The following is a 144,179-nucleotide window of genomic DNA, read 5'->3' as shown; positions in this document are numbered from 1 at the left end:
GGGGTGGGGGAAGGAAACGCGTTTTGGGGGTTGGGGGAGGGGGGAGGGGGAGCCGAAAGGAAACGTGAAGGGGGAGGGGAGGGAGAGGGAAAAGGGGAAAGGAAGAGGGGGAAGGGGGGAGAGGGGGAAGGGGACGGTGCCGGCTAAGCTTGGAGGGGGACCCCGCCGGCGCTGCTTCTTCCTCTGTGACTGTCTCTGCTTCTTCTTCTGCTTGAGCCTCTGCTTCTTCTTCTGTTACTGCCTCTGCTTCTATTTTGTGACTACTCCAGTTTCTGATTTTGATTTATTTTTTGATTTTATTGTTGTTGTGTGTTGATTTGGTTGTTGAGTTGAATTTCTGATTGTTTGATTTGTTGAAATGTTATCTTTCTGGGATTGTTGTTGTTGAAGCCCTATTGTTGTTGTTAAAAAAGAATAACAGAAAAATTCTGAAGAGAGGAGAAAGAAAAAAAAAAGGAGAAAAAGAGGAAGAAGAGGACATTATGGTAAATGTGCATTTTTTTTGACGGTAAACGTTATTGAGGATCTAATTACAAATTTTAATTTACTTTAGGGACCCAATTACAAACTTTTAAATTATAGGGACCAATTTGCAATTTCACTGAAAGTGTAGGGACTAACTGTGTAATTTAACCTTTTATTATTTAGATACCAAAAAATACCTTGTCTATTTTAAAATTGAAAAGCGATAATAAAAGCGACAACCATTCCGTCGATTTTAATAGATATGTTTTAATTATTTTTTTATTTGAAAAATAGTAAACAATTAATGCAAATAAATATAGAAATAAAATTTATTTAGAATATAAATAACAAGACAAATAAACTTTTAAATGTAAAAATAAAATTTATACTAAATATTAGATAATGAGTTTACAAACTTATCAAAATAATAAATAATCCTCTAACATAAAGACTCAAGACAAGGTAAATATAACTAAACTTAGACTTATATTCTATATAACATTACATATTGCAGATAACTCAGCTATAACTTTCGATATGTTAAATTAGAAACAATCAAAATGACTATGTCTGTCTAAATTACATATCGCAGATAACTTACCAAATGTAAAATCTCAAGGACCCTTGATTCCTTCATGACATCAGTTGAATTTTTCATAAGAGCCTGCAATTTTATATGAATTCCGGTTAATAGATTAATAAAGAATAGAAAATAAATTCACCCATAATACATGAACAACAGAAGACAAACTAAGGCAAATTAGTTTGCTGGAGCTAGCAGATGATAGTCATGACATAAGGATGTTATATAAGTTTAATAGCTAATAATATTGTAATTTTAGTTTCAAGAATGTATCTTAACATAATAGAGGGATTGCAAAGACCATGAACTTACCCCTCTAAAAGAATGACTCAGTTATTAAATGAGTCACATTGATGCCTAGTAAAGCCCTCCCCCCAACCAGGAACAAGAAACACATAAATAATGAACTCAGAACATGCATTAATTAAAAATTTAATATGCCAACAACTTCACTAGAAACAAGCAGAAAAAACAAGTTTAAAGAGTGCAAAATTTTGACTAATTTTCAACTATATAAAGAAGATGGAGTATTATTTTATCAAAAACAACTTAATATCAATTTTATGCATAATATCATCAACGATAGAAGATGGAGTATTATTGTCATCAATTTTATAAAAACTCATCAACGGAACGCCAGCTAAAAAACACTATAACCAACGTGGAACAATATCGGGTAAATTAGGATTATATAGTGCTTCCATTAGCATTAAACGTTGGACTTTTAGAGTAGTATGATTATTATTTCAAGTCTTAGTTGTTGAACTTTTATTAAGGATAATAAATGTGCAGAGCATACTTGTTCACTTTATCTTTCAAATGTCCAAACCATGGCCTGGTTCTTTCAAAATGCTAAGCTAAACATGCTTTAAGTAGTACGATACAATCTTGAGCAATACTTTTTAGATATCATAAGGGAAGAATGAAAGGGGAAAAAGCCATTGCCATATTTCAATCACGAATGAAGAGAAATAGGGTGGCATTTACCAGGGTTAATTCAGTACTACCTGATTTACAGGCCAGTTATAGATCATCGACATCATCTCTTCTTTATCTTTGGCACTAAAATACATTCCACGTGGGCGCCTATATAACCCTGAATAAATTTGACACACTAATCCAACTGTAGGAGTATAGATTATTGGAGCAAACTCTTTAATATTATCAATAAGAACCTGAAGAGGGCAGGTAATGAATAAGATCAAATGTCCTAATACTCTAGGATTAAAAACTTAGTGAGAAACTCATTCTGTAGACAGAGTCTCGTTCCTGTCATGTAGCTTATTTAAGATTCTCCATTTTGCTAAGGAAACAAATTTATCTGATAGGCCTCGGGTGTTCTTCTCCAAGGACCTGTATAAATTCACTGAATGGAAAATAATAAATTAAATAATTAGCTGATTTAAGATTACTGAAGAAGGAATTAGAGACAAGTAAGAAACAGGAATTCAAAGCTTAGATATTAGCATAGATAAAATAGCTATAAGAACAGCAACAACTAAGCCTTGTGTCACTAAACATAGTCAGTTACTACAAGGAACAAATCAAGCAACACCAAAGTGCTAACATAGTTCTAAGAAGATAATATCCAAATATCAGTCTCAAACTTACTGAAACGTTCATATTGGTGCTCGAATGATATGACACGAGGAGGCAGGAGACCCGAAGCCCCAACCGATCCCTTTCAGTCAAGGGAAACCCAGTATCCTATATTTTTAGAGAATTTAACAATAAATATATAAATAAATAAGAGAGTTTTAGGATGCAAAACATAAACCAAAGCAACGTATATCAGTCTATCAGATAGAAAAAAGGTTCTCATCAAGCATAATTTCATAATAAATCAACTATCTTGCGTGAAATTTCTTTTGGTAAAAAAGGCTCAAAGAAATAGGACACTTCAACAAAATATAAAAGAATTTAGAGCCAATCATCTAAAATTCTAAGTTTTTTCAACTACCACTAACGTCATTCTCTTATTGAGGAATCCATCAACAATAAAACGAAAGAAAAGAAAACAAATATTAAATCAAAGTAATATACGATACTTTGCTGCATAGTTGATAGTATGCAACATATGAAGCACGGTAAGATACAACATTCTTTCTGAGTATTATTATTATTATTATTATTATTATTATTATTATCCCTTAAGAAGGATTAAGAAAATAAAGATAAAGAAAGCAAACGTGGCTTGAATGTAAACTTATATATATATAATCATGACACATATCCATATCATTGTATTCATTAATCATCTTTACTTCATTTGCTTCTTTCTATCACCGAATTAATATGAGGGAATAAGAGAAAGAAAATTGCACGAGAGAGAAAGAAAGAGAACCGAAGCTTTCGGCCTTAATTTCTTGTGATTCGTTACTCCAATAAAAAAATTTAATCCAGTAAAAGTGTTCGTATCTTTCTTCTCTATATGTTGACGTTATTTTTGTTTGGTGAAAACTGACGGTAACGTAGCTCTCTTTTCTCTTGAGTTCGGCCAATTGAAGTTCTAGGAGGCATAGGCAATTTCTGACATTTTTCTCTTCAGCAGTTCAGTCAAAAAATTTTTTCGGAATCTTCGTTAACTTTGATTTTGTACGGAGATAGAAAATTTATTTTTTAAAGTTAAATGTTTTTAATTTAGAATGCCTACAAAGTTAATTAGATAATTACAAATATCTCTCTCTCTATATATATATATATATATTAATAATAGTAATGTTATTGAGTATGGATTATTGCTGTGAATGTGACTGGTTTGATTATTATGAGAGATTAATTGGTAGAATTAAGCTTGGATTGGGGTTGTGAAAATGTGATTGTTGTGGAATTAAGATTTACTTAATGATGGTGGATATTGTTGCAAGCTTGTTTGAGAAATTATTGGTTACTGGATATGTTAATTTGATCGGATGATATTGTGTTGAGCGTTGAATTGACTTAGGCTTGTGCTCGGTCTGGATTTATTATGATGACGGTTCATTTGTGACTATTTTCTGATTATTAAGATTTTCGCTGATTTGAGAATTGATGAGAAAAAGGCTGGTGAATTGTTGAGGAATAGGGAACCCGTAAGGGCGGTTTAGTCCGAATTTTAGAGGAAATGCTGTCGAAATATTATAAAATCTGAGGCTTTATTTGAAAAGTTATTTTAAAAGATTTGGTTTTGGAAAATTAAATTATTTAAGATTTATTTAGTTGAGAAAAGGTGTACTCTATTTTATTTAAAATCGATTTATAAAGAAAAACTTAATGTTTTAAATTCAATTTTGTAAGGAGAGATTTTGTTTTAAGTATTGTTTTGAGCTCGGTTTTTTAAGAAAAAGAATCTCTGCCACAGGAGAGCTGAGAACAAGGATTTAAAAAATATATTAACTTAAAGAGATTATCTGCCACAGAAGAGCAGATGTGTCATTGTTTGGGCCTTAGTGCCAAATGTATAGTGGGGACACCCACACACAGAACTATTTTCAAAATATAAGCACATTGAAAGTTACACTGTATGCAGCCTAGCCGTAAGACTTATAAGCACACTTGATGCATCTGGAAAATCATATATGGGACTCGTGCTCGGGTAATGTCGGGAGCGGGTAGGCAACCGACACATGAGCTCATGGCCTGCATTAGGGATAGACATGCATTATGTTGTTTGCACATTTGCATTTGATTGTGCTTGCTTGTCTTATTACTTTATGATTGTGCTGTTTGCCTTACTGCGACTTGCTTGTACATTGAATTGAATCTCTTGCTTGTACTATTTGTTTGTGAATGTATTAAAGTGATTACGAATTGGCATTTGACTGAAGATTAACTATGTGGCTGAGAGACAGATAACGTGACTAGTTTTATATTTAAAATTTGTTTTGAATTTAGAGATTTTAAAAAGAGGTAATTAGTTACCTAAAGTATAACCAAGAGTATTTTCAAAAGGTTCGATAAAAATAAAATTTTGTTGAGTAAAGTTAATTATTTGCATTTTATTTCATTACTTTTACAACATTCCTATTCCCTACTGAGAACGTGCGATTTGTTCTCATCCCAAAATTTTCCATCCTTTCAGTGACACAGGTTCGAAGACTCAGCTTGAAGCTGTAGACAGTGATTAGTTTTATTTGAGTTAAGTTATGAGTTGAGTTGCTTTCATAGAATTCCCTCGCCTTTGTTATTTTAGATTTTATTTTATACAGAGGGTTAGAAATTGTATTCGAGTTTTATATTGAATTTATTTGAATAGAGTTTATTATTGCTAATAATTATGTGAATATTAGTATTTGAAGATCTCTTGATATGTGATTTTAGTTAGTAAGAACAAGAGTTTTTCTGGAATTTTTTTTGTTAAACTGAAACGCGATATCGATATAACGGCTCAATAGTAAGTTTATAATAAAAGAAATCAGGTCCGTAACGCCTTACTTTTGGTACGATCATGACGTGCTAAAAGTTAGGGTGTTACACGCACAAGTCAAAATATGGCCCCTACTCAGAATACGTGCACAACAGTGTGCGTGCACACACAAAGCAGAACTCACAATTTCTGCAACATTACAGAAATCATATTTTTGACATCAATTTTCAACGATCATATCTCTTTCTACAAAATTCTAATTTCTACAAAATATATACCGTTTTAAAGCTCTTTTGATTATCTTTAACTTAATACAAAGTTCAATCAATTTCAAAAATTGTAGTTCAAGATATGATCCGTCAAATTTCATCAAGATCCATTTTCACCAAAAACCTTTAAACCTCAATTTTACCAAACTCTCAATCCAAAATCACTTATTCCACATTCAAAATAGTCCTAATGTACCTAAATCATATTCATATACCTTTTCATTATTCCATAACTTAGCAACACATAAAATCATCCATTCCATACCCCAAATCCTACTTGTAAACTCAATTTTTCAACAATTTACATCACAAAATATCATTCCACCATCCTCTATTAACATCAACATCAACATCAACAAACCTCATCATTCATTAACAATCTTCAAAATCTTCATTATCCAATCCCACATCATACATCAACATCATCATTCACCGAAGTAATCACAATCATCAAAATTATCATACATCAATAAATTATAACAACCAATTCAATCATATCCTAAGGTCTACTAGCCTAAGTGCGTGTTTGGATTATGGTTTGTAAACGGAGATTTGTATAAAATTAAGTTTGAAAAATTAATTTTGATTAAAAGTGAGTTGGTATTAACATGATTTATGTTTGGTATTAACCTGTTAGTGTTTTTCGTCCGTTTGTCCCAACTTTGGGCTAAACTTTTAAAATTAGCGCCCAATCTTTAACTTTAATTTATGTCCTAACTTTTTTTACTGTTTTTATCATTCTCACACAGTACCGGACAGACTTAAACTGATACTGCCGATTAATTTACTGGTACGCATTTTTACGCAATTTTTCGAAGAAAATTACATTTTCCAACTCAGAAAAATCTACTAAGTCCAAATATCATATTTATATTTTCTAATTAATATTCTAAACTTTTGGAACCTATTTTGGGCTATTAATTTATTATTATTTTACGTTAATTAATCGGTTAATTATTTCCGGTTCTTACACTTTCGATTTTTTAAATAAAACAGCGATACGGTTTCGAGTCAAAGACTCCTATTCTATTATTAAATATATAAAAGTCGTCGCAATATTCTCATTATCAGAGTAGCCCAGTCAAAAGCGTGACATTCTAATAGTAAGAGTGTTACAAATTACATATTTATTATTATATTTTTTTGTGACTACATTTATTATTTTATTTAATATACTTAATTATTCCAATGATAACTAAAAAATGTATAATAAGCTATACAATAATTAGAAAATATAAAATAAAATAATTTTAGATTATTTTAAATTAATTTTCTATTATCTTACCTAAAATATTTTTGTCTTTAAAATTGATCTATACAAAAATGTAAGATACCATAACCATAGTTTCTAAATTTGTTTGACCCGGTCGGTCAAACTAAAAATCTGATCACCTAATCCCTAAACTAATTAGATAATCTTTTGAATCGGCTAAGTGATCAGTTTGGTCAAATTTTGTCAAATTAAACAAAACTTAAAATAGTCAAATTTGATAAAATTGGTAAAATCCGGTTTCAACTAGATAGGTCAAACCGCATTACGACAAGCTTAAGTTGTTAAGTGTTGTACATGTTTTTTATTAAATATATTATATAAATTGTAAAACTCGATCAAACCGTAATTAATTAAATAATAAATTAAATAGGAGCGAATATGGTTAAAAAGTTTATCAATCAAAATTTGATAATTTAAATATGATATTTAAACTCAGTAAATTTTTCTGAGTCAGAAAACATAATTTTCTGAATAAAAATGTATACTGGAAATTTGACCGGTAGTACCGACTGCGATTTGTCCGGTACTATGGCCGAGAAAATTAATTAGAAGTGAATAATTTTGAGAAATAAGAATTTATAATTTGGGAAGATAGAAATATTTAAAATACGATTTGAAACTCTAATCTTAAAGGTTTTGGCCTAAAGTTGGGCCAACGCACTAAAACAAGCGAACCAGGCCCAAGTGGGTCCAAAACCCAACATATATAAACATTAGTTATAAGCATTTCAATTCATTAACCCTAAAGAAAGGGGTTTGGGGCGCTGAAATGGAGAAGGGAGGAAGAAGAGAGAAAATCCTAACTCTATCAAACTTCAAATCACCATAACTTTTTATCCAGAACTCCGATTGACGAGCTGTTTGCGGCCACGCTCGCTCTTCTTATCCTCTTCGATTCTATTTAGTTATTGTGGTGAGTATTCCATTGATCTCTGCCCATCTCTTTATATTCTCTACTTTATATTTTGCTTTATTTTGAAAAGCTTACGTTATATTCTCCTTTGAAATGGTCTATAGAGGCAGTTATAATTCTTTTGAGAGAGATTAGGAGATACTGTTGTCAATTACTTTCATATTGTACCCTAGCCGGCCTAAACTTCACGGGTCGCGACTAGTGGCTTTTTACTTATGGTATATATCTATATATTGTCCTTCTCTTATTCTCTTTAATGCCTTTATCTGTATATCGCTTTCGACTTCATGCTTTATCCTCTAGCTATCGATGCGTGAGTGATATGACCTCTCGATTTTTATTTTCACTTTTTCAGGCTTCTCGATTAATACTCCTTTCAATTTTACTTATGACTATGTATTAAAAATCTCCCTTGAGAGTCGTACCACCTTAATATCATTGACTTATGACTTGAGCATAAGAATTTGAATATTAGAGTGTTACATTACGGTATTAGAGCAGTTCATCTTCGTGAGCCTGAGGGATGGAACTGCTTATGCTTCAGTGCATACTCTGAGTCTATGCCTGTGCTAGTTAGGGTATCTAGTTGATACATCTAGCATGAAATTCATGAGTGTACTTTGGTAATTTGAAGCACTTAACTTGAGATATTGAGTCTGATCATCTCGATATCGCTTGTCTAGTATGGACAAGACCCGAAGGGTGTCTCATGAACATGAATGAAATAATCGAAAAGAGGAATTCCCAAGAACGAATCGGTGAGGGAACGCCATGATAGGAATCTTGGCTGTGGTATATATGAGAATGGTGTGTTGATTTTGAATTGATGAGTGGAACACTTGGAGGTGGATAGTTTCTTGAACGATTTGTTTAATTAGGTTTGAGTTGATTGGAATCTAATGATTTAGGGTAGAAGGGGTTTGTAATTGACATTGGAATAGTTAGATTTGAATGGGAATGAAAGTTTGTGAAAATCAAGCACTTGTGTAAAAATTGGAGGATGACAAATTGTTAGGCAGTGGATATTATAGGTTTTAAACGATTAGGTAATGTGAGTATAGAGATCAAGGATTTTTAGGAGGATGTGATTGAGTCTCACGATGAGCGTAAGCATTATTTTTGTCAGGTTGAGAAAGCTTAAAAGTGGGCCTAGGTTTTGTGGTTCGATAGGGGAATATGACATGGATTCATGATAGGATTGTTGGTGGTTAATAATCAGAGTGACGCAGCAGAAGCTTGCTGGAGCGTTAACATAGTATAGTAATAATAAGGAATAGTAGGGTATGAGTAGAAATGCTTTATGCTTTGAGTACTAAAAAGGTTAGTGAACTAATGCAGATAATTATTCTAGATAATTGGGATAAATTATGGCTATGAACTTTGATGGTTCTGAAATGGATGAGAAAATGATCGTTGATGCGTAATTTGATTTAGATGATGAGTGAATGCAAGTCGTCGTATTTAAGAGATGAGTACTATGATATTTAGTCATGGTGACCTTGGATTTAGATTGAGATTTATAATGATTGGTTTGAAAGACAAATTTAAAAACCATTAAATTGAAATGCTGATGTTGTACTGAGATTGGTTTGAGGGAACCCGTGACGGGTGGCAAACTCCAGTTTTTAGGGGAGGTGCTGTCGAAAGTTTCTCAAGAAACTGAAAGAGTGTTGGTTATGGTTTTGAAAATGATTTTTGATTTGAGTAACTTTAACAAAAGAGATGTGCTTCGAATGCTTTTATAAATTATTAAAGAAAAATCGGATTCTTATGATTTTGTTAACTTGTTATTTCAAACTCATTTGATTTCTAAAAACGAGGAGAATTTTGATTAATTAGTCAAAGACTTTAAAACAGCAATTTATATGGAAATTCGAGGGTTTGGGAATAAGAAAGTAAGTCTGGAGATTATGCCTGGAGTTGAGTTGTGATTAGTAGTAATTGGATTGACAGAGAGAGGATAGAGATGGAGTATGATTAAGGTATGGTGATGATTTTTGGTTGATTATAGTGATGTGGAATAATGACTATGATTAATGATGATGGTGATATTATTGATGACATGATTTGAGATTTAATAAGATGTGAGTTGATGAGATGATGACAGTAATGAATGAGGTTGTTGGTCGGCATTGGACGAATGATCGAGACCCTCGGAGATAAAGGAATAAAAGCGCGGCAACAGAAGCACGCAGAGTAAAAAGACCTTGGGACTAATATGCGTTGGATATAAAGGCAGACTACGCTCACCTACTCGTGGTGGCGGATGGAATTTTTGAGGGCGAAAATTTCTGTTAGGGGGGTAAAATATAAAACTCGGTCAAACCGTAATTAATTAAATAATAAATTAAATAGGAGCGAATATGGTTAGAAAATTTAGCAATCATAAAACATAGTTTTCTGAATAAAAATGCGCACTAAAAATTCGACCGGTAGTACCGACTGCGATCTGTCTGATACTGTGGCTGAGAAAATTAATTAGAAGTGAATAATTTTGAGAAATAAGAATTTATAATTTGGGAAGATAGAAATATTTAAAATACGATTTGAAACTTTAATCTTAAAGGTTTTGGCCCAAAGTTAGGGCAACGAACTAAAACAAGTGAACCGGGCCCAAGTGGGCCCAAGACCCAACATATATAAACATTAGTTATGAGTATTTCAGCTCATTAACCCTAAAGAAAGGGGTTTGAGGCGCTGAAATGGAGAAGGGAGGAAGAAGAGACAAAATCCTAACTCCATCAAACTTCAAATCACCATAACTTTTGATCCGAAACTCCGATTGACGAGCCGTTTGCGGCCACGCGTCGCTCTTCTCATCCTCTTCGATTGTATCTAGTTATTCTGGTGAGTATTTGATAAACCATTATTTCATAGTTTATCTTGTACTCAATTGAGTGCTTTTTATCAATTCTTTACCCATTTATTCATACTATTTGCATGGTTTTACTTTTTCCTTCCGGATTTTGTGCTATGATTGAAAACATGCTTCTTTGGGCTTTAAATTTGCTATGTTTAATCATCTCTTATTATCATTCGATGTCTTGATATGTGTGTTAAGTGATTTCAGAGATTACATGGCAGAAATGGCTTGGAGGATGGAAAGGAAGCATACAAAAGTGGAAGGAATACAAGAAATTGAAGGAACTACAAAGTTGTCAGCCTGACCCTCTCGCACTAAATCGATCATAACTTGAGCTACAGAGGTCCAAATGATGCGGTTTCAGTTGCGTTGGAAAGCTAACGTCTGGGGCTTCAAAATAATATATAATTTGCTATAGTGCCCATACAGCTAGGCAATGCGAACGCGTGCTCCACACGGACGCATCGCAGTGACGAAAATCAGCGTGACAGAATTCGCAATCAGCGATTTCTGGGCTGTTTTTAACCCAGTTTTCGGCCCAATAAACACATATTAGAGGCTATAAAGTGGGGGAATCCATTTATTCATCATCATTCATTCATAATTCACAATTTTAGTTTTTAGATGTAGTTTTAGAGAGAGAGGCTCTCTCCTCTCTCTTAGGATTTAAGATTAGAATTCCTCTTAAAGGATTTAGGATTTCTACTTCTCAATTTCCAGGTTCAATGTTCCTTTTATTTATTTTTCCAATTTAATTTATAAACTTTTCCATGTTACATTTGATATCTTTATTAATTCAAATTGAGGTAATTCATATTTATGACTTTAATTTAGCTTTTTACACCCTTTGGCCTTGGTTGAGTAATTAGTAATACTTGAGTTATCAAACTCAGCTATTAATTGAAATTAGAATTCTTTGCTGATTAATTTGTACTCCAATAACTCTACTCTTTCCATAGGAGTTGACTAGGACTTGAGGATCAAATTAATTAGTCCGCTTGGCTTTCCTTTATTTAGTAAGAGCTAACTAAAGTGGGAGCAGAGTCCAATTCTCATCACACCTGATAAGGATAACTAGGATAGGACTTCAATTTCTTATACCTTACCAAGAGATTTTATAATTATTAATTTATTTTCCTTGCCATTTAAATAACCTGTTCCTTATTTTAAAAACCCAAAATTATATTGTTTTCTTTAACCAATAATAAATCATACATCCCTGTAATTCCTTGAGAGACGATCCGAGGTTTAAATACTTCGGTTATAAAGTTTATTGGGTTTTGTTACTTGTGACAACCAAAACTTTTGCACAAAAGGATTCTCTGTTGGTTTAGAAACTATACTTACAACGCGATTATATTTGTAAATTTCTTTACCGATAGAAAGTACGATCGTCAAAATGGCGCCGTTGCCGGGGAATTGCAAACGTGTGCCTTATTATTGGTTATTGTAAATATTTTTCTTGTTTGTTTTCTTTGCTTTGATCTAAAAATTCTAAGTTTGGTATCATTTTATTATTTTTCTCTTTCCTCATTAATTTCAAAAATATCTTTTCTCTTTATTTTAATTAATTTTTTTCGAAAATTACAAAAAAAAATTTCAGATTTTTATTTTAAATTTTTTTAACTTATCTTAGTTTTAAATTTCAAAATTCAAATCTTTTTCAAAAATCATATCTTTTTCAAAATCTTATCTTATCTTATTTCAAAATCAAATTTCAAATTTCAATATTTAAATTTCAAAATTCAAAATTCAAATTTCAAAATTTAAATTTCAAAATTTTAAAAAAGTCAAACCTTTTCAAAATTTAAACTTTTTTTTTAAATCTTTATCTTATATTGTTATCAGTGTTTCTAAGTTTTAGGAGTTTATTTTCGTTAATTTCTTTTTATTAATTTTTGTTTTATTTTCTCCTACCACTATGAACTCTCACCCCTTTGCTATGAGTCTGGTTACAACTATGTTGCAGAAAGAGGAGATTACAATGAGAACATGCATCAAGGATGGAACAATCAAAGATGGGAGGAGCCACAAGGATTTAATCAACCCTCATGGCAACAACCACCTCCAATGGACTATCAACAACCGTTCTGTGATGCATATCAAGGCAATGGCTATGGTGAGCGCTCTTTTGATTATCAACAACCACCACCATATGCCTATAAACCCCCTCCTCAACATGACTTTGGACTACCATACTCACAAGCCCCTTTCCACCATTCACCTCCATATGACCCTAACCCGTATCCACCATACCAACCACCTTATGAGCCAAATGAACCATACATAGAACCACCCCCATTCCAACACAATTACTCTCATGAACTACCACCTCAATATACACCATCTCCTTATCATTATCAAGATGAACCCCCTTCCTACCATGAACCCTTTCTCCCAACAAATGAACCCTCCTATTCACCCCAAACCTCTATGGAGAAAGCACTTACCGATCTAAACTCTACTATACAAGCTCTCGTCGCCCAAATTGGACCACCGAATACCTTCAACAATCAACCCTCAAGCTCTAGTGCACTTTCTTTTCAACCAAAGAATGATCTCTCCATCCCATCACCACCATCCATGGAAGAGCACCCACATCCATCAATCTAAGAGCAACATGATCCCAATGATGCTATTGACATGGAACAAGAGAGAATGGATCATCTTCGCGAATCCATACTTCATAAGGAGCTAGAAGAGGCACTAAAGGTGAAGGTCGAAGAGACCCTTGCAGATGAAGGAGTAGTTGAAGGGAGTTGTCATAGAAAAGAAATCATCAAGGAGGAGTACGATTTTATACTTAAACAATTGGACAAAGCAGCAATTATTGAAATGGAAAAAGTGGTTGCAGACTTAGGAGATGCTGAACCTCCATGGGAAGGTCAAGTCATAGAGCCTCCTTCCAAGACGTTTGAAATTGATGTTGAGGAAGGTGTACAACCTCCAAGGCATATCATAGTTGAAGACTTGGAAGAGGTTGATCAAGAGATAGAGATTCAAGAAGAAGAGGCATAACCTCCCATGCCCTTGGTGAGCAATGAAGAAGATATTGAATTAGAAGAAAGCTACCAAGAGGAAGAGGTTGATATTGAAGAAGCTTGCAAAGAGGTGGAAGTTGTCAAAGAAGAGCTCAAGGGAATGGAGCTGGAAATCACCTTGCTAAAGTTGTTGGAGACCTCTCCCCCAAAGCCATCACCGCCCGTTCCTTCATTCAAGTGGGTAAACCTCTCATCTCTAAGCTTAATTAGCTCATTTGAATATGCTTTACTTGAGACAGATGGTCAGCTTAGAGCTCTTTGTGGCATTAAGAGTAAGAGGAAGATGGTTAGTGATTGGAGTTGTCAAGTAAGGTTCAACATGGCTGTGTGCTCAAAGTTTAAACGCAAAGGTTGGTGTAGAGCTCAATTGAATGGGTCTAGGATGTTGTTTGGCCGCTTCAGTGAGAATTCAGACTGTTTGCCACCCGGATGGAACAATATTGCTCAACCAGAAGACGGGTGCAAAAGCAAGATTTGGGACCCCGGAATTCAGTCTAGCAATCAATACTCTTGGGGCCTTGTCACTTGCTTTAACTTGCTTGAAGGCTTTCTGCGCCTCGTTTGGGATCCCGGAGGCTACTGAAATTCCAAACATTGGTGGAGATTTTTGGATGAATTCAAGCACAAGCCACCATAACAGGGAGCTCACTAAATGTCTAACTTAAGGACTTTAACTAAAAGTGCTAGGTGAAAGACAACCCATCATGGTATGATCGTCCCTTTTTCAATTTTAATTCTAGTCTGTTTTATTTGTTTTTGAGTTTTGATTGGACCTGGAATCGTGCATAACATTTATATTAGCATCTGCATACTGCATTCTGCATTTTACATAATAATAAAAAAAATTTCGCACGTGACGCGTAAGCGTCGCTCACGCGTCCGCGTCATAAGTGCACTGGGAAGAAAAGAAAATTGAACAGAAAGTCACGCGAGAGCGTGGCTGGAGGTATGCCTTAGGCACAACCATGCCCATGCGACCGCATCAATAACGCATCCGCGTCATTCTAAAAAAGAGCCTCCCACATGTCCGCGTCACCACACGAACGCGTGGCCCTGTAAAATCGACGTAAACAGGTGTGTGGCAGCAAGTTGTGATGGAGTGAGGCTGGAATTATGCTAGAAGCACAAGCTCCACCACGCGAACGCGTGCTCCACGCATTCGCGTCATTTTAAAAGAAAGGCCATGCACGCGTGCGCGTCACCCTAAAATTTGGCAAAATGAGTTTCAAATAGAGAGTTGCACGAATGCGAGGCTGCTCTCGCGCCAATTCAACTCACGCGACCGCGTGACTCACGCGTTCGCGTCACTTGAAAACACCACACACCACGTGTCCGCGTCACATGCGGCGCACAGCTTATCCAGATCAGCCAAATATCTTATCTTTTCTTCCCCAAATCCTAATTTTTCTTATCCCTTCTTATTTCTTTCTTCTCCCTTCTTCCTCCTTCATTCTTTCTCACTTTCTACTTCCTCTTTTTCACCACCATTATCAAGGTTTTTCTTTTCTTCTTCCCTCTTTACTTTTCTATTCTTATTCTTACTTACTTTTATGTTTTCTTCTTCTTTTTCTTTTTGCTTTCATTATCTATGTTTTCTTTTTCTTTCTTTTTCTTTTAATTGGTGTTGGAAATTTATTTGGGTCATTATTTTCTATATTTTGCTTGTGAATTATTAAGGAATTATTTGACAATTATATATTACTTTTTATAGGGTTGCTTGCATGTTCAGTTTAATACTTTCAATAACTTATTTACCATGCACGCTAAGTGTTTGTGAAAAAGCCCGTATGGCATCATGCACTACTTTTATGTTATCCTACTACTTTAATGCCTGTTTTTCACAAAATCCCTTTTATATTTTATTAATTAAAATATAATTGTCAATACAAACAGATTGTTAGTTTGAAAGAGATGATAATCTAACTTGGACATTTAGTGCTTGATCTATGCTACTCATGCCTTTGCTAGCATGCCAATAAACATCTTGCATTTAATTGTCATTACATGCTCTTGTTATATTTCCATTGATGAACTTTTCACATGCAGTCATGACTATGTGTTAACGACATCCCTCTTTACTGTGCATTGATTATCACCTATACTACCCTCTCACTTGCTCGAACCCTTAGCTTTACATGTACTTATTTTTTTCCTTTTTAGGATGGCCACCAAGAAAGGAAAAGAGAAAGCTACTCCCAAACCATCAGCAAGGAAATGAACAAAAAGAGCACTAGCTGTGGAACCACCCGTCCACTTGTACATCTCTGCATGCACCGAGGACGGTGCAATCTTTAAGTGTGGGGAGGTCCATACCGACTTCCAGGGGTTAGTTACCTTCTTTTCAACACCAATATTCTATTTTCTTTGTTTGTTCATTATTGCATTTGCATATTTGATTGCATGTTTGTTTGATTTTATGCATTTAGTTACTACTTGGTTGAAGGAATATTTTCTTTTTCAAGAAATTTTTATAGTATTTCACTAATTTAAATTCAAAAATTTTTGTTAAATTTGTTTGAAGTTGTATTTGGAACATAGTTTAAAAAGCTAAGAACACACAACCCGTAAGATTTTGAGCCTAATTACATGGTAACACTATTTAAACCATGAATTTTATTCTTGTGTCTTTTCTTCCCTATGATTGCAATCTTTGCTTTATTCCATTCTATATGTCCACTATTTAGTGTATTTACATGCTTGTATATGATTGAAGCCATTACTTGTTTTAGCTCACTTCTCCCAAATAAGCCTACCCTTTTATGTCACCCTTGTTAGCCACTTTGAGCCTTTTTATTCCATTTATTCTATATTTTACCACATCACTAGCCTTAAGCAGAAAAACAATTAATTACCCCAATTAAATCTTTGGTTATCTTAAGATAGAGATTGTGTATCAACTAAGTGTGGGAAAACTATGGGAACATGGGTTAATAAGGGAATGTGTTATGTTTTTACTTTGATAAAATATTGGGAATTTGGGTACCTACTCATGTGAGACTAGAAAAAAAAATCTCTGTGCATTGATATGTTATGTTTATTTTCAAGTAAAAAAAAAAGAGAAAAATCCAAAAATATTCAATAAATAAGTAAATAAATAAGGGGACAAAATTACCCCAATGCAAGGTTAAGTTAATAAAAATATCAATGCATATGTGATAAAATTAAAATAAAGGTTGATGCATGAGTATGTAATGCAAAAGTGGAAATTTTGGGTAGCTAGGCATGAATTTAAAAGTATATAAAGTGTGTGTATAGGTGAGAGCTTAGGTTAGTCAAAGATTCATATTATAGCTCACTTGGCCATACATATACCCTCACCCTTACCTTAGCCCCATTACAACCCTGAAAAGACCTCATGATGTTTGCATTGGTATACTAAATATTTGTTGATTGGTTAGATGAAGAACAAAGTTTAGAAAGCATGATTAGAGAAGAGTAGAGTGAATTACCCTATACACTTAAGAGACTAGAGTGATATACACTACCAGTGAGGGTTCAATGCTTGATTCTATATTCCCTGCTTTCATGAGCTATCTTCGTACAAGTTTACTTGTTTTTACTGTATGGTTTGAATTAGTGGAATTTGATTTATGTTTGTCTTGGAGAACTTATTTATTTTTAACCAAGTAGATAGAAATATTTTTTGCATTTAGTTGCATTCAGATAGATAGGTTGTATTTCATAAGTTTTACCATTCCTCTTCACTCCTTTATAGCTTCTCTTGAGCTTAGCATGAGGACATGCTAATGTTTAAGTGTGGGGAGGTTGATAACCACTATTTCATGGTTTATCTTGTGCTCAATTGAGTGGTTTTTATCAACTCTTTACCCACTTATTCATACTATTTGCATGGTTTTACTTTTTCTTTCCGGATTTTGTGCTATGATTGAAAACATGCTTCTTTGGGTTTTAAATTTGCTATGTTTAATCATATCTTATTACCATTCGATGCCTTGATATGTGTGTTAAGTGATTTTAGAGATTACAGGGCAGGAATGGCTTGGAGGATGGAAAGGAAGCATGCAAAAGTGGAAGGAATACAAGAAATTAAAGGAACAGCAAAGCTGTCAACCTGACCCTCTCACACTAAACCGATCATAACTTGAGATATAGAGGTCCAAATGATGCGGTTTCAGTTGTGTTGGAAAGCTAACGTCCGGGACCTCGAAATGATGTATAATTTGCTATAATGCCCATACATCTAGGCGATGCGAATGCGTGCTCCACACGGATGCATCGCAGTGACAAAAATCAACGTGACAGAATTCGCAATCAGCGATTTCTGGGCTGTTTTTGACCCAGTTTTCGGCCCAGAAAACATAGATTAGGGGGCTATAAAGTGAGGGAATCCATTCATTCATTCATAATTCACAATTTTAATTTTTATATGTAGTTTTAGAGAGAGAGAGGCTCTCTCCTCTCTCTTAGGATTTAGGATTAGGATTCCTCTTAAAGGATTTAGGATTTCTACTTCTCAATTTCCAGGTTCAATGTTCCTTTTATTTATTTTCCCAATTTAATTTATGAACTTTTCCATGTTACATTTGATATCTTTATTAATTCAAATTGAGGTAATTCATATTTATGACTTTAATTTAGCTTTTTACACCCTTTGGCCTTGGTTGAGTAATTAGTAACACTTGAGTTATCAAACTCAACTGTTGATTGAAATTAGAATTCTTTACTGATTAATTTGTACTCCAATAACTCTATTCTTTCCACAGGAGTTGACTAGGACTTGAGGATCAAATTAATTAGTCCGCTTGACTTTCCTTTATTTAGTTAGGGCTAACTAAAGTGGGAGCAGAGTCCAATTCTCATCACACCTGATAAGGATAACTAGGATAGGACTTCAATTTCTGATACCTTACCAAGAGATTTTATAATTATTAATTTATTATCCTTGCCATTTAAATAACCTGTTCCTTATTTTAAAAACCCAAAATTATACTGTTTTCTTTAACCAATAATAAATCATACATCCCTGCAATTCCTTGAGAGACGACCCGAGGTTTAAATACTTCGGTTATAAATTTTATTGGGTTTTGTTACTTGTGACAACCAAAACTTTTGCACGAAAGGATTCTCTGTTGGTTTAGAAACTATACTTACAACACGATTATTTTTGTGAATTTCTTTACCGATAGAAAGTACGATCGTCAGTATTTATTCATCTCTTCCCATTTTTTGAAATTTCCCACTGTTACGCGTTTTTGAGTAGTTAGTGTTAAAATCTTGTGATTTTGGTTATTGAGGGATACTCTAACATGGATTCTAAGTGAGTACTATCTCTATTTCATATGGGCTATGGTAAGAAGTGCTCAAACCCTTGTGATTTATCATGAACCCTAAGTTGATTGTAAGTGTGAAATTGGTTATGTTAGAGTATTGGTTGATTTTGATGCACAATTGGGAGGTTGGTGTTGCCTGTGGAGCTTTGGTGAAGTTTGGAGCTAAGGGTTGGTGGAGATTTCCAAGAAGAAGCTCAATTATTTTGGCTATAAGAGGTATGGTTTAAGTTTCATTTAAGTACTGTAACACCCTCGCTATTCGAATGTCACGCTTCCGGCTGCGCCACTCTGATAGCTTGGGCATTACGAAAACTCTAAACATATTTAATACTAAAATAGGAGCCTGTTTAAAACTCAAAACTGCGTGACCTCTCAAAAGCACTTTTTCATCGAAACATAAACATACAAACTAAATACAATACCTTAGGATATATATATATATATATATATACACATAACACTAGCTTACAACATATATATCACAATTCCCTATCCCTCTTACAAACTTAATCATGACAAAGGCGAGGGAAAATAATAGTTAAGATAATACAAAAATACCGAATAAACAGAAAATAAACATAACTCTTCTGAAGCTTCGTCGTCCATATCCTAAAAAGGAATAACCTGTAGGGGAGTGAAAACGTCATCCTCGCTTGTTCTAACTATAGGGTTACAGAAATTGCTATAACAAGATACGTAAAATAAAACTATTTTAGAATACAATGATCATTGCTCGTCTTATGAGCCTTTCCAAAAACCTTGAGAACACACTTGAAATCCAGAAAATCCCTTTTCAAAACGTATTCAATTCGCATCTTGCCAAGAATCACTTTTCAAAATGGAGCCATTTTCCACATCTTTCCAACACTTCTAAACAATCACAAAACTATGCCAAATTCAAAATCTCTTTGAAAGATTCTAAATCATTCATTTCTCAATCAAGATTTGGTCGTAAAATTCCTCAGCAGAGTCAAGACTTCAGGGAAGAATAACCTAACTCATTTCTTAAATTCATTGAAAGCCTCTGAAACCTTAACTTCTTGATTTGAATAATTAAAAGTAGAATTTAAACCAAAACCAAGTCATGTGTCCAAATATTCCGAACCCATTTCAAAACCACTAACTTAGCCAAAACCAAATCATTTAAACAAAACACCAATTTTTAGTTTCATTCTTAAATCGGTTTCCAAAGGCTCAGAGAGTGTTTCAGTCCCACTAAATCAAAGTTTCAAAAATACTTCAACCTTTTCTTAAAATGTTGTAAAGTGAAATTAGTTAATCAAACTCCATTAAAACTCCTTCAAATTTACTTATTTGATCAAATTCCAAAATTGATTGTTTTCATCTTTAAATCGACTTTAGAACATGATTATCTTCTAAAATAGTTTATATTCAAAATATAATAATTTTCTTAATAAAGGGGTTCAAAAATAATTCATTTACCGATAATACAGTTCAAGGCATAATTCATTCTTTTTAAAATACCGTTTCAAATAAAGTCTCAGATTTTATTGAAATTTCGGCAGCATCTCCCCTAAAACTTGGACTTTGTCACCCTATCCGGGTCCCAATAAAACCAATCATCAACTCTTTCCAATAGGTTCAAGACCAAATCAGTTTTCAATAAAACAAAAACTCAACTTTCAGATTATAAAAAATCATTCAAATCAACCAACCCAAAAATCTCCAGTTTATCAAAATCAGACATGGTTTCAATCAAACAGGTAACCATATTCATTCAAGATAAAATCAGACTATTCATAAGACTCACATAACCACTAGGAATATATTTCGCACATCATATCTATTTATAACAATTTCCAATTTAAATAAAATTAGTTCGTATAAAAGCCCTACCTCGATTCGTCAAAACCATAACCCAAAATGCATTAACAAAACCTTTTAGCTCAATCCAAAATCAACAGCAACCATAACCTCGGCTCCACTCGCTCTCTCAAGAGCAGAAACAGCTTCAACGCCACAAGTAAACTCGGATTCTAACTCCTAGAACCATCAATATCGTAAACACTTTATTCAATGGAATAGAACACTAACGCAGGGCTTTCGAAACCAAAATACTTACTAAAACTAAGAAAGAGCGGCTGAATCAAGCAGTGGTAGCTCCGGCGGTGATTCCGACAACAACCGTGCTACACCTGGTGACCAGAACGGCATCAATCAGAACTCGAACCTATGTTATCAAACCTCAGAGTTTATAACCAAACATAATAGAATGCTAACGCAGGAGTTTCTGTAATGCAAATACTTATCGAACTAAGAAAACAAAATAGCAGCGATAGCTGAACTGGTTTGCTGGCAGCCCCAGCAACCACCTCGAGCAGCAGCGGCGACCAAAACTCCGGTGGCGGCGACTATAACAAATAGACAGTGATGATAAAGCTCTCAGAAACTCAAAAGGAACGAGGACCAAATTAAACCCTTACCGGTAGTGGCGTTCCCGGCAGCAGTAGCTCGGCCAGAAGCTTCGACGGTGGTCCCGGAAGTCACAGAACCACTCACGGCGGTCAGAATCACAAAAACTCAACTCCCTTCTCTGGCAGCAACACCTGCGGTAGCCTGAACCCTTTTCTAACGGTGGCAGTTCCGACGGAGGCGGCGCTGTTGACGCGAGCACGGCTGGGCACGGTGGTTGAACCCTAGCTCAGCCTCAGATCTCTCTGTCTCTCCCGTTCGATGTGACTGGACGGCCTTCTCCTCAATGGCACGGTGGTAGAGCAAACTAGACTGGCGACGGCGCGGCTGGAGTTTACGGCGCATTCGGCGGCGACGCGGCTGGTGGTGCCGGCGACAACGGTGGCTTCACATTCTCTGCGCGTGCTCCTCCTTCTCTGTCTGTGGCTATGGCTCGTGCTCTCTTCAGGTCGCGATTCTATTTCTGACGCGGCACAAGGATGATCGGCGACAATGGCCAGATCTCCAACGACGACCACGAGGGTGCACGGCGGTGGTTTCTCCTAGCGACGACGAAGACGTCATGGATGTAGCGGCTGCGCGATGCGACAGGGACTAGGCGGCTCCTTCCTCCCCTGCGCGTGCGCCCCCCTTCTTCTCTCTCTCAGACTCTCCCTTCTCCTCTGATAACAACGGTGGCGACGGTGGCAGTGACACCCATCGCGCCATCTCCCTCTTCTCCCCCCTCCCCTTCCTTCTTTCCATTTCTGTTTCATTTCTTTCATTCAAGAAGAAGGGAAAAGTTGCGCGTGCTTCTGCTGCTGGGTGAGGGAAACATTGTGGGTGCTACGACTAGGTCTTGGGGGGAAACGGGTCAGGTTAGGATTTTCAGGGTTAGGGTTTCATTTTCAAAAATTAGGGTTAGGGGCATTTTAGTAATTTCACATAAAATTGGGAATGATATAATAATTGAAACCTAAATTAAATTCGACACTAATTGTATATAGAAAATACTATTTGCTCATCAATTTCACAAATTATTTTCAATAAAATGTCCAAATTGATAATTAGAAATAATATAATTAAATCCTTTACTTTTTCCAAAACAGTTGTATCAATATTTCAAAATATTAATTATTTAGTCCAAATCATATAAAAATCCTTATTATTTCACAACTACCAACTTTATAATTTAAATATATAAAATAACTCAATAATTGTAAAATTAGATAAAATCTTAATTTAAATAGCCCAAACTCATTATTTTTGGATTTTTAGAACTTTAAGTTGTAAATAGAAAAATAATCCATAATTATAGAGTTTAGATGAAAACCTTAATTTATTTCAAATCCAATTAATCAAAACTACCTTCAATTACCTTCAATGAGATAATTTATGAAATTAAAACTATAAATAAATATATGTTTTGAGATTAGTTTAAAATAGGACTTTTCAAAAGTCTTGGATCTTACAAGTACCGTGTGGTGTGATGAGAATTCCTAGGCTAGATGCCTCTAGGATTAAGTTTGGATTGTATAAATAGTTGGTACTAAAATGTATAGTTGATATGCAATGTAAATTAATGATTGGGTTTATAACCGACAGATGAGACTCATCAACCATAGGGTAGGCATACATCATTTTGCATATGTTTGAATTGTTTGGGTTTGCCTATTTGTTTTGGATTGCTATATCATATATGCTATGTTACCTGATTATGTGCTACTTATTTTACTTGTATCTTATTGTGTATTACTTGCCTGTATTGCTTGTGTTTGTACAACTGAGAGATCCCTCATGCTGGTGTCGGTTGACGCTGAGGGCTATTCTTGATGAGATGCGTTGATGATGTAATTGAATAATGATTATGATTATTGAATGAGGTAATTGAGCTCCCTGGGTAGATGCAGTAAAGTGATTTCACTTGCTCTAGGTAGAGAATGAGATAATTTGAGTTCCCTGGGTAGACGCATTAGGAAGCATGAGGAATATGAATCAGATTTAGTATTCCTTTATGACAGTTACCTATTTATGGATTAGCGAGAATATAGGATGAATATTTAGTGAAAGAAAGTTTAGGATGCTTAGTGAATTTTTATTACAATGCATTGTATTTATTTGGCACTTTTACCGTACTGGGAACCCATGGGTCGTTCCGTATATATCTCTTGTTTTTCAGATCTGGTCCAGGTGCTCAGAAGTGAGCTGTGGTTCATCTGAGAGATGGCGAAACTCTTTATATTCTCTACTTTATATTTTGCTTAGGATCTCTCCACCTTTATTTTGAAAAGCTTACATTATGTATTGAACTCCTTTGAACTTGCCTATAGAGGCTCTTATGTTTCTTTTGAGAGAGATTAGGAGATACTGTTGTCAATTACTTTCATACTGTATCCTAACCAGCCTAAACTTCGTGGGTCGCGACTAGTGACTATTTTCTTATGTTATATATTTATATATTGTCCTTCTCTTATTCTCCTTAATGCCTTTATCTGTATATCGCTTTCGACTTCACACTTTATCCTTTAGCTGTCGATGCGTGAGTGATACAATCTCGCGATTTTTATTTTCACTTTTTCAGGCTTCTCGATTAATACTCCTTTCAATTTTACTTATGACTATGTATTAAAAATCCCCCTTGAGAGTCGTACCACCTTATTATCATTGACTTATGACTCGAGCATAAGAATTTGAATATTAGGGTGTTATATAAATTATTAAACTAAATTATATCTACAAAAAATAATATTTTAGTAATTACAATATGTTTTCTGTTTCTATAATTATAATCGTTATTCTCTTTTCAATAAATACTTGAATGTATAATGAGTATAAAGTAGTTAATGAATTATTAAAATTTGAAAACAATAGTTAATTTCATATTCCTATAAAAATTAAACTAAAGAAAGATATTTATTATAATAATGATAAAATAAAATTTTATATAATTGTTTAATTATGATTTATAATTAACCTAATAACTGAATAATCTGATTGGTTTGACTAAAATAATTATATTAATTATTTGGTTTGACTAAAATAAATGAACTAATTTTGTTTTAATTTGCATTAATTTTTTGTATTATGTATTTTGATAAATAATTTTTACAAGTGTTATAATTAATTGTTTGTTTGATTTGATTGAAATAAATATTAAATTATTTAATTATTTGTTTGACCACGTTAACTATAATTAATCAATTATATTAATTATTTTATTTGACTAAAATAAATAAATTGATTTTGTTTTAATTTTCATTAACCTTTACGACTTATTTCTTTTGATTAATAATTTTTCAAAGTATTATAATTAATTATTTATGTGATTTGATTAAGATAAATATCAAATTATTTAATATTTTATTTGGACACATTAACTACAATAATTAATTATATTAATTATTTGATTTGACTAAAATAAATAAATAAATTTTGTTTCAATTTGTGTTAATTTTTAGTCCTATGTCTTTTTGATTAATGGCTTTTGAAATGTTATAATTAATCCTTTATTTGATTTGATTAAGATAAATGTAAAATTATTTAATATTTTATTTGATCATATTAACTATAACTAATCAATTATATTAATTATTTAATTTGACTGAAATATATAAATTTATTTTGTTTTAATTTGCATTAACTTTTTCGTCTTGTGTATTTTGATTAATAGTTTTTAAAAGTTTTTTCCTCTTATGTTAATAAGATATTTTTTGTTTATTTAACTTGCTTTGTTAAACTAAATAATTGTAATTAATTTATTATATTAATTATTTAATTTAATTAATTCAAATATATTTTATTTATTTCAATTTATTATCATGGTAATATTTGAGTCATTATTTACCAAAATTGTTTTTCATTTTCTTGGTTGATCTTAAATATTTTTTTTCTAAATTTCATATTTTTATTAATTGTGTATTTTTGTAATATCAAATCTAATATTTTTATTAATATTTTCTTATAATTTATTGTTTAATAGTTATATGTTCACTATTAATTATATGAATGTGAATATTTTTATTTCTTTTATATTTCATCTATTTCTGTATTTCATAATTTGTTCACTGTAAAAGTTATATATGCTATAAAAAATTTATTTTTTACTAATTGTTCTTTTATTCAGTAAAATTTTTTTTTCCTTTAATACATTATTTATATTTTTGGAATTTTTTTTATAAACTATAAAACATTATTATCCGTTATTATATTCTATATCTTCCATTTTTTTATTTTATTCTATACAAGTTAATTTATTATAACTTTTTACGTGTTGAGTCTTTTTAATATTTAAATTATATTTTTTACGTACTTAATTAATTTTATTTTTTATTTGAAAGATTGAATGATGAAATAATATCGATGAAAATTGTTGTGTGACTTTTTTGTGTTTGTCCTTTTAGCTTACCTTTTTTTTGTCAGAATCATAAATAATTAGAAATAAGTATAAGAAATAAGTATAAATGATATCATGTCTTTGCTTGGTAAAATTTTTATTTTCTATCTTGAAATAGAAAAAAATATTGTAAATTACTTTAGATTAATTGTGGACATCGGTAGAATTTTGAAAAAACTTATAATTTGTGATGATTATTTCATTTATTCTAATATATTAATTATTTTACTCGAATGTTATTTTGAATTTGTGTTAAATTCAAATATTTTAACAAACGATATTTAAAAGAATGCAACCCTTCTTCGTTACAATATTTTACTCGAATGGATAAATTTATATATTTATTAAAATAGCTAACATCTTAGACTAATAAGATAAATAAATAAATTGAAGAATTAATAAATAAAAATTAACATTTTAGAATAGTTTGAAGATAATATACTTAAATATTGGATAAATTTTTATTATATTTGTTTCTATTATTTTATATTTTACTATTTTTTGTTTGAAGCTTTACAATATTATTCCTTTGTATCTTAATATTTTAAAAAGGTTTTTGGGCTAATATATTTATTTTTTGAGTCTAGCAATCATTTTTTTATAGAAACTGATATAAAATTAAGCATAAGTTAATTCTAAATTAAAAAGTTACGCTGATTAATATGAGTCTCACGGTATTTGATTTAATTTAATTTATTTACACATTAATAAATTTGATTGAAAATAAATAACACATAAAACTAAAAAATAATTAAAAAAATAAATGTTCGTAATTATTTTAAAATAGATAATGAAGTAAGTTTTAGATATTACTTTATTTGAGTTGTTAATAATCATAAATAAATATATTAAAATACACACTGAAATAAATTTTATGGTATTAAATTTATTTAAATTGTTAATATAATTTTATAAATAATGATTTTATACAAGAAGATTATTAACAAAATTTTATAATCTCCATGTTTGTAGCATTTTGATTCATTTTTTTCTAATTTTATTCTACTTTATAAAAAAAATGAGACTTGTTTTTTTTATTTAATTATTTTAAAAGGATAATAAAATGGGTTATATGATCTTTTAATAGTGAAGTATTTTTTATGTTTTACTCGATTGATAAAATATGATTGTTGTTATACTCATATAAAATGCTGTGATATAGTATTAAAAGAAATTAGATGATATTAGTACAAATTATACTCTTACATTAATATATTAATTGAATAACAATTTATTAGTGAATGTATAACAAAATTATTTTAGAGTATGCGGCATAAATTAATTAGAGAGAGTAGATCATTTTACTTTACTCTTAAAATATTTAATAATGATTCTAAAATTATATTTGGTAAAATTCTAAAATTATCTTTAACATTTAAATTGTCCTATTTAAGTCTTTCGTATTTTAAAATTATCTTAATATTATCATGTTGTTAGTAATCTGTTTAGCAGAGTTGACGATATGATAATTGTAACATCCTAACTTTTAGTACGTCATGATCGTACTAAAGATAAGGTATTACTAATCTACTTTTCGTGTTTACTATTTAATATTAAACCTTTAGTTCGATATCGCGTTTCAATTTTTAAGAAAATGCCTGAAAAGTTTGCTTTTTCTAATTAAAATCATATATCAAAGATCCTCAAGCAATACTAATCACATAGTTATTAATAATAATAAATATCATACAACAGAATTCAAATAAAACTCAGTTACAACTCCTATCCCTCTATATAAAATAAAATCTTAAATAACAAGGGCGAGGAAATTTTATGAAAGCAACTCAACACATAAATTTAACCGATGAAAATTTACCAAAACCCTACCTCCATACGAAATCAAACTAACGGGACTTTCGGAAAAGTTTTCTGACCGAACTGCTGAAGAAGAAAACGTTAAGAATCGTCTGTGCCTCCTAAAACTCCAGTTAGCCGAACTCAAGGAAAAAAGGAGCTACGTCACCGTCAATTTCTACCGGACAAAAATAACGCCAATATATAAAGGAGGAAAATATGAACACTTTTATCGAATTAGATTTTTTTATTAGAGTTACAGAACTTAAGAAATCGAAGCCGAAACTTATGAGAGAGTTACAGTTCTCTCTTTTCTTTCTCGGTCTCTTTCTTTTTATTTTCTTCAAACTCAACTTAGTAATGAACGAAGAGAAAAGGAAAATTGATTAAGGGATGATAGTAAGGAACAAAAATGGGTGGTGATTAAGCCTTAATATGTGTCATTACCTAACATATATATACTTGCATGCCATCCACGTTTTATATATATAATGCATATGAGTCAAGCTTTAAATTTTCTTTCTTCACTCTTTAAAAGGCTTCGGCCATTTTTTTAATAATAATAATAATAATAATAATAATAATAATAGTAATATTAATAGTAATATTTATAAAAATCAATTTAGACTGTAACTATCAATATAGTTTTTGATAAATAATTTAAAATAATAGACTAAGTTATAATTAAATAAAATTTTATTTTTTAAATTCCAAGCATAAAATTTAATTTTTAAAAAACTCGGGTTGTTATAATAATATTGAGACGATTTTAAAATGTTAAGGACTTAAATAAGACAAAAATATTAGGAACAAAAATGATACATTATTCTTAAAAGAATTACCCAATCAAGTAAAATGAAAGCAGATTTTAACGGAAAGAATTGTATTACGAATTTAAGATTTTTATTTATTATCATGGAATGCTAGTAGAATAACTAGTAGATAAATTTCTAAAAAAGAAAAGAACACGATGCATATACAATAAAGTATAAATTACACATTTTTGTCTCTAATGTATCGAACTCTTTTAATGTTTATTTTAAATAAATTTACTTTTTAATTTTAAAATAAATTTTAATTTTATCATTTAATAATATCATATTTGTTATGATTATTATTTAATTATTTTTTAATTATATCTAAGTAAATTACTCATAATCATATTACTTTAATTCTAAGTATTTTTTTAACTTTACTCTTAAATATTTGTACTCATCATAAAACGCTTGTGGAATAATTAATAGATAAACTTTCAGGAAAAGAAGAAAAAAATATGATACATATATAATAAAGTATAAATTATACCATTTTGTCCCTAATATACCAAACTTCTTTAATTTTATTTTTAATTAAATTTTATTTTTAACTTTTAAATCATTTTAATTTTATCCTTCAATACTATCAATTTTGAAGGTAGATAATTATTCAATTATTTTTTAATCATATTTAAATAAATTACTCTTAATAATATTGCTTTCATTCTAGATAAATTTTTTTTTAATTTCACTCTTAATCGCATTACTTTCATTATGAGTAAATTTACTTATTATTAAGAGTAGAATTAAAAAATAAATTGAATAATTATTTAACGTAAAAAAATTAATATTATTAAAAGATAAAATTAAAGTTTATTATAAAGTTAAAAATAAAATTTAATTACATTAAATATTAAAGAAGTTTAGTATATTAGAGATAAGAAGACATAATTCATACTTTATTTATTGTACCGTATTGCTTTTTTTTTTGGAAGTTTAACTATTAGTCATTCTACAAGTATGAGTAAATATCTTAAATTTATATGCAATTTATTTCATTAAAATATTCTTTCATGTTACTTAATTTGATAATTATTCTAAAGGTAATATATCTTTTTTTGTATATAATGTTTTGTTCTATTTAAATCCGTAATGTTTTAAAATCATCTCAATGTTATCATACCGTCAATTCTGTTAACAAATCACTAATGGTAGAATAATATTAAGACGATTTTAAAATGTTAAGGATAACGTTGAGACATATCCCAAATGTTGGGGACAAAACGATAATTTACTCATTAAACTAAAAATAAATGATAATAAACATAAATATAAGAATAAATTTGAATTTTATTAATATATGAAATTATGTATGTTAGATTTTTTAATTTGAGTAAACTACCATTTCTATCCACGAAAGTTGAAAATGCTGACATATCTACCCATAGAAAAAAAAGTACCATTTGTACCCATGAAATATGGGTTCCGCACAACAAAATTATCCAAACACTAAAAAATTACCTAAAATCCCTAAATTACCCTTATCTTCACCACCACTTTTCTAATTTTCAATCCCACCACCACCCCCTTCACATAGCCACCTTTCTAACTCTAACCCTCTTCACCGAGCCACCACCCCCTTTCCCTTTCTAATCTCAAATCCCACCACCACCCCCTTCACCCAGCCACCTTTCTAACCCTAACCCTCTTCACCCAGTCACCACCCCCTTTTCCTCCAAAACTCACACACGAAGACATTACACAAACCCCCACCCGAGAAAGAAGAAGAGAAGAGGAGGGGGAGGGAGACCGCACTGGCAATGTGGAGACTCGCCACTGCTATCGCATCATCATCGCCGTTGTTGAGGAAGCCCGAAGAGGAGGAAGAACAGTCATTGATTGAGTCCGTCCCTGGTCTGGAAGGAAGAGAGCGCGCAAGAGATTGGAGAAGGAGGAGAGGGCGACAGCGCCGGTGGGAGTCACTGCCACCATCGTCGTCAACGCTGTTCAGTAAGGGAGGAAGAACAATTTTTTCTCTTTACTTTTTCTATTGTTGTTGTTGTTGTTGTTGTTGTTGGGGAATCTGTCCCTTTCAGCCCTTGAACATAATGAATCTGTTTGGTACGCTGAGGCTTCTCCTTCCCCTGAATTTGTAGGAAGTGGAAAGGAAGTATCTTGTGCTTGGTGTGATCTAAGCTCCGAAGCTGATGTTTGATTGAATTAACTTCAACAACTCGTGAAAGCAGTTTCACTAATGGCCGAAGTCCTTCTTCGTAAACAACCATACATTTTGCTCAATTGTTTGTTGCGGAAGAAGGCTGGAATCTCTCTCTCCCTAGTCCTAAGATAGAATGTGATCTCTTTCTCTCCACTCCTGGTAGTCAAGTGGCTTATAGATTATGGGACAAAAGAAAGACGTTTATTTCTCTTCTATCCTTTCTTGACTCTGCTGATATTCCGCCTTCATCTTTCTTAGGGTTGAAAGAAGAAAGGAGATGTCCTGGTTCTCTTTTTTATTGTTGTTGCTGTTGTTGCTTTGTAACAACCTCCCTTCACCCCTTTTAGAAACAAAATTAAATTCAAATTTTGAAAGTCAGTTAGGAGATGGGTTTAGAATTTTGAATTATGGATAGGAATCTAATAACCGCCCTTCTTTTGAATTTAAAATTATCCTAACCACCTTACCACTGAAAGTATATAAATAGGGGTACGCCCATAGGTAGAAGATCACTGCTCTCAAACACTAATCCTTCCCCTTCTCCCTCTACACAAATATTTTGTGTGCAAACACAAGAGGCAAGCTCATAGGCAATAAAAGAAGAGTTAGAAAAAGAGTAGGGAATTATGCTTTTCTTACTTATGTTGGCATGTAGTATACTCTAGTTTATTTCCTTCCATCCATGCATGATTACTATCTTTTCATGTGTTACATGGCATTAATACCTTGTTCTCATCCCTTATCCATATTGACTATGTTCATCTATTCTATCATTCATGACCTCTTGATTCATTAGTATATACCCTTTTTACCATGTTTAATTATTTGATATATCCTAATTTTTACCATGTGCATTTACATGACTTTTCATTCTATCATTAATGTTCCTTTAATGTTAAGAGTACATATCTTTCTACCATGTTTTATTTAATTATTTAATATGCCATAATTTTACCATGTGTATTTACATGACTTTCCATATCATTATATCATTAACGTTCCTTTAATGTTAAGAGTACATACCTTTCTATCATGTTTTATTTAATTATTTAATATGCCATAATTCTACCATATGCATTTACATGACTTTTCATATCATCATATCATTAATGTTCCATTAATATTGAGAGTACATACCTTTTTACCAGGTTATATTTAATTACTTAGTATATCCTAATTTTATCCATCTTCATGCATGAATGCTTCTTGTATGACCCTCTTTTTATGTATGCTTAAAATAACCCTAATTGTAAATTAAACTGAGGGCATGATCCTTCGGTAAGGGAAGGTGACCCCCCAAAGACAAGATAATCGAGATGATCCTTCGGTAAGGGAAGGTGATCGAATCGAGATGATCCTTCGGTAAGGGAAGGTGATCGGCAAACTTTTGGGAACCTTCGGTAAGGGAAGGGAACTCCCATCAATTTTATATAATAAGATATCTCTGTGGATATAACTCTTTTCTTGTGTATGTCTAAATAACCTTGATTGTAAATTGAACTGAGGGAATGATCCTTCGGTAAGGGAAGGTGACCCCCAAAGACAAGATATCGAGATGATCCCTCGGTAAGGGAGGGTGGGAGGGATCATCGATCAAGATGATCCTTCGGTAAGGGAAGGTGATCGCCAAGACATTCGAGATAAGAACCTTCGGTAAGGGAAGGGGACTCTCATTTATACCGGTTTGAGCTCAATACCTTCCATAAAAGTTAAAAGTTAAGAAAGAAGAAAGCATGAATGAAAGTTTGATTTTTAGTTTTTTCTCAGATTTATGTATGATTATGTTGATGTTACTTAGGATGTTATCCTTCTATTTTCCCTATATGCTTTCTCTTTTTGCACACACAAGAAAAATACATATTACATGCCATATCATACGCCTCAATTTTAAAAATCTCGCACGTGGGCTGGAGATGGATATGGAGGTGTTGCATAGCACTCCTACTGAGACGTTAGGTTCTCACTCCCTTTCTTTTTTCATACTGTCTCCAAAGGAACATGGCACAGCGGATAGAGACGACGCAGTGCCCCCCGAAGGTAACTTCTGAGTATGACCCCTCGAAGCACGCGTGGGTAGTTGTGACCACTACTACTGTAACACCCTAATTAGCCTAAGCCTTACCCCGCGTCGTAAAGCCAAGGTTAATCAGAGATTACGACAGTTCTAAACTCATACATAATATACATATATATAGAAAGAATAATATAATCTAGAAGCCCGATGAAAGATATAGCTCAAAAACAGAATTTCAAAGCACAAACGTACTAACGGAGCTACTAGCTTAAGGCATAAGAAACAGACAAGATATAACAAAAGATAAGTATATAATATCATAGGAAACTAGTCACGACTCGCGGAGTTTAAGCCGGCTAGCCATATGTACAAAACCATACAGTGAAAACAGCTTATACAAGTTTTGTTCTCTCAAATACATGCCTCTAGGCAAAACAAAATACAAAAGGAGAGATGTATAAACAAAATAAACCAAAAAGAACTCCAAAATGATCCAAGATTCTCCGCTCCTGTCATCAATCAAAGCAACTCACCGAGGTGGGTTGCGACCTGCATCTGAAAAACACAACAACAATATGGTATGAGAACCGGAGGTTCTCAGTATGGTAACCGTTCCCAGTGATATAGGATATAAGACCCCGGAATGCCAAAGGCAATCCTAAGCTTCATATCCATCACAAGATTCAACTTAAAGCATTATAAAACCTTTAAGCATAATATACCAACTTGACTTAAATAAACCAGGTTATCTATCTTAAGGAATTTCTATTCTAACCAAACACCGCTGTCCCACAGCCTTCACCAACCGATCCTCCATGCAATCCCATCGCCACCGCCTTCCGAACCTCCTCAATCCCAGCAGAAAACACAGATAATGTTCAAAGCAAGTAAAGCACAAGTAGTAACATATATGGCAAATAATTCAGATAGCAAGTAAGCATGTTATTCAATTAGGCAAACCATTACAAGTAGAAAAAGCATACAAGCAGATAGGAAATGCATATGATGAATGCCTGCCCTACTGGCTGTGATATCACATTGTCGGTTCAACTGCCAACCCGACACATCTCCATGGAGACGTCGCCCTTCGGATTTCTCATATGGGAACCCCCGAGAATTAGTGCCCGGATCACTGTCCAGGTACCGGCGCCTGCTCGCCCTATAGATCCGAAGGGATGTGAGCAGGATATTCTTGCCTCAGACCTCACATCTCAACGTAAGCGGGATTAACCACCGTCCTTACGCTGCCGCCGCTACCTCGACAGGCGGGATTAACCACCGTCCCTGCCAGGCGCATAGCGTCTCAAAATATCATGTAAAAATATTATTTCAGTGGTTTTCAAAAGCATTTTCAGTATACATAGATCCATCATTCCTCATCTCATATACCAATTATCCTTCATCTAACGTCAAACCATTCTCAGCACGCCAAAAACCTAGGCCTCCGTTTTCTAATATTATCTTAAAATCATGTACTAGAGTCTTTAATTTATATCCCATGTTCTAATACTCAAAACTAGGCCCAAACGTCTTAAAATGGTGTTATAGAAGCTTACAACCTTGTTGGGAAGGCAAAATAGTTGAAAACAAATAAATTTTTGAGAAACAAGACGTGTGCACCCGCACAATTCAGAAATCATGAAACTCTGCAACTTTACAAAATTTCAGATTTTTAACACCAACTTTGAACGATCGTAACTTCCTCTACAAAATTCTAATTTTCACAAACTTTATACTGATTCAAAGAGTTTTCAAATATCTCTAATTCTAAATAATTTTCAATCAATTTCGAAAACCAAGGCAAAAGTTATGATCGAACAAAGTTTACCAAAAACTCAATTTTTCCAAACTTCACAATTACCACCCTATCTCACCATACCCATACCAAATCATACCAAACCATCCAAAGCTCCATTTTTTTTTATCAAAATGTACCTGTTATAGCATAATACATCAACCTCACCACATTTTTCTTCTCATTTCATTATTCTCAATTCCAACATCAACTATATAACACTTATGATCAAAATCACCATCAAACCCACCATTTCATAAATTATAACACTACAATCATCATAAGAACCAACTCCCAATCCATACAATCATTCAACATCATCATATCATTATAATTCATCACAATCAACTCAACATTCATCAATTCATCAACATTTACCACACCAACCATCATTTTAGTTCAACCTATCCTATTGGTCACTAGCCTATGTGTCCATGAATATTATATACTACATAGAGGAAACCGAAACCATACCTTGGCCAATTCCCTTTATGCACCCAAACTCAAAATGAGCACCAACAAGCTTCCAACCACAATCCAAGCTTTCAAATCCACTCCAACAAGCACAAATAAGTTCCAAAAGCTCCCAAAGCCACAATAATCAAACTATATATACATATAAATCACCACAAATCAACCTAGGGTTCAACATAAGCATAATCTCACAAGGGTTTAAGAGCTTCTACCTTTTCCAATAGATTTGACAACACAAATCCAAAGCTAAGCAAGGATTAGAGCAAACCTAAACATCCAAAATCACAAAAACCCATTTAACCCAAAACTCTACTAAAACCCAAAATTTTGAAGAGCAGAACTGGAAGGATTTCGTGATTACCTTGAGGGTTTCTTGGGTGGATTTTGTAGAGCTCTTCACAAGGAACGCGTAGCCGCAAACGGTGCGGCGATCGGAGCTCCGTAGCTCAAGATATGAGCTTGGGAAGTTTGAAGTGAATAGTAACAATGGTGGAAAGCTCTCACCTCTCTCCTCACTTCAGCTGCTGTTGTGTTTAGGTTATGAGGGTGAAAGTGGCTGAAATGGGTTCATTTAAGTGTATTTATATGTTGGGCTTGGGCCCAACTTGGGCTCGGTCCAACCCGTTAGCGTTTTTAGCCCGTTTGGCCTAACTTCGGGCCAAACCTTTAAAATAAATGCCCGGTTTTCTATTCCTAATAATTTTCTAAGGTTTTTGACGGTTTTCACTTTTTATTGTGCGGTACTGGGCAGACTTGAACCGGTTCAACCGGTTCAACTGCCGGTTTGTAATTTTTTACGGTTTTTCGTAGAAAGCACATTTTCTGACTCAAAAAGACCCACTGAGTCCAAAAATCACCTTTAAATCCTCAAATTCTCTCTCTAACCTTTCGGAATCTAATTTGGGCAATTAGTTCACTTAATTAACCGGTTGATTAGTTGCGGTTCTTACATTCTCCCCACCAAATAAGAAATTTTGCCCTCAAATTTTGAATTACCTGAGAAAAGCTCGGGATAATCCTTTCGCATCTCAGACTCTAATTCCCAAGTGTGCTCTTCTACTCCTGCTCGCTCCCTAGCAACTTTAACCAATGGGACATCCTTTCCTCGCAGCTTCTTCACACTAGTGTCATCGATCCTCACTGGTGTCACTTGGAGAGTCAAGTTCTCTTTCAACTTGACCGATTCAGGCTCCAACACATGAGCCGCATCCGACGTGTATTTACGGAGCTGTGACACGTGGAATACGTCATGCAAGTTAGACAGATGAGGTGGCAAAGCTACTTGATACGCCACTGGCCCGAATCTCTTCAAAACCTCAAACGGTCCTATATATCTTGGGTTCAACTTCTTGGTCTTGATTGCTCTTCCAATCCCAGTTGTCGGTGTAACCCTAAGGAATACGTGTTCTCCCACTTCAAACTCTAAGGGTTTCCTTCTCTGATCCGCATAACTCTTCTGTCGACTTTGGGCAGTTAAAATCCTTGCACGAATATTCTTAATGTTCTCAGTAGTCTCTGCTATCAAATCTGGACCCAAAACACTTACTTCTCCAAATTCATACCAACAATGTGGAGACTGACACTTCCGTCCATACAAAGCCTCATACGGAGCCATCCCAATGCTTGCATGAAAGCTGTTGTTATATGCGAACTCCACCAATGGCATGTAACGATCCCAACTCCCGGGTTGATCCAACACACATGCTCTCAGCATATCTTCCAACGTTTGAATAGTCCTTTCCGATTGTCCATCTGTTTGTGGATGATACGCCGTACTAAGACATAGCTTCGTACCGAAAGCTCTTTGAAAAGCTCCCCAAAATCTTGATGTGAATCGGGGATCACAGTCCGATACTATGCTTGACGGCACACCATGCAACCTCACTATCTCCTTGATGTATAATCTTGCCAACTCCTCCATAGAACAGTTTAGTCGGATAGGCAGAAAATGAGCGGATTTGGTTAAGCGATCTACGATCACCCAAATCGCATCAAACCCCGACCTAGTCCTCGGTAAACCGGTAACAAAATCCATAGCAATTCCTTCCCACTTCCACTGAGGAATCTCAAGTGGTTGTAGCATTCCTGACGGTTTTTGATGCTTTATCTTCACTTTCTGGTAAGTCAAACATTTGGATACCACTGTAGCTACATCACCCTTCATCCCCGGCCACCAGAACATCTTCTTCAAGTCATAATACATCTTCGTGCTCCCGGGATGAATAGAAAACCCACTGTTGTGAGCCTCCAACAGCAAGTCTTGCCTCAAACTCCCAACATCTGGTATGCAAATCCTTCCCTTGTATCTCCATAACCCTTCATCATCCTTAGTGAATTCTTCGCGTCTCTTATCACCAACTGGTTGAAACAATTGCTGAAAATTCTGCTCATCTTGCTGAGCCCTTTGTATTTCCGATTTAAACGTGCTTGAAATCTGTAACTGGTTCAAACAAGCTCTTCTGGCAACTTCACTAATATCCAGCTTAAGATCTACAAACTTATCCACTAGTTCTTCTTCCTTGATTCTCATCCAAGCAATTGTTAAAGATTTCCAACTCAAAGCGTCTGCTACCACGTTCGCCTTTCCAGGGTGATAACTCAACTCGAAATCATAATCTTTAAGCAACTCCATCCACCTTCTCTGGCGCATATTTAGCTCTTTCTGATCAAAGATGTACTTGAGACTCTTATGATCAGAAAAGACGCTAAACCTTACTCCGTATAAGTGGTGTCTCCAAATCTTCAATGCAAACACAATTGCCGCTAATTCCAAGTCATGAGTGGGGTAATTCACCTCATGCGGTCTCAGCTGACGCGATGCGTAAGCCACCACATTCCGGTGTTGCATCAACACGCAACCCAAACCCTTCAAAGAAGCATCACAATATACCTCAAATGGTTCACACGGTTCCGGTAGGATTAGAACAGGTGCTGAAGTTAATCTCTGCTTTAACGTCTGAAAACTTTCTTCGCACTCCGACGTCCACACGAACGGCACTTCTTTCCTTGTCAACTTTGTCATTGGTAGCGCAATCCGGGAAAATCCTTCGATAAATCTCCAATAATATCCGGCTAAACCCAAAAAGCTTCTAACTTCCGTCACAGTCGTCGGTCTTTCCCATTCCATCACCGCTTCTACCTTAGAAGGATCTACAGCTATTCCTCCCTTACTCACCACATGGCCTAAGAACTTTACTTCCTCCTTCCAGAACTCGCACTTTGACAACTTAGCGTATAACTTCCGCTCCTTTAAGATTTGTAGTACAATCCTCAAGTGTTCCTCATGCTCCTTTACCGTCTTAGAGTAAACTAAGATGTCATCTATGAAAACCACCACGAATTTGTCCAAAAAGGGACGGAACACTCTGTTCATGTAATCCATGAAAACAGCAGGTGCATTCGTTAACCCAAAAGACATTACCGCAAACTCGTAGTGTCCACAGCGTGTTCTAAAGGCAGTCTTAGGGATATTATCTTCCTTCACTCTTATCTGGTGGTAACCGGATCTCAAATCAATCTTGGAAAACACTCCAGCTCCTTGCAATTGATCCATCAAGTCATCTATTCTTGGCAGAGGGTACTTATTTTTCACTGTCACTTTATTTAGCTGTCGGTAATCCACACACAAACGCATCCCTCCATCTTTCTTCTTCACCAATAAAACTGGCGCTCCCCACGGTGATACACTCGGTCGAATTAATCTCTTATTCAGAAGCTCTTCCAACTGAGTCTTTAGCTCTGCCAGCTCTATAGGAGCCATTCTATACGGTGCAATCGATACTGGTCCGGCTCCCGGCACCAATTCAATCGCAAACTCAATTTCCATTTGAGGTGGGAACTCAGGGATATCTTCCGGGAACACTTCTGGAAAATCTCTAACCACCGGAATTTGATCTAAGTTCTGGGCATCGCCCAACGCATTGGCAGCCAACAGAATATAACCCTGACACTCCTCCCCACTATAATGCACCATTACAGAGTTTAGGTAATACCCTGTAGCTACTACTGCTCCATTTTCTCCTTCCGGCATAAACCGAATTGTCCGTTCAAAGCAATCCAACAAAATCCGGTTCTTCGACAACCAATCAAACCCCAAAATCATCTCCAGCCCCACCATTGGTAAACAGATCAAATCGTGTACAAAGTCTCTACCCTCAAGCTTGAAACCTACTTGTCTACAACCTGACCTAGTCATAACTATTTGATGCGGAGTATGTACATGTAGATCAAAAGGTAACTCTGATATTTTCAAGCCTAATTTCTCAACTTTAGCAAATGAAATAAACGAATGCGAAGCTCCAGTATCATATAATGCAACTGAGAATTTATCACCAATTAGACATATACCTTTCATCAAAGGATCCGCCTTGGAAGCATCCTTGGCATTCACAGCAAAGACTCGACCTTGATGCTGACTCTGGCCCGCATTCTGATTCCTCCCACGAGGGCAATCCCTCGCAATGTGGCCAGGTAACCCACACTTGAAGCAACCACCTAAACCAATCTTACATGAGTCATAAGGGTGAAAACATCCACAACGATCACAAGCTAAATCCGGAGAACTCTTACTCTGATTTCCTCTTCCTTTAGCATACTGAAACTGATTCTGATTATTCTTTCTGAAGCCCCCTTGGCCTTGAGGAGTATATCCTCCTCTTTTGAAGCTTTGTCCTCTAGGATGAAAATACTTGCCACGCCCACGACTAGAGCTCCCTCCATGAGTGTCCTTAGATGCCGCCACTGTCTTGGCATACTCCTCCACTACCCTTGCTTTGTTCACCAAGTCGGAGAAGACACGGATCTCCATAGGAGCCACAGCAGTCATAATGTTGTCCTTCAAGCCCCTTTGGTACTTAATACACCTCCAACTCTCGAAAGTCTCCGGGTCACCCTGACATACCCGAGAAAACCTACAAAGCTCTTCGAACTTGTTGGTGTACTCTACCACAGACATGGAACCTTGCTTCAGCTGCATTAGCTCCATCTCCTTTGCTTCCCTTGCAGACTCAGGAAAGTATTTCTTGTAGAAAGCCGTTTGGAACACCTCCCATGGAATGTCGGTGTTCTGAAGCTGTAGCAAACGACACTCAGCTTGCCACCACGGCTGGGCCTCTCCCGCTAGCTGATAAGCGGCAAACTCTACATATTGATTGAGAGGAACATGCTGCGCCTGTAAAGCACGCTCTATAGCCTGGAACCAGTGGTCCGCTTCAATAGGATCTGTGGATCCTCGGAAAGTTGGCGGATGAACCTTGAGGAACGTCGCCAAGGTCATCGGAACTCCTCCTGTGTTATCGCCATTACCCTCAGTATTATCATTGGTATTCCCTTCGCCATTCCCATTTCCGTTGCCATTCCCAGTCGGTTGGCCCAATCTCTGCAGTGCTTGCAGAGTCGCAGCAGCATTAGCTTCCATGGTGTTAGCGAGATTCGCCATCGCCGCCATGAATTCGGCGTGATTGTCAGCTGGTTGCTCATTCCTACTTCCCCGTGTACGTGTTCGACCTCGCCCGCGAGTAGCCATGTAGGATTCCTGTCCACACCAAACAATAGATATCAAGGTGATCAGTCTCAATATCAAAAGTCTAGTGCTTCAATTAACCAAACAGTCACTCACAAACAAGCATGCTATGCATATATCAAATAGATAACCTAATAGCATCAAAGAAAAGACACACAGAGTATGCAATGAAGCACAATAGGTCCATCCCTCAGGCTCACGAGGACGAACCGCTCTGATACCACTAAATGTAACACCCTAATTAGCCTAAGCCTTACCCCGCGTCGTAAAGCCAAGGTTAATCAGAGATTACGACAGTTCTAAACTCATACATAATATACATATATATAGAAAGAATAATATAATCTAGAAGCCCGATGAAAGATATAGCTCAAAAACAGAATTTTGAAGCACAAACGTACTAACGGAGCTACTAGCTTAAGGCATAAGAAACAGACAAGATATAACAAAAGATAAGTATATAATATCATAGGGAACTAGTCACGACTCGCGGAGTTTAAGCCGGCTAGCCATATACTGATATACAAAACCATACAGTGAAAACAGCTTATACAAGTTTTGTTCTCTCAAATACATGCCTCTAGGCAAAACAAAATACAAAAGGAGAGATGTATAAACAAAATAAACCAAAAAAAACTCCAAAATGATCCAAGATTCTCCGCTCCTGTCATCAATCAAAGCAACTCACCGAGGTGGGTTGCGACCTGCATCTGAAAAACACAACAACAATATGGTATGAGAACCGGAGGTTCTCAGTATGGTAACAGTTCCCATTGATATAGGATATAAGACCCCGGGACGCCAAAGGCAATCCTAAGCTTCATATCCATCACAAGATTCAACTTAAAGCATTATAAAACCTTTAAGCATAATATACCAACTTGACTTAAATAAACCAGGTTATCTATCTTAAGGAATTTCTATTCTAACCAAACACCGCTGTCCCACAGCCTTCACCAACCGATCCTCCATGCAATCCCGTCGCCACCGCCTTCCGAACCTCCTCAATCCCAGCAGAAAACACAGATAATGTTCAAAGCAAGTAAAGCACAAGTAGTAACATATATGGCAAATAATTCAGATAGCAAGTAAGCATGTTATTCAATTAGGCAAACCATTACAAGTAGAAAAAGCATACAAGCAGATAGGAAATGCATATGATGAATGCCTGCCCTACTGGCTGTGATATCACATTGTCGGTTCAACTGCCAACCCGACACATCTCCATGGAGACGTCGCCCTTCGGATTTCTCATATGGGAACCCCCGAGAATTAGTGTCCGGATCACTGTCCAGGTACCGGCGCCTGCTCGCCCTATAGATCCGAAGGGATGTGAGCGGGATATTCTTGCCTCAGACCTCACATCTCAACGTAAGCGGGATTAACCACCGTCCTTACGCCGCCGCCGCTACCTCGACAGGCGGGATTAACCACCGTCCCTGCCAGGCGCATAACGTCTCAAAATATCATGTAAAAATATTATTCCAGTGGTTTTCAAAAGCATTTTCAGTATACATAGATCCATCATTCCTCATCTCATATACCAATTATCCTTCACCTAACGTCAAACCATTCTCAGCACGCCAAAAACCTAGGCCTCCGTTTTCTAATATTATCTTAAAATCATGTACTAGAGTCTTTAATTTATATCCCATGTTCTAATACTCAAAACTAGGCCCAAACGTCTTAAAATGGTGTTATAGAAGCTTACAACCTTGTTGGGAAGGCAAAATAGTTGAAAACAAATAAATTTTTGAGAAACAAGACGTGTGCACTCGCACAATTCAGAAATCATGAAAATCTGCAACTTTACAAAATTTCAGATTTTTCACACCAACTTTGAACGATCGTAACTTCCTCTACAAAATTCTAATTTTCACAAACTTTATACTGATTCAAAGAGTTTTCAAAGATCTTTAATTCTAAATAATTTTCAATCAATTTCGAAAACCAAGGCAAAAGTTATGATCGAACAAAGTTTACCAAAAACTCAATTTTTCCAAACTTCACAATTACCACCCTATCTCACCATACCCATACCAAATCATACCAAACCATCCAAAGCTCCATTTTTTTATCAAAATGTACCTGTTATAGCATAATACATCAACCTCACCACATTTTTCTTCTCATTTCATTATTCTCAATTCCAACATCAACTATATAACACTTATGATCAAAATCACCATCAAACCCACCATTTCATAAATCATAACACTACAATCATCATAAGAACCAACTCCCAATCCATACAATCATTCAACATCATCATATCATTATAATTCATCACAATCAACTCAACATTCATCAATTCATCAACATTTACCACACCAACCATCATTTTAGTTCAACCTATCCTATTGGTCACTAGCCTATGTGTCCATGAATATTATATACTACATAGAGGAAACCGAAACCATACCTTGGCCGATTCCCTTTATGCACCCAAACTCAAAATGAGCACCAACAAGCTTCCAACCACAATCCAAGCTTTCAAATCCACTCCAACAAGCACAAATAAGTCCCAAAAGCTCCCAAAGCCACAATAATCAAACTATATATACATATAAATCACCACAAATCAACCTAGGGTTCAACATAAGCATAATCTCACAAGGGTTTAAGAGCTTCTACCTTTCCCAACAGATTTGACAACACAAATCCAAAGCTAAGCAAGGATTAGAGCAAACCTAAACATCCAAAATCACAAAAACCCATTTAACCCAAAACTCTACTAAAACCCGAAATTTTGAAGAGCAGAACTGGAAGGATTTCGTGATTACCTTGAGGGTTTCTTGGGTGGGTTTTGTAGAGCTCTTCACAAGGAACGCGTAGCCGCAAACGGTGCGGCGATCGGAGCTCCGTAGCTCAAGATATGAGCTTGGAAGTTTGAAGTGAATAGTAACAATGGTGGAAAGCTCTCACCTCTCTCCTCACTTCAGCTGCTGTTGTGTTTAGGTTATGAGGGTGAAAGTGGCTGAAATGGGTTCATTTAAGTGTATTTATATGTTGGGCTTGGGCCCAACTTGGGCCCGGTCCAACCCGTTAGCGTTTTTAGCCCGTTTGCCCTAACTTCGGGCCAAACATTTAAAATAAATGCCCGGTTTTCTATTCCTAATAATTTTCTAAGGTTTTTGACGGTTTTCACTTTTTATTGTGCGGTACTTGGCAGACTTGAACTGGTTCAACCGGTTCAACTGCCGGTTCGTAATTTTTTACGATTTTTCGTAGAAAGCACATTTTCTGACTCAGAAAGACCCACTGAGTCCAAAAATCACCTTTAAATCCTCAAATTCTCTCTCTAACCTTTCGGAATCTAATTTGGGCAATTAGTTCACTTAATTAACCAGTTGATTAGTTGCGGTTCTTACAACTACCGTATTCCAAACTATCTACTTAGGTCGAGAGTTCGTGGAAGAAGGACCCCAGCTGCCCGTCGTAACCTTCCTAAATAGGAACGCTTCAGCATCTAAAAAGCGGTCATCTAAGGTGGTACACCTCGAGTCCGACTCCGAAACCGAGGAAGAGGAATCCGAAAACTATGGCCAGAAGGAAGACACCATGAAGGAGGACCCAGAGGAGGAGTTGAACCCTTGCAGAAGTCCAAAGGTGGAATACGTGCCTTCTTCCCCCACTTCGGCACCCCATCGAGTTTTGGTTCACCCCACCCATCGGAGCCAGATCTTTACTGCGTGGAAAGGTGTTGGAGGGAGGCCCCTGGTACCTCGATTCATGGATAATTGAAGGGTCCTGATCAAGAATAGGATAGTATACAAGTATGGGAGCTTCTTCGACGAGATTAGTTTAGGACGTAATTAGTTTCTTTTTGGGTTATAATTTTCTCTAAGTGTTTCATTTTGAACCGTACTCATGGTTAAGATGTTTTTTTCACATTTATTCAAATTCGAACGTTTTAGTGCTACTCATTTTCCCCTTCACGCGCACCTCCTCCTCCCTTGTATAACGATTAAGTCATTCTTTTTCTTATTTGTCGAGTGTGGCATCTTACTTTAAAGACCTTCACGATAGGATAAAACTTAGGGTGTTACATGCTTTATGTGAAGAAGATAATGATGGAGGTATAATGGTGGTGGTGGTGATGGTAGTGATGAAGGAAATGAGGTGGTGGTATCTTTGAACTCAGAGTTTGGCTCAGGCGAGGGCGAGATAGGGAAGGAGAGAAGGAGGGGTGGATGATGCAGATGATGATAAGGATAATTTGGGGATTTTATGTGATTTTTTAGTGTTTGAATAATTTTGTTGTGCGGAACCCATATTTCATGGGTACAAATGGTAATTTTCTTTTTCTATAGGTAGATATGTCAGCGTTTTCAACTTTCGTAGGTAGAAATGGTAGTTTGCTCTTTTAATTTTGATAAATATAAATTAATTTTAAAAATTACGATAATTTTTAAAAGTGTGCAAACACATCCAGATAATTTCATTAAACCAAATTAATTATAATTTGTTTAATATATTAATTATTTGATTTGATTATAATAAATATCAAACAATTTAAATTAATTTTTTAGTGTTAATATAATAACTTGTAACATAATTTATGTTATTCAATTGAGTCATTTATTTATTATTATATTAAGAATAATATCGAAAATAAAATGCCAATTAGCTAAAACAATAATTATCAGATTTGTTTTCTTTCATAAAATCTTGCATTGAGAAATTTTAGTTTTCTGCCTATATAGGAACGTATTTTATTTTAATAAAAATTAAATTAATATATTTATAATATGTAGATAACTTCATTATTCTTTTTAATGGTTTTTTTTTAATCTCTTGATTTTCTTTTTTTTTTCTACCACCAAATAACATTATTTGATGAATAATACTAAATTTAGTAAAAAACTTTACTTTTTACTTAATTCTACTCTTCACTGGAAAAATTTTTTTATTTAACTTTAACCTAACAATGTGAAAGATTGAAACTACGACAAAAAACGAAACATAAGCTCCAATATTATTGTATTGTTTTGCTTTTATATTCAAGCAAAACATAATAAAAAATATTAATTTTTTTCTTCCTACTACTTATGACACTTTATATTTATTAATTTATTCTTTTATTTGAAGTATGTGTTTATGTTATTATATTTTTGACTATTTCTAAGCTAAGTTAGTTAATCTTAATATCATTGTTGTATAATTGATAGTTATCATTTCTATTATTTGTACCATATTTTTTTTTATAGAATTCTCTTGCTTCTCAATCACTAATCACATTAGTTTGTATGCAAATTTTTTTTCTCTTCACTTCCATTTTTTATTTTGATTAGAATAAATTATATATGTATAATTTTATACTTTTATTTATATATTTATTTAGACATATATGCAAGAGATTGAATGTAAAGAGATATTTGGGTTAATAAAATTGTGAGATATAATTATTTTTGTAATTTATATTATGGAATGATAATTGCATTTCTAGTTATATATTTTTATAATTGTACAGTAGTCGGGCTCCGAGCAGGTCGGGTGGTTTGATGTAGGGGGAAGGGCGCCTTGGCTTGGGTCGCACCGCTCGCGAGTTGTCGAGTAGTCGAGCACTGGAGCACTTGGTCGTGGAGGGATGTTGAGGGGGGGTGCCACCTGCAAAGACACTCCGACGCTCAAGTCAGCAATGTGCAGGCGAGCAGAATGATAGGGGAGAGAGTATGACGTACCTCGTGGGAAGAGCCAATCTTCCCCTTATATACATGTCAGTAGTGGGCCCCTCATGGGACAGGCCCATACCCCCAAGGACGTTATCCTGCAGCCGTGTGTGAGCCGTACAGGACGCGTGTCCGGGTCGGCTGAAGGGCGCGCGTCCGGGTCGGGTACTGCTTGGGTCGGGTCGGCCCGTGCTGATTTTGGGCCGGGCCGTAACAGTGCCCCCACGCGCCAATGGTAGCCGTGGGGGCTACCAATGGCGTGTCGTCTCGCGTCTCGTCTGGTCGGTCGCTCGTGGGAGAGATGTGCCCCCAACGCGCGTGTCCCTTGGTTGCTCAAGCAACCGTTTCATTGCTTCGTTTCCTGCGCCGAGCATTGAATGCTCATAATGGGGTGAAAAACCCCGTTTGAAAAGTCCCTTCTGCCCCCAGGTGTTTCGCGCTTTGGAAGCGATTTTTAAACGATCGGTTTCGACGCTTCTATGCCTCTTCATACTCCCTATTTTTCCTTTCTTCCTCCTTGCTACAAGATTTCAAGGTGTTGCTGTGGTGCCTCTGTTCGTCCTTCTTGCCTTTTCCCAGACTCGCAATCCCATCTCCTTTCCATCAATTTAGGTAACTCTCTAATTAACCTCCCTTTTATGCATTATTTCTGTATGCTTGTTATTTGGTTCTGTTACTGTCGTGTGGCCCTGCTATGGCGGTTACACGCGTTAGAGGGGGGGGGGAGCCATTCCAGGGTAGGCTTTTCCCTGTCCACCTCTAGTGTTTTGTCCTTAGTTGGGGAGTAGTGGTGTGGTTGAACTGAGCAACCGATCTACCGATCTCTTAGACTAACTGGATGATCCCCCCGTGTAGGTATGGCTCGCACGGTTTCCCGGGCTTCCATTAACCCCGCGGCGTATGATCCGTATGCCTGGGTTGTTTCCGACGTGAAGGAATCACCCAACCAAATGGGCGAGGAGGAGCTCACCGAGTTCCGACAAGCCGGGTACTTGTGTGGCGGGACTGACGAGGAGGCCAATTATGACGTTTTCGTCCCGGCTCCTCACGAGCGATTGTACGAAATCAACTTCCATCCCCGCCAGGTCGCCGACTGGATGTGGTTCTACAAATCCATGTTCACTCAAGTCGGAGTTCGTATTCCATTTTTGGCCTTTCAAATGGCGCTTTTAAACCGGATTTCCGTGTCACCGTCCCAGTTGCATCCGAACAGTTGGGCCTCGATCCGCTGTTTCGAGATGGTCTGTGAATACCTCGAACTGCCGGTGTCCGTGGATGTCTTCCTCTTCTTCTTCACCCTCACAAACCCTTCTAAGGAGGGAAAACACAAAAAAGGGTTCATGTCCTTCCGAGCTGCCCAGGGTCGGAAGATTTTTGGTTTGTTCGAAGATTCCTACCACGGGTTTAAGGACAAATATTTTAAGGTCCGCCCTGCCAAAGGTCGTCATCCCTTTTGGTTGTCTTTGGAGGGGGTACGGCTCATCCCGACTTATTGGAGTTTCGGGGCAGGGTCCAATTCTTTCATTAAGGTGAATTATAGGAGTATGTCGAAGGTGGATAAGCAGATTGCCGAGGTGTTGATGGCAGTCTTTGGGAAGAACCCAGTAAATCCCCATCTTCTCATGGGTGACCGGGAGTCCGGTCGTAATTATATTTGTGAGGAGCTTTTTACTTTGCCCTTTGTCTTTTTTTTCCTTTTATTGATATTGTTTGGCGACTAACCGACCTTCTTTGTTTCCCTGTAGTGGATATGTCTGCGTCGGTAACGGGTCTTCCCGACTTGTTCCAAACCTTTCTAGCTGCCGATGATGAGGAAGGTGACGAGCAAGCCGCCCCTGAAGGGTCTAATGCTCCCCCAGAGGGCCAGGATGCTCCCGAGCAGAGGGCCGCTACCGAAGGGATCGGCACATCGGCTCAAGGCGCCGCAACCGATGGTGACAAGGCGGTCGATGCTTCTCCTATCCGTGAGGTGATCGGGACTGGGGGTTCGGTAGCCAATCCGGACGATGAGGAGGAGGTGGTAGAGGTCCCCAGCCTGAAGAGAAAAAGGAAGAAGGCCTCCACGGCGTCGTCTAGCCCTGAGGGCGTCCTTACCGTGATGGAAAGGAATTTCGACGCCGGAAATTTCATTGACACCCAGCTGATCCCCGGTACCGAGGAGCATTTCCATGAGTCATCCCTTGCCGGGCAGGCGAGGTGGATGTACCGCACCCTCCTGCGTGGTGCGGTCATAGCTCGGAAGGCCGAGTTCGAGCTGTCCGGGATGGAGTCTCTCCGACGGAGGTTGGATTCCGCTGGGAAGGCCAATAATGAGCTAAAAAGCGAAGTTGAGACCCTTCGGGAGCAGCTGACTCAATCTTCAGAGAAATTGGATGCCGCCGAGAAGAAAGCCACCACTGCCGAACAGAAAGCTACCGCCGCCGAACAAAAGGCAACAGCTGCCGAGAAGAAACAGAAAGAGTCGGATGCGACGGTTGAACGGTTGGTCGAGCGCGAGATGGCTTTGGAGAAACAGGTCGGCGCGGCGCAGAAACGCGCGGCCGAAGTCGAAAAGGAGAAGCAGGCCGTGGAGGCTGAACTGGCGACATGGAAGGCTAAGTACAAAGACGTCGTCAAACAGGGCAAAGGCGCGATTTTGGGCACCGAGGAAGCCCTGAAAGCTCAAATTAAAATCGTTGCCCCTGAGTTCGACACGTCGGCAATCGGTGTTTTTAAGATTATTAAGGATGGCCAAGTTGTTGATGTCCCTAAGAAATGAACTCTTTATTTCCTTGTTTTTCGTTTAGCCGTCTTGTTTTGGCTTGTAAATAGTTGATTTCGGCCGTTTTGGCTTACGAACAATTTTATTTTAGCCGCTTTTATTTTGGCTTGTGAACAATGACTTTTTGGTCGCTTGCTCGTTTTGTCGCGATAAAGTTTTTCTTATTCGTCTGATTGCGTTATCGTTTCTATTAACCGTTTTTGGTTTATAGTCGTTTATACTGACAGCCCGTGGCCTCTTGTGTGATTACTCATTACAACGGTAGTTGATGACCTCCGGGGTGATCAGTCCCGGGTCAGGTGTCGTCGTTAGTCGCGACGAGATGGTTTATCTGAAAAACGGAGACAAAATAGGGTGGAGAATTTGCACAAGTATATCTTATTCGGTAACCACATAAAGGACTTGAAAGTTACTATAACTGACAAATTGACTACTTAGCTAGGTTAGCCGGCGTGTCGCTCCGTCCTCTAGGAGTAGAATCTTCTAAGGTTGTCCGCGTTCCATGTCCTCGGGACCTCCTTGCCATCGAGCCTTTCTAACTTAAAGGCTCATTTTCCCATCACCTTTTTGACTCTGTAGGGACCTTCCCAGTTTGCCGCTAGCTTGCCCTCTCCGGGGGTCGGTGGGCCGATATCATTCCGCCTTAGGACGAGGTCGTCAGGCTCAAATTCCCTCTTGAGCACTTTGGTGTTGTATCGCAGAGCTATTCTTTGTTTAAGCGCCGTTTCCGCCAAATGGGCCATTTCCCGGGCTTCATCTATCAGGTCCTTTTCTACAGTTTCCTCCACTCCTTTCAAAAGCAATCGCGGACTTGGTTCACCGATCTCTACGGGTATTACGGCATCCACCCCGTACGTTAATCGGAAAGGAGTTTCCTTGGTGGAGGACTGCTCGGTTGTTCGGTAAGACCAGAGGACCGACGCTAACTCGTCGGCCCAAGCACCCTTCTTATTGTCCAGCCTCTTTTTCAACCCTGAAAGGATAACCTTGTTGGCGGACTCCACTTGTCCGTTCGTCTGAGGGTGTTCTACCGAAGAGAACCTTTGCCTTATACCCAAGCCGTTGAGAAATTCTGTGAACTTCTTGTCAGTAAACTGCGTGCCATTGTCCGAGATGACGACTTCTGGTATCCCGAATCGTGTTATTACCTGCCTCCACATGAATTTTCTGAAACTGGCCGAGGATATGCTAGCCAGTGGTTCGGCTTCTATCCATTTGGTGTAGTAATCAATTGCCACTATGAGATATTTGACTTGCCCAGGTCCGACCGGGAAGGGTCCCAAGAGGTCGATTCCCCATTGGGCGAATGGCCAGGAGGTCGTTAGGAAGCTTAACTCGGAGGCCGGCGCTCTGGCAAAGTTGGCGTTCTGTTGGCACTTTACGTACTTTTTGACAAACTCTTTGGAATCTGCCATCATCGACGGCCAGTAGTATCCCGCTCGGATTAGTTTCCTTGCTAGGGCTTTGCCTCCGATGTGATGCCCACAGCAGCCCTCGTGGACTTCCCTGAGGACGTAGTCCGTCTGGTCGGGGTGCAGGCACTTTAGTAGGGGTTGGCTGAGCCCTTTCCTGAACAGCTGTCCTTGGATGACGGCGTATTTGGCCGCTTCTCTCCTTAACTTCGCCGCATCATTTCCATCATTAGGGGCTTGGCCGTGTTCTAGGAAGTTGGCGATGGGGTCTAGCCATGAAGGACTTAGGGTTGTCATGTGTAGTGCGATTGCTGGTTCTCTCGTCATGCCTTGGATGAGAGACCGGTTTCCCTCTCCTGGCTTTGTGCTGGCCAATTTTGATAGAAGGTCTGCCCGTGTGTTCCTTTCTCTGGGTACGTGTTGGACCGTGACTTCTTCAAACATCTGGCTTAAGCTTTTAACCTTTTCCAAGTACTTCTGTAACAAGGGGTCCTTGGCTTGGTAGCTGCCGTTTACTTGGGAAGTGACGACTTGGGAATCGCTGCATACTTCCAGCCTTCTTGCTCCGACCTCTGCCGCTAGGGTCAAGCCCCCTATGAGGGCTTCGTATTCTGCTTAGTTGTTCGAGATGGGAAACTCGAATCTAACCGACTGTTCGTATACAACCCCGATGGGGCTCTCCAGGATGATCCCGGCTCCTCCGTAGGTCTGGTTGGAGGCTCCGTCCACGTGGAGCTTCCACCGTGTACCCATGTCTTCTCCTGGGTCTCCTGTTACTTCAACCAAAAAATCCACCATGGCCTGCGCCTTGATGGCTTGCCGGGGCTCATACCGTATGTCATATTGAGAGAGTTCGATGGACCAAGTCATCATTCTTCCCGCCAGGTCGGGTTTCTGGAGAACTTGCCGGATCCCTTGGTCCGTTCTAACGACAACTTGGTGACTTTGGAAGTACTGTTTTAACCTTCTCGAGGAAGTTAGGAGTGCTAAGGCTAGCTTTTCCAACTTGCTATACCTTAACTCTGCCCCTTGCAAGGCCCTGCTTATGAAATAGACTGGCTGTTGAGCCTTCCCGTCTTCTCGTACTAGGACTGTGGCCAGGGCTTCACTTGTTATGGCGAGGTATAGGTACAGCGGTTCTCCGTCCCTTGGTTTCCCGAGAACGGGAGGTGCCGCTAGGATTTCCTTGAAGTGTTGAAAGGCTTCTTCGCATGCGGGTGTCCATTCAAACGCCATCCCTTTCTTCATGAGGTTAAAAAAGGGCAGGGCCTTTGTCGCCGAAGCTCCGAGAAACCGGGAAAGTGAGGTCAATCGACCTGCCAACCTCTGGACGTCCTTGATACAGCCCGGGCTCTTCATCTGGAGTATTGCCTGGCATTTCTCCGGGTTAGCTTCTACCCCTCTCTGAGTTATCATAAATCCCAGGAATTTACCGGCTTCCATGGCGAAGGCGCACTTGAGGGGGTTCAGCCTCATACCGTGTTGACGAAGGGACGCAAATACTCTTGCCAGGTCGTTTAGGAGGTCGTCAGGTCGTGTTGTTTTTGCCAGGATGTCGTCCACGTAGACCTCAACCGTTTTTCCTATGAGGTCGTGGAATATCCTGTTCATCAGCCTTTGATATGTCGCCCCCGCATTTTTCAAGCCAAATGGCATTACCTTATAACAGAAAGTTCCCCCTGGCGTTATGAACGCCGTTTTGTCTTCGTCTGGTCGGTGCATCGGTATCTGATTGTAACCGGAGTAGGCGTCCATAAAACTCAGATACCGGTATCCTGCCGCGGCGTCGACGAGTGCGTCTATGTTGGGGAGGGGGAAGCAATCTTTGGGGCATGCTTTGTTAAGGTCAGAGTAGTCCATGCACATTCTCCACCTGCCATTGTGTTTTTTCACCAGGACCACATTTGAGAGCCACGTCGAGTAGTCTACTTCCCTTATGAAGCATGCTTCCAGGAGGCCGGCCGTCTGCTTGGCTACCTCCTCTGCTCTTTCCGCCGACATTTTTCTCCTCCGCTGAGCCACTGGGCGTGCTTCCGGCTTGACGGCTAGGTGATGCGAGATGATTTGTGGATCTATGCCCGGCATGTCGGCTGGTGTCCATGCGAACAAGTCCCTGTTGGCCCTTATCATTTCCATCAAAGGCTCCTTCAGCTCATGTGGGAGGTTCTTGTTGACGAACGTGAACTTTTCCCCCTCGTCACCGATGCTAAATTTCTCCAGGTCCCCTTCTGGTTCCGGCCTCGGCTTGTCCTCTATTCTGGCGTCAAGGTCGGCTAGGAATACGCCAGATGCTTCCTTGGACTTCTTTCTGAGGGAAAGGCTGGCGTTGTCACAAGCCACCGCCGTCTCAAGGTCTCTTCTTATGGTCCCTATGGATCCATCATCGGTGACAAACTTCATAACTAGCAGCTTGGTATTGATTATGGCTTCAACATCATTGATTGTTTTTCTTCCCAAGATGATGTTGTAAGCTGTGGAGTCTCGTAGGATTACGAACTCGGCCATCGCCGATCTTCGGCCTTGCACCTGTCCCACCGAGATTGGTAGGGAAATGACTCCGTCTGGTTTGATGAAGTGGTCGCCTAACCCGATAACCCCGTGCTGGTGAGTCGTCAGGTCGGCATCCTTTAGCCCCAGTGCGTCGAACACGTTGCGGAACATGATGTTTGAGTCAGCTCCTGTGTCGACAAGGATCCGTTTGACGAGGCCGGTTCCCACTCTGGCCGTTATGACCATGGGAGGGTTTTCCGGGGCGTCGCTGAACCATTGGTCTTCTGGGCCAAAAGAAATGGTCGGAGGTTTTTTGGTACTCCGCATCGGTGGAGATGAGATTGCCAGAACCTTGGCGTCTTTCCTGTGTGCCGACCGGGACTTTGGTGCAGTATTTTTCGCCGTTACCACGTTTATTACAGTGAGGCCGTGGTTTCTGTCTTCGGGCTCCTGTCGCCGCTTGGTCGAGCGTGTCTTGCCTTCCTCGTCTTGATCACGATAACGCCTTCTCGGCTCCCTGATGAGATGGGAGAACGCTGCTAGCTTTCCTTCCCTTATCGCTTGTTCTAATGCATCCTTCAGGTCGAAACAGTCTTGTGTTTGATGGCCATATCCCTTATGGTAATCGCAATAAAGGTTCTTGTTTCCACCCGTGCGGTCCTTGAGTGGTCGGGGCTTCGGAAGAATTCCCTTTTCAGCTATTTGTTGATAGACTTCCACGATGGGGAGGGTGAGTGGAGTGTAGTTAGTAAACTTTCCGACTCGAGGGAACGGCCTAGGTGCTTTGTTTGATGCCTCCTCCCTAGCCTTTTCTTTTGCTCTCTCCCCGTCGCCACCGGACTGACGAGCCTGGCCGTAACCGGACTGCCGCTTGTTGGCAGCCACGACTCGGCTGACTTCCTCGTCGTTTATGTACTCTTTGGCCACCGTTTGGATTTCGTGCATCGTCCAAACCGGCTTCGTAGTAAGGTGCTTTCGAAAGTTCTCGTTGAGGAGGCCGTTCGTCAGGCAGAGACTGGCCACCGAGTCTGTTAAGCCGTCGATTTCCAAGCATTCGTCGTTGAACCGATCTAAGTACCTCCTGGTCGGCTCTCCCTGTCTCTGGGTTACCCCGAGGAGGTTGATAGGATGCTTGGCCTTTGCTATTCGCGTTGTAAATTGAGCCAGGAAGGCACGGCTGATGTCTGAGAAATTGTAGATAGAACCTTGAGGGAGGCCGTTAAACCATCTGATCGCAGGTCCTGCCAGAGTTACTGGGAAGGCGCGGCATCTCACTTCGTCCCCCACTCCTTCTAGATTCATCCTGGCCTCAAAGGCCGTGAGGTGTTCTAGAGGATCTTGAGTTCCGTCGTATCTCATGTCCGTTGGCTTGTCGAAGTGTTTCGGCAGCCGGACCTCGAGGATAGATCGGTGGAACGGAGTGACGCCCATTATGACAGGTTGTCGTGTTCTTCCGTCTTCACGACCTCTTGTCGCTCGATGGGTCGGTCTGCCACGGGAGTAGATGATCGTGTCATTTCGTCTCCTTCTTACGGGTGACTCCTCCCGCGAGCTCTCCGCTTCCGTCCTTGGGCGGCTTCGGTGGGAGTCTTCCTCCTCGCTCCCGGGAGACGGGGTGTAGCTCGGGTCGGAAGACCGTCCCTCCCGCTCCCGATCGGCAAGCTGCCGTTCTAGGTTCTGAACCCTATGGCGTAGCTCTTGCATTATTATGGCGCTATCGCCGCCTGTTCCTCCGAATGGTCGTGTCCTCGTGTGTCGATGGGGGGACCTCCGCCGCCCCCCTTGCGAGGCGACGGAGGCTGCCCCCTCCGCTCCGGCTGCCCGAGCGTGGTCGCCGGGACCCAGTACGACTTCCATGTAGACGTCCCCACAGATGGCGCCAATGTACAGTAGTCGGGCTCCGAGCAGGTCGGGTGGTTTGATGTAGGGGGAAGGGCGCCTTGGCTTGGGTCGCACCGCTCGCGAGTTGTCGAGTAGTCGAGCACTGGAGCACTTGGTCGTGGAGGGATGTTGAGGGGGGGTGCCACCTGCAAAGACACTCCGACGCTCAAGTCAGCAATGTGCAGGCGAGCAGAATGATAGGGGAGAGAGTATGACGTACCTCGTGGGAAGAGCCAATCTTCCCCTTATATACATGTCAGTAGTGGGCCCCTCATGGGACAGGCCCATACCCCCAAGGACGTTATCCTGCAGCCGTGTGTGAGCCGTACAGGACGCGTGTCCGGGTCGACTGAAGGGCGCGCGTCCGGGTCGGGTACTGCTTGGGTCGGGTCGACCCGTGCTGATTTTGGGCCGGGCCGTAACAATAATTAACTTAGTACGTAAGATGTCTATTCAATAATTATATAGTTTCATATCATAATTCATAGAATTAAGGTTTTAGATTAATTTAAATATTTAAATTCTAGTTTTTAGAAAATTAGTTCTAATATGTATTAAAAATACTTTTATATGCAAATAAAACTTAGAAAACAAGAAAGAAGGAGTTTTAAAATTCAACTATGATTGATTAATTAAATTAAAATAGAAAGGAGCTTTAAAAATAAATTTTTTTATTTATTTGTTTTCAATTTTAGAAATTCAATTTAAAATTAGTTGTGTCTATAAGTGTATTGATTGTGTATTATGGTTATTTACTATTCTAAAATAGTAATAATTAAAAATCAAAGTCAGAAAAATATTTAACAAGATAGGATAAAATAAACTCAAGATAAAAAAATATAAAATAAAATACATTATCAATATATCAAAACTAAATTTTATAGTAATAGTAATTAAAATAGTATATAGTTATTTCAGCATAAGTAATTTTATATTAAACATGCAACGTACTCCAATAAATTTTGTTTTTGACCCCTTTATGATAATTAATTATTTTATGATAATTTATGAAACTAATTATTTTATACTAACTACCTAATTATTATACCAGTAAATTATCTAATCAAATTAATTTTATTCATTCACTCATTTTTCTTAATAAACATGCATTAATCTTACTAAATTCAAAGACATAAATAAATAATTTATTACAATTTATTCAAAATTCCAAACAAATTATTATTTTTATTGAAATGATTTTAAATAATAAATATATAAATACTTAATTATATTTCTTTTTAAGTTTTTCATAAAATAAAAAATTATATACGGACATTTTAACTTATATAATAACGTGAAGAATTTTTTACTTTTTAAATTATAAAATAATAAATATTGTCAATAAATAAATGATAATTATGTCCAATCAACTTAAATAAAATTGATTAAATAAATTAAAGACAAAAAAGTTTTATTTTTTTCATATATCACTTTTATCTTTGTAAAAGTTAATACATGGATGATTTATAATAATGTCATTTATTGTTAATAATTTTCGTCTAAATTTTTATTTTCAAAAAGTTCCCCTTTCGGCTGCACCTCCCCTAAAACTTGGACTATGCCACCTGGTTCGGGTCCTAACTAAACCATTCCACAATCCTTTTCAACGGTCCAAAATCCAAAATCAGTTCAAAAGTAAGCTAAATCCAACAATTACCTCATTTTCATATCTCAAGGAAAATATTTTAAGATCAAATCATTATCAACCGATTAAACTCATTTTCAAAAATTTAAAGAAACAGTTCAGCAACAATTCATTTATCAAAACCAAACAATAATCTAATCAAAACATATAATCATATTCATCCAAAGTAGCCAAACAATACATAAGACTGGTACAATCACTAAAGGTATATAATTCTCACACTAGTATCCATTTATAACAATTCCAGATATAAAATAGCTTTTTAGAAAAACCCCTACCTCAAAGTCGACCCCTTTAAAGTTAACGCGTCAAGAGTCCTCTTTCTATTCCTAACCCGCGACAGCAACCTCAGTGATTCCAGGCAATATCAATAACGACAATCAAGGTTCACAGCAACGACGACTTATCTGATGTAAATTGGAATTAACACGGAATGGATATTAAAGAAATTTCAACATAATTGTCAATAAAGTACTGCGGTAAAAAGGAACGGAACCGAATAGTTTCACCGCGAGAAACGAAGCAAGATGACACTACATCGACTCTTATTTTAATCATATAATTTCCAAAACTCAACCTTGAGATATTAATATCGCAAAATTATCAATAATTGAAAACAAAATACCAACAACGAGAGTTCAAAATAAAATACACTTACGATAACAGCAGAACGGACAAGCTGCAATCCCAAACTGACCCGGCGGCAGCTCTGGTAGCAGCCAGAAGCTCCGATGGATCAACTATAATAACCACGCAGCATCAAAACCTTCTCAAAATTCAAAAAGACAGAAACCACAATTAAAACCCTTACCGGCAGAGCGTTCTCCGGCGGCAGAGGCAGCTTCCTCCACCTTCATCCACAATTAACCACAATGGAGATGGAAGCTGGCAGTGACGGCGGTGGTTCCAACAAAGGCAATGCCGGCAATTGGGCACGGTGGTTGGACCCAAGCGGTCACAGATCTGTTCCCAGCAGCCAGAGGTGCGACAGCCATGGCATCAACGGCAGCAGGACTCCAATGGTGTAAAACCCGGTTAATTAACGACTAATTAACCTATAAATGAGAATTTATTCTAGAAAGTCCTAAATGTGATTTTTATGGCTAAATGTGATAGAGGAGATTGAGACGAGAATTTCGGTACCAATTTTATAGAATTCGGACCAAGATTGGACCGAACGGGCCAAACCGGGCCAATCGGACCCAAAGTGGGCCCTTGGCCCAACTAAACTAAACCAAAACCCTAGTTTTCAGCACTCTCTCTCCTCATTTGTTACACACACGCTGAAAATTAGTAGGAAAGGGGGGAAGAACACTCTCTCAAGTTCTATCTCTCCCTTGATCTTCAAACCACCATAACTTTTGATCTAGAGCTCCGATTGCCGCACCGTTTGCGGTCACGCGTTCACCGCGGAGAGCTCTACAAAAGTCATATAATTAATCTTGAGGTAAGCCACGTTTCACTCTTCGAATTTCCAGCCTTATTTTCGAGTTTTATGAGTAAAAATGTTGAGATTTTGGGCTCTTTGATATTATAGGACCCAACTCTCTTGAAGGAGAAGGTTAATCTTCTCTCCTTGGACCTTGGGTGTGGTAAGATTTTCAACCCTAGTGTTATTTATGGTTCTATGATGTTTGGATTTTGAGATGTTGTGTATGAGTGTGGTGATTGTGGCTTAGGTTGTGTATATGTGAATATTGGGGCTTGATTGGTGATATTGAAAAGGTTGAAAAGGGTTTGGTGGTGAAAAATCTGTTCTTGGAGGTGTTGAGGCCTTGAGAGCTTGAGGAAAAGTGGTTTGGAAGTGCTCCGGTTGGGCTTGGGAAATCGGCTAAGGTATGGTCTCGGTTTCTCGTATCTAATATGTAATGTGGTAGGAAATACTTAGGCTAGAGGCCCTAAGATAGGCATTGAATCGTTGGTGTTGTTGAATGGTTGATATATATGATGTGGTCATATATGTGATGATGATTATTGATGCCTTGATGGTATGATGTATGAGAAATATGCATGTTGTGATATATGCTTGATGATTAGTTATGGTTGAATTGTGGGTTGAACCATGTTGATGGTGAGTATGATATTGATTGTGTACAATGATGATTTATTGGAATTGGCGTTGTTGAAAATTGGCATGAGGAAGAGTATATGATATGTCAATGTGTTTGAGTTTGAGCCACTTGGGTGAAGTGGATTAAAATGATGGGATAGTGATTTTGATTATTTGTGATAAAGTGTCAATGTGTGAGTTGAGGAGGCTTGATGTTGAATTTGATATATTTTGATTGATTTCAAAGAAAGGGGATGAAATTGGCATGTTTTGATTGGTTTTGAAAAGAGTTGAAAATGGCTTGTTTTGAAAATGGCACTTTGTGGTTTTTATGAAAAACATAGTTTCTAGGCTTACTTTGATGGGATATAACTTGGACTACGGATCTTTGTTTTGTGCCAAATCTGTTTAGAAATGAAATTGGATCCGGGATGTCCATGCCGTTCGAGGAACGGGTGAAAAACGATTTAAAATGAGAAAGTTATGTCCGTTGGAAGATTGGGGTTTAAATATGTGAATTCTGCAGCTTTTAACTTAGAAAATTTTTAGCAAAATGACCCCTCGCGCGTAGGCGCACTTGGCGCGTACGTGCCGTTCTTCCAGAAAATGCCATCCACGCGTGCGCATGGTGTGCGTGGGCGCGCCAATGTGCTGCATCCAGTGCCCAGCCATTTTCCAGAAGGTTGTGCCTGAATTGTGCCAGTTTTGTGCCTGGGGCACGAGAGTACGCACGCGTACGCGTGGCTGACGCGTGCGCGTCGACTGACTAATTTTCAATCCACGTGTTAGCGTGCATGACGCATACGCGTCGATGAGTTTGAGGCCATCCACGCGTGCGCGTGGAGTGCGCGTACGCGTGGCCCTGTTTTCATCCTAAAGTTGATTTTTGAGTTTTAAAAGCCAAATCTCATACTTCTAAGCCTCCGATCTCACCATTTATGTCTTAAATCATTATGATATGGCTAGCAATGGGAAAAGGAGCTAGGGGATATGGTAACTTGCGAGTGAAGCAAGGGAAAAATGAATGATCAATGAGGATCAAGTATGATTATGTGAGATGCGGAGGATGGTGGTGGAAGTGCTTGTTATGCCATGGGTTGAAGGGCCGTAATTGTTAATGAAATGGCTGGTTATGGATTTAACCGTGAGCCAGATGGCTGGTTATGGATTTAACCGTGTGCCGGATGGCTGGATTATTGCCGTGTTACGGCGGAGCCATGATTATGGCTAAGAATAAATGCATATATATGCTGTTTAATGAATTGTGAATGTTGCACTTCTATTATCGGAGATGAGAGTTTCCCTGGGAGAAAGCAATGGCTAGCCACCTCGTGCTCCAGGTTGAGACTTGAAGCTCTTTTGACCCTATGTTGTCAGGGTGGCCGGGCACTGTGAAAGCCCCGGATGAGCTCACCGCCATAAATATTCACCAGTGAGGGTGATGGATATGGATCATGATTATGATCAAGTTTATATTGAGTATAACTCAAGTTGGGGAGACACGATAGAGGGACAGTCCAATGGTTAGCTGCCAGGACTTGTCGGGTTGGCTCTATAACCGACAGATGATATCATCAGCCACTAGGGACAGGCATGCATCATATGTATACTATATGAATTGTTTGAGATTGCCTATTTGACTGCATATTACTTGCTAATTGTCTAAATGCCTTATTTGTTCCTATTTGTATATTTCTTGTTTGATATAACTATGTTTGCTACATTATACTCCTGTTGGTGGTTGGGAGGTGTGAAGGAATTGGAAAGGGAAGTATTAGTTAGACTGAAGAAACTTTAGTCAGTCACCACATATGGTTTAGCTTGTTTATAAGATTTGATATTATCTGGAGGAAGTTCTAGGATTGCCTTTGGCTTTCCTCTATTATTATGTATTATATATGTGGAAGCTGTTACCATGTTGGGGACCTCTGGTTCTCACCCATTCAAATTTTGTGATTTTCAGATGCAGGACGTGAGGTTTTCCGCTGAGGCATGCTGGAGACTTCTAGATTTGCAAAGATCCTTTGTTCTCGGGACTATGTTTTGGGTTATATGTTTTGCTTAGATACTTTTATCTCCATTAAATAATACAAACTGTGATGACTCCTCTTATGGGAGATTTTGGAGAATAGGTTTCTGTATTTGTGTCCCTTTGGGTTTCCTTTGGGGTTTTCTTTATTTTTATCAGATGTATATATTGCTATATGCTCGGACCGGTTATCTTCGCAGCCGGATTTTGAGTCTTGATATTCCTGTTTTTAACACTCCTTTGTATATATATAATCTCGCGTTGGTTTATCCTTGTTCGTTACGTTATCGATCGGAGTGTTGCGCTTTTGAGTTGCGATTTTTGTTTACCCCTTTTTCTACAAAGGCTCCTAGTTATAATCAATCATTCATACTACTATATGTACTAAATTTTTATTTTAGAGGTCGTAATACCTTGCCATCTCTGAATTATGACTTAAGCATACGACTCTGTATAGTAAGGTGTTACATTATGGTATCAGAGCAGTTTGTTCCTGTAGAGCCTGAGGGATGGACTGATTATACTTCTGTGCATTCTCTGTATGTGTGTTATATGCTATTAGTATATCTACTTGATATAATTGGCATAAACGTTCATGAGCATGCATTTGGGACTTGAAGCACTAAACTTCCGATATTGAGACTGATCAACTTAATATCGATTGTTTGGTGTGTATAGGAACCAGATGGCGCCTCGTGGACGCGGTAGAGGCTGTGGTAGAGGCCGTGGTAGAGGTCGTACTAATGCTCGTGCACCGAAGGTTAACCCTAATGACCCGGTGAACCTTATAACTACGTTGGAAAACTTGGCTGCTGCGATGCAAGCCACTACTGAAGCTCTTGGGCAACGGATAAACAATCATGGCAACAATAGAAATAGAGCTCAGGGACCAATAGAGGTCAGAACTTTCTCTGTGATGGTAAACAAGTGTAGGGTTGCTGAAGAGTGTGTGAAGAAGGCAGCCGCTGAGAGAGGAAATCACAAGGGACCATCCCCACAGAACCGAGGGAAGAACTTTGCACCTAGAGGTCCGCATTTCAAGTGGGGAAGTCCTTTCAGGAGGCCCAACAACAACAACTCCCAAAGAAAAAGGTTTGGGAAGCAACCACAGAATGAGCAAGCTTGTGCTAGGTGTGGAAGTCACCATCCGGGAGCCCCGTGTATGGCCGGATGGGGTTTGTACTATTACTGTAGTAAGGCGGGACATAAGGTCCCAAACTGTCCAAAGAAGCAGAAACAAGGTGCTGGGAAAGCACAACAGACTGGTCGGATGTTCACCACCTCAGTTATAGGTGTCGTGGGATCCGAGACACTCATCCGAGGTAACTGTGAAATGGCTGGTCAAACTTTAAATGCTTTATTTGATTCGGGAGCATCACATTCATTCATTGCATTTGAGAAAGCCCATGAGTTAGGATTGAAGATTGTAACCTTAGGTTATGACCTAAAAGTATATAATGCTACCCATGAAGCCATGATAACCAGGCTAGGATGCCCGAAAGTTTCCTTTAGATTCAAGCAGCGTGATTTTGTTCATAATTTGGTCTGCTTACCGATGATTGGTCTTGATCTTATCTTGGGATTGGACTGGTTATCTAAGAACCATATCCCGCTGGATTGTTCTACAAAGTCGGTGTACTTTATGCCGGAAGATACAGAAGGGCCGGTCGTGGTGAATAACTATTACTTGAATTCGATGATGGTGAGCTGTTCGGGAATCGAATGTCAGGGTATCCTGTTGTTAACCGTGGGCGTTTCGGGTGATGATCAAAGGTTGGAACAGATTCCAGTTGTGTGTGAGTTTTCGGAAGTGTTTCCCGATGATATTGATGAGTTTCCACCTAACCGAGAGGTTGAGTTTGCTATTGAGTTGGTGCCCGGGGCGGGATCAATCTCATGTGCTCCTTATAGGATGTCACCGTTAGAGATGAACGAGCTAAAGTCTCAGTTAGAGGATTTGTTGGGAAATAATTTTATACGACCAAGTATCTCTCCGTGGGGTGCTCCAGTGTTACTGGTAAAGAAAAAGGATGGGAGTATGCGGCTCTGTGTGGATTACAGGCAGCTAAACAAGGTAACAATAAAGAATAAGTACCCATTGCCAAGAATTGATGATCTCATGGATCAGTTACAAGGAGCTGAAGTTTTCTCCAAGATCGATTTGCGATCCGGTTATCACCAGATAAGGGTGAGGGATGAGGATATCCCTAAGACTGCTTTCAGGACTCGTTATGGTCATTACGAGTACACTGTAATGTCCTTTGGGTTGACGAACGCTCCAGCAGTATTCATGGATTACATGAACAGAGTTTTCCGTCCATTTCTGGATAAATTTGTTGTTGTCTTCATTGACGACATACTAATTTATTCCAAAACTGAAAAAGAGCATGCGAAACACTTGAGGACCGTGTTGCAGATTCTAAAGGAGAAGAAACTCTATGCAAAACTGTCTAAGTGTGAGTTTTGGAAGAGTGAGGTGAAGTTTTTGGGCCACGTGGTGAGTAAGAAGGGAATAGCCGTAGATCCAACTAAGGTGGAGGCTGTGATGGATTGGAAGAAACCAACCACAGTAACAGAGATAAGGAGTTTTCTGGGCTTAGCTAGCTATTACCGAAGGTTTATCAAGGGCTTTTCACAGATAGCTTTGCCAATGACAAAGTTAACCCGCAAAGACACTCCGTTTGTTTGGACTCCTAAGTGCGAGGAGAGCTTTCAGACATTGAAGAGAACGTTGACCACTGCACCTGTGTTAGTGTTAACTGAGCCGAATGAGCCATTTGAGGTGTACTGTGATGCCTCATTGAAGGGTCTAGGGTGCGTGCTGATGCAGCATCATAATGTGGTGGCGTATGCCTCACGGCAGTTGAGACCGCATGAAGTTAATTACCCTAGGCACGATTTGGAGCTTGCTGCGGTCGTGTTTGCGCTAAAGGTGTGGAGGCATTATCTCTGTGGGGTTAAGTTCCAAGTTTTCTCTAATCATAAGAGCTTGAAGTACCTCTTTGATTAGAAAGAGCTTAATATGAGGCAGAGGAGGTGGATGGAATTATTGAAGGACTACGACTTTGAGTTAAATTACCATCCAGGAAAGGTGAATATAGTGGCGGATGCGTTAAGTCGGAAGTCGTTATATGCGGCTTGGATGATGCTTCAAGAGGAGAAGTTGCTCAAGGGATTCGAGAGTCTAAAAATCGGTGCTCGAGAAGTATCCGGAACCTTGTGTTTGAGCCGATTAGAAATCTCAAGTGACTTTAAGTCCGCACTCCTAAAGGCTCATGAAAATGATGAAGCGTTATGGAAGGTGTTACCGGCCATTGAGTAAGGAAAACAGTGGAGAGTGTCAGAAGAAAAAGATGGCTTATGGAGATTCAAGGGTAGGATCATTGTGCCAGATGTTGGCACTTTGAGGCAGGATATTTTAAAGGAGGCACACAAAAGCGGATTCTCCATTCACCCGGGAAGTACTAAGATGTACCATGATTTAAAGGTGATGTTTTGGTGGCCGGGTATGAAGAATGATATGGCAGAATATGTATCAAAGTGCTTAACTTGTCAAAAGGTAAAGATTGAACATCAAAGGCCTGCTGGTATGTTACAACCTTTAGAGATTCCACAATAGATGTGGGAAAGTATTGCAATGGACTTCATGACAGGATTGCCCAGGACTAGGGCTGGTTTTGATGCTATCTGGGTGATTGTGGACCGACTGATGAAGTCAGCTCACTTTTTACCCATTCGTATGACTTACACCCTTGAGGAGCTAGCACGGTTATACATAAAGGAGATTGTGAGACTTCATGGTGTACCTGCTACTATAATCTCTGATAGAGATCCTCGTTTCACTTCAAGGTTTTGGGGTGCATTTCTGAAAGCTTTTGGAACCTGATTAAGCTTGAGCACGGCTTACCATCCTCAAACAGATGGTCAATCCGAGAGGACGATCCAAACACTAGAGGATATATTGAGAGCTTGTGTTTTGGACCAACCGGCGAGTTGGGATCGGTGTATGCCATTAGTGGAGTTTGCATACAACAATAGTTACCATGCGAGCATCGGAATAGCTCCGTATGAGGCCTTGTATGGGAGGAGATGTCAATCTCCGCTATGTTGGTATGAAGCTGGAGAAAAAGGCTTGTTGGGACCGGAAATGATAGCTGAGACTACTGAACAAGTCAAGAAAATCCGAGATAGGATGCTTGCGGCGCAGAGTCGTCAATAGAGTTACGCCGATCAGAGGCGAAAGCCCTTAGTATTTAAGGAAGGAGACCATGTTTCCCTTAAGGTTACTCCAACTACAGGAGTAGGTAGGGCGATTAAGGCAAAGAAGTTGAATCCTAGATACATTGGTCCATTTCAGATCTTGGAGAGGGTCGGACCGGTGGCATATCGGATGGCTCTACCACCTCATCTTTCGAACCTGCACGACGTATTTCACGTGTCACAGCTTCGGAAGTACACTCCTGATGCTAGCCATGTGTTAGAACCTGAGTCGGTTCAGTTAAGAGAAGATTTGACGCTTCCAGCGGCTCCAGTCAGAATCGATGATACTAGTATCAAACGGTTGCGTGGAAAAGAGGTTTCATTAGTCAAAGTAGCATGGAGTCGAGGCGGTGTTGAGGAACACACTTGGGAACTTGAGTCGGAGATGCGAACGGATTATCCGCACTTATTCTCAGGTAATTGCATTTGAATTTTGTGGGCAAAATTCCCAATTAGGTGGGTAGAATGTAAAACCCGGTTAATTAACGGCTAATTAACCCATAAATGAGAATTTATTCTAGAAAGCCCTAAATGTGATTTTTATGGCTAAATGTGATAGAGGAGATTGAGACGAGAATTTCGGTACCAATTTTATAAAATTCGAACCAAGATTGGACCGAACGGGCCAAACCGGGCCAATCGGACCCAAAGTGGGCCATTGGCCCAACTAAACTAAACCAAAACCCTAGTTTTCAACACTCTCTCTCCTCATTTGTTACACACACACGCTGAAAATTAGTAGGAAAGGCGGGAAGAACACTCTCTCAAGTTCTATCTCTCCCTTGATCTTCAAACCACCATAACTTTTGATCTAGAGCTCCGATTGCCACACCGTTTGCGGCCACGCGTTCACCGTAGAGAGCTCTACAAAACCCATATAATCAATCTTGAGGTAAACCACATTTTTCGCTTCGAATTTCCAGCCTTATTTTCGAGTTTCATGAGCAAAAATGTTGAGATTTTGGGCTCTTTGATGTTATAGGACCCAACTTTCTTGAAGGAGAAGGTTAATCTTGTCTCCTTGGACCTTGGGTGTGGTAAGATTCTCAACCCTAGTGTTATTTGTGGTTCTATGATGTTTGGGTTTTGAGATGTTGTGTATGGGTGTGGTGATTGTGGCTTAGGTTGTGTATATGTGAATATTGGGGATTGATTGGTGATATTGAAAAGCTTGAAAAGGGTTTGGTGGTGAAAAATTCTGTTCTTGGAGGTGTTGAGGCCTTGAGAGCTTGAGGAAAAGTGGTTTGGAAGTGCTCCGGTTGGGCTTGGGAAATCGGCTAAGGTATAGTCTCGGTTTCTCGTATCTAATATGTAATGTGGTAGGAAATACTTAGCTAGAGGCCCTAAGATAGGCATTGAATTGTTGGTGTTGTTGAATAGTTGATATATATGATGTGGTCATATATGTGATGATGATTATTGATGCCTTGATGGTATGATGTATGAGAAATATGCATGTTATGATATATGCTTGATGATTGGTTATGGTTGAATTGTGGGTTGAACCATGTTGATGGTGAATATGATATTGATTGTGTACAATGATGATTTATTGGAATTGGTGTTGTTGAAAATTGGCATGAGAAAGAGTATATGATATGTCAATGTGTTTGAGTTTGAGCCACTTGGGTGAAGTGGGTTAAAATGATGGGATAATGATTTTGATGATTTGTGATAAAGTGTCAATGTGTTAGTTGAGGAGGCTTGATGTTGAATTTGATATATTTTGATTGATTTCAAAGAAAGGGGATGAAATTGGCATGTTTTGATTGGTTTTGAAAAGAGTTGAAAATGGCTTGTTTTGAAAATGGCACTTTGTGGTTTTTATGAAAAACATGGTTTCTGGGCCTACTTTGACGGGATATAACTTGGACTACGGATCTCTGTTTTGTGCCAAATTTGTTTAGAAATGAAATTGGATCCGGGATGTCCATGCCGTTCGAAGAACGGGTGAAAAACAATTTAAAATGAGAAAGTTATGTCCGTTGGAAGATTGGGGTTTAAATCTGTGAATTCTGCAGCTTTTAACTTAGAAAATTTTTAGCAGAATGACCCCTCGCGCGTAGGCGCACTTGGCGTGTACGTGCCGTTCTTCTAGAAAATGCCATCCACGCGTGCGCATGGTGTGCGTAGGCACGCCGATGTGCTGCATCCAATGCCCAGCCATTTTCCAGAGGGTTGTGCCTGAACTGTGCCAGTTTTGTGCCTGGGGCACGAGAGTACCCACGCGTACGTGTGGCTGACGCGTGCGCGTCGATTGGCTAATTTTCAATCCACGCGTTAGCGTGCATGATGCATACGCGTCGATGAGTTTGAGGCCATCCATGCGTGCGCGTGGAGTGCGCGTACGCGTGGTCCTGTTTTCATCCTAAAGTTGATTTTTGAGTTTTAAAATCCAAACCTCATACTTCTAAGCTTCCAATCTCACCATTTATGTCTTAAATCATTATGATATGCCTAGCAATGGGAAAAGGAGCTAGGGGATGTGGTAACTTGCGAGTGAAGCAAGGGAAAAATGAATGATCAATGAGGATCAAGTATGATTATGTGAGATGCGGAGGATGATGGTGGAAGTGTTTGTTATGCCATGGGCCGAAGGGCCGTAATTGTTAATGAAATGGCTGGTTATGGATTTAACCGTGAGCCAGATGGCTGGTTATGGATTTAACCGTGAACCAGATGGCTGGATTATTGCCGTGTTACGGCGGAGCCATGATTATGGCTAAGAATAAATGCATATATATGCTGTTGAATGAATTGTGAATGTTTCACTTCCATTATCGGAGATGAGAGTTTCCCTGGGAGAAAGCAGTGGCTAGCCACCACGTGCTCCAGGTTGAGACTTGAAGCTCTTTTGACCCTATGTCGTCAAGGTGGCCGGGCACTGTGAAAGCCCCGGATGAGCTCACCCCCATAAATATTCACCAGTGAGGGTGATGGATATGGATCATGATTATGATCAAGTTTATATTGAGTATAACTCAAGTTGGGGAGACACGACAGAGGGACAGTCCAATGGTTAGCTGCCAGGACTTGTCGGGTTGGCTCTATAACCGACAGATGATATCATCAGCCACTAGGGACAAGCATGCATCATATGCATACTATATGAATTGTTTGAGATTGCCTATTTGACTGCATATTACTTGCTAATTGTCTAAATGCCTTATTTGTTCCTATTTGTATATTTCTTGTTTGATATAACTGTGTTTGCTACATTATACTCCTGTTGGTGGTTGGGAGGTGTGAAGGAATTGGAAAGGGAAGTATTAGTTAGACTGAAGAAACTTTAGTCAGTCGCCACATATGGTTTAGCTTGTTTATAAGCTTTGATATTATCTGGAGGAAGTTCTAGGATTGCCTTTGGCTTTCCTCTATTATTATGTATTATATATGTGGAAGCTGTTACCATGCTGGGACCTCTGGTTCTCACCCATGCGGATTTTGTGATTTTCAGATGCAGGACGTGAGGTTTTCCGCTGAGGCATGCTGGAGACTTCTAGATTTGTGAAGATCCTTTGTTCTCGGGACTATGTTTCGGGTTATATGTTTTGCTTAGATACTTTTATCTCCATTAAATAATAAAAACTGTGATTACTCCTCTTATGGGAGATTTTGGAGAATAGGTTTCTGTATTTGTGTCCCTTTGGGTTTCCTTTGGGGTTTTCCTTATTTTTATCATATGTATATATTGCTATATGCTCGGACCGGTTATCTTCGCGGCCGGATTTTGAGTCTTGATATTCCTGTTTTTGACACTCCTTTGTATATATATAATCTCGCGTTGGTTTATCCTTGTTCGTTACGTTATCGATCGGAGTGTTGCACTTTTGAGTTGCAATTTTTGTTTACCCCTTTTTCTACAAAGGCTCCTAGTTATAATCAATCATTCATACTACTATACGTACTAAATTTTTATTTTAGAGGTCGTAATACCTTGCCATCTCTGAATTATGACTTAAGCATAAGACTCTGTATGGTAGGGTGTTACAAATGGTGGCAGAAACAACCCTCCTCCTCCTTACCCGTTCCGGTCTCCCTCTCTCCAGCAGCAACAAAGGCAATGGCGGATCCTTCACAGCGGCTTCGGCAAGCTCGCAGCAACAGCACCCCTGGCGGTCAGCCCTCCAACGCGACTTCTCTCCTCTCGGACGCGTCACAGCGGCGACAACTAGCAGCAGTGGCTTCCTCTCGGCATTGTTCTTTGTCTCAACGTCTCTCTCTCTCTCTCCTTTTTGCGACCAGTGGCGGCAACGACATGGAGGATGGCAGCGAGTTGGGCGCAACAGTGGCGCGGTGGCAGCGCGACTGGACGGCGTTGAGTGCGGCTCCTTCCCCTTCGATTCCGATCTCTATCTTCTTCCTCTCCATCTCTGTGTTTCTTCTCTTGTGTGGTGTGTGTCTGATACGTTGAAGGAGGAGGGTGAGGCTGCATTTGTTAGGGTTAGGAGTTGGGGAGAATTAGGGTTTGGTGAGGTAAGTGTGTGTGAGAATTAGGGTTAGGGCTAGTTTAGTAATTTCAAACAAAAATAGGAACAATATGGTAATTGAAACCCAAATTAAATCCAACACTAATTATATATATAGAAAATACTATTTGCTCATCAATTTTACAAATTATTTTCAATCAAATGCTCAAATCTAAGATTTAGAGCGAGATAATATGATTTAATTTTCTTTGTTCATAAAAACTAAAGTATTGAATTCCAAAATCTTAATTATTTAAATCAATTCATCTAAAATTTCTTATTATTTACCATTACTAAACTTTATAATTTAAATATAGAAAACACTCAATAATTGTAAAATCAGATAAAAACCTAAATTTATTTTAAACTCAATTTACCAAATTTTGCTTTAATTACCTTTAATAAAATAAATTCTGAGATTAAAGTTTTTAATGAATAAATAAATTGAATTTAGCTCATAATAAGATTTTTTAAAAAATTTTGGGTCTTATATTCTACCCACCTTAGAAAAATTTCCGTCCTCGAAAATTAAAGTAATGCACAAGCCATTACATAATCTTAATACTTTACTTCTGAATACTTTAGAAAAATAAAAAGTCTTGGCATATACTTTAATTTGTAGTTTTTAGAAAATTAGTTCTAATATGTGTTAAAAATACTTTTATATGCAAATAAAACTTAGAAAACAAGAAAGAAGGAGTTTTAAAATTCAACTATGATTGATTAATTAAATTAAGATAGAAAGGAGCTTTAAAAATAATTTATTTATTTATTTATTTTTAATTTTAGAAATTAAAATTAGTTGTGTCTATAAGTGTATTGATTGTGTATTATGGTTATTTACTATTCTAAAATAGTAATAATTAAAAATCAAAGTCAGAAAAATATTTAACTAGATAGGATAAAATAAACTCAAGATACAAAAAAATATAAAATAAAAGATTATTAATTTTCTTTTCTCATTTTGTGTTTATACAAATTAAAATTATACCCAAAATGAGATTAGAGCATCTAATATTAAGATAATAACAATTTAAATATTAAGTTAGATTATAGTTTCTATTTTAAATTTTTTTATTCTGTAATGATATAAAAAGAATTTACCCAGACATGTAATTTCATATTGATATATTAACAAAAGTAACTAATTTTTAAATTTATTACTTAAAAAATACTAAACGTATGAATTTAAGAATAACTATATGAAGTTCTTTATATTATTAATATATCAAAATTAAATTTTATAGTAATAGTAATTAAAATAGTAATATAGTTATTTCAGCATAAGTAATTATATATTGAACATGCAACGTATTCCAATAAATTTTGTTTTTGACCCCTTTATGATAATTAATTATTTTATGATAATTTATGAAACTAATTATTTTATACTAACTACCTAATTATTATACCAGTAAATTATCTAATCAAATTAATTTTATTCATTCACTCATTTTTCTTAATAAACATGCATTAATCTTACTAAATTCAAAGACATAAATAAATAATTTATTACAATAATTTATTCAAAATTCCAAACAAATTATTATTATTATTATTATTATTATTATTATTATTATTATTATTATTATTATTATTATTGAAATGATTCTAAATAATAAATATATAAATACTTAATTATATTTCTTTTTAAGTTTTTTATAAAATAAAAAATTATATATAGACATTTTAACTTATATAATAACGTGAAGAATTTTGTACTTTTTAAATTATAAAATAATAAATATTGTCAATAAATAAATGATAATTATGTCCAATCAACTTAAATAAAATTGATTAAATAAATTAAAGACAAAAAAAATTTATTTTTTTCATATATCACTTTTATCTTTGTAAAAGTTAATAAATGGATGATTTATAATAATGTCATTTATTGTTAATAATTTTCGTCTAAATTTTTATTTTCAAAAAGTTCCCCTTTCATAAAGACGGATCATGTTTAAAGTTTTATCCTAAATAGTTAAAACAACATACATTTATTAACGAAATTTAATTTTTTAAGTATAATATAAATATTTTATTTAAAATTTAAGCTATATAATATTATCAATGAATAATTATTTTATTTTAAAGACACGTATAATTTTATTCATTATTTTTTATATTTTAATATTAAAATCAATTAAACTTTGGATTTAACTATTATTTTATAAAATATATATTATAATAACAATTGCTTTATGTATTTTCATTTAAAAGATAAAAAATACTTTATATATTTTTTTATATTATCATGTGCAATAAATATAATGTGTTATAGTAATTGAATACACAATTTCAAATTAAAATGAGTTGCTTAAAACTATATCATTAAATTATACACAATCTGAATCATGTAACAACTATTATATATATATATAATATCAATGATTCATTAGAAAAAACGCAAGTGGTTGATAATAAAACTAGAAATCATTTCAGTTATAGATACATTTTGGAGAATGAAGTAGCTTGCAATTTACGTCGTAAAGAATCTTTTATGTATATGATATTATTGAAAAGGAAAAGTATTACAAGTTTATTTTATTTAAGCCAAATGATAGCCAAGTGATCACATCTTCGTACTTAAAATTTGACTTACGTTATTTTCAACTAAGCCTGTGTGATAAAAATATATTTTTTAATAAAAAAGTTGACCTATGTGTTTATAAATAGTGGTGTTCATGATGCGATTTGAATCGATTTAAAAAAGAAAAAAAACTAATATGATTCGAAGTATATACTTTGTTGCAATTTAGATTGGATCTACTTGATTTTGTATTTTAAATTTGTTCTATTCCGACCCAAACTATTGTGATTTGGATTAGTTTAATTTATTCGATTTAAAAAAAAAATTAATCTCTACATACAAGTGTTTTGTATTTATAAGCTTTACAAGTTTGAACGAAATTCACTCATTAAACGCGCTGCTTGTTACGTACCTTTTTAACAGAATTTTAAATAAATTCAAATCAATTAACGCACAAATATATAAATTCTATTTTTCAAAAGATTTCTTTTCTTTTTTCGAGTTTCTTGCCAAATTTGTTGGATCTCCTTTATGCATTCTCTCTTTGCTTCGTTTTTTTTATTTTCATGGTTTCTGAAATCAAACTTTGAAATCGTTTTGAAGATAATGAAACTTCAGAAATACACCCAAACGATTACATAAATACACCCAAACGATTACAGAAATACACCTAAACGGTTACAGAAATACACCCAAACGATTATAGAAAGGATTACAGAAATACACCCACACGGTTACAGAAATACATCCAAAGGATTACAAAAATACACCTAAAGGATTTAAGAAATACACCCAAACAGGGGGAGACAATATATTTCTTTTTGAAATCTTTTAATGTTTTGGTAGTTAAGGATGCGGCACATGACAGAGACAATCTAGAAGAAAAACCTAGAAGAACAGTAAAACACAGTACCTTGAATAATGTTTCCTCCTTTTTTCTGGTGATTTTTGATGGACATTTGTATCTTTTCTTCTTGATTTCTTCTACTCTTCGCGAGGAGTTAGAACGTTTCTGCAGAATCGTAGTAGCTTGTTTTGAATGTCCCTTGAATCTTGATGGTTTACGTTTTGATTGAGGAAGAAGAGGAAGAGTGAACGTGTTGTGGAAGGGGCGCGTGTTTTTTTCTTGATGGTTTGCGTTTTGATTGAGAAAGAAGACGAAGAGTGAACGTGTTGTTGAAGGAGCGCGTGTTTTTTTCTTGGATTTGGAGCAACTTGTATAACTTGTAAGTCAAAAAAACTTGTATGTATAACAGGCCTCTAAAAAAATTAACATTTTGTTACTATAAAATAAAAGCAGCGTTACTTTAGTAAAACAAACAAATAAATGAATATCATTTTATATTAAAAAATTCTTACATAATAATAATATAAAAACATATAATAAATTAACATATTAATATAAAATTTAAATTTAATAATAAAATCGTAATATTAAATTACATTTTGTAGTTTGAATTGAATTAATTCAGTTTTGAGAAGTGAATATGAAATTTGATCTAATATATATAATTTATTAAAAATAAAATCTGATCTAATCTAAATTAGTGCGATTTTGATCGATTTTCAATTTTAAAATGAATAATGACCTTGTTTGTATTTGTTTAAATTTGAACAAGCTTATTTATAAGTGATGACAAATTTATATTCAACTTTATTTTCATATATTTAATAATTCAAATTGAAGTTTTAGCATGAACTCGACATCTATTTTATTTGATTTGTTGATATTATAAAAAATTTTCAGATAACTTTTAACTATTATATTAATTTCATATATTACAAAACTTTATCATTGTTGATCATTTTAAGTTGATTTAAGTTGATTGAATTTTAATACTATGTATTATATGTAGAATTAATCATGTGAGATAATGAGATTAAGAAGTTGTGCTTATTTGATTTAGATAAAATTTTACAATCTTGTGACAGAACTCTAAAAAATTATCTATTTATTTGTTTATGTCTTTAGCAACTAAAGTACATAGTTTTTTGTTAGCTAAAAGGATAGCTATAGAAGAATTAAACTTTGAAAGGGATGAGTTAAAACCTATGAAATACGGATATTTCGTTGAGTTTCTGTGTTCGCGTGTTGGACACATTTTGGACACAACATTTATCGACACTTGTTCGATACGCGTGTTTGCTGTGTTCAACCGTGTCTTAATAAAAAATAAAAAAATTTTCTCCGGATACGCTTGGATACACCTAAATACCATCACGTGTCAGCGTGTCCAATCTTATTCTTACCATATATTCTTTAAATAAATTTAGATATAGTATATATTATTATTTATTAAAATAAAAAATATTTTAAATACTTGATATAATTAAAATAAGATATTGAAAATAATAAAAAAATTTATATTTTAATATCAATAAAATATCAAAATATCATTACCATTTATCTAAAAAATAATTTATATTTTATATGTATGCGTGTCCCCGTGTCTTATAAAATTTTAAAATTCGCGTGCCGACGTGTCTTGTGTCGTATCATGTTCTATGTCCGTGTCAGTGTCCATGCATCATAAGTTAAAACAAATAACCTCAACCACATTGGTTTTTTAACATTTATTTGAAGCTCAATTTCAGTTGAAATTCATTTAAAAAGTGAAATACACTAAATTTTAATTTAAGTGACATTGTATCTTTCTTTTTTATAATAGAAAAATAGGATATATTTATGGTTCAAAATACTATCAAAATTGAGACTTACATATTCCACATCTAACCCAATTACCCCTAAAGCAATGTTGTTAGAGAACCAAACTCATAATTTGAAAAAAAAAAAAAAAACTCTTTAGTTAATAAATATTATTACAAAGCACTTGATAAATGCTTGATGGATATCTTTTTTTTTTTTGACACATAACAAAGATTTATCTTTTAAAGAAAAAATGGTTGTATTTGACGGATAAATCGACTTCCATTCTTAAATAATTAATATCATTTCTCTTTCTATTGTAACAAAAGATTTTTTTGTGAAAATCACTTCTATCAATAATTATTATTTTACATATGTACTATTCAAGACTTTAGATACAAATCCTTTCAATCATTCTACATGTGTTAAGATAAGATATTGTGCATTCATCTTTTTTAGTAATTTTGATCATTGTTTACATTAACAAAAAATATAATATCATTTTTAAGTACAAATACAATTACTTTAACTCAAAAATAGATAAAATATATTGATAAACCTTAATAGGTAATAATATTTATTATATTATTTTGATTCCAAGAATGAATATATGATACTATAATATAAACCAATTATAGGTAGATTACAAAAAATAGTTATTCACAATATTTTTTTTGCTATAATAATAAAAAAAGTAATTTAAAGATAATTTTTATTTATTTAAATTATACTTGTTCAAATCAGTTTTAATATAAGAATAAGAGAATTTAAAAATTTTACTCATGAATCATGAGAAATATCTATAAATTTAATCGCTAATATTATTTAAAAAGAAATATTTAAAGATATATAAATCTAATATAAATATTTTAATTTAATTACAAATTATATATTTTTAATGAGTAATTATTATACTTTGAAGATAAGTAAAATTATTACTTATCAATTTTATGAAATTTTGATAAAAAATTATTATATGCATTTTTATTTTAAAAAAAAATATTTTTATATATTATTTTCTGCGGATATGGTTATATATTGGTTATTCTCACATATAAGGAGGGGTTAAGAAAAAACGTGTAAATTAGGGGGTGTTTAAAATTCGGGCTAGCCTCGACCTGAGACATATTTTATCGGATTCAGATTTACACTTTTTTTTAAAATCCATTGTTATTTTCGGGTTGGGTTCGGATTTTACTTCGAGTCGCCAAACCCGACCTAAAGTTGCTTTGTACTATAAAAAATATATATTTGAGTTAATCAGTAATGTTATATTATACGGTATTATTTTTGTTTTAAAATAATTTATTTTGATATAGATATGATATAATATTAATTAAATTTATTTTTTGAAAATAAAATTTTATTATTTTTGTAACACCCTAACTTTTAGCACCTCATGATCGTACTAAAAGTCTGAGTGCTACTTACCTCTAAACCTTTTTATTATATACTATCTTTATTTAATATTTAGCCTTCGCGAATACGAACCGAAACTTTAATTAAGAAAACGAAAAGAGACTTTATTTTACGCCACTAAATCACAAAAGTATATATATTCACATAGTATTAAATACATAAACTTATTTCAAGATTCCCAAAAACAAATCCTACCCATCTAAAAACTCTAACTAACAGGACACGGGGAAAACAAATCCTAACAACTCAACTTATAAACATATTCCTCTGTGCTCCCGTAACTTGACAATGAGCCTTTGCACCTGTAGCTGAAAGGGGTGGAGATAGGGGGTAAGAACCGGGAAGTTCTTAGTAGGGTCGGGGTTAAAAGTTAAGTTCATTTTGCCATTATTAACTAACCGCAACTAACAACAAAACACTTATAAGCATGAATAATAAAAGAACTCAGAAGTCAATCAGTCACGCAGCACACACACATAATCACAGAGTTACACAGCACAGAGATATGCGCAAACGAGCATGATGCATGTCTATTCCTATCGCAGGTAATGAGCTCATTTGTCGGTTTCGACCCGCACCCGACGCAATCCGACCCGCAAGTCAGATAAGGCATTCCAGCGGCATAACCTCTACAAGTTTCCACTTCTTGTAGGCGCTGATTCTCCAGCTGAAGTATGCCGAACATGACCTCTGCAAGTACTTGCAGGCGCTGATTCTCCAGCTGAAGCATGTGCCACTTTCTCCTGGAAGCCGTTCCATACACACCGGCGTCCCCACACAATCATTCAAAAACAAAGCCCACGGCTTAACACTTTCACATCGGCACCATAACTATTTACTTTCCGTCACCCTCTCGTGACCTTTCAATCATTCTCATAAGTACACGTGCCGATTTATCTTCTCTTTTTCTTTTAAAACTAAAACCACATCTTTATGCAATTCTCGAAAATCTTTAAAACAATTAATAATCCAACCGACTCCAGCAGCAAAAATATTTCTTTAATAATTCAAAATCAGTTAATATATTTTTTAAAGCTTTTGAAATTTCCATCTCTTATTCCTAAAATAATCAAAGCATCCCAGCTAGTTGTTCATACATAACTGAATCAAAATCTCAAGCAAACAACAATAATTTAACATAAACTCATTCAAATTCACGCAATAATCAGCTAAATCAACATTCACTTATCAAACTCACATTTAATTATTATAAAGTTACCAAACCCTACCTCCATACGAAATCAAACTAACGGGACTTCCGGAGAAGTTTTCTGACCGAACTGCTGAAGAAGAAAACGTTAAGAATCGTCTGTGCCTCCTAAAACTCCAATTGACCGAACTCAAGGAAAAGAGGAGTTATGTCACTGTCAATTTCTACCGATCAAAAGTGACGCCAAAACGTAAAGAAGGAGGATACGAACACTTTTATCGGATTAGATTTTTCATTGGAATTACTGATCACAAGAAATCGAAAGTAGAATTTTTAGTTTGGGTCACGGTTCCATGAAAACGCACGTTCTCTCCCTCTATTCTTTTCTTTCTTTTAGTGGTGATGATAAGAATGAAATGAAGAATGATTATATGGAATAAAAGAATTGTATCACATTATGTTTATATATGTTTTTATATAAACAAGCCACGTTTTCATTTCTCTACCTTTGATTATATATACATATATATTTATACCTAGGTAGATAAGTATAAAGCATGTATCAAAATATATATAGCATATGACTAAAGGCTTCGGTCACTTCTTCTTTTTCTTTTAGATAATAATAATAATAATAATAATAATAATAATAATAATAATCAATTTAGACTGTAACTATTAATATAGTTTCTGATAGATAATTCAAAATAATAGAATAAGTTATAATTAAATAAAATTTTATTTTTTAAATTCAAAGCATAAAATTTAATTTTAAAAAAATTCGGGTTGTTATATCCTACCCACCTTACAAAATTTTTCGTTCTCGAAAATTGATATAAGATGGAAAAAATTCATATCAACTTCATTTTCAAAAAATATCGAAGAAAAGAAATAGAGAGGTGTGGCATGTTCAGTTTGCAAATGTGAAAGAAACCATATCTGATGAAAGAAATTTGAAACAAAAAATCTTACGGCAAACAACCAAGGAAGAGATTCACATTAGCACGAATAAGGATTATGCGTTGAAACGGAGCTGACCCCTAAACATAACTTCTAACGTTCCCCAAACCCCGTAATTTACGTTACTTATTACTTCTATTGCGTCTATGATAACCTGTTAGTACTCTCATATACATAAATCATTAGTATTAAGTTGGCCAGACTTATTACCATGAGGTATGCAATGGTAAGCTAACAGCATTAATCAACAGACAGTCATGCATCTCAAAACTCAAACTATTGTCATTAGGACAAGTCCTATTGCATGACAAACACTCAGAGTATGCAGTAAAGCATAGTCAGTCCATTCCCAAGGCTCTAACGGGAACGAACTGCTCTGATACCATAATGTAACACCCTAACTTTTAGCACCTCATGATCGTACTAAAAGTCTGAGTGCTACTTACCTCTAAACCTTTTTATTATATACTATCTTTATTTAATATTGAGCCTTCGCGAATACGAACCGAAACTTTAATTAAGAAAACGAAAAGAGACTTTATTTTATGCCACTAAATCACAAAAGTATATATATTCACTTAGTATTAAATACATAAACTTATTTCAAGATTCCCAAACACAAATCCTACCCCTCTAAAAACTCTAACTAACAGGGCAAGGGGAAAACAAATCCTAACAACTCAACTTATAAACATATTCCTCTGTGCTCCCGTAACTTGACAATGAGCATTTGCACCTGTAGCTGAAAGGGGTGGAGATAGGGGGTAAGAACCGGGAAGTTCTTAGTAGGGTCGGGGTTAGAAGTTAAGTTCATTTTGCCATTATTAACCAACCGCAACTAACAACAAAACACTTATAAGCATGAATAATAAAAGAACTCAGAAGTCAATCAGTCACGCAGCACACACACATAATCACAGAGTTACACAGCACAGAGATATGCGCAAACGAGCATGATGCATGTCTATTCCTATTGCAGGTAATGAGCTCATTTGTCGGTTTCGATCCGCACTCGACGCAATCCGACCCGCAAGTCAGATAAGGCATGCCAGCGGCATAACCTCTGCAAGTTTCCACTTCTTGTAGGCGCTGATTCTCCAGCTGAAGTATGCCGAACATGACCTCTGCAAGTACTTGCAGGCGCTGATTCTCCAGCTGAAGCATGTGCCACTTTCTCCTGGAAGCCGTTCCATACACACAGGCGTCCCCACACAATCATTCAAAAACAAAGCCCACAGCTTAACACTTTCACATCGGCACCATAACTATTTACTTTCCGTCACCCTCTCGTGACCTTTCAATCATTCTCATAAGTACACGTGCCGATTTATCTTCTCTTTTTCTTTTAAAACTAAAACCACATCTTTATGCCATTCTCCAAAATCTTTAAAACAATTAATAATCCAACCGACTCCAGCAGCAAAAATATTTCTTTAATAATTCAAAATCAGTTAATATATTTCTTAAAGCTTTTGAAATTTTCATCTCTTATTCCCAAAATAATCAAAGCATCCCAGCTAGTTGTTCATACATAACTGAATCAAAATCTCAAGCAAACAACAATAATTCAACAATAATTTAACATAAACTCATTCAAATTTACGCAATAATCAGCTAAATTAACATTCACTTATCAAACTCACATTTAATTATTATAAAGTTACCAAACCTACCTCCATACGAAATCAAACTAACGGGGCCTCCGGAGAAGTTTTCTGACCGAACTGCTGAAGAAGAAAACGTTAAGAATCGTCTGTGCCTCCTAAAACTCCAATTGACCGAACTCAAGGAAAAGAGGAGTTATGTCACCGTCAACTTCCACCGATCAAAAGTGACGCCAATACGTAGAGAAGGAGGATACGAACACTTTTATCGGATTAGATTTTTCATTGGAATTACTGATCACAAGAAATCAAAAGTAGAATTTTTGGTTTGGGTCACGGTTCCATGAAAACGCACGTTCTCTCCCTCTGTTCTTTTCTTTCTTTCGGTGGTGATGATAAGAATGAAATGAAGAATGATGATATGGAATAAAAGAATTGTATCACATTATGTTTATATATGTTTTTATATAAACAAGCCACGTTTCCATTTCTCTACCTTTGATTATATATACATATATATTTATACCTAGGTAGATAAGCATAAAGCATGTATCAAAATATATATAGCATATGACTAAAGGCTTCGGTCACTTCTTCTTTTTCTTTTAGATAATAATAATAATAATAATAATAATAATAATAATAATAATAATTATTATTATTATTATTATTATTATTATTATTATTATAAAAATCAATTTAGACTGTAACTATTAATATAGTTTCTGATAGATAATTCAAAATAATAGAATAAGTTATAATTAAATAAAATTTTATTTTTTAAATTCAAAGCATAAAATTTAATTTTAAAAAAATTTGGGTTGTTATATCCTACCCACCTTACAAAAATTTTCGTCCTCGAAAATTGATATAAAATGGAAAAGATTCATATCAACTTCATTTTCAAAAAATATCGAAGAAAAGAAATAGAGAGGTGTGGCATGTTCAGTTTGCAAATGTGAAAGAATCCATATCTGATAAAAGAAGTTTGAAACAAAAAATCTTCCGGCAAACAACCAAGGAAGAGATTCACATTACCACGAATAAGGATTATGCGTTGAAACGGAGCAGACCCCTAAACTTAACATCTAACGTTCCCCAAACCCCGTAATTTACGTTACTTATTACTTCTATTGCATCTATGATAACCTGTTAGTACTCTCATATACATAAATCATTAGTATTAAGTTGGCCAGACTTATTACCATGAGGTATGCAATGGTAAGCTAACAACATTAATCAACAGACAGTCATGCATCTCAAAACTCAAACTCTTGTCATTAGGACAAGTCTTATTGCATGACAAACACTCAGAGTATGCAGTAAAGCATAGTCAGTCCATTCCCAAGGCTCTAACGGGAACGAACTGCTCTGATACCATAATGTAACACCCTAACTTTTAGCACCTCATGATCGTACTAAAAGTCTGAGTGCTACATACCTCTAAACCTTTTTATTATATACTATCTTTATTTAATATTGAGCCTTCGCGAATACGAACCGAAACTTTAATTAAGAAAACGAAAAGAGACTTTATTTTACGCCACTAAATCACAAAAGTATATATATTTACATAGTATTAAATACATAAACTTAATTCAAGATTCCCAAAAACAAATCCTACCCCTCTAAAAACTCTAACTAATAGGGCAAGGGGAAAACAAATCCTAACAACTCAACTTATAAACATATTCCTCTGTGCTCGCGTAACTTGACAATGAGCCTTTGCACCTGTAGCTGAAAGGGGTGGAGATAGGGGGTAAGAACCGGGAAGTTCTTAGTAGGGTCGGGGTTAGAAGTTAAGTTCATTTTGCCATTATTAACCAACCGCAACTAACAACAAAACACTTATAAGCATGAATAATAAAAGAACTCAGAAGTCAATCAGTCACGCAGCACACACACATAATCACAGAGTTACACAGCACAGAGATATGCGCAAATGAGCATGATGCATGTCTATTCCTATCGCAGGTAATGAGCTCATTTGTCGGTTTCGACCCGCACCCGACGCAATCCGACCCGCAAGTCAGATAAGACATTCCAGCGGCATAACCTCTGCAAGTTTCCACTTCTTGCAAGCGATGATTCTCCAGCTAAAGTATGCCGAACATGACCTCTGCAAGTACTTTCAGGCGCTGATTCTCCAGCTGAAGCATGTGCCACTTTCTCCTGGAAGCCGTTCCATACACACCGGCGTCCCCGCACAATCATTCAAAAACAAAGCCCACGGCTTAACACTTTCACATCGGCACCATAACTATTTACTTTCCGTCACCCTCTCGTGACCTTTCAATCATTCTCATAAGTGCACGTGCCGATTTATCTTCTCTTTTTCTTTTAAAACTAAAACCACATCTTTATGCTATTCTCCAAAATCTTTAAAACAATTAATAATCCAACCGACTCCAGCAGCAAAAATATTTCTTTAATAATTCAAAATCAGTTAATATATTTTTTAAAGCTTTTGAAATTTCCATCTCTTATTCCTAAAATAATCAAAGCATCCCAGCTAGTTGTTCATACATAACTGAATCAAAATCTCAAGCAAACAACAATAATTCAACAATAATTTAACATAAACTCATTCAAATTCACGCAATAATCAGCTAAATCAACATTCACTTATCAAACTCACATTTAATTATTATAAAGTTATCAAACCCTACCTCCATACGAAATCAAACTAACGGGACCTCCGGAGAAGTTTTCTGACCGAACTGCTGAAGAAGAAAACGTTAAGAATCGTCTGTGCCTCCTAAAACTCCAATTGACCGAACTCAAGGAAAAGAGGAGTTATGTCACCGTCAATTTCCACCGATCAAAAGTGACGCCAAAACGTAGAGAAGGAGGATACGAACACTTTTATCGGATTAGATTTTTCATTGGAATTACTGATCACAAGAAATCGAAAGTAGAATTTTTGGTTTGGGTCACGGTTCCATGAAAACGCACGTTCTCTCCCTCTATTCTTTTCTTTCTTTTAGTGGTGATGATAAGAATGAAATGAAGAATGATGATATGGAATAAAAGAATTGTATCACATTATGTTTATATATGTTTTTATATAAACAAGCCACGTTTTCATTTCTCTACCTTTGATTATATATACATATATATTTATACCTAGGTAGATAAGTATAAAGCATGTATCAAAATATATATAGCATATGACTAAAGGCTTCGGTCACTTCTTCTTTTTCTTTTAGATAATAATAATAATAATAATAATAATAATAATAATAATAATAATAATAATAATAATAATAATAATAATAATAATAATAATCAATTTAGACTGTAACTATTAATATAGTTTCTGATAGATAATTCAAAATAATAGAATAAGTTATAATTAAATAAAATTTTATTTTTTAAATTCAAAGCATAAAATTTAATTTTAAAAAAATTCGGGTTGTTATATCCTACCCACCTTACAAAATTTTTCGTTCTCGAAAATTGATATAAGATGGAAAAAATTCATATCAACTTTATTTTCAAAAAATATCGAAGAAAAGAAATAGAGAGGTGTGGCATGTTCAGTTTGCAAATGTGAAAGAAACCATATCTGATGAAAGAAGTTTGAAACAAAAAATCTTACGGCAAACAACCAAGGAAGAGATTCACATTAGCACGAATAAGGATTATGCGTTGAAACGGAGCTGACCCCTAAACTTAACTTCTAACGTTCCCCAAACCCCGTAATTTACGTTACTTATTACTTCTATTGCGTCTATGATAACCTGTTAGTACTCTCATATACATAAATCATTAGTATTAAGTTGGCCAGACTTATTACCATGAGGTATGCAATGGTAAGCTAACAGCATTAATCAACAGACAGTCATGCATCTCCAAACTCAAACTATTGTCATTAGGACAAGTCCTATTGCATGACAAACACTCAGAGTATGCAGTAAAGCATAGTCAGTCCATTCCCAAGGCTCTAACGGGAACGAACTGCTCTGATACCATAATGTAACACCCTAACTTTTAGCACCTCATGATCGTACTAAAAGTCTGAGTGCTACATACCTCTAAACCTTTTTATTATATACTATCTTTATTTAATATTGAGCCTTCGCGAATACGAACCGAAACTTTAATTAAGAAAACGAAAAGAGACTTTATTTTACGCCACTAAATCACAAAAGTATATATATTTACATAGTATTAAATACATAAACTTAATTCAAGATTCCCAAAAACAAATCCTACCCCTCTAAAAACTCTAACTAATAGGGCAAGGGGAAAACAAATCCTAACAACTCAACTTATAAACATATTCCTCTGTGCTCCCGTAACTTGACAATGAGCATTTGCACCTGTAGCTGAAAGGGGTGGAGATAGGGGGTAAGAACCGGGAAGTTCTTAGTAGGGTTGGGGTTAGAAGTTAAGTTCATTTTGCCATTATTAACCAACCGCAACTAACAACAAAACACTTATAAGCATGAATAATAAAAGAACTCAGAAGTCAATCAGTCACGCAGCACACACACATAATCACAGAGTTACACAGCACAGAGATATGCGCAAACGAGCATGATGCATGTCTATTCCTATCGCAGGTAATGAGCTCATTTGTCGGTTTCAACCCGCACCCGACGCAATCCGACCCGCAAGTCAGATAAGGCATTCCAGCGGCATAACCTCTGCAAGTTTCCACTTCTTGCAGGTGCTGATTCTCCAGCTGAAGTATGCCGAACATGACCTCTGCAAGTACTTGCAGGCGCTAATTCTCCAGCTGAAGCATGTGCCACTTTCTCCTGGAAGCCGTTCCATACACACGGGCGTCCCCGCACAATCATTCAAAAACAAAGCCCACGGCTTAACACTTTCACATCAGCACCATAACTATTTACTTTCCGTCACCCTCTCGTGACCTTTCAATCATTCTCATAAGTACACGTGCCGATTTATCTTCTCTTTTTCTTTTAAAACTAAAACCACATCTTTATGCCATTCTCCAAAATCTTTAAAACAATTAATAAACCAACCGACTCCAGCAGCAAAAATATTTCTTTAATAATTCAAAATCAGTTAATATATTTCTTAAAGCTTTTGAAATTTCCATCTCTTATTCCCGAAATAATCAAAGCATCACAGCTAGTTGTTCATACATAACTGAATCAAAATCTCAAGCAAACAACAATAATTCAACAATAATTTAACATAAACTCATTCAAATTCACGCAATAATCAGCTAAATCAACATTCACTTATCAAACTCACATTTAATTATTATAAAGTTACCAAACCCTATCTCCATACGAAATCAAACTAACGGGACCTCCGGAGAAGTTTTCTGACCGAACTGCTGAAGAAGAAAACGTTAAGAATCGTCTGTGCCTCCTAAAACTCCAATTGACCGAACTCAAGGAAAAGAGGAGTTATGTCACCGTCAACTTCCACCGATTAAAAGTGACGCCAATACGTAGAAAAGGAGGATACGGACACTTTTATCGGATTAGATTTTTCATTGGAATTACTGATCATAAGAAATCGAAAGTAGAATTTTTGGTTTGGGTCACGGTTCCATGAAAACGCACGTTCTCTCCCTCTATTCTTTTCTTTCTTTCGGTGGTGATGATAAGAATGAAATGAAGAATGATGATATGGAATAAAAAAATTGTATCACATTATGTTTATATATGTTTTTATATAAACAAGTCACGTTTCCATTTCTCTACCTTTGATTATATATACATATAGATTTATACCTAGGTAGATAAGCATAAAGCATGTATCAAAATATATATATAGCATATGACTAAAGGCTTCGGTCACTTCTTCTTTTTCTTTTAGATAATAATAATAATAATAATAATAATAATAATAATAATAATAATAATTATAAAAATCAATTTAGACTGTAATAGTTACTGATAGATAATTCAAAATAATAGAATAAGTTATAATTAAATAAAATTTTATTTTTTAAATTCAAAGTATAAAATTTAATTTTAAAAAAATTCGGGTTGTTATATCCTACCCACCTTACAAAAATTTTCGTCCTCGAAAATTGATATAAGATGGAAAAGATTCATATCAACTTCATTTTCAAAAAATATCGAAGAAAAGAAATAGAGAGGTGTGGCATGTTCAGTTTGCAAATGTGAAAGAAACCATATCTGATGAAAGAAGTTTGAAACAAAAAATCTTACGGCAAACAACCAAGGAAGAGATTCACATTAGAACGAATAAGGATTATGCGTTGAAACGGAGCTAACCCCTAAACTTAACTTCTAACGTTCCCCAAACCCCGTAATTTACGTTACTTATTACTTCTATTGCATCTATGATAACCTGTTAGTACTTGAATTTTAAAAAAATTCGGGTTGTTATATCCTACCCACCTTACAAAAATTTTCGTCCTCGAAAATTGATATAAGATGGAAAAGATTCATATCAACTTCATTTTCAAAAAATATCGAAGAAAAGAAATAGAGAGGTGTGGCATGTTCAGTTTGCAAATGTGTAAGAAACCATATCTGATGAAAGAAGTTTGAAACAAAAAATCTTATGGCAAACAACCAAGGAAGAGATTCACATTAGCACGAATAAGGATTATGCGTTGAAACGGAGCTAACTCCTAAACTTAACTTCTAACGTTCCCCAAACCCCGTAATTTACGTTACTTATTTCTTCTATTGCGTCTATGATAACCTGTTAGTACTCTCATATACATAAATCATTAGTATTAAGTTGGCCAGACTTATTACCATGAGGTATGCAATGGTAAGCTAATAGCATTAATCAATAGACATTCATGCATCTCAAAACTGAAACTCTTGTCATTAGGACAAGTCCTATTGCATGACAAACACTCAGAGTATGCAGTAAAGCATAGTCAGTCCATTCCCAAGGCTCTAACGGGAATGAACTGCTCTGATACCATAATGTAACACCCTAACTTTTAGCACCTCATGATCGTACTAAAAGTCTGAGTGCTACTTACCTCTAAACCTTTTTATTATATACTATCTTTATTTAATATTGAGCCTTCGCGAATACGAACCGAAACTTTAATTAAGAAAACGAAAAGAGACTTTATTTTACGCCACTAAATCACAAAAGTATATATATTCACATAGTATTAAATACATAAACTTATTTCAAGATTCCCAAAAACAAATTCTACCCATCTAAAAACTCTAACTAACAGGACAAGGGGAAAACAAATCCTAACAACTCAACTTATAAACATATTCCTCTGTGCTCCCGTAACTTGATAATGAGCCTTTGCACCTGTAGCTGAAAGGGGTGGAGATAGGGGGTAAGAACTGGAAAGTTCTTAGTAGGGTCGGGGTTAGAAGTTAAGTTCATTTTGCCATTATTAACCAACCGCAACTAACAACAAAACACTTATAAGCATGAATAATAAAAGAACTCAGAAGTCAATCAGTCACGCAGCACACACACATAATCACAGAGTTACACAGCACAGAGATATGCGCAAACGAGCATGATGCATGTCTATTCCTATCGCAGGTAATGAGCTCATTTGTCGGTTTCGACCCGCACCCGACGCAATCCGACCCGCAAGTCAGATAAGGCATTCCAGCGGCATAACCTCTGCAAGTTTCCACTTCTTGCAGGCGCTGATTCTCCAGCTGAAGTATGCCGAACATGACCTCTGCAAGTACTTGCATGCGCTGATTCTCCAGCTGAAGCATGTGCCACTTTCTCCTGGAAGTCGTTCCATACACACGGGCGTCCCCGCACAATCATTCAAAAACAAAGCCCACGGCTTAACACTTTTACATCGGCACCATAACTATTTACTTTTCGTCGCCCTCTCGTGACCTTTCAATCATTCTCATAAGTACACGTGCCGATTTATCTTCTCTTTTTCTTTTAAAACTAAAACCACATCTTTATGCCATTCTCCAAAATCTTTAAAACAATTAATAATCCAACCGATTCCAACAGCAAAAATATTTCTTTAATAATTCAAAATCAGTTAATATATTTCTTAAAGCTTTTGAAATTTTCATCTCTTATTCCCAAAATAATCAAAGCATCCCAGCCAGTTGTTCATACATAACTGAATAAAAATCTCAAGCAAACAACAATAATTCAACAATAATTTAACATAAACTCATTCAAATTCACGCAATAATCAGCTAAATCAACATTCACTTATCAAACTCACATTTAATTATTATAAAGTTACCAAACCCTACCTCCATACGAAATCAAACTAACGGGACCTCTGGAGAAGTTTTCTGATCGAACTGCTGAAGAAGAAAACGTTAAGAATCGTCTGTGCCTCCTAAAACTCCAATTGACCGAACTCAAGGAAAAGAGGAGTTATGTCACCGTCAATTTCCACCGATCAAAAGTGACGCCAATACGTCGAGAAGGAGAATACGAACACTTTTATCGGATTAGATTTTTCATTGGAGTTACTGATCACAAGAAATCGAAAGTAGAATTTTTGGTTTGGGTCACGGTTCCATGAAAACGCACGTTCTCTCCCTCTATTCTTTTCTTTCTTTCGGTGGTGATGATAAGAATGAAATGAAGAATGATGATATGGAATAAAAGAATTATATCACATTATGTTTATATATGTTTTTATATAAACAAGCCACGTTTTCATTTCTCTACCTTTGATTATATATACATATATATTTATACCTAGGTAGATAAGCATAAAGCATGTATCAAAATATATATATAGCATATGACTAAAGGCTTCGGTCACTTCTTCTTTTTCTTTTAGATAATAATAATAATATTTATAAAAATCCATTTAGACTGTAACTATTAATATAGTTTCTGATAGATAATTCAAAATAATAGAATAAGTTATAATTAAATAAAATTTTATTTTTTAAATTTAAAGCATAAAATTTAATTTTAAAAAAATCGGGTTGTTATAATTTTAATATATAAAAATTTATAAATTTATATATATTAATATTTTATTGAGTCGATTCGATTTAACCCGATTTTTTCAGATCATTTTAAATTTGGTCAAAGTAGACTCATTATTCTTTTAGGATCGAATATAAATTTACTTAAATTCGGTCTAACCATAAATATTCTGAGTACAAATAACAAAAAGTGACAAACAAATGTATAATAAAAGCTGCAAACTAAAAACATAATAATAAAGATTAATTAACCTATATAAAAATAATTAATAATTAATACCATGAATAAACAACTCTTTCTTTCTTTTTCTTTTTTGGTGACTTTCTTCTCTAATCTTTATTCTCTTAAAAGTATAAATAGAAAAATAAAAAATAAAAAAGCTGCAATAAATGTACACAGAAGGGAAAGCTGCAAATAAAAGTAGGAAGAAGGATTGTTTTTTAGGAAAGTTATCAGGTGTACCTAGGAACATCGGTGTTCCAGTTGTTTTAACCGTTGATTTTAATTAATATATATTATATATATTTTTTATAATTTAGATCAACGGTTAAAACAACTGGAACACCGATGTTCCCAGTACACCTAATAACCTTCCTGTTTTTTATTAACTTGTACAGTTGTACTAGTAATAGTAGTATTCCAATGGATAGCCAAAAGTTGTGTGGTGAGGAAACTCTTTTTTGTTTTTATTTTTATATAATATTAAGTGTTAAGAGAAAAAGGAAAACGTGTGAAAAGAAAAAAACTGCCAAAGGCGAATAGCAAAAAGCGGCGAATAAATGTACCCGAAAATAAAAAGCTGCAAGCTAAGCAAAAAATAACCATGAGTATTGATTTATATAAAAAAGATGTGAGAAAATTTTACTCTCACTTTTTAAAAGTCACTAAAATAAGAATTTTTTTTATTTATAAAATATATTTTTTTATAATTTAAAAAAATTAATTTATTTTAATATTTTGTGTTTAATATTAATTTTATCTATTTTCAAAAAGAAATTATATTTAATAAAAATATCTTTTAACAAAAATTTTATTTTTTTATAATTAAATTTTGTTTATTAAAATATTTTTTAATAAATTATTTTTTTATTAATTAAATTATATTTTTTAAAAATATTTTTTAAAAAATCTTTTAATGATTAAATTATTTTTCCTAAAATACCTTTCAATAATATTTTAATTAGTAAGGAACTTGTTTTGGAAAGATGTGAAAGAATATATTGTTAATTTTTTAAATTTATGATTTATTCATCTCGATTTATTTTTAAATTTTGATAAAGTTGTTAATAATTTTCAATAATTTTATGAAATAAATTATTTATTAATATTAATTGTTATACATATTAACCATGGTAAGATATTTTTAATTTAATATTAAAATAATATACATTGATATAAAAAAATTAACAATAAAGTACAAAAATAATTGTTAACGAAAACTTTGGTAAAATTATAATTTAATAATTAAAAAATTATTGAAGTGCGTCTTAGGAAAAAAATAATTTAATCATTAAAAAATTTTTAAAAGAATATTTTGATAAAAATACAATTTAATCAGTAGACAAATAATTTGTTAAAGGGTTTTTAGTAAACAAAGTTTAATCACAAAAAAATAAAACTTTTACTAAAGTGTATTTTTGTAAAAAAAATTATTTTTTTTTTAAAAATAGATAAAGTTAACGTTAATTAACACAAAAAATTTAAAATGGATTAAAGATGAGGTTTTTTAAAAGGTATAAGAGAGGATCATGTATATTTTAATATTTTACAAATAGAGGGGGAGGAGAAGTATCATTTTAGCATCTCTTAAGGGAGGAGAATGAAATTTTCTCAAAAGATAAAGAAAAAGTAAAATAAAAAGAAATGGTGAAAAAGAAAGAATGAGGACTAATAATTAGAAATTATTTTTAATATAGAGATTAAGGTAGTGTTTTAGACTTTTAATTGAATATTAATATTTAAAGTGTATTATAGTATTATGAATGTATAGAAATGTGTCCAACACGTATTCTACATATTGGCTAGAATATTAACACATGTCTAACACGCACTTTACGTGTTATCAGAATATTGACATGTGTTCAACATGCACTCTACATATTAACTTTTCACCTGTAAAATTTATCGATATGTAATTATATTAAATAATTTCATTTAAAAAAAACATCAATATTATTTTCATATATAAAAAAAATTAGCCACTAATATCCTGTTTGAATATATATATTATGAGAGAGAGAGATAACATAAAGGTAAGGAATTTTTTATTTAAATAAATTAAAAAATTATTTTATTTATTGAAATAAATCATTTTAAAAATAATTACAACAATATATAGCATAATTTATTTATTTTATAGTGTAAAGGAGATAAGTTTACACGTATTTCGTTCAAACGAGATAAGATGGTGTGAGCGACATGCGTCTATCTCGTTTATAGTGTAAACGAGATACGTATAAACTTATCTTGTTTACACTGTAAACGAGATAAGACTAAGTGATGCTTATATATACATGTCGTTCACAACAAGGTTCTGGTTCCATTTTCAACCTTTCCACCACTTTCTTCTCTCTTTTATCATTTTCTATATTATTGAGTAACACTAAGATGGCGCGTGCAGATGCATGTGATCCGAACATCAATCGACTGATCACAACATGGCACGTTACTAGGGCAGCCGACTTCGTGGTTAGTTTTGTTATCTTCAAATTTATGTTATCGCATATATGTATAGCCATGGTTAGAATACTTGCCAAGAATTAGAATAAAATTTATGGTTTAAGTGGCTAAATGTATCGTTAGCAACAGATCACTGATGGAGTATGATTTTAGGAATATAGTTCTGATTTTTATGTGATTAAGATTTTAAGGACATAATTATTAATTTAGATATTAAATGCTGGGGTAGATATTTTCCAACCCTTGAAGTTAATTTACTAATTACATGTTTCTTAATTTGTTAATTTAGTTATTAACTATCCAAGTAAAAGTTATTTTTAAGTGAACAATTATATAATTTTGTATTTACCTAAATTAAATTATTAAGTAAAAGTTTTTTAATTAAATTATTAATTATTTTATTAAATATTTTTATTTTAATTAACGTATTGAAAAAATGTTTATTAATTAATTTAGTAATTATTAACGTAAAAATTTTTATTTAAATAAATTCAGTTAGTACATATTTGTAAATTTTTATTAAATAAATGTATATAATAGTTAACTCAATTTTTTATGTCATTGTACGTATATAATATTTTTCTAATTGTGATAATTTATTTGTTGTCAGATGCCTCGCCAACTTCTTTCTCAGCGAGTGAGTCACACGCTTCCACCATCGGATGCTATCGTCCCGTATTTGAAAGAAGCTGACTTCGGTGACACGGTGACTCTCAAGGACTTTGTCTTTGACAACTCTCTGATCACAATATCTGTGGAGCGCTGGCATCCGGAGACACACATGTTTTACCTGCCATGGGGTGAGTGCACCATCAACCTGTAGTACATTGCGTACCACCTCAGGCTACGTGTGCACGGGGAGCCAGTGTGGGTGATTTTGTGATTTCTACAGATAGTACGACATTGGGACGTGGGAGTTGGTGGAATGACTACTTAGTGCCAGGCCTCCAGTGGTTTAGCAGCAAAGGCGCAGAGGAAAGAGTCTTTCTCGTTGAAGCTGACATGGCTTCGGGATCGAGTCTAATATATGCCCGACACCATTGATTCAGAGACACTCCAACAGTATGTGAAATGTTATATGTTACTGATTAAGTGTTACCTGATGACGGACAAGTTGAACAACCTGGTCCATCTTCGGAGGCTACCACTACTTGCCGACTTTCAGACGTGTCGTGGCTGTCTTAGAGTTTGGCGATGCTTGCATAGACCTACCATTCACTGTGCTCTGCAGCACACCAAGGCACGACAGACATAGCTGGTTGCACTCTGCTGTTGATGTCTTGGATATACCAGAAATTTTTGCAGTGGTGTCCACCTGATCGACACATTTTTATGTATCCTATGACCGCGAGGTAACCATCCTTTATGGTATGCTTATGTTTTGCATTTATAACTCATTATGATGTTCCGTAAATTGAATTCGTAGTACTCTTGCAACTATTGATAGGTTGATAGGGTCGACACAGCAGAGCAAGGACCAGCACGAGCAGAGGGTCCTCCGATGGTATTTGTCACTAATCACTTGTTCTGCCATGATTCTCCCATGGATGTCAAACATGAGGTGCACATGCTCGTCATCCTGGAGTCGAAACAGACGAAAACAAAAAATTTTGATTTCCAATGGTGCTAGCAACCTATGTCCAACCCTTCCGATCTCTTTTCTCCCTAAACCACCAAGGTTACTCAATATCAAACTCTTCTACCCGGACAAGGAACTTACTTGACGAATGCGCAACAGTAACAGATTATCACACTCAAATATGACCTCATTGATTGTCACTATTTCTCATACGATAATTGGGATAGACACAGAAAATCACATATCCGCTAGATATTTTTGCCTATGTTTTGGAAGAAAAACAGAAGAAAAAAAGATATGAAATGTATGTGAAAAATGCCAAGGGTTGCACATCCTTTTATAGCGGTTGGAAATTTGTTTTATTGTATCTCGTTTATACTGTAAACGAGATATACACGTGTCACTCGCACTATTTTATCTCATTTACAGTGTAAACGAAATACGTGTAAACTTATCTCATTTATACTGCATACGAGATAAGTCATGCTACACATTTTCGTAATTATTTTTAAAATTATTTATTTTAATAAATAAAATATTTTTAATTTATTTAAATAAAAAATCCAAAACGTAAGGCTGCAAAGAAAAATGAGACATTATATTAATTCAACAAGATTTATTATTAAATGAGATATAAGTTTTTAATTTGAACAATTTTATTTCAATAAAAAATTAGTTAATATATATTTTTAAGGTTATTAATTAAAAAAGTATTTATCAAAAGCATATGATTTAAGATTTTAATTTTTTATTATGTATTAATTAAGAAGTGATGAAAGAGAAAAAAAAGTTTGGTTAAAAAAAATTCAAAATTTGAGAAAATATTTATAGTTTAAGATAAAAAGAAGGTGGAGTTGAAATTATAATTATTTTTTAAAAGGATTACTAGTAATATTCTTTTTTTATTTTATAATCAACAGGGTTACTGTAAAAAAAAAAAAAAGAAATAACTATGAGGCAACAAATCGAAGGAATACAACCCCTCTAAAATTAGCAGAAAATTACAAAAAAAATTAATTAATGTCCAAAGCTTGGCTAAATTATCAAAAAAGTCAATTAATTAATTTGGTCCTTCAAAAAGATTACGATAAATGCTAATGTATTTTAGAAAAAAACAGAAAGTACAAAACTCTTTACAAAATAAAATAAAGAGTTAAAATTTGTTTAATTAATAAAAATTAAAAAAAATTAGCTAATGCATATTAACATGATGAGTGTTAAAATAGAAATTTGAAAAAAATTAACATGATGCACTTTATTCAATTTAAGAAAACAATTTTTTTTTGGGTGTCACTTTAAGAAAAGAATTTGATTGAACTAAACTAGGATGTTAATTTAAAATCATATGTAAAATTTGAGAAATCAAATTAAACCCTTAATCTTTTATTCAAGGATTTTGTTGGGTTAAAATACTTGATTAAAAAAGTTTTTATAAAACATTAAAATATTAAATAGTTAAAATTTTTAATATATTTATAATGTATTTATTAAAAAATTTAAAAATTTTCACTAGCAATAATTTTAACTAATGCATTAAAAATATTTGCTAGAAAATTATTTATATAATAGAGTAACAAATAAAATGTGAATGGATAATTAGCCGCTGTTTTACATGTATAAACAAATTAGTCACCTAATCAACTATTTATATAAAATATAAATTAAAAATATATAAAAAATATTAAAAATTTTATTTATACATTAAAATAACTATTAAAATTAGTTATTAGTATAAAATATAAATTAAAATATAAAATATATATTAAAAATAAATTATTATACATATATTTATATATAAATATATAATAATTAATTTTAATTATAACATTTTGGATAACAAATCTCCATTTCTGTTTAACAAACACATGTCTCCAACTATCCTCAATAAACACAAATGGTGGGACTAGAGAACAATAAATAAATGTAAATTAAATGTCAAAATCAAGCAATAAACCTCCATTGGTATATTTCCATAACTATATAATCTGAGCTGAGAATGAATGTCATGGCTTCAAACTATAAATTCCACCAACAAATAGAATCAGTATTAGTTGTGCAAAAGAATTGATGACATTGTGAATGTTTTGTGACCAAATTCTCTTCATTTGAAATTATTTGATTTAAGAGTAATTTTGGCTATTTAAATTTTATATTTTGGACAAAATTACTCTTAAGTTAAATGATTTCAAATGAAAAGAATTTGATCATAAATATTCACAATGTCATCAATCTTTTTGCACAATTAATACAGCTCATGTATATAACATACAGCTAAATGAAATAACAGTATTTTGAACAAAATTAGAGTAATAAGACAAAACACTAGTTCTCGAAGTAGAATTAATGTTAATAATTTTTTACATTGTATTGGGATTAAATTATTTCTAGGTTATGGGTTGTTAATCCCAACAATTACAACTTAATTAAAAGCCCTTTACGCCCACAGTATATGGCAGGCCACTTGTTTCATTTACAAAATGGTTTAACCATTTTAATAAAAAGAAAAATACGTTTTAATAAAGAAATTGGTAAAAAATAAATAAATTATTAATGTATCAGGAACAAAATATTTTGTTGTGCAGAAGAAGATTAGAAGAGTGATAACATATAAACTTATAGAGAGGATTTAGAAGTCTGACTGCATTTATTAAATAGGATTCACCAATCAAATCCAACCAAAAACGGACCCAGGGTATATAGGAGGGGGCACTTGCCCCCACTAAAATAACAAAAAAATAATATATATATATATATATATATATATATATATATATATTTTGTTCTTAATATAATTATATTTTTTGCCCTACAAAAATTTATAAAATTTTATCTTGAGATTTATGTTAAAAATAATTTTTTATTAAATTAAATATGTAATAATATTTATTTTGTTAAATTTGATTTAACATAAAAATAAAAAATAAGTAAATAAATTAACTCAATAAAAAATTAATGAATAGTGCTAATATAATTTTTAAAACTAATTAATTAGTTAATTACTAAACTAAAATTCAATTTTATAAATATAAGTAAAATTATTAATTTTTTTTCAAAAATTAGTTGAAATAAGAAAAAATAATATCTATCTAGTAATTAATATTCTTTATTTTAAAATTATATAATACTTTTTAATTTTATCTCTTAAATAATCTTACTTGCAACAACTATTTTAAATTAAAAAATATTTTATGTCATAAATATTATAATAAATAAACTTTCTAATCCAATGGGTGGTAATTAATATTTAAAAATTATAATGAGTAGTAGAACAATTATTTAAAAATATAGAAGTTAATTTTGATATGTTAAAATATGTATATTTTTTTATATAGTCATTTAATTATATTTATTCTTTTAGATAATTATTTAGGTGATAAATGTAAAAAATTATATTTTTTAATTATAATACATAATTAAATAGATACATAAAATCTTTAATATGACAGTGTATCAAAATTAAATTAAAAATATATAAAAATATAATTATTTAAAAAAATTATAAATTAAGTTTCTATTATTTTATATAAACATACTTTTTATATATATGTTTTTTTTGTATTTACTATTTATATATAAATCTAATTTCAAATTATAAATATTAGTGTATTAATAAGTGCTAACATGCCAACTAATTTACTCTTTTTCTTATTGAATGTATAAAAATAAATAAAAGTAAAGTTAGTTAGAACGACAAGTTATTTAAAATTTAATTAAGATGTTTTAAGTTTAAAATGACAAGTTAGTTAATTAGATATTTTTGTCCCCCTCCTAAATTTTTTTGGGTCCGTCACTAAATCCAACATACACACTACCTTTTTGTTACTGTTCTTCTCACTTTCCCAATTTCCATCTGTCTTCTCATTGTTTACCTTCGTAACTTTGGAAGAAAGAACTCATGGACGCAGGTAGGAGAAGACCTCCTCATGCACTAGGGCATATTGGGAGGAACAACGACGTCGTCCGAGTTATCAAACCGGCTGGGGATCCGTCGTGACCACTGGTATGTTGCTCCATCCTCATTTGGTATTATTTCATCTTTATCTGACTATAGTTGATGTCTCTTTTTCTTATCATTTGCCTTATTTGCCAATAGTTCACATGGCCACCTGTAATATTATCTGTTATGCTCTTTGTCAAATATATCCATTTATGCAGCACATACCCTTCCCAAATGATCTCCTCCCGAAATCTAGCAAACATATGTATCTAACAGTCTCTGACGGGGTACAGAGAACATACAAGATTGGATGTAGCCCGAACGTCTTGGGTGAGATCACGCTCAAAGGGGCGTGGGAAAGGTTTTATCGTGACTACAAGCTTCGTCCCAATGACATTATGCTGTTGAAGCACAAGGGCCTTAATGACTTTGATGTGCGTATCTTTGAATCACCCGGAGTGGAGAGGTCTTACATTCCGTCTAGAGGTGAATCCAGCAATAGAGGAACCCCTCAGGTTCCAAACACTCTTCCAAACACTCCTCCACTGCATTAGCCTCGAACGGGTTGCATCAATATTCTTAGGAGTGCGGCTGCCTCTGAGGTGGCACAGAAATTTTGCTCTGATCACCCATTCTTTGTAATGCACATCACAAGAAGGCTATTAGGTGTCCACTTCCTGGTAAGTCTAGTGCTAGTAATGTTTGTATCTCCTTTCCTTTCGACTATATACACCTGTTACATTGGCAATGTTGGTCTACATTATCTGTGTTATTTCTATGTTGGTGGTTATGTTGTAATTGTCAGGTTATGCCGAGTAGGCATTGTGCATGTCTGTGTTTTATGTTGGTGATTAACGCACAATGTTTGATCTCTGTAATGCCTTTATTTTGTTTTTGAATTGCATGGTTTAATAGATAATCACTGGATTACATGATAATTGATGATAATGATATGACTAATGGCCGATTCATCATAATTGAACTCATGACCATTGTCGTATTGGTCCACATTATCTAACAACTTCTCGTTGTCATATTTTGCCAGCCAAATATACCACACTTTGGCCATGACGTTGGTGACAATGTCATGGTCACTCTACGTGCAGGGGATATCTCTGTTCGGATGGCCTACAGCCGATACGGGGGCAAGCAAAGAGGAAACTACGGCACCATCACAGGAGGCTAGGGGAAATTCGTGAAGCTATGCAACATCAATGATGATCAATTGGCTATTTTTGAGATACAAGGACTAACCCGGAAGTGGTGCTCTTAGTTCAGTTTGTTGATTATGAGTAACTAACCTTAGAATGATACAGATGTTGGATGATGTTTTTTGGATTGCATGGTGTTGTTTCGCAATCTTTTTTTTTGTCACATTGGAACAATGTTTTATAACTCGCACATGGCAGTTAGTTACTTGTAAATGACACACTGTATGACGTTGTTTGGTGTTTTTGAAGTACTTTTTTATTATCTCATATTGCATACTAGAGTCTCATACAGCAACATGGATGATCATGATGAATTTCCAAATTCAATATAAGGCATAAGTTATGAAAGTCATAATACTGCATGATGATGAATTTCTATAGTTAACACTCGATAACAGAGTCTCCTACACATATATCTTTTATTTCAAATATAGAGTATAATGCATTATTTTGATGTTTTTGAAGTAATTTCTTTATTACCTCATATTGCGTCTTGATGATTTTGAGTTTTCAAATTCAATATTGCATACTAGAGTCTCATACAGCAGCATGCATGGTCATGGTAAATTTTCAAATTCAATATAAGGCATAAATTATGAAAGTCATAATGCTGCATGATGATGATGAATTTTCGAAGTTAATGCTCCATAACAGAGCATAATGCATGATCTTGTGAGAAATTATATTTTTTGAACACCTACTGCATAAGGTTTGATAAATACTATGACAACTCTTTATATGACCCACCTATGCCATCTAAAATAATACATTCCATTAGCCATTCACTAACAATCTTAAATGAACTAAACATTCAACGAAACTAAAGAGTAAACGAATTTGTTAACATTGTTACCTCATCAGATGAGTCACCGATCGTTTTAGTCTCCTCCTTACTCTCAGTACCAAAATATGATGCACCTTCTTGTGTATTCCTTCGACTATTAGGGTTTAACTGGCAAGATAATCGATTATGGCCGAAAATTACTCTCACAATATGTAATTCCGCACAACTAACCAGCAAGTGCACTGGGTCGTCCAAGTAATACCTTACGTGAGTAAGGGTCGAATCCCACGGAGATTGTTGGCTTGAAGCAAGCTATGGTTATCTTATTATTCTTAGTCAGGATACCAATAGGGTTCTTTAATTTCAATTGTAAAAAATGAAAGGGCATAAAATAAGTAATTGTTACTCAATAATGGAGAATATGTTGGAGTTTTGGAGATGCTTTGTCTTCTGAATTCATGTAACATAATGCTTTCTCACTTTCAAACATGCAAGGTTCCTTCTATGGCAAGCTGTATGTAGGACGTCACCGTTGTCAATGGCTACTTCCCATCCTCTCAATGAAAATGGTCCAAATGCTCTGTCACAGCACGGCTAATCATCTGTCGGTTCTCGATCATGTCGGAATAGGATCCATTGATCCTTTTGCGTCTGTCACTACGCCCGACACTCGCGAGTTTGAAGCTTGTCACAGTCATCCAATCCTTGAATCCTACTTGGAATACCACATACAAGGTTTAGACCTTCCGGATTCTCAAGGATGCTGCCAATGGATTCTAGCTTATACCACGAAGATTCTGATTAAGGAATCTAAGAGATACTCATTCAGTCTAATGTAGAACGGAGGTGGTTGTTAGGCACACGTTCATAGGTTGAGAATGATGATGAGTGTCACGGATCATCACCTTCTTCATATTGAAGCACGAATGAACATCTTAGATGGAAACAAGCGTGTTTGAATAGAAAACAGAAATAATTGCATTAATTCATCGAGACGCTGCAGAGCTCCTCACCCCCAACAATGGAGTTTAAAGACTCATGCCATCAAAAGTACAAAGTTCAGATCTAAAATGTCATGAGATACAAAATAAGTCTCTAAAAGTTGTTTAAATACTAAACTAGTAACCTAGGTTTACAGAAAATGAGTAAACTAAGATGGATAGTGTAGAAATCCACTTTTGGGGCCCACTTGATGTGTGCTGGGGCTGAGACTTAAGCTTCTCATGTGCCTGGGCTGTTTCTGGAGTTAAACGTCAGGTTGTAACCTGTTTCTGGCGTTTAACTCCAACTTGCAACCTGTTTCTGGCGTTCAACGCCAGAATGCAACATTGAACTGGCGTTAAATGCTAGTTTACGTCATTTATCTTCGCGCAAAGTATAGACTATTATATATTGTTGGAAATCCCTGGATGTCTACTTTCCAACCCAATTGAGAGCGCGCCAATTGGACTCTTGTAGCTCCAAAAAATCCATTCCGAGTTCAGAGAAGTCTGAATCCAACAATATCAGCAGTCCTTTTTCAGCCTGAATCAGATTTTTGCTCAGCTCCCTTAATTTCAGCCAGAAAATAACTAAAATCACAAAAAAACACACAAACTCATAGTAAAGTTCAGAAATATAATTTTTGCCTAAAAACTAATAAAAATATACTAAAAACTAACTAAAACATACTAAAAACTACATGAAATCACCCCAAAAAGCGTATAAAATATCCACTCATCACAACACCAAACTTAAACTGTTTCTTGTCCTCAAGCAACTAGATAAATAAAATAGGACAAAAAGAAATCAAGAAGCAATAGTATCTCAGAGTTTTAAGTGAAGCTCAGATTCTAACTAGATGAGCGGGACTAGTTGCTTTTTGCTTCTGAACAGTTTTGGCATCTCACTTTATCCTTTGAAATTCAGAATGATTGGCATCCATAGGAACTCAGAATTCAGATAGTATTATTGATTCTCCTAGTTTAGTATGTTGATTCTTGAACATAGCTACCTGATGAGTCTTGGCCATGGCCCTAAGCACTTTATTTCCAGTATTACCACCGGATACATAAATGCCACAGACACATAACTGGGTGAACCTTTTTAGATTGTGACTTAGATTTGCTCAAGTCCCCAATTAGAGGTGTCTAGAGTTCTTAAGCACACTCTTTTGCTTTGGATCACGACTTTAACCACTCAGTCTCAAACTTTTCACTTGGACCTACATGTCACAAATACATGGTTAGGGACAGCTTGATCTAGCCGCTTAGGCCTGGATTTACTTTCTTAGGCCCTCTTATCCATTGAAGCTCAAAGCCTTGGATCATTTTCACCCTTGCCTTTTGGTTTAAAGGGCTATTGGCTTTTTCTACCTCTTTTACTTTTTTTCACTGCTTTTTCTTGCTTCAAGAATCAATTTTATGATTTTTCAGATCAGCAATAATATTTCTCTTGTTCGTCATTCTTTCAAGAGCCAACAATTTTAACATTCATAAAATTCAATATAAAAAATATGCATTGTTCAAGCATTCATTCAGAAGACAAAAAGTATTACCACCACATATAAATAATTAGAATTTTCCTTATTAAGAACTCGAAAAAAATATTTCCTCTTTATTCTAAAAATCTACTATTTTATTCATGTTTGATGATGATGAGTGAAATAAATTATAGCTTAATTGGAGATAAAATCAAAATAGATATACTAATTACTACTACTCATATATAACTTCTAAGGTAAATTCCTATAAGAACAACTATCACAGAGTTAAAGCTAAGATTAGGAATCAACAACCTTTATTTTGGGAAATAGATGTTCCTCTAGCCTGTGGGGTGCTTGGCCCTTTGATGAGCGGATAATTTATACACTTTTTGGCATTATTTTTAGTATGTTTTTGTTAGTTTTAGTTGAGTTTTTAGTATATTTTTATTAGTTTTTAATTAAAATTTACTTTTCTGGACTTTACTATGAGTTTGTGTGTTTTTCTGTGATTTCAGGTATTTTCTGGCTGAAATTGAAGGTTCTGAGCAAAAATCTGATCCAGAGACTGAAAAGGACTGCAGATGCTGTTGGATTCTGACCTCTCTGCACTCGAAGTGAATTTTCTGGAGCTACAGAAGCCCAATTGGCGCGCTCTCAACGGCGTTGGAAAGTAGACATCCTGGGCTTTCCAGCAATATATGATAGTCCATACTTTGCCCAAGATTTGATGGCCCAAACCGGCGTTCAAAGTCACCTCAAGAAATCCCAGCGTTAAACGCTGGAACTGGCACCCAAATGGGAGTTAAACGCCCAAACTGGCATAAAAGCTGGCGTTTAACTCCAAGAAGAGTCTCTACACGAAATTGCTTCATTGCTCAGCCCAAGCACACACCAGTGGGCCCGGAAGTGGATTTTTATGACATTTACTCATCTCTGTACACCCTAGGCTACTAGTTTTCTATAAGTAGGACCTTTTACTATTGTATTAGGGATCTTTTGATCATGTTTTGATGATTGAACCCTCTTTGGGAGGCTGGCCATTCGGCCATGCCTAGACTTTGTTCTTATGTATTTTCAACGGTGGAGTTTCTACACACCATAGATTAAGGTGTGGAGCTCTGCTGTACCTCGAGTATTAATGCAATTACTATTGTTCTTCTATTCAATTCCGCTTGTTCTTTGTCCAAGATATCACTTGTTCTTCAACTTGATGAATGTGATGATCCGTGACACTCATCATCATTCTCACTCATGAACAAGGTGACTGGCAACCATTCTTGTTCTACAAGCAATCAAAGCTCTAGTGAATATCTCTTGGATTCCTGATAACACGATGCATGGTTGATCGCCTGACAACCGAGTGCTCGCCTGACAAACGAGCCAGCCATTCCGTGAGATCAGAGTCTTCGTGGTATAGGCGAGAACTGATGGCGGCATTCAAGAGAATCCGGAAGGTCTAACCTTGTCTGTGGTATTCTGAGTAGGATTCAATGATTGAATGACTGTGACGTGCTTCAAACTCCTGAGGGCGGGGCGTTAGTGACAGACGCAAAAGAATCACTGGATTCTATTCCGGCCTGATTGAGAACCGACAGATGGATAGCCGTGCCGTGACAGGGTGCGTTGAACATTTCCAATGAGAGGATGGGAGGTAGCCACTAACAACGGTGAAACCCTTGCATAAGCTTGCCATGGAAAGGAGTAAGAAGGATTGGATGAAGACTGTAGGAAAGCAGAGAGACGGAAGGGAAGGCATCTTCATGCGCTTATCTGAAGTTCCTACCAATGAATTACATAAGTATCTCTATCTTTATCTTTTATGTTATTTTCGCTCATCACCATATACATTTGAGTCTGCCTGACTAAGATTTGCAAGATGACCATAGCCTGCTTCATAGCAACAATCTCCGTGGGATCGACCCTTACTCACGTAAGGTATTACTTGGACGACCCAGTGCACTTGCTGGTTAGTTGTGCGAAGTTGTGTAATGCCATGGAATTGAACAACCAAGTTTTTGGAGTTCATGACCGGGGATTATGAGAGTTGTGAAAAGTATTGTTCACAATTTCGCGCACCAAGTTTTTGGCGCCGTTGCCGGGGATTGTTCAAGTTTTGAGCAAGCTTTGGTAACAATGCCTGAGATTGTTCAGTTTGGACAACTGACGGTTCATCTTGTTGCTTAGATTAGGTATTTTTTTTTTTCGAAATTCTTGAAGATGAATTCTAGAGTTTCATGATGATTTGTTGAAATCTGGCTGGCTGAGAAGCCATGTCTAATTTCATTGGACCGAGGTTTCAACTTATCATCACAAGAGCTTGTTGATTTTTTTTCAATCTTGCTTTTGGAGCAGTGATCTGCTAAGGCTTGGCTGGCCTTTGGCCATGTCTAGTGTTTTGGACCGAAGCTTTCTTTGAAAGCTTGGCTGGCTGTGAAGCCATGTCTAATTCCTGGACCGGAGTCTTAGACTAGCATTGCACTGATTCCTGGAATTCTAATTAAGAATTTTGATATCTTCTTTCCACTTAATTTTCGAAAAACACAAAAAATAAAAAATAAAAAAATCATAAAAAGACCAAAAATATGTTATGTTTCTTGTTGAGACACTAGTCTCATCTTAAGTTTGGTGTCAATTGCATGCATTCATTTATGTGTCTTAAGGATCTTCAAGTAATTCTTGATGATTTCTTACTCTGATCTTTGAATTCTTTTGGCTTGAGTGTTTATGTGTCTCATATAGTGTCAAGTAGTATACAAACTGCTAAGTTTGGTGTCTTGCATGCATTGTTATTTGATTTTAGTTGCATTTTGATTATAAAAAAAATCCAAAAATATTTTTAATTTGTGTCTTTTCAAGTCAATAATACAAAGAATTGAAGATTCAGAACATGCTGCAGAGGAATTATACAGAAAAAGCTGAGCATTCAAAAATGCCCAGTGAAGAAGACAGACTGGCGTTTAAACGCCAGCCAGGGTACCTGGTTGGGCGTTTAACGCCCAAAGAGGTAGCATTTTAGGCGTTAAACGCCAGAATGTGCACCATTCTGGGCGTTTAACGCCAGGATGGCAAAGGGGGAAGATTTTGTTTTCAAATCAATTTTTTTCAAGTTTTCAAAGTTTTTCAAAATCAAATCTTTTTTCAAATCATATCTTTTCAATCAAATGTTGTCAAAATCAATTTCTTTCTTTTTTAAGATACTTACTATCAATTAATGATTTGATTCAACAAATCAAGTATGTTGCCTTTTCTGTTGAGAAAGGTTTAATGTTTGAATCATATCTTTTCTTGATAGCCAAGTTACAAATTTTTTTTTTAAATATAATCTTTTTAAAAAAATGTTTTTCAAATCATATCTTCTCAATCACATCTTTTTAAAACCAATCATATCTTCTTAACCTCATCTTTTTCAAAATAGTTTTCAACCAAATCTTTTTAACTTCTAATTTCAAAATATTTTTCAAAAATCACTTGATTTCTTTTCCTCTTTCAATTTTCGAAAATTATCAATCAATTTTTAAAATGTTTTTGACATCTTTTTAATTAATTTTCGAAAATCCTCTTCCCTTCTTCCCACATCCTTCTATTTATGGAGTGCCACTCCTTCTCAATGCACAATTTGAACTCTATCTAATCAAGTTCGAATTCTTCTACTTCCTTCTTCTATTTTTTCGTTTCCTCTGACACCTCAAGGAATCTCTATACTGTGACATAGAGGATTCCACATTTTCGTGTTCTCTTCTCTTTCATATGAGCAGGAGCAGAGACAAAGGCATTCTTGTTGAAGCTGACCCTGAACCTGAGAGAACCTTGAAGCGAAAGCTAAGAGAAGCTAAGGCACAACTCTCTGTTGAGGACCTGACCGAATTCTTCAAAGAAGAAGAACACATGGCAGCCGAAAACAACAACAATGCCAACAATGGAAGGAAGGTGCTGGGTGACTTTACTGCACCTACTCCCGATTTCTATGGGAGAAGCATCTCTATCCCTGCCATTGGAGCAAACAACTTTGAGCTTAAGCCTCAGTTAGTTTCTCTAATGCAACAGAATTACAAGTTCCATGGACTTCCAATGGAAGATCCTCATCAGTTTTTAGCTGAGTTCTTGCAAATCTGTGACACAGTCAAGACTAATGGGGTTGACCCTGAGGTCTACAGACTGATGGTATTCCCTTTTGCTGTAAGAGACAGAGCTAGAATATGGTTGGACTCACAACCTAAAGATAGCCTGGACTCTTGGGAAAAGCTAGTCAATGCCTTCTTGGCAAAGTTCTTTCCACCTCAAAAATGGAGTAAGCTTAGAGTGGAAGTCCAAACCTTCAGACAGAAGGATGGAGAATCCCTCTATGAAGCTTGGGAAAGATACAAACAATTAATCAGAAAGTGTCCTTCTGACATGCTTTCTGAATGGAGCATCATAGGTATTTTCTATGATGGTCTCTCTGAACTATCCAAGATGTCTTTGGATAGCTCTGCTGGAGGATCTCTTCATCTGAAGAAGACGCCTACAGAAGCTCAGGAACTAATTGAAATGGTTGCAAATAACCAATTCATGTACACTTCTGAAAGAAATCCTGTGAATAATGGGACTAGTCAGAAGAAAGGAGTTCTTGAAATTGAGACTCTGAATGCCATACTGGCTCAGAATAAGATATTGACTCAACAAGTCAATTTGATTTCTCAAAGTCTGTCTGGAATGCAAAATACACCTGGCAGTACTAAGGATGCTTCATCTGAGGAAGAAGCTTATAATCCTGAGAACCCTTCAATGGAAGAGGTGAATTACATGGGAGAACCCTATGGAAACACCTATAATTCTTCATGGAGAAATCACCCAAATTTCTCATGGAAGATTCAAGAGAGACCTCAACAAGGTTTCAACAACAATAATGGTGGAAGAAACAGGTTTAGCAATGGCAAGCCTTTTCCATCATCTTCTCAGCAAAAGACAGAGAATTCTAAGCAGAACACCTCTGACTTAGCAACCATGGTCTCTGATCTAATCAAGACCACTCAAAGTTTCATGACTGAAACAAGGTCCTCCATTAGAAATTTGGAAGGACAAGTGGGACAGCTGAGCAAGAAAGTTACTGAACTCCCTCCTAGGACTCTCCCAAGCAACACAGAAGAAAATCCAAAAGGAGAATGCAAAGCCATCAACATGGCCGAATTCTGGGAGGAAGAAGAAGCAGTGAACGCCACTGAGGAAGACCTCACTGGACGTCCACTGGCCTCCAATGAGTTCCCCAATGAGGAACCATGGGAATCTGAGGGCTCAAAATGAGACCATAGAGATTCCATTGGACTTACTTCTGCCTTTCATGAGCTAGGATGAGTATTCTTCCTCTGAAGAGGAGGAGTATGTCACTGAAGAGCAAGTTGCTAAATACCTTGGAGCAATCATGAAGCTAAATGACAAGTTCTTTGGAAATGAGACTTGGGAAGATGAACCTCCCTTGCTCACCAAAGAACTGGATGACTTGTCTAGGCAGAAATTACCTCAAAAGAGACAAGATCCTGGAAAGTTTTCCATACCTTGTACCATAGGCACCATGACCTTCAAGAAGGCCCTGTGTGACTTAGGGTCAAGTGTGAACCTCATGCCTCTCTCTGTAATGGAGAAGCTAGGGATCTTTGAGGTACAAGCTGCAAGAATCTCATTGGAGATGGCAGACAACTCAAGAAAACAAGCTCATGGACTTGTAGAGAATGTTTTGGTAAAAGTTGAAGACCATTACATCCCTACTGATTTCATAGTCCTAGAGACTGGGAAGTGCATGGATGAATCCATCATCCTTGGCAGACCCTTCCAAGCCACAGCAAAGGCTGTGATTGATGTTGATAGAGGTGAACTGATCATTCAAGTGAATGAAGAATCCTTGGTGTTTAAGGCCCAAGGATATCTCTCTATCACCATGGAGAAGAAGCATGAAGAGCTTCTCTCAAAACAGAGCCAAACAGAGCCCCCACAGTCAACTTCTAAGTTTGGTGTTGGGAGGCCACAACCAAACTCTAAGTTTGGTGTTGAACCCCCACATTCAAACTCTAAGTTTGGTGTTGGGAGGTTCCAACATGGCTCTGAGTATCTGTGAGGCTCCATGAGAGCCCTCTGTCAAGCTACTGACATTAAAAGAAGCGCTTGTTGGGAGGCAACCCAATGATTATATTTTATCTATTTCCCTTTGTTATTTTATGTTTTTTGTAGGTTGATGATCATAAGAAGTCACAAAATCCATTGAAAAAGCAAAAACAAAATAAAAAACAGGAAGAAAAACAGCACACCCTGGAGGAAGAACCCACTGGCGTTTAAACGCCAGTGAGGCTAGTAGTTGGGCGTTTAACGCCCAGTCTGGCACCATTCTGGGCGTTTAACGCCAGAAAGGGGCACCAGACTGGCGTTAAACGCCAGAAAAGGGCAAGAACCTGGCGTTAAATGCCAGGAATGGGCACCAGCCCGGCGTTTAACGCCAGAAATGACTCAAAACGTGATTTTGAGCAACATTTGGTGCAGGGATGACTTTTCCTTGACACCATAGGATCTGTGGACCCCACAGGACCCCCACCAACCCCACCACCACCCTCTCTCTTCTTCCCCCATTCACCAATCACCTCAATACCTCTTCCCCAAAAACCCTTCACCTATCAAATCCCATCTTTCTCTTCACCACTCACATCCATCCTTCACAAAACCCCACCAACCTCACCCTTCAAATTCAAACCACTTTCCCTCCCAAACCCACCCATAATGGCCGAACTCCATCTCCCCTCTCTCCTATAAATACCCTTCTTCACTCCTTCATTTTCACACAACCTAAACACCACTTCTCCCCTTCTTTGGCCGAATACAAAGCCATCCCCTTCTCCCTCATTTCTTCTTCTTCTACTCTCTTCTTTCTTCTTTTGCTCGAGGACGAGCAAACCTTTTAAGTTTGGTGTGGTAAAAGCGTTGCTTTTCATTTTCCATAACCATTTATGGCATCCAAGGCCGGAGAAACCTCTAGAAAGAGGAAAGGGAAGGCAAAAGCTTCCACCTCCGAGTCATGGGAGATGGATAGATTCATCTCAAGGGTGCATCAAGACCACTTCTATGAAGTTGTGGCCTTGAAGAAGGTGATCCCCGAGGTCCCCTTTTCACTCAAAGGGGGTGAATATCCGGAGATCCGCCATGAGATCCGAAGAAGAGGTTGGGAAGTGCTTACCAACCCCATTCAACAAGTCGGAATCTTGATGGTTCAAGAGTTCTATGCCAATGCATGGATCACCAAGAACCATGACCAAAGTGTGAACCCGGATCCAAAGAATTATCTTACTATGGTTCGGGAGAATTACTTGGATTTTAGTCCGGAAAGTGTAAGGTTGGCATTCAATTTGCCCATGATGCAAGGAGATGAACATCCTTACACTAGAAGGGTCAACTTTAATCAAAAGTTGGACCAAGTCCTCACAGTTATATGTGAAGAGGGCGCACAATGGAAGAGAGATTCAAGAGGCAAGCCGGTTCAATTGAGAAGGCATGACCTCAAACCCGTGGCTAGAGGATGGTTGGAGTTCATTCAACGCTCAATCATTCCCACTAGCAACCGGTCCGAAGTTACTCTAGACCGGGCCATCATGATTCATAGCATCATGATTGGAGAAGAAGTGGAAGTTCATGAGGTTATAGCCCAAGAACTCTATAAAGTGGCGGACAAGTCGTCCACCTTAGCAAGGCTAGCCTTTCCTCATCTCATTTGTCACCTCTGTTATTCAGTTGGAGTTGACATAGAAGGAGATACACCTATTGATGAGGACAAGCCCATCACCAAGAAAAGGATGGAGCACACAAGAGACCCCTCTCATCATGAGATCCCTGAGATACCTCAAGGGATGCACTTTTCTCCACAAAATTATTGGGAGCAACTAAACACCTCCCTAGGAGAATTGAGTTCCAACATGGGACAACTAAGGGTGGAGCATCAAGAACACTCCATCATCCTCCATGAAATTAGAGAAGATCAAAGAATCATGAGGGAGGAGCAACAAAGACAAGGAAGAGACATTGAGGAGCTCAAGCACTCCATAGGATCTTCAAGAGGAAGAAAGAGCCGCCATCACTAAGGTGGACCCGTTCTTTAATTTCCTTGTTCTTTATTCTTCTGTTTTTCGAATTTTATGCTTATGTTTATCCATGTTTGTGTCTTGTGATCATTAGTGTCTTAGTGTCTATGCCTTAAAGTTATGAATGTCCTATGAATCCATCACCTTTCTTGAATAAAAACGTGCTTAATTGAGAAAAAAGGAAAGAATTGCATGAATTCTGAATTTTATAATAGTTTAATTATTTTGATGTGGTGGCAATACTCTTGTTCTCTGAATGTATGCTTAAACAGTGCATATGTATCTTGAATTTGTGGTTCATGGAGGTTGGCTCTTGAAAGAATGATGAAAAAGGAGACATGTTACTGAGGATCTGAAAAATCATTAAAAATGATTCTTGAAGCAAGAAAAAGCAGTGAATACAAAAAAAAAAAGAGGCGAAAAAAAAAAACCGAAAAAAAAGGGGAAAGAGAAAAAGAGAAAAAGAAAGAAAAAGAAAGAATAAAGTTGTGATCCAAGGCAAAAAGAGTGTGCTTAAGAACCCTGGACACCTCTAATTGGGGACTTTAGCAAAGCTGAGTCACAATCTGAAAAGGTTCACCCAATTATGTGTCTGTGGCATGTATGTATCCGGTGGTAATACTGGAAGACAGAGTGCTTTGGGCCACGGCCAAGACTCAATAAGTAGCTGTGTTCAAGAATCATCATACTTAACTAGGAGAATCAATAACACTATCTGGATTCTGAGTTCCTAAAGAAGCCAACCATTCTGAATTTCAAAGGATAGAGTGAGATGCCAAAACTGTTCAGAGGCAAAAAGCTAAAAGCCCCGCTCATCTAATTAATACTGATCTTCATAGATGTTTTTGGAATTCATTGCATATTCTCTTCCTTTTATCTTATTTGATTTTCAGTTGCTTGAGGACAAGCAACAATTTAAGTTTGGTGTTGTGATGAGCGGATAATTTATACACTTTTTGGCATTGTTTTTAGTATGTTTTTGTTAGTTTTAGTTGAGTTTTTAGTATATTTTTATTAGTTTTTAATTAAAATTCACTTTTCTGGACTTTACTATGAGTTTGTGTGTTTTTCTGTGATTTCAGGTATTTTCTGGCTGAAATTGAAGGTTCTGAGCAAAAATCTGATCCAGAGACTGAAAAGGACTGCAGATGCTGTTGGATTTTGACCTCCCTGCACTCGAAGTGGATTTTCTGGAGCTACAGAAGCCCAATTGGCGCGCTCTCAACGGCGTTGGAAAGTAGACATCCTGGGCTTTCCAGCAATATATGATAGTTCATACTTTGCCCAAGATTTGATGGCCCAAACCGGCGTTCAAAGTCACCTCAAGAAATCCCAGCGTTAAACGCTGGAACTGGCACCCAAATGGGAGTTAATCGCCCAAACTGGCATAAAAGCTGGCGTTTAACTCCAAGAAGAGTCTCTACACGAAATTGCTTCATTGCTCAGCCCAAGCACACACCAAGTGGGCCCGGAAGTGGATTTTTATGACATTTACTCATCTCTGTACACCCTAGGCTACTAGTTTTCTATAAGTAGGACCTTTTACTATTGTATTAGGGATCTTTTGATCATGTTTTGATGATTGAACCCTCTTTGGGAGGCTGGCCATTCGGCCATGCCTAGACTTTATTCTTATGTATTTTCAACGGTGGAGTTTCTACACACCATAGATTAAGGTGTGGAGCTCTGCTGTACCTCGAGTATTAATGCAATTACTATTGTTCTTCTATTCAATTCCGCTTGTTCTTTGTCCAAGATATCACTTGTTCTTCAACTTGATGAATGTGATGATCCGTGACACTCATCATCATTCTCACTCATGAACAAGGTGACTGACAACCATTCTTGTTCTACAAGCAATCAAAGCTCTAGTGAATATCTCTTGGATTCCTGATAACACGATGCATGGTTGATCGCCTGACAACCGAGTGCTCGCCTGACAAACGAGCCAGCCATTCCGTGAGATCAGAGTCTTCGTGGTATAGGAGAGAACTGATGGCGGCATTCAAGAGAATCCGGAAGGTCTAACCTTGTCTGTGGTATTCTGAGTAGGATTCAATGATTGAATGACTGTGACGTGCTTCAAACTCCTGAGGGCGGGGCGTTAGTGACAGACGCAAAAGAATCACTGGATTCTATTCTGGCCTGATTGAGAACCGATAGATGGATAGCCGTGCCGTGACAGGGTGCGTTGAACATTTCCAATGAGAGGATGGGAGGTAGCCACTGACAACGGTGAAACCCTTGCATAAGCTTGCCATGGAAAGGAGTAAGAAGGATTGGATGAAGACTGTAGGAAAGCAGAGAGACGGAAGGGAAGGCATCTTCATGCGCTTATCTGAAGTTCCTACCAATGAATTACATAAGTATCTCTATCTTTATCTTTTATGTTATTTTCGCTCATCACCATATACATTTGAGTCTGCCTGACTAAGATTTGCAAGATGACCATAGCCTGCTTCATAGCAACAATCTCCGTGGGATCGACCCTTACTCACGTAAGGTATTACTTGGACGACCCAGTGCACTTGCTGGTTAGTTGTGCGAAGTTGTGTAATGCCATGGAATTGAACAACCAAGTTTTTGGAGTTCATGACCGGGGATTATGAGAGTTGTGAAAAGTATTGTTCACAATTTCGCGCACCACCCTTCAAGAGATAGTTTTTGACGCTTCAGTTCCTTCAAGTCACGCCTTTGTTCTTCTTGTTCCCCAAGTAGTTTGCAAAGCATGCTATTTTGATTATTTTGTTCTTCCTTTATTTGGTCTATAGCTTCTTGTAACTTGGTAACAGATGCTTCAAGATGCTCCTAGTATTTAATTTGAGGGATCTACGGGAGAAATTCCTGTGCTCTCCTCTTGATGGGGTCGTCCTGCACTTGTTGTCTTTCTATTGATATTTTGGTGATTGGTCGCTCAACCGATATATACTCAGTTACTCCTATCTTCACCCCAGCATCTTTACATAGCATAGAGATTAAGCTTGGATAAGCCAATTTGGCATCTTTGGAGTTCTTGTTTGCAATTATTTAAAGTTCACACGAAATCAGCTGATGAACTTCCACTTCTCTTCCCAACATAATGCAGTGGATCATTACTGCTCTTTTAATGGTGACTTCAGAGCGGTTGCTAGTGGGCAGTATAGAACGCCCAATGAAATCCAGCCAGCCTCTGGTGACTGGTTTGAGATCTTCTCTCTTGAGTTGATTTGGGACGCCCTTGGTGCTAGTTGTCCACTTGGTTCCAGCGAGGCATATGTCCTCTAGAATCTTGTCCAAGCCTTTATTTGTTCTCATCATTCTCCTATTAAAGGAGTCTGGGTCATCTTTCAGCTGAGGTAGCTTAAAGATCTCCCTGATTTTGTCAGGGTGGATGTGAACAATCTTTCCTCTGACCAAGGTCCGATAGTCATAGAAGGCAGTTCCAGAGATTCTCTGCCTGTCTGTCTGCCACAGATTAGCGTAGAATTCCTGAACCATGTTTCTTTCCACCTTTGTTTCAGGATTAGCTAGGACTTCCCAATTCCTATTTCGAATTTGCTCTTGGATCTCCAGATATTCGTCTTCTTTCAGATCAAATTTAACTTCCGGGATCACTGACCTTAGACCCATTATTTTGTAGTAATGGTCTGAATGTTCTTTGGTTAAGAACTTCCCTTGATTCCAAAGTGATTTTGGAATATTTTCTTTCTTGCCTCTTGGAGTGGTTTGTTTTCCTTTAGGAGCCATGATCTTAGTGGGTATGGTTTAGTGATCACGGATAAACACACCAAACTTAGAGGTTTGCTTCTCCTCAAGCAAAAAAAAAGGAAAGGAGAGGGATAGAAGGAGAGCCAATTTCCAAACTGTGGAGGAGAGAAGAGAGGCCGAACGTGGATTTAAAGGGTAGCGGGTGGGTTTTCGAAAATTTTGAAAAAGATAAGATAGAAGATATGATTTGTAAAAGATAAGTTTAATAGGAAAAAGATGTAATTTAAAATTTAAAAGTTATGAAAGATATTTGAAAAAAATAAATCTGAATTTTAAAAAGAAGATTTGAGATGAATTTGAAAAGATAATTGAGTTTTAAAAAAGATTTGAAAAGAAGTTGGAGAGGATTTGAAAAGGATTTGTGTTTATGAATTAAGATACATTTGATATCTTTTGAAAAAGGGATTTTAGAAATTAGGATTAAAAATTTTTGGAATTGAAGGTTGGAAGATTAGAGTTTGTAACATGTTTATGCAAGAAATTATGAATTGAAACATGAAAAATGAAAGAAAATTGAGTTGAAAATGAATTCGCCTCCTCCCCGCAATCCTGGCGTTAAAAACCCAAACACTGCATGTTTTGGGCGTTTAACACCCATTTGTAGCTTCTCCTGGGCATTTAACGCCCAGCTGTTGCTTCTGGCTGGTGTTAAATGCCAGGAATGCCTTTGTCACTGGGCATTTTTCTGAACACCCAGGACGCTGTAAATCTGGTGTTAAACGCCCAGAGGATACTTCTTTCTGGCGTTTAACGCCCAGAAGATGCTTCTTTATGGTGTTTAACGCTCAGATGGCTATCTCTACTGGCGTTGAACACCCAGTAGATGCTTCTTTTGGGCGTTCAACGCCCAAAACAGCTCTTGCTGGCTTTTTCGCACTAGTGAGCTTCCTTTTTGCTGTTTTATCCTCTGAATCCTTCTGTAACTCTGTGAACTCAAGCAATTGCTATTTTACCTTGAAGATAATTGACATAGACCTGTAAAATCAATTAATTAACAATTAAGCTTTGTTAATGGCTTGGTTGCCTCCCAGCAAGCGCTTCTTTATTGTCTTTAGCTGGACTATTACTGAGCTTTAATCAAGTCTCAGCTTTGAGCATTTTTGCTCAAAATTGCTTTCAAGATAATGTTTGACTCTCTGTCTATTAACAATAAACTTTTTGTCAGAGTCATTATCCTGAAGCTCTACGTATCCATATGGTGACACACTTGTAATCACATACGGACCTCTCCACCGGGATTTCAATTTCCTGGGGAATAATCTGAGCCTAGAATTAAACAGCAGAACTTTCTACCCTGGCTCAAAGACTCTGGATGACAACTTCTTATCATGCCATCTTTTTGCTTTCTCTTTGTAAATTTTTGCATTTTCGAAAGCATTGAGTCTGAATTCCTCTAGCTCATTTAACTGGAGCAATCATTTTTCTCCAGCTAACTTGGCATCAAGGTTTAGGAATCTGGTTGCCCAATAGGCCTTATGTTCCAGTTCCACTGGCAAGTGACAGGCTTTTCCATACACAAGCTGGTATGGAGAAGTTCCTATAGGAGTCTTGAATGCTGTTTTGTATGCCCACAGAGCATCATCCAAGCTTCTTGCCCAATCCCTTCTACAGTTAATCACAGTCCGTTTCAGGATTCTTTTAAGTTCTCTATTAGAGACTTCTGCTTGCCTATTTATCTATAAATGATATGGAGTAGCTACCCTGTGGCTAACTCCATATCGAACCAAAGCAGAGTAAAGCTGTTTATTGCAGAAATGAGTGCCCCCATCACTGATTAGTACTCTAGGGATACCAAATCTACTGAAGATGTGTTTCTGGAGGAATTTCAGCACTGTCTTAGCATCATTAGTGGGTGTTGCAATAGCTTTCACCCATTTGGATACATAATCCACTGCCACCAGAATATAAGTGTTTGAGTATGATGGTGGGAAAGGTCCCATGAAGTCAATACCCCATACATCAAACAACTCAATCTCCAAGATCCCTTGTTGAGGCATGGCATAACTGTGAGGCAGATTGCCAGATCTTTGGCAATTGTCACAATTAAGTACAAACACTCGGAAGTCTTTATAGAGAGTAGGCCAGTAGAAGCCACATTGGAGGACTCTTGTGGCTGTTCGCTCACTTCCAAAATGTCTTCCATATTGTGATCCATGGCAATGCCAGAGGATCTTCTGTGCTTCTTCTTTAGGCACACATCTACGAATTACTCCGTCTGCACATCTCTTGAAGAGATATGGTTCATCCCAAAGATAATACTTTGCATCCGTGATCAATTTCTTTGATTGCTGCCTACTGTACTCTTTGGGTATGAATCTCACTGCCATATAGTTTGCAATGTCTGCGAACCATGGCACTTCCTATATGGCAAAGAGGTGCTCATCTGGAAAGTTTTCAGAGATCTCAGTAAGAGGGAGGGACGCCCCTTCTACTGGTTCTATTTGGGACAGGTGATCTGCTACTTGGTTCTCTGTTCCTTTTCTGTCTCTTATTTCTATATCAAACTCCTGCAGAAGCAACACCCATCTGATGAGTCTGGGTTTTGAATCCTGCTTTGTGAGTAGATATTTAAGAGCAGCATGGTCAGTGTACACAATCACTTTTGATCCTACTAAATAAGATCTAAACTTGTCAATGGCGTAAACCACTACAAGTAACTCTTTTTCTGTGGTTGTGTAGTTCTTTTGTGCGTCATTTAAAACACGACTGGCATAGTAAATGACGTGCAGAAGCTTGTCATGCCTTTGTCCCAACACTGCACCAATGGCATGGTCACTGGCATCACACATCAGTTCAAATGGTAATGTCCAGTCTGGTGCAGAGATGACTGGTGCTGTGACCAGCTTAGTTTTCAGAGTCTCAATAGCCTGCAGACACTCCTTATTAAAGATAAATGGCATGTCAGCAGCTAGCAGATTACTCAGAGGTTTGGCGATTTTTGAAAAATCTTTTATAAACCTTCTATAGAATCCTGCATGCCCCAGAAAGCTTCTGATTGCCTTAACATTGGCAAGTGGTGGTAATTTTTCAATTACCTCTACTTTAGCTTGATCCACCTCTATTTCCTTGTTCGAAATTTTGTGCCCAAGGACAATTTCTTCAGTCACCATAAAGTGACATTTTTTCCAGTTTAAAACCAGGTTAGTCTCTTGGCACCTCTTTAGAACAAGTGCTAGATGGTCAAGATAGGAGCTGAATGAGTCTCCAAATACTGAAAAGTCATCCATGAAGACTTCCAAAAATTTTTCCACCATATCAGAGAAAATAGAGAGCATGCACCTTTGAAAGGTTGCAGGTGCATTGCACAGGCCAAATAGTATCCTTCTGTATGCAAATACTCCGGATGGACATGTGAATGCTGTTTTCTCTTGATCCTGTGGATCTACTGCAATTTGATTATAACCTGAATATCCATCCAGGAAGCAGTAGTATTCATGACCTGCCAGTCTTTCTAGCATCTGGTCTATGAATAGTAAAGGAAAATGATCCTTTCTGGTGACTGTATTGAGTCTTTTATAATCAATACACATACGCCACCCTGTAACTGTTCTTGTAGGAGCCAGTTCATTTTTTTCATTATGAACCACTGTCATACCACCCTTCTTAGGGACGACTTGGACAGGGCTTACCCAGGGGCTATCAGAAATGGGATAAATAATTCCAGCCTCTAGTAATTTAGTGACCTCCTTCTGCACCACCTCCTTCATGGCTGGATTCAGCCACCTCTGTGGTTGAACCACTGGCTTAGCGTCACCCTCCAATAGGATCTTGTGCATGCATCTGGCTGGGCTAATGCCCTTAAGATCACTGAATTAGTGCTTCCTCTTGTGTGACTCTAAGGTAGAGCTTATGATTACAGGAAAGGTATCACCTTCTCCCAGAAATACATATTTCAAGGATGGGGGTAATGGTTTGAGCTCGGTTTTGAGAGGTTTCTCCTCTTCCTGAGGGATTTTCAGAGGTTCTATTATTCTCTCTGGTTCCTCCAGATCAGGTTGAGCATCTTTAAAGATATCCTCTAGCTCTAATTCGAGACTCTCAGTCATATTGACCTCTTTTACCAGAGAGTCAATAATATCAATGCTCATGCACTCATTTTGGGTGTCTGGATGCTGCATAGCTTTGACAACATTCAACTTAAACTCGTCCTCATTGACTCTCAGGGTCACTTTCCCTTTTTGGACGTCAATGAGGGTTCGTCCAGTTACTAGGAAAGGTTTTCCTAGAATAAGAGTTGCACTCTTGTGCTCCTCCATTTCCAGCACCACAAAGTCAGTGGGAAAGGCAAATGGCCCAACCTTGACAATCATGTCTTCAATCATGCCTGATGGGTATTTAATGGAGCCATCAGCAAGTTGGAGACATATCCAGATTGGTTTGACTTCTTCAGTCAAACCAAGCTTTCTGATAGTAGATGCAGGTATTAGGTTGATACTTGCCCTAAGATCACATAAAGCTTGCTTGGTACAAGTACCCTCTAATGTGCATGGTATCGTAAAGCTTTCGGGATCTTTAAGCTTCTCACGTAAGCTTTCAGAATGACTGCACTGCATTCTTGAGTGAGGTAAACTTTTTCAGTTTCCCTCCAATCCTTCTTATGACTTAAGATCTCTTTCATAAACTTAGCATAAGAGGGTATTTGCTCAAGTGCCTCTGCAAACAGAATTTTTATTTTAAGAGTCCTGAGATAGTCTGCAAAGTGGGCAAATTGCTTATCCTATTCCGCTTAACGGAGTTTTTGAGGATAAGGCATTTTGGCTTTGTATTCCTCAACCTTAGTTACTGTAGGTTTATTGCCTACAGATGTGGGTTGAGAAGCCTTTTTAGAGGGGCTGCTATCAGCACTTATATGTGTCTGATCTCCCACTGGCATTTAAATGCTAGGGGTGGAAGCTGGAGTGGCGTTAGACGCCAACTCCTTACCTATTTCTGGCATCTAAATGCCAGAACTTTGCTTCCTTTGGGCGTTTAACACCAATTCCTTGCCTGTTTCTGGCGTTGAACACCAGGACTGAGCATGGGTTGGGCGTTCAACACCAGCTTTCCACCCCTTTTCTGGCGTTTGAGCGCCAGAATTATTCCTCTCTGGGCTCTGACTGTCCTCAGAGGGATTTTGGGTAGCAGTTTGTTCATTTCTTGGCTTCCTGCTGCCTTGAAGTGAGGTATTTAATGTTTTCCCACTTCTTAATTGAACTGCTTAGCACTCTTCTGTTATTTATTTTGATAACTGCTGTTCTGTTTGCTTCAACTGGACTTCCATATTCATATTAGCCATTCTTGTTTCTTGCAATATCTCATTAAATTCGGCTAACTGTTTTGTTAGAAAATCTAATTGCTGATTGAATTCAGTAGCTTGATCTGCAGGACTGAGTTCAGCAGTTACTGTTTTAGCCTCTTCGTTGATGGAAGGTTCACTGCTTAGGTACAGATGCTAATTTCTAGCAACTGCATCAATGAGCTCTTGAGCTTCTTCAATTGTCTTTCTCATGTGTATAGATCTACCAGATGAGTGGTCTAGAGAAATCTGAGCTTTCTCTGTAAGCCCGTAATAAAAGAGGTCTAACTGCACCCACTTTGAAAATATTTCAGAGGGGCATTTTCTTAGCATCTCTCTGTATCTCTCCCAGGCATCATAAAAGGATTCATTATCTCCTTGTTTGAAAAAGCACAAGAAAAATAAGAAAAGACACAAAACAAGACAAACCAAAGATCAAACAAGAAAAATTGACAAGAACAATTTGAAGATCATGAAGAACACATGCATGAATTTTCGAAAAATGCATAAATTTTTAAAAACATGAAATTGACACCAAACTTAAAACAGGACACTAAACTCACAGAAAAACTAAAAATTAATAAAGAAAAATAATATTTTTGAAAAATTTTTTTTAAAAGGGATAATAAAAGATGCAATTCTAGTGACTCTAAACCAAAAAGACTAATTTTTCCTAATCTAAGCAACAAGATTCACCGTCAGTTGTTCAAACTCAAACAATCCCCGGTAACAGCGCCAAAAACTTGGTGCACGAAAATTACTCTCACAATATGTAATTCCGCACAACTAACCAGCAAGTGCACTGGGTCGTCCAAGTAATACCTTACGTGAGTAAGGGTCGAATCCCACGGAGATTGTTGGCTTGAAGCAAGCTATGGTTATCTTATTATTCTTAGTCAGGATACCAATAGGGTTATTTAATTTCAATTGTAAAAAAAATAAAAGGGCATAAAATAAGTAATTGTTACTCAATAATGGAGAATATGTTGGAGTTTTGGAGATGCTTTGTCTTCTAAATTCCTGTAACATAATGCTTTCTCACTTTCAAACATGCAAGGTTCCTTCCATGGCAAGCTGTATGTAGGGCGTCACCGTTGTCAATGGCTACTTCCCATCCTCTCAGTGAAAATGGTCCAAATGCTCTGTCACAACACGGCTAATCATCTGTCGGTTCTCGATCATGTCGGAATAGGATCCATTGATCCTTTTGCGTCTGTCACTACGTCCGACACTCGCGAGTTTGAAGCTCGTCACAGTCATCCAATCCTTGAATCCTACTCAAAATACCACAGACAAGGTTTAGACCTTCCGAATTCTCAAGGATACTGCCAATGGATTCTAGCTTATACCACAAAGATTCTGATTAAGAAATCTAAGAGATACTCATTCAGTCTAATGTAGAACAGAGGTGGTTGTCAGGCATACATTCATGGGTTGAGAATGATGATGAGTGTCATGGATCATCACCTTCTTCATATTGAAGCGCGAATGAACATCTTAGATGGGAACAAGCGTGTTTGAATAGAAAATAGAAATAATTGCATTAATTCATCGAGACGCTGCAGAGCTCCTCACCCCCAACAATGGAGTTTAGAGACTCATGCCATCAAAAGTACAAAGTTCAGATCTAAAATGTCATGAGATACAAAATAAGTCTCTAAAAGTTGTTTAAATACTAAACTAGTAACCTAGGTTTACAGAAAATGAGTAAACTAAGATGGATAGTGCAGAAATCCACTTCTGGGGCCCATTTGGTGTGTGCTGGGACTGAGACTTAAGCTTTTCACGTGCCTGGGATGTTTCTGGAGTTAAACGTCAGGTTGTAACCTATGTCTGGCGTTTAACTCCAACTTGCAACCTGTTTCTGGCGTTCAACGCCAGAATGCAACATGGAACTGGCGTTAAACGCCAGTTTACGTCGTTTATCTTTACGCAAAGTATGGACTATTATATATTGCTAGAAAGCCCTGGATGTCTAATTTCCAACCCAATTGAGAGCGTGCCAATTGGACTCCTGTAGCTCCAAAAAATCTAATCCGAGTGCCGGGAGGTCAGAATCCAACAACATCAGCAGTCCTTTTTCAGCCTGAATCAGATTTTTGCTCAGCTCCCTCAATTTCAGCCAGAAAATACCTGAAATCACAGAAAAATACACAAACTCATAGTAAAGTCCAGAAATATGATTTTTGCCTAAAAACTAATAAAAATATACTAAAAACTAACTAAAACATACTAAAAACTACATGAAATTACCCCCCAAAAAGCGTATAAAATATCCGCTCATCAGTGACAAAGACTGTACCTGTTGACACCCTTCACCAATGTGTGGTTTGCATCCTTTCTTTGCCGCTTTGGACGCTGAGCCATTTGTGGATCCCTCACGCACCCCTCTAATGTTGATACTTTCCAAACTTCATTCCGATCTCCTAGATCACCACAATCTTTTTTCTCTTTCAGCCGCGATATCTCACAACGAACTTTATCCGTCAGGTCAACAAATTCAGCTTCGTCTTCACATGGCAAAACACACATTTCCCTGTAAAGATCATTCAGCATCCAACGTGATCGTTAAATCCCAGCAAAACGGAGCTTTCTCCATAAATGCTGTTACTTTGGAGCAAGCATTCTTCCACCAATGATCAAGAACAAGACTGTCTGGTATATCACTCAACTCCACATTTATGAGCACTACTACAATATGATAACGTGGTATACCAAGAGACTCTATCTGCAAGCACGAGCACTTGAAAATGTTACTGTTACAATAGCGATACACTTGCCACTCCTTACGAGCATTAATTGACCTTGACAAAGTGTATATATCACAAGTTTGGCTCGAAGTATGTGTCTATACTTTCAATGTACAAGTCTGGAAAAGCATCGGACTGAATAAGAAGAAAATCTCTTTTGTGAGCTTGTTAGAAGCTGACATCTCCAGATCATGCAACGGACTCTATAGCACTACATCCCCAACCACAGATAGCAGATCAGAGTGTGCTTTCCCAGACCTCCTTTGGGATATGCAATGCATAAACTATTCAAAAAAGTTCCGCAATTTATGCCGAGCGTGGATAAATTTACCAAGCATTGAGTACAACCCTTCGCATCTAGACGTTGTACGAAAATCCCCAAAGAAGTGGCCACGTATATGTGCAGTTACCCACATATTTCTTCTGGAATAAAGGTCAGAAAACCATTGATTATTCAATAGACCGAGCACATTAACCATATAATGTTAATGATCTTCAAACTCGAAAATCTCATAATCAAACAATATGTATTCTTTAAATTCAGAAGTAAAGGTGGGGTTGTTTAGGCTAGAAGTAGCATTCCTTGGCTGGTGCCACGCACACAAACAATGATAAGTGCCAAGAAACACCATTTTGATTGCTTTCTCATCACTCCATGTTCATCTATTATGACACATCCAGGTGCTTTACCCTTCATAGCGTCCAGGAACTATTGAAGCAACTAGGTGTAAGTCTGCTCATTCTCATTTGCCATTAACGCAGTAGCAAACACAATGGTTTAGTTATGGTGATTGACTCCAAAGAACACAACCAGTGGACACATATACTTATTCTTTCGATACGTCACATTAAATGCTACGACATCCCCAAACAAATGATAATCCAGCTGACTACAATTATCTTACCAAAACAGGTATACCAGCGACCATCCTTGTCGGCTAAATACGCACATACATTCCTGGATTCTCCTGCGCTGTGGATTCTAAGAACTTAAGGAAAGACATCGCATCCCCACCTATGAGCCTCTGTTGGTTGCTTATTTGGTTATACACATCTCTTTTTAGAAAGGGAACGTTTTGGAATCCCTCAGTAGTGTGCACAAAAGATGAATAAATCTGTGGCATTTTAATCCCAACTTTCAGCATCATGTTCATTTGTTCCACAGCGACTGCATCCATTTTTTTATGTCCCGATAGCATACAGGTCAGTCTATCCATTTAATCCCAACTTTTAGCATCATATTCATTTGTTCCACAGCGACTGATGTGTGGAAAACGATCCAACACAAAACTCACCGGCAAGTGTACCGGGTCGCATCAAGTAATAATAACTCACATGAGTGAGGTCGATCCCACAGGGATTGAAGGATTGAGCAATTTTAGTTTAGTGGGTGATTTAGTCAAGCGAATCAAGTTTTGGTTGAGTGATTTGTGTTTAACAGAAATTAAATGACAGTAAATGTAAAGGGGGAAGGGAGAAGTGCAGTAAAATAAAGAACAAAAAAGTAAAAGTGCAGAAACTTAAAGAGCAAGAAAGTAAATGACTGAAACTTAAAGTGCAAGAAACTTAAATTGCAGTAACTTAAATGGCAAGAAAGATAAATTGCTAGAAGATAAAAGGGAATTAAGGAGTGGGATTGCAAAATCTAAACAAAGAAAAAGTAAATTGCAGTAATGAAGGCAGCAGAAATTGAATTGGATGCAAACAGAAATTTAAACAGCAAGGAAATTAAAGTGCAGTAAAAGTTCACAGAAGAACCAAAAGTGATCTCAGGATCCCAAGGGCTTAGGTAGCAGAGCCTAAAACCCAATTTCCTTCCCAGATCTAAATGAACTAAGCAATTGACAGAAAATGGAAGAAGAAGCAATAGAAAAACAGAATTGAAAGTGAATTATGCAGAAAACAAATTTAAACAGAGCTAGAATGGGAATTGGGACAGAATTTCCCCAATTTCACACATCCACAACTCAGAAAACAGAAGAGTAGAATTGCCCAAGGGAATTGAGGAAAGAGATTAATCAATTCTCCCTTGATCCTCTGAAGTCTCGGCCAATTCTCTCAAGAACAATTCCAAGAGAGTCAAAGCTCCAAAGGAATGTGAAAGTGGAAATTCAAAAGCCAAGGTAAAAGTAAAAATTCAAAAGTGAGCCTAAAGGTCCTAATTACATCAAACTAACTACTATTTATACACTTTCTATTCTTGGATAATGGGGTTTGGATGGGCTTTTGAATTGGTGAAGAAATGAATTAAAATGGGAATTTAATTTGAATTTTCGGCCCATGAAATCCACTCCCAGGAGGCTGCCCTGCCCTTGTGGAGGGCAGGGCAGAAAATTGATGCTTGGTGCTTGGAGTTGGTGCGGCCATGATGCGTCTTGGTGCTGCGTGGTGCGCGAGATTGGTGCGCCAGAGGCTGCCCTGCCCGCGCCAAGGGCAGGGCGGGAAGGTTGGTGCGCCAGAACGTGAGGCATGCGTGCGCTTGGTGCTGCCAGATGAGGAACGCGCGCGTGCGCGCGATGCACGTTGGTGCGCGGGACGCTCCCTGCCCGCGCCAAGGGCAGGGCGGGAAGGCTTGGTGCGCCAGGAAAGGAATGTTGCGCGCGGTTGGTGCGCCAGGAAGCAAAGTTGGTGCGCCAAGGTTTTGTGTGTGATGCGCCAATTTCAAATGCTGCCCTGCCCGCGCCAAGGGCAGGGCAGAGTTTCCATATTGCACGCCTCGGGTTCGAATCACGGAGGAAGCAAACACGCTAGTTATTTTCTTGGTTTCTTGGCACCATAGTCACCCTTAGTCCTTGGCTTCCTCATGGTCCCTTGTTCGAAACTTGTAACTTGCATGGGTGTCATTTTCCCTTGAATTTCTTTCCTCATGGAGCCCGATCCTGCTCTTCACAAGGGCAGGGCAGAGTTTGCTTCTCTTGGCTCCAAGGCACCATTTTGTGCTCTGCCCTTGGAGTGGGCAGGGCAAGGTTGCCTTGTCTTGGTTTGGTCACTTAATGCTGCCCTCCTAGAGGGCATTCTGCCCTTGTGGAGGGCAAGGTTGCTTCCCCTATGAGTTGCGGCACGCTATTTCTTGATTCGGCCACGCTTTCCTTTTCTTGGCTACACTTTCTTAGGCCACGCTTTTCATTTTCTTTTCTTTTCTTCACCTACAATAAACCAAAACAACCACTCAAAGTATCACTAAATTCAAGAGGCTTATAAATCAATTAAAATGCAATTAAAATTAGCTTAAACCTCATGATTTATCATTAATTTCATAGTGGTTGCTTGATTTAGAGAAGTTATGCATTTTCACTTCAAATCACTAACTTAGGATGCAAGAAAGTGCATAAATGCTAACAAAACAAGTGAAATTAGCTTGAAAAATGGGTATATGATGACTTGTCATCACAACACCAAACTTAAACTTTGCTTGTCCCCAAGCAAGCATCAAAACTAAGAGTAAATGATATGAATAAGAAAAGAACACAAATCCTTATTATGCAGATAGCAGAACTTCAATTTATGGGGCATTTATGCAGACAATGATACTCCCTTATTGTTACTGCTGCATAATACATATCTTTCTTCAAAGGCTTGCTAAACTTGCTGTTATAAGACGCACCTTTTACTCACTCCCTTGCTAACTCTTCTTGGCTTATAATGCTTTAACAAGCTTTTTATTCTTTAAGAGGTTTGGTGTTAAATGTTGCAGCTTAGCCTTTGGCTTCATTTTCTTTTATTTTGCTCAACATCTTTCCACCACAGACACTTAGCTCACTAATTCTTCCTAGGATCATTGATGCCCAGCATCTCTTTGGATCACTAAGTGCTTTGTATCTAAGTTGCTCTTTATTGTGGATTTTCAATTGGCCATCCCAAATCAGTTGATCTAAGTGACCGGGTTTCAAAATACCCCTTAGAATTTACTCATCCAAGCAGATCTCAGTACAAGAACACCACAGGCATTTGTCCTAAGGTTCAAACCATTGGTGTCCAACCTTTATTCTTTGTTTTTTTCTTGCCATTTTGGCTTTTTCTTTCCTTCTTCTTTCTGTTTTTGTTACCAAGGGTGTTTCATTATTGATAAAAGTCTTTGTAACAGCAAGCTAACTTACAATTGAATGAGAATGACATCATGCAACACTTATTTCATGAGTTATTCATTTAGTCAAGCACATATGCCACCACCAACTTCCATTCATACTCATGCAACATTGGATTTTTTTACTTTTCAATTCAAACCAAACTCTTTTATTTAAGCATATGGGGAACAAAGCAATATTTAAAGCTAAGTGATGGATACAAGCATTATGCAGACTCATCATTTTTCTAGCTAATTATTAACTAACTAAAATGAAAAGCAAAGAACAGAAATTGCATAAAACAAAGAAAATAAATGGTGAAGGTATATCATGTTTCAGACATGCATCTCCTTATTAAAGACATGAAAGAGGAAGTATGAAAGAACTTTGCCACCTTCTAATGGTCATGGCTGCTGCTTGATTCTCCCTTCTTCTTCTTTCTCTTCCCTGTTTTGGAGTAATCTTGGATCTCTTCTCCAGGACATCTTCTAGCCCAAACAGAATCTATGAGTCCTTTGAGCCCATAAGTTTCCAATGTGTTAAAGGTTGACTCAGTGTATTGACGAGATTTTGCTTGTTGTTTGGCTAAGAATTCAGGGCATTGATCAAATGGCTTGATCTCAGGATTGAGTGTTGGCAAATTGTGGGTCAAGTACTCCAACCTTGCTTGCATGTTTTCATTATACTCCATTCTTTGTACGTGTCTAACTTCACCTATGGTATGATGAACATTCTTCCATTGATACAGGTTGTGACTATATTCCGATGCTTTAGCTTGACTGAAATACAGCTTATCATATGATTCCTTGAATTCTTTGTATTGCTCTTTTTGTCCTTCAAGGATTTGTGCTTGGAATTCTTGCTGCTGAGTCATCATTTGTTGTTGCCATTTCTCTTGCTTCTCCTCCATTTGATGCTGCCAAGCTTCTCGTTCTTCCTTTTCTTTCAAGAATTGTTCCATAAATTCAGGATGGGGCTCTCGATATTTCTCTCGGCCCTCCTGATTTTGGCCTTGTGGCTCTAGATATTGCACTTGGCCTTCTTGATTTTGGCCTTGTTGGATCTGCATGAGTTGATTCTGACCTTGTTGAGCCTGTATGAGTTGCTGAGTTAACTCTTCAATTGATCTTTGCAATTGGCTCATATCTATGGCATCATAAGCCTGATTTCGTCCTTCCTCTCTTTGTGATCTCCTTTGTCTAGGAGCTACTACCCCTTCTTGATCTTCTTCTTCATTAATTCCTTCCATGCTCTTCTTGGTGATCCATTTTCCTACTTTCACTTTTGTTGTGTCCTCATCTTCAAAAATGACATTAGCTCTGTTACATAGCCTTTGGATGGTGCTTGGATGTCTAAGGCCTTTTGACTTGCTTGTGCTATCTGCCATTTCTTGAATGCTGTCGGCTATGAGTTGTGCAACATTGATCTCACCCCCATGCAAGATGCAGTGTGTCATGAGAGCTCGTTTGATTGTGACCCAAGAGGCATTTCCAGTAGGAAAAATAGATCTCCTCACTATTTCAAACCATCCTTTAGCCACAGGAGTAAGATTGATTCTTCTTATGTGACTTGGAACCCCCTTTGAATCTCTTTCCCAATCTGTATTTTCCATGCATATTCCTTGCAGGATCTCATCAGGATTATTTTCCCGTTGCAATCTAGCCTCATAGCTAAGCTCTGGATAGGTGATGGTTCTCAACTTGAGAGCTCTTGTGATAGCAGCAGGGCTAAAACTCACTTCAACCCCTCTGACATAGCTTGTGTAGGGAGCACTATTTTTGTTTTCTTTGGCAGCATTTGCATAGAACTCCCTAATCATTACTGCACTGATGTCAGTCAGAGGAGAACACAAGAGTTCCCACCTTCTTTCTCTTGTAATTTGCTTCATGATGGGGTATTCTCCTTCCCTCAAATCAAGGCCTTTCTCATAGATGACATTCTTTTCCTCCATGAACCTATGATATCTCCCTTCATGGAATTGGGATCTAAACCTTCTTGCATCAAATGATGGGGGTTCGGTTGCCATAGGTTCGGCTACCATAGGTTCTTTTCCGGGCCTTCTTTTTGAGCTTGAGGAGGCCATTGAAGGTTGAAGTGAAAAGAAAGAGGAAGTAAGAATAGAAGAAATATGTGTTGTGTTTGGGGTGAACTTTGGTTCGGTTTTGATGTGTGAGGTAAGGAAGAAATATGTTGATTTCACATGAAAGTGGTTTGAAGGAGAGTGTGTAGGCCATGTTGGTGCAACGGCTATTTATAGGCCATGTTTCCAAGCTTTTCAACAAAACCACAATGAATGAATGAAGAAGGAGCCGTGAGTGTTCATGAAGGGCTGAGATTGGTTTGCTCTTTCAAGGAATGCATGAGATGGACGGCTTGCATGCATGGTTGAGGCTTGACGAGGATTCTCCTCCCATTGGTTGCATGCACTTCGGTGTCCAATGTTGCATGCATGCAGATTTTGTTCCCCATGAGCACGTTCTCCTAGGCACATGTGACCTCCCTTACATAGCTCCTCCTAGCCGTGGCCCCTCCTTGAGCTTGTCTTAATCTTTTTCTCCTGCATGAATCAAAGCAGCTAGTCTTAGATCATTAATAAGGTTGTTGGCAATTAATTTGTATTAAAGAGAAAGAATTGTTTTGTTTTATGTATTATTAAGAAAAAAATATTTTTATGGTCAATTGTGTCCCTTAATTAAAGATGTTGAAAGTTGGTGAACACCAAACTTATCTTTTATTGAGGGGATGGCTGAACAACTATCAACCATTCTTCACAATTGACATTTTCTTTAAAAATAATTGTGATGCATGATCCTGTTTGTATGCTTTTGATTCCATAAATGGTAGATGATCTTCTGAATTTCGTCGCAATTGCAGACACCAAACTTAGTGTTTGGTCATATGCTTTATTCAAATGAATTATGCATATGTTCTAAGAATGGCTCCCTTTCTTTTTGAAAAGCTAAAATTTAGTGTACCTTAAGGGACACCAAACTTAGAATTCTGACTTATGTTCTAAAATGTGCATTTACCAAATATGAAAGTTCAGAATCATACTTCAGGAAATCATAGCTTATTGAATAAAAAAAAGGACAGAAATCTTAAACCATGGGTTGCCTCCCATGAAGCGCTCTTTTATTGTCATTAGCTTGACGTTGACCTCTCTTTAAGGTGGTTGATGCTGGTGATGTCTCAATTTGTCACCTCTTACTGTCAGCTTTCTCTGAGTGTCTTGATGTTCAATTTCCACATGCTCAAGAGAAAGTATTTGATTAACAGTGTAGTAATCCTTTGTTCCCAATTGTTGATACACAAGTTGTACCTTGTCACCTTTGGCAAATCCTTCTGTTGGGATTTTTCTGTTCTTCCAACCCCTTTTTGTTTTGCTCCTGTGTTTTATCTTTCCTTTTGTTGACCTTTCTTTTCTGGCCATGGGCTTCTTTTGAGGATATCTCTTCTCAGTAGCTAGTATTTCAATATCTTCTTGGGCTTCTTCATTGATTTGCATATTCCTTGGCTTTAGGGTGTTGCTGTGATTTTCCTTGTCAATTTCTTCCTTCAGCTGTGATCCTCCCTTATCAATGTCCACATAGTCTTTCTTCTTTTCATTAAACTGTTCTTCTGGTAGGACCTTCAGAATGACATTCTGATCATGCATTCTGAGAATTAACTCCCCTTTTTCTATGTCTATGATGGCTCTTGCAGTTGCCAAGAATGGCCTTCCTAGTATAACAGAGTCTCCATCATCCTCATCTGATTCTAGAATCACAAAGTCAGCAGGGTATATGAGGTTGTCCACCTTAACCAAGAGGTTTTCAATTATACCCCTAGAGTGCACTATTGACTTACCTACTAGCTCCAGGGACATTTGCACTGGTTTGACTTCCTCTATGTGAAACTTTTTCACCAGGGAGGATGGTATTAAATTAATACTTGCTCCCAGATCGCACATTGCTTTAGTAATGGTTAATTCTCCAATGGTGCATGGCAACAGGAAGCTCCCTGGGTCCTCAAGTTTGGGGGGAAGCCCCTTTTGAATCAAGGCCCTGCATTCCTCAGTGATCGCTATAGTTTCTTTCTCATTCCAATCCCTTTTCTTGTTGATGAGCTCTTTTAGAAACTTAGCATACAGGGGCATTTGCTCCAAAGCCTCTGCCAAAGGTATGTTGATTTCCAACTTCTTGAAAGTCTCAAGAAATTTGTGGAAGTGCTGGTCCTTTGTTTCCTTGTGAAATCTTTGTGGATAAGGCAGTGGTGATGTTGAGCTCTTCTCCACTTGATGCTGTTTTGGAATTGGTTCTTCCATGATTCTCTTTCCTTTCTTCAAATTCTGTGGCTTGTTGTCTTCTTTTGTGAGCTTTTCTGGAGCACTTTTGCTTATTGTGTCTTTGTTGATGGATTCATCATTCTTTGTTGGCTCAGTGTCATTCTCTACAAGCTTCTTTGTTGCTCCTTGGTTACCCTCTGTTAATACCCTTCCACTTCTCAGTTGCACCACCTTGCATTCTTCCTTTGGGTTGGGAATGGTATCACTAGGTAGTGAACTTGATGGTTTCTCAACAGAGATCTTCTTAGAGATTTGGCCAATTTGCCTCTCTAAGTTCTTCATGGTAGCTTCTTGATTCTTGGTGGTCAGTTCTTGGTTTTTCATCAGTTTTTCCATGAGCTGTTCTAGATGGGTGATTCTCTGTGAGTCTTGTGAGGTGGGTTGATTTTGGGGTGTTGATGGGTGAGGATAAGTGTTTTGGTTAGTTGGGTGGTTATTGGGTGGGTATTGGTTAGAATTTGGGTAGTTGTTTTGTGGTTTTCTGTATGAATTTTGGTTAGTGGTTGGCTGGGGGTTGTGGTTTGTGTTTTTCCAATTATTTTGGCCTGTGTTTCTTTGCCATGGTTGTTGGTTTTGATTATGGTTGTCTCCCCATCTGAGGTTGGGATGATTCTTCCAAGATGGATTGTAGGTGTCACCATAGACTTCATTTGTTCCAGGATTTTGGTTGTGCATGTATTGAACTTGCTCTTGTTGTTGCTCCTCTTGAGTTTCTTCATTTTGCACCCAAGTGGTTGGAGGTTGGCTTGTGGTGCTCACTGCTGCCACTTGCAAGCCATCAATTCTCTTAGCCATTTGCTCAAATTGTTGTTGAATCTGTTGCTGCATCATCTTGTTTTGAGCTAAGATTGAATCAACTCCTTCCAACTCCATGACTCCTCTTCTCTGTGATGGTTGGCGTTGTCTTTGATGAGCAAAGAAATATTGGTTGTTGGCCACCATATCAATGAGGTTTTGAGCTTTCTCTGTGGTTTTCATGAGTTGTAGAGAGCCTCCGGCAGAGTGATCAAGAGCTTCTTGAGCTTTAAGAGTGAGGCCTTCATAGAAGTTTTGTAGCTTGTCCCACTCAGTGAACATCTCTGGTGGACACTTCCTCAATAGAGCCTTGTATCTCTCCCATGCTTCATATAAGCTCTCGGCCTCCAATTGAGTGAATGTTTGAACCTCTGTCTTCAACCTTAGGACTCTTTGAGGAGGGTAGAATTTGGCAAGAAACTTGCTCACCAAGTCATCCCAAGTGTTGATGCTTTCTTTTGGAAAGGTCTCTAGCCATTGAGTTGCTTTATCTCTAAGAGAGAATGGGAAGAGAAGCAACTTATAGCTATCAGGAGGTACACCATTTGTTTTCACTGTGTCACAAATTCTCAAGAAAGTAGACAAATGTTGGTTTGGATCCTCCAGAGGCCCTCCTCCAAAAGAACAATTGTTTTGAACCAGAGTGATGAGTTGTGGCTTGAGTTCAAAGTTGTTTGCATTGACATTGGGAGGAAGAATGCTACTCCCACAATGCCTAGCATTAGCAAATGTGTATGAAGCCAAGACTCTTCTCTGTTGGTCATTGTTGGCTCCTCCTCCTGGTTGACTGGTATCTCCTTCCATATCTTGGAATTCTTCCTCAGATTCTTCTTCTTCTCCAACAATATTCTTCCCTCTTTCAGCTCTTCTTATTCTCCGAAGAGTCCTTTGATCAATTTCAGAGTGGATAGTAGAGGATCTTCCTATACCTGACATACAAACACACAACAATAAACACACAAACCCAGAGTGTTAACAAAACTTCAATCTATTGCTAGAATGAGGTTTTGGTTAGTTTAAGCAAAAATTCAAACAGTTAGTGTATCAGTAGGAGTTAGAATAACAGAAAAGAAAGAGTGCTTAATCTAGACCTCCACTTCACTTAATCATTGTCAATCTATTTCAATCCCCGGCAACGGTGCCAAAAACTTGATGTGTGGAAAACGATCCAACACAAAACTCACCGGCAAGTGTACCGGGTCGCATCAAGTAATAATAACTCACATGAGTGAGGTCGATCCCACAGGGATTGAAGGATTGAGCAATTTTAGTTTAGTGGGTGATTTAGTCAAGCGAATCAAGTTTTGGTTGAGTGATTTGTGTTTAACAGAAATTAAATGACAGTAAATGTAAAGGGGGAAGGGAGAAGTGCAGTAAAATAAAGAACAGAAAAGTAAAAGTGCAGAAACTTAAAGAGCAAGAAAGTAAATGACTGAAACTTAAAGTGCAAGAAACTTAAATTGCAGTAACTTAAATGGCAAGAAAGATAAATTGCTAGAAGATAAAAGGGAATTAAGGAGTGGGATTGCAAGATCTAAACAAAGAAAAAGTAAATTGCAGTAATGAAGGCAGCAGAAATTGAATTGGATGCAAACAGAAATTTAAACAGCAAGGAAATTAAAGTGCAGTAAAAGTTCACAGAAGAACCAAAAGTGATCTCAGGATCCCAAGGGCTTAGGTAGCAGAGCCTAAAACCCAATTTCCTTCCCAGATCTAAATGAACTAAGCAATTGACAGAAAATGGAAGAAGAAGCAATAGAAAAACAGAATTGAAAGTGAATTATGCAGAAAACAAATTTAAACAGAGCTAGAATGGGAATTGGGACAGAATTTCCCCAATTTCACACATCCACAACTCAGAAAATAGAAGAGTAGAATTGCCCAAGGGAATTGAGGAAGGAGATTAATCAATTCTCCCTTGATCCTCTGAAGTCTCGGCCAATTCTCTCAAGAACAATTCCAAGAGAGTCAAAGCTCCAAAGGAATGTGAAAGTGGAAATTCAAAAGCCAAGGTAAAAGTAAAAATTCAAAAGTGAGCCTAAAGGTCCTAATTACATCAAACTAACTACTATTTATACACTTTCTATTCTTGGATAATGGGGTTTGGATGGGCTTTTGAATTGGTGAAGAAATGAATTAAAATGGGAATTTAATTTGAATTTTCGGCCCATGAAATCCACTCCCAGGAGGCTGCCCTGCCCTTGTGGAGGGCAGGGCAGAAAATTGATGCTTGGTGCTTGGAGTTGGTGCGGCCATGATGCGTCTTGGTGCTGCGTGGTGCGCGAGATTGGTGCGCCAGAGGCTGCCCTGCCCGCGCCAAGGGCAGGGCGGGAAGGTTGGTGCGCCAGAACGTGAGGCATGCGTGCGCTTGGTGCTGCCAGATGAGGAACGCACACGTGCGCGCGATGCACGTTGGTGCGCGGGACGCTCCCTGCCCGCGCCAAGGGCAGGGCGGGAAGGCTTGGTGCGCCAGGAAAGGAATGTTGCGCGCGGTTGGTGCGCCAGGAAGCAAAGTTGGTGCGCCAAGGTTTTGTGTGTGATGCGCCAATTTCAAATGCTGCCCTGCCCGCGCCAAGGGCAGGGCAGAGTTTCCATATTGCACGCCTCGGGTTCGAATCACGGAGGAAGCAAACACGCTAGTTATTTTCTTGGTTTCTTGGCACCATAGTCACCCTTAGTCCTTGGCTTCCTCATGGTCCCTTGTTCGAAACTTGTAACTTGCATGGGTGTCATTTTCCCTTGAATTTCTTTCCTCATGGAGCCCGATCCTGCTCTTCACAAGGGCAGGGCAGAGTTTGCTTCTCTTGGCTCCAAGGCACCATTTTGTGCTCTGCCCTTGGAGTGGGCAGGGCAAGGTTGCCTTGTCTTGGTTTGGTCACTTAATGCTGCCCTCCTAGAGGGCATTCTGCCCTTGTGGAGGGCAAGGTTGCTTCCCCTATGAGTTGCGGCACGCTATTTCTTGATTCGGCCACGCTTTCCTTTTCTTGGCTACACTTTCTTAGCCACGCTTTTCATTTTCTTTTCTTTTCTTCACCTACAATAAACCAAAACAACCACTCAAAGTATCACTAAATTCAAGAGGCTTATAAATCAATTAAAATGCAATTAAAATTAGCTTAAACCTCATGATTTATCATTAATTTCATAGTGGTTGCTTGATTTAGAGAAGTTATGCATTTTCACTCCAAATCACTAACTTAGGATGCAAGAAAGTGCATAAATGCTAACAAAACAAGTGAAATTAGCTTGAAAAATGGGTATATGATGACTTGTCATCAGCGACTGCATCCAATTTTCTATGTCCCAACTGCATCCATTTTTAGACAAGGCATAATACCGTGTAACAAAAATTTGTCAAAACACTACCATCGTCTATTCTGTTCTACAATTTGCTGTTGCCAAAGATAAATCTGCAAACCATAAAATGTGATAATACCCTTTGTACAACTTCATTCCTCCAAAACTTTACTAATGAAACAATATCCTTGCCACCAGCAACGGAGACTCATTTGTCTAGATCCAAACCATTTAGGGTTTCACCGTAACTTGCAATCTTACCCATGTCGATTTCTTGAAACAGTGCCTTATGGTCAACGCCTTTCATCAACGATCCATTCTTTCATTGTTAGGCTAATTTCGGTAAACAGCCCAACTGTCTACATGGGGGTTTGAATAAAAATATTGTAATTTGTAAGTGCCATAACATTATGTGTTATAGTGTGTAAGCAATCTTGTAAAACATGTAAAGACCTAACACTAAAACAAAAACCTATGTTAGAAATTTTTGATGCATCCTTTTCCTCATCCTGCCAGGTGCAGGTTATAACTTATCGACTATTAGTATTATTCTACTGGATAGCCAAAAGAGTGGGTTATAACTTGCACCGGTCCAATTGAGGAGAAGGATGCACCTCGTCCTTTTTGTCTTGTTGTCCCCTTTACATAGATGACATGTGTAAAATTTTTTTATCACGTGACAAAGTACATGTTGCTTTATTACCATTTCTCAGATGTACAAGTTTTATATGAAAATTTTACTTTTAGCCCAATGGTGTCTATTTTGTAAATAATTAAAAAGTTGTAATGCAAATTCAAAAATATGAAATACATCTTTATTAAAAATATTTCTACTAGCATCGTTTGGGTTCCCTATCGTTCAAATATTGGTTTCTATTTTTTGAAGCCCAAATTAAGCCATTAACCCCAACTCAAGGTATCACACCTATCCCGATTAGAGGGAAGTTAAGAATTCCTCGCCAGGTCCTGGACAGAATCGTAGCAAGTGGCAGTGAAGAAAAGATGGTGATGAGTCCTAACGACGACGGCGGTTCACATTGCGACAACGCCCGAAGTTAGTCGACACAGTGATGACGAGGTACGGGAGCTGTGTTTTCTTTGCATGGGGGAGGCGATGTCGCGGTGTCAATTTGTTGGAAGCATCGGCCATGGAAATGGAGCAGAGATGTAAATGTTATAAAAATTTGTTTATAAGTTATTAAAGGAAATAAGTGGTGCGTCGCAAACCAACAGATCTCTGATAAATATGGAAGCTTTCCAAAACTTCATTTAAAATGGTGTATGCCAATTTCAGAACAACTTTGTCAAAATTTTGAAAAATGGTTTCAATTACAACCAAGCAACAGAAAAATTTTTGTTTGAAATTCTTCAAAAAGAATTCAAAACTTCTTTAAAAAGTTCAAAACAAGACTCCAAAAGTATACTTGAAATCACCATCTCAGAAGGACATTCAAGAAGTTTAGGATGTATTTAAAAAGGAGTCAAGCCATACAAAAAATTATCTTAAATCAAGGCAGTTCAAACAAGATCCACTAGGCATGAGACATCAAACAAGCTTTCAATTGATCCAAAAGAACACAAAAGTCATAGGAAAAGACAACTCAATCATCAGTAATTTCTCAAGGATAAATCTTTGACTAAGAACTCTGGTAGAGACAATGAGAGGATAAACGATGTACTAATTTGAAACGAATCAAACCAACTCACATAAGAATGAGATTCATAAGAAAAAGGGAAGCTAAGATTGATTGTAGTGCTCACAAGAGGTAGAAGAATAGTTAAAACAGAATCAAGTATGACATTCATGGAGATGAAAAGCTTAAGAAAGAACGAGTTCGTTCATAAGAAGAAAACTTTGAGTCCAACATTTTCAAGAGAACAACAATGGCATAAACAATGTAGTATGCTAAACCAAACTCAAGCCAAAAATAAATTAGGTAAAGTTTATCAACGAAAATTAACCAAAATAAAAGCAAAAAAATCCTTTCTTTCCAGAATTTTGAAAAATACCTAAATCAATAGTCAAATTAAGATATGCATTGGAACTGTAGTAAAATTATTAGAAAGTCAAATTGTAGTTAAAATAAGTGTAGTTCTGTAATCCAGTAAGAGTACAGGCGAGGTATTAAAAATAAATAGTTGTTAAACTGTATAAGAAATTTTCAATGCTTCATATATAGCTAAGTGTATACCGAATCAACAACAATTTTTATAAAAATTTCAAAATTGATTGTAACTACTGTCAAATAGGAGAAAAACTGAATCACAATTTCTTTAAGAATGGACTCAAAATCAGGAGTTAAAAGGCACAGTGCATTAAGGCAAGTTCAAAGCTATATCAAAGAATACGTGAATCAAGAAGAAGAACTCGAACAGAGAAAGATAGATGCAACAAGGATTTCAAACAAGCATATGCAATTAAGATCAAACAAGAATGCATATGAATAGAGGAATAGAGTTGAAAAATCAAACTACTTTTCAAAAGGATTAGCAAACAAGAACTTCAAGTTAGGGTATGAAAGAACAAGTCGACTCGAACAGAATTCAAGACACATAACTGAATAGCCTCGAGAAATAGTTTCCAACGTTATCAAAACCTGCGATTTGCTTTACCCAAAACTCGTATATCATCTATGGTAATCCATTAGTGCTTTCATATACATAACTCACTAGTATTAAGCCAGCCAAACATAATATCAAGAATTACGCAACGCAAAACTAATGGCATTAATCAATAGACCGTCATGTGCATAAAGCTCTAATTCTTGTTATCCGAACAAGACCTATTACATGACAAACACTCAGAGTATGCAATTGAAGCATAGTCAGTCCATTCCTCAGGCTCTACAGGAAAGACCGCTCTGATACCATAATGTAACACCCTAACTATCAAAGCTTACGCTTACGGCTGCGCGACTCTGATAGATCAGACATTACGACGACTCTTATACTATTTAGTACTAAAATATGAGTCTGTTTAAAACTTTAAACCGCAATACCGCTCCAAAATACTTTTGTTATGTAACGTACTTCAATACATACAATACAACTTACAAAACTCACAAAGAGTATATACATATGTATATATATTAAATAATTTTTACCAGCATCTCAAATCAAGATCCTATCTCTCTTACAAGACTTGCAAAGTTAAAGGCGAGGGAAACATAAATACTAAAACAATACAGAAAAGTCGTCTAACAGAAAAGAAATAAGCTCTTCTTCGTCATCCGTAACCTGAAAAGAAAGATCTGTAGGGGAGTGAGAACATCATCCTCGAAAGGGTTCTCACTATAGGGTTGCAGAATTACTATAACAGGATACGTGAGATAAAATCATTATAGTGATTAATAACCGCCTTATGCATCTTTTCAAAAGCAAGGGTTTACTATCAAGAAAAATCTGAAATCTTTTCTGAAAGAGGAACAGTTCATTTCTTAAAAACCCAAAAGCCTTTCAAAAAGGTTTATCTATGCTAAACCAAATTAAGTTTTCATAATTTTCAAACAAGAAACATCAACCAGACATGGCCTTCGGCCCACCTCATGATCAACTACGGCTCTAGGCCCAAACAGCCCAAACAACAACCAATCACCACAGTCCAACAGAGTCTTAGTTGCAAACACAAATAGGAAAGTTCAAGCACAAACAAACAGTTACTGCAAGTAGAACAATTAGCAGTTAATCATAAGTAATCACAAAGGCAAACCAAGTACAATATGCACACCCAAATAATGTCACATAGATGCATATGATGAATGCCTACCCTAGTGGCTGATGATATCATCTGTCGGTTATAAAGCCAACCCGACAAGTCCTGGTAACTAACCATTGGACTGTCCCTCTATTGTGCATCCCCAACTCGAGTTATTCACAATCATAATCATAATTCACATCTAACACCCTCACTGGTGTATATTCACGGGGGCGAGCTCTTCTGGAACTTTCACAGTGTCCAGCCACACTTATGACATAGAGTCAGCAGAGTATCGAGTCTCAACCTGGAGCACGTGGTGGCTAGCCGCTGCTTCTACCCAGAGAAACTCGTATCTCAGATAATTAGAAGTGCAACAATCACAATATCAATATCTCAGCATATATACATTTATTCTCAGCCATAAATCAACATTTATCTCAGCCATCCAGCTTAAATTCAAGATTCACAGTCAGCCATTCGGCTCATAACATATTCCACAATCAGCCATAATTCATTATCATACACAGCCATTCCGGCTCATAACAAAATAGTACTTCCACCATCCAACATCATCAATTTCTTAAAATCATCTTTCAAGGCATAAATCACTTTTTCTCAATTCACTTCACTTTGAAATCAAAAGTCAATTCTTTTCAGCCTTGGCTTTAAAGTTCCCATTTCTCAAATCATCTCAGGCTCATAAGCCACTTTTACTCAAAGTAGGTTCCCTTTTTAAAACAAAGCCACCCTTGGCATCCTCTATCCAAAACTTCCAAAACCATGGCAAATTAAAAATCTATTTGAAATATTTAAAATCATCAATCCAACAATGGGATTTTATAGCAAAAGTTCCTCGGCAGAGTCTCAAGCCTTTAGGGAAGGAAAACCTATCTCAGTTTCTTAACAATTCATTGAAACTCGTAAAATCATAGATTCTTGGTTTAAGTAAATAGAAACAGAATTTGTTATAAAAATGAATCATATAAAGTCATAAATTCCAAACTCAATTCAAAACTAATTCACTTGCACGGAGCCAATCCATTTAAATCAAAACCACTTTTAGGTTCCTTCTTAAAACCAATTCCATGACTTCTTCCAAAATGTCACAAACACATTTATTCAGTCAAAAGTCCAATTTCCTTTAAAAACATTAAAGGTTTCTCTGAACGAAATCCTTAAACCTAATTAAAAGCATAGGTCCTTTTGATATTAAAAATCAATATTAGAACATAATACTTTCTTTCAATGACTCAACATGGTAAAGTTATTCTTTGCTAAACAAATCGAACTCAAGACATATATTTTACCTAAATAAATTAAACTCGAAAACATAACTATTTTCTTAATAAATAAAATAATACAATTTCTCAAATCCAAACCTTTCTAAATAATATTTTAAACAAAGTGTAAGATTTTTATAGAAATTTCGGCAACACCTCCCCTAAAACATGGATTTTGCCACCCGATTCGAGTCCCAACCAAACCATTCCACAATCCTTTTCAATAGTCCAAAACCCAAAATCAGTTCAAAAGCAAGCCAAATCCAACAGTCATCTCATTTTCATATCTCAAGGAAATCGTTTCAAAATCAAGTCATTATCAACCGATTAAACTCATTTCCAAAACTTTGAAGAAGCAGTTCAGCAATAATCCATTTATCAAAACCAAACAATAATCAAAAGTCGTCTCAAGATCAAATCTTTATCGATTGATTAAGCTCATTTCCAAAACCCTAAAGAGACAATTCAGCAACAACCCATTTATCAAAACCAATCAATCACCCAATCAAACATATAATTACATTCATCCAAAATAGCTAGGCAATACATAAGACTTGTACAATCACTAAAAGTGTATTCCTCACATCGATATCCATTTATACAATTCCAAATTATAAAATTGAGATTTCAGAAAAGTCCCTACCTCGACAAGCAAAATCATAACCCAAGCGCGTCACATAAATCCTTTCGTCTTGACCCGAAATCAACAACCAAAATCCCAGCTCTGCTTGTTCTTCTCAATAGCAGAAATAGCCTCAACGCTACATATAAGTTCAATTACTAATTCCTAACATATCAAGATCACGAAAATCTTAAAATTCATAACTGAAAACTAATGGCAAGGATTCTGAGATAAAGACACTTACTGAAATAAAAGAAATGGCACAGCAGCCACAACAACACTTATGCGGCACACAATCATCAGAACTCAAACCTACGTTACCAAACCTCAAGGTCTTTAACCAAACTTAACCGAACACTAAAGCAGGGTTTTCGAAATGGAAATTACTTACTGAAATAACAAAGCGAAGCAGCCGCAACTCCAAATCAACCCGGCAGCAGCTCCATCAACAATTTTTGAGTGATGGTGGCGGCCCGAACCTCTGATAATAGCAGCTGTACAACCACGCAGTGTCAATAATCTCCCCGAAATTCCAAAAGAACTGAAAATAGACTAAAAACCCTTACCGACAAAGTTTTAGGTGTAACACCCTACCATACAGAGTCTTATGCTTAAGTCATAAGTCAGAGATGGCAAGGTATTACGACCTCTAAAATAAAAATTTAGTACGTATAGTAGTATGAAAGATTGATTATAACTAGGAGCCTTTGTAGAAAAAGGGGTAAACAAAAACCGCAACTCAAAAGCGCATCACTCCGATCGATAACGTATCGAATAAGGATAGATCAACGCGAGATTATATATATACAAAAGAGTGTCAAAAACAGGAATATCAAGACTCAAGATCCGGCTGCGAAGATAACCGGTCCGAGCATAACAATATATACATATGATAAAATAGGGAAAACCCCAAAGGAAACCCAAAGGGACACAAATACATAAAACCTATTCTCCAAAATCTCCCATAAGAGGAGTCATCACAGTTCGTATTATTTAATGGAGAGAAAAGTATCTAAGCAAGATATATATAAACCAAAACATAGCCCCGAGAACAAAGGATCTTCGCAACATAGAAGTCTCCAGCATGCATCAGCGGGATACCTCACGTCCTGCATCTGAAAACCACAAAATCCGCATGGGTGAGAACCAAAGGTCCCCAGCATGGTAACAGCTTCCACATATATAATACATAATAATAGAGGAAAGCCAAAGGCAGTCCTAGAACTTCCTCCATATAATATCAAGCTTATAAACAAGCTAAACCATATAAGGGCATCTGACTAAAGATTCTTCAGTCTAACTAATACTTCCCTTTCCAATTCCTTCAAACCTCCCAACCACCAGCAGGAGTATATTATAGCAAACACAGATATATCAAACAAAGAATATACAAATAGTAGCAGTTAAGACATTTAGACAATTAGCAAGTAATATACAGTCAAATAGGCAATCTCAAACAATTCACATAGTATGCATATGATGAATGCCTGTCCCTAGTGGCCGATGATATCATCTTGTCGGTTATAGAGCCAACCCGACAAGTCCTGGTCGCTAACCATTGGACTGTCCCTCTGTCGCGCATCCCCAAACTCGAGTTATACTCGGTATAAACTTGATCATAAGCATGATCCATATCCTTCACCCTCAATGGTGAATATTTACGGGGGTTCGAGCTCATCCGGGCCTTTCACAGTGCCCGGCCACACTTACGACATAGGGTTAACAGAGCTTCGAGTCTCAACCTGGAGCACGTGGTGGCTAGCCACTGCTACTACCCAAGGAAACTCGTACTCAGATAGTGGAAGTGCAATTTCACAATTATCAATAATTCAGCATCAACATGCATGAATTCTCATCCATGGATCAACATCCATACCAGCCATTTCATTAACAATTATAGCCTTTCGGCCCATGGCATAACAATCACTTCCACCACCATCCTCCGCATCTCACATAATCATCTTGATCCTCATTGATCATTCTTATTTCCCTTGCTTCACTCGCAAGTTATCTCATTCACTAGCCCCTTTTTACTAGCTAGGCATGCCATAATGATTTAAGACATAAATGGTGAGATCGGAGGCTTAGAAGTATGAGATTTGGCTTTTAAAACTCAAAAATCAACTTTGGGATGAAAACAGGGCCACGCGTACGCGCACTCCACGCGCACGCGTGGATGGCCTCAAAACTCATCGGCGCGCAAGCGTCGTGCACGCTAACGCGTGGATTCCAAACTTGCCCATCGACGCGCACGCGTCAACCACGCGTACGCGCGGGTGTTCTCGTGCCCCAGGCACAACACCGGCACAGTCCTGGCATAACTCTCGGGAAAATGGCTGGGCATTGGGTGCAGCACAATCGGCGCGCCCGCGCACATCACGCGTACGCGTGGATGGCACTTTTCGGAAGATCGGCGCGTACGCGCCAGGTGCGCCCACGCGCAAGGGGTCATTCTGCTAAAAATTTTCTAAGTTAAAAGCTGCAGAATTTCACAGATCTAGACCCCAATCTTCCAACGGACATAACTTTCTCATTTTAAATCGTTTTTCACCCGTTCTTCGAACGGCATGGACATCCCGGATCCAATTTCATTTCTAAATAGATTTGGTACAAAACGGAGATCCGTAGTCCAAGATATGTCCCGTCAAAGTATGCCCAAAAACCATATTTTCATACAAAACCACAATATGCCATTTTCAAAACAAACCATTTTCAACTCCTTTCAAAGTCAATCAAAACATGCCAATTTCATCCCTTTTCTTTGAAAACAATCAAAATGTATCAAACTCAACATCAAGCCTCCTCAACCCACACATTGACACATTACCACAATATACCAAAATCACTATCTCATCATTTTAGCCCACTTCACCCAAGTGGCTCAAACTCAAACATATTGACATATCATATACTATTCCTCATGCCAATTTTCAACAACACCAATTCCAATTAACCATCATTATACATAATCAATATCATATTCACCATCAACATGGTTCAACCCACAATTCAACCATAACCAATCATCAAGCATATATCACAACATGCATACTTCTCATACATCATACCATTAAGGCATCAATAATCATCATCACATATATGACCACATCATATATCTCAATCATTCAACAACATCAACCATTCAATGCCTATCTTAGGGCCTCTAGCCTAAGTATTTCCTACCACATTACATATTAGATACGGGAAACCGAAACCATACCTTAGCCGATTTTCCCAAGCTCCACCGGAGCACTTCCAAACCACTTATCCACAAGCTCTCAAGGCCTCAACACCTCCAAGAACAGATTTTTCACCACCAAACCCTTTCCAAGCTTTTTAAAGTCACCAATCAAGCTCCAATATTTATATATACACAACCTAAGCCACAATCATCATACCCATACACAACATCTCAAAACACAAACATCATAAAACAACAAAATACACTAGGGTTGAGAATCTTACCACCTCCAAGGTCCAAGGAGACAAGATTAACCTTCTCCTTCAAGAGAGTTGGGTCCTATAACATCAAAGAACCCAAAATCTCAACATTTTACCCATGAAACTCGAAAATAAGGGCTGAGATTTCGAACAGCAATACGTGGCTTACCTCAAGATTGATTATATGGGTTTTGTAGAGCTCTCCGCGGTGAACGCGTGGCCGCAAACGGGGCGGCAATCGGAGCTCTAGATCAAAAGTTATGGTGGTTTGAAGATCAACCAAGGGAGAGAACTTGAGAGAGTGTTCTTCCTCCCTTTCTTTCTAATTTCAGCTTGTGTGTGTAACAAATGAGGAGAGAGAGTGCTGAAAACTAGGGTTTTGGTTAAGTTATGTTGGGCCAAGGGCCCACTTTGGGTCCAATTGGCCCGGTTTGGCCCGTTCGGTCCAATCTTGGTCCGAATTCTATAAAATTGGTACCAAAATTCTCGTCTCAATCTCCTCTATCACATTTAGCCATAAAAATCACATTTTAGGCTTTCTAGAATAAATTCTCATTTTTGGGTTAATTAGCCGTTAATTAACCGGGTTTTACATTCTACCCACCTAATTGGGATTTTTGCCCACAAAATTCAAATGCAATTACCTGAGAATAAATGCGGATAATCCGTTCGCATCTCCGACTCAAGTTCCCAAGTATGTTCCTCAACACCGCCTCGGCTCCAAGCCACTTTCACTAGAGAAACCTCTTTTCCACGCAACCGTTTGATACTAGTATCATCAATTCTGACTGGAGCCACTGGAAGCGTCAAATCTCCCCTCAACTGAACCGATTCAGGTTCTAACACATGGCTAGCATCAGGAGTGTACTTCCGAAGCTGCGACACGTGGAACACGTCGTGCAGGTTCGAAAGATGAGGTGGTAGAGCCATCCGATACGCCACCGGCCCAATCCTCTCTAGGATCTGAAATGGACCAATGTATCGAGGATTCAACTTCTTTGCCTTAATTGCCCTACCTACTCCAGTAGTCGGAGTAACCTTAAGGAAAACATGGTCTCCTTCCTCAAATTCTAAGGGCTTTCGCCTCTGATCGGCGTAACTCTTTTGACGACTCTGTGCCGTAAGCATCCTATCACGGATTTTCTTGACTTGTTCAGTAGTCTCAGCTATCATTTCTGGCCCCAACAAGCTTTTCTCTCCAGCTTCATACCAACATAGCGGGGATTGACATTTTCTCCCATACAAGGCCTCATACGGAGCCATTCCGATGCTCGCATGATAACTATTATTGTATGCAAACTCCACCAATGGCATATACCGATCCCAACTCGCCGGTTGGTCCAAAACACAAGCTCTCAACATATCCTCTAGTGTTTGGATCGTCCTCTCAGATTGACCATCTGTTTGAGGATGGTAAGCCGTGCTCAAGCTTAATCGGGTCCCAAAAGCTTTCTGAAATGCACCCCAAAACCTTGAAGTGAAACGAGGATCTCTATCAGAGATTATAGTAGCAGGTACACCATGAAGTCTCACGATCTCCTTTATGTACAACCGTGCTAGCTCTTCAAGGGTGTAAGTCATACGAATGGGCAAAAAGTGAGCTGACTTCGTCAGTCGGTCCACAATCACCCAAATAGCATCAAAACCAGCCCTAGTCCTTGGCAATCCTGACACAAAGTCCATTGCAATACTTTCCCACTTCCATTGTGGAATCTCTAAAGGTTGCAACATACCGGCAGGCTTTTGATGTTCAATCTTTACCTTTTGACAAGTTAAGCACTTTGAAACATATTCCGCCACATCATTCTTCATACCCGGCCACCAAAACATCACCTTTAAATCATGGTACATCTTAGTAC

At 36.9% G+C, this 144,179-nt stretch overlaps 1 non-coding gene across 1 annotated transcript; it reads right to left on the bottom strand.

Annotated features, from left to right (window-relative positions):
• Positions 1-105,225: 105,225 nt before the first annotated feature.
• LOC130963789 (small nucleolar RNA R71) lies at positions 105,226-105,333 on the bottom strand. Its single transcript, XR_009079908.1, has one exon. It is a non-coding gene; the product is annotated as a small nucleolar RNA R71 (small nucleolar RNA).
• Positions 105,334-144,179: the final 38,846 nt, after the last annotated feature.

Source organism: Arachis stenosperma, chromosome 2 (assembly GCF_014773155.1).
Source record: "Arachis stenosperma cultivar V10309 chromosome 2, arast.V10309.gnm1.PFL2, whole genome shotgun sequence".
Lineage (NCBI taxonomy): Eukaryota > Viridiplantae > Streptophyta > Magnoliopsida > Fabales > Fabaceae > Arachis > Arachis stenosperma.
Note: the sequence above shows the minus strand (reverse complement) of the source record. Positions and strands in the feature narration are given on the sequence as shown.